The 111,446-nt window shown below is 38.8% G+C and overlaps 8 protein-coding genes across 11 annotated transcripts; 5 read left to right on the top strand and 3 right to left on the bottom strand.

The window, feature by feature from the left end:
* Nucleotides 1-1,478: 1,478 nt before the first annotated feature.
* Nucleotides 1,479-13,403, top strand: aldocb (aldolase C, fructose-bisphosphate, b). The gene is made up of 9 exons (XM_059351762.1): nt 1,479-1,576; nt 7,645-7,761; nt 8,599-8,810; nt 9,527-9,581; nt 9,812-9,972; nt 10,907-10,990; nt 11,099-11,273; nt 11,981-12,180; nt 12,286-13,403. The coding sequence occupies exons 2-9, from the start codon at nt 7,650-7,652 to the stop codon at nt 12,376-12,378; spliced, it is 1,092 nt and encodes a 363-aa protein (XP_059207745.1). The 5' UTR covers nt 1,479-1,576; nt 7,645-7,649; the 3' UTR covers nt 12,379-13,403.
* Nucleotides 13,404-17,200: 3,797 nt separating this feature from the next.
* Nucleotides 17,201-26,069, top strand: pigs (phosphatidylinositol glycan anchor biosynthesis, class S). Its single transcript, XM_059350907.1, has 12 exons — nt 17,201-17,400; nt 18,691-18,830; nt 18,937-19,048; nt 19,478-19,567; nt 19,682-19,773; nt 21,052-21,292; nt 22,190-22,332; nt 22,415-22,529; nt 23,610-23,755; nt 24,285-24,385; nt 24,465-24,675; nt 25,517-26,069. The coding sequence occupies exons 1-12, from the start codon at nt 17,382-17,384 to the stop codon at nt 25,793-25,795; spliced, it is 1,689 nt and encodes a 562-aa protein (XP_059206890.1). The 5' UTR covers nt 17,201-17,381; the 3' UTR covers nt 25,796-26,069.
* Nucleotides 26,070-27,355: 1,286 nt separating this feature from the next.
* LOC131986827 (serine/arginine-rich splicing factor 1-like) lies at nt 27,356-33,372 on the top strand. Of its 2 annotated transcripts, XR_009395711.1 has the most exons (5): nt 27,356-27,838; nt 30,154-30,347; nt 30,430-30,602; nt 31,770-32,411; nt 32,766-33,372. XR_009395711.1 is itself a non-coding variant. In XM_059351956.1 (4 exons), exons 1-4 carry the CDS (start codon nt 27,645-27,647, stop codon nt 31,947-31,949), a joined length of 741 nt encoding a protein of 246 aa, XP_059207939.1. In that variant the 5' UTR covers nt 27,356-27,644; the 3' UTR covers nt 31,950-33,372. The 2 variants fall into 2 exon arrangements, 1 of the variants encoding a protein (XP_059207939.1); XM_059351956.1 differs by having other exon boundaries at nt 31,770-33,372.
* Nucleotides 33,373-35,449: 2,077 nt separating this feature from the next.
* dynll2b (dynein, light chain, LC8-type 2b) lies at nt 35,450-37,647 on the top strand. Its single transcript, XM_059352227.1, has 3 exons — nt 35,450-35,607; nt 36,631-36,775; nt 36,853-37,647. Exons 2-3 carry the CDS (start codon nt 36,644-36,646, stop codon nt 36,988-36,990), a joined length of 270 nt encoding a protein of 89 aa, XP_059208210.1. The 5' UTR covers nt 35,450-35,607; nt 36,631-36,643; the 3' UTR covers nt 36,991-37,647.
* Nucleotides 37,648-49,321: 11,674 nt separating this feature from the next.
* Nucleotides 49,322-51,918, top strand: LOC131986234 (uncharacterized). The gene is made up of 4 exons (XM_059351087.1): nt 49,322-50,037; nt 50,853-51,243; nt 51,579-51,826; nt 51,904-51,918. Exons 2-4 carry the CDS (start codon nt 50,853-50,855, stop codon nt 51,916-51,918), a joined length of 654 nt encoding a protein of 217 aa, XP_059207070.1. The 5' UTR covers nt 49,322-50,037.
* Nucleotides 51,919-56,011: 4,093 nt separating this feature from the next.
* On the bottom strand, nt 56,012-60,968 carry zgc:153990 (uncharacterized protein LOC768125 homolog). 2 transcript variants are annotated; one of them, XM_059350895.1, is made up of 5 exons: nt 60,689-60,968; nt 58,325-58,518; nt 57,680-58,099; nt 57,392-57,445; nt 56,012-57,298 (listed from the first exon to the last, which is right to left on the bottom strand). In XM_059350895.1, exons 2-5 carry the CDS (start codon nt 58,449-58,451, stop codon nt 56,856-56,858), a joined length of 1,044 nt encoding a protein of 347 aa, XP_059206878.1. In that variant the 5' UTR covers nt 58,452-58,518; nt 60,689-60,968; the 3' UTR covers nt 56,012-56,855. The 2 variants fall into 2 exon arrangements, with proteins under 2 accessions (XP_059206878.1, XP_059206879.1); XM_059350896.1 differs by having other exon boundaries at nt 57,728-58,099.
* A 1,543-nt stretch (nt 60,969-62,511) lies between these two features.
* Nucleotides 62,512-69,143, bottom strand: capns1a (calpain, small subunit 1 a). The gene is made up of 11 exons (XM_059352151.1): nt 68,930-69,143; nt 67,024-67,079; nt 66,899-66,935; nt 66,716-66,808; nt 66,140-66,197; nt 65,972-66,036; nt 65,220-65,288; nt 64,603-64,681; nt 63,961-64,077; nt 63,784-63,842; nt 62,512-63,656 (listed from the first exon to the last, which is right to left on the bottom strand). The coding sequence occupies exons 2-11, from the start codon at nt 67,068-67,070 to the stop codon at nt 63,630-63,632; spliced, it is 651 nt and encodes a 216-aa protein (XP_059208134.1). The 5' UTR covers nt 67,071-67,079; nt 68,930-69,143; the 3' UTR covers nt 62,512-63,629.
* A 10,273-nt stretch (nt 69,144-79,416) lies between these two features.
* On the bottom strand, nt 79,417-109,488 carry nova1 (NOVA alternative splicing regulator 1). 2 transcript variants are annotated; one of them, XM_059351322.1, is made up of 4 exons: nt 109,299-109,488; nt 101,206-101,349; nt 87,780-87,946; nt 79,417-87,409 (listed from the first exon to the last, which is right to left on the bottom strand). In XM_059351322.1, the coding sequence occupies exons 1-4, from the start codon at nt 109,471-109,473 to the stop codon at nt 86,390-86,392; spliced, it is 1,506 nt and encodes a 501-aa protein (XP_059207305.1). In that variant the 5' UTR covers nt 109,474-109,488; the 3' UTR covers nt 79,417-86,389. The 2 variants fall into 2 exon arrangements, with proteins under 2 accessions (XP_059207305.1, XP_059207306.1); XM_059351323.1 differs by lacking the exon at nt 109,299-109,488 and adding an exon at nt 103,948-104,289.
* Nucleotides 109,489-111,446: the final 1,958 nt, after the last annotated feature.

Genomic DNA, 111,446 nt, shown 5'->3' with positions numbered 1-111,446 from the left:
TTAAAATTATGTTCACCTTGAACAATTTAAACAATAAAATGCTACTTACATGTCATTATAAATAATGTAAGTCTTATGATAGACATTTTGCCTGCCATTTTTAGTATAAAAGTAGGACTAACATTATTGTATTGCTGCTTTTACTAAAAACAATCTTAATATATCTTCACTAACAGTATCTGTATAATCCATAAATCCTAAATCCATAAAAGTTTTATTTCACTAAAGTCATATCTTCTCTTGTTTTCTAGCGAAATGCAGTATAATTTTGTTCTTTTAAATAATTTAGCAATACAATGATGAAAAAAATAATTAGAACAGTGATAAAATTTAAACAGTCATAGGTAAATATATGAAAACAAATTACAGGATAAATATAACTTTTAAAAAATGAAGCAACACGGAACATGTCCAGGGTCAACAAAATTTTTTTTTTTTTTTGTATTTTTCCAATCCCAGGAGTAGTTCAAAATTACGGATAATATTGTCCCAAAAAAAAAACCCTAGTACTTTGCCACAGTTTATGGCAAGGTTATTATAGTAAACGAAAACTAACAAAATAACGAAAAGTAGAATTCAAAAAACATTTTCGTTAACTGAAATAAAAATATATACAAGTGTGTATAAAAAAAGATAACTAACTGAAACTGTATTTTGTGGTTACAAAACTAACTTAAACTAACAAATTATAGTCAAAAAAACTTTTTTCATACATAATCCAGTGTTTCTATTTGAACATTCAGGAACACATGGTAAATATGTTTACTGAGACTGGGATGTCTATACTCGAACCAAAATTCAAAACACCCGGACCTGTAAGAGTTAATAAACTTATTGGGGCTGAGATGGATAAGACAAAGGAAATAAAGGCAAATGTATTATGACCTCGCACCCAACACATAGCCCATTACAAAAAATTTAAAACTAACACTAAAACTAATGAAAACTAAACTAAAAGTTGCTAACTCACTCTAGATACTAACTTAAACTAACTTAATTTGAAAACCAAAATTCACAACGAAATTAAAACTTAAACTAATGAAAAATCCCAAACTATTATAACCATGGTTTATGGCTGGGTATACATTTTCAGAACAGGTGGACAATAGTTTTAGTATGGAATTAAAAAAATGCACAGGTTAAATAACTTTTTGAATATTGTTCAGATGGACAACTTAGTCCCACATGACGGACTAAAAAATTAAGAAAGAATTAAGAATAAAAAAATGTGCAGCAATTTTAATACAGCAAATTGAATGCAAATAATTGGCTAAATAATGTATGGCAGATACTCTTTTTATCATTGCTGACATGTTCCAGATATGTAAATAATTAAATCAAATCAAGTAGAAAACCTTGAAAGGTGCAGAATCATGCTGCAATCTTGCTCTGAGCTAAAATGCTACCCGGCGCATGCGCATCAGCCCTCTCCATCACATGACGCGGTGATGAAGCCCCGCCCCCTCTGGAGGGTTTTGTAAAGGGTCACGTTGCGCTGCAGCAGTGAGACAGGAGACCAGCCGCATCCTCCGACCAGTTACCTGCACTCTCTAAGCCCAGAAACACCCATCAGCAGGTAAGAACCAAACCTGGTTTATCATTTAAAAAGCCCCAAACCAAATCCATGTGTTAGTTACTAAATATAGATTATTTTAATGATGATGGGAAGGCGGATGCTGCTCTACAATTTAAGCCAACTTAATCTTCCTAGCTAGTAGCGGCCGTAAGTAACCGTTTGTCTCCTTCAAAAGAAAGCTGTTAAAGTTTCTCTGCTTGTGGGTTTTTTTTTATTTTATGTAATTTTTGTATTTTAGTTGCGTATTTTAGCTCAACGGCTAAACAGGAAGGGCGAAGAAATGATGACCTTCAAGGATGACAGCGTGTAGAGGACAGCCTGTTGCGCCTTCTATCTGTTGAAACCAACACACACACACTTTTATTTCATGTTTGATTTGAGTAAATGTAGGGTATTAGTCACTTGATGGCGGCTGAGTCAGTAGCTGACAGTGTGTAGCTGTCGCTGCGCACGTAGACCACTGGTGATGTGATGGAGGCGGGGCGGGGTTAGGAAGACTACTAGATGTGTAGCACAGTGTACATCCAGCTTTAATGTCATACTACAATCACATTTCATCCTAAAAGAGTAACACAAGAATATTAACATACACATTTTCATTCAGTTAAACTTCACTCTTTACACAAACGTGAATATGTGCTGTGTTTCTTAGTATTCAGTAATTATAAACTGATTATATTTGGGTTTTGGACTGTTGGCTGCACCAAAAATGCATTTTAAACATGTGGGTTTGAATTTGAGGGACATTTTCCTATATTTTATAGGCCAAACCATCAATAGATTAAACTATGGAAAAATCAATAGAATAATCAATAATAAAGATACCTTGTGGTTAGGGCTGGGCGATATGGACCAAAAAGTCATATCCTGATATATTTAGGCTGAATATCGATATACATCCCGATATTTTTATCACAAAGTAAGAGCAAATGTTCAGTCAAAGTCAAATATGACATGTCACAAGTAGTTTTATTGAAACCGTTTATTTAAGTGAACATAAATACTGTATAACAACAGGAATACCTTTTAAATAAAAATCAAAGCTCCAAGTGCACATTTAATTAAAAAAAAAATCTTAAATAAAAGCTGCAGCTTCCCTGGAGCAAGGATCACAGTGCACAATTTGAACTTTATCGATATATGCGATATGGTCTAATTCCATATCACATTTAAAAATATATCATTATATCTTTTATATTGATATATCGCCCAGCCCTACTTGTGGTCCCTAATAGAAGTAGCCTTTATCTGAGGTCGGATTATCTTCTTTAAAAATGCTCAAGGTTAACTGTCAATAAGACAAAGACTGACATGAATTATTCACATTTGACAGGTGACTTAATCAATTATCATTATAGTGCTCATTAAATTTCATTAATTAATATTCATGTCACTCTATTACTTTACTAACCAAATAATTGTTTCAGCTCTAAAGTATAGAAATAACGTGGAGGTTTATACATAGATTAAAACTATTTTGACAATCAGGATGGATGTAAATCTTATAAGCATGATACTAGAATATAGTGTATATGACATACAACTTACTTGACATTTAAGTTATAGTTTTGCATAATACAGATTCATTGTAACCAAATGTAAATACATTTTTAACCAGAATCACCTGTTCTCCTCCTCTATGTAACTTTAAAGACAGTAGAGATCAGTGTTTCAGAGGAAAATGTCACCTTGTGTAATCTGCACATTTTCCACTGTGTAAATCTTTCTCTGTACTGCAATGAACGCAGTCTTGACATCTGCCTTTGACTCGTGTGTTGAGCTGCATGGGAAACAGTGCTCCCGCTAGCTCTGCTGGATCAAGGCCTGAGGAGAGAAACAGCCCAAACACAGGGACGTGCATCAGTGCCAAGGCCAGCAGCCCACCTGGTAACAAAATGCAGCACAGCACGCAGGCTTTTTACTTTTGACTAGTGCTGGAGCAATTGTCACCTCCTTGAAGCTCATCCGGCTTGCAATGTAGAGAAAAAACCCAGGTGGGTAAACCACAGACAAGGCAACAAGAAATATCATATTTTCTCTTCAAACACCCTGATCCTGTCTTTACTCACATGTTTATCGCATTATATTTGCTATCAAGATCCTTGCCCACAGCGTTATAGCAATATAGTATGCAGCTTCAAATATATTATAGGTAATGCTTGCAGCAATGCATAAAAAGACCTGTTGCAGCATGATTGCTTGCTGTAGATGTAGATTCTGGATTGAGTTTCATATCAACATATTTTTGGTCTCAGACTGCATCTTGGGTTGGTAAGTGAGCCTATGCAGCATCAGTTGTACAGAGAAGGATTGATTGACTGTTGTAGTGTGATCTAATCATCCTGTGTCCTTTCTACGCTGAAGGCTTAAACTGGATGAAAGCGCCATCATTTTTAACTTTAATGCATGACTGTGAGTCTGATCTTCAGTATGATTTATGTTCGCTGCATTTGACTGATTTTAATCAGTAGTATTATTTAACATGCAGTTATAACAGTTTTGAGAGGCAGTGCATGACGCCACAGTAGGGAGTTGGCTGTTGCATCTTGGTGTCGCAGTGCAGAAATGGTGTTGGTCTTGTTGAGGCCTACCACTATGCAACAGGCTGAAATCAAAACTACAGAAGGACAAAATGGAAAGACAACTAAATATCAAGCTGTAAGCTTAATATTTAGCTATTTCTCAGGTCAAACCTGAAGTGCAGTGTAAAAGCTATATTTCTCATATCAAGGAGTGATTTACTTCATCAGAAGGTTCTATGGAGCTGTCTGAAAGATAAACCTTGGCACCAGTGGTAGTGTGTCATAACGGTATCAGAAGGTTGCCATTTCAAATCATGTCAGAGTGACATTTTTGCAGTAATGTGCGTAAAGGAAGATTACTATGCAAGCCAGCGTTTCATGAAAGTGCCCTTGACCAAGACCAAAGATTCATTCCTTTGTCTTAAGAGATTAATAGGATATCAGAAATTCATGTTTAAGGTTTTGAAACTTGTATTGAATATCGCATTTGCATAATACCAGGGTTGGGAAATTAGCAAAAATTTGGCTGGTGGCAGGTGAAGTTGGTTGACTTACCAGGTAAACATGGGGGGCATTAAATAAACAACAACTATTGAATAATTCTATGAAAAAGTCAACTCAACAGTCAGGCGCCCTTCCTAAATATTGTGCATCTTTAGGTCAGAATGCCAGACCTAAAGATGGTGTCTGTTCAGTTTAATAAAATTTGCTTTACTCTTTCTCCCGCTGGCCCAGTTTCTGTTGTAATTCTGCAATTGGCCACTGGGAAAACTGTCTACAACAACGCTCTATGATACATCCATGGGTAAAAGTTTCCTACTGGGTCTCCTCCTGCAATTTCTCTACCAGTCAAAGATCGCAACACAGACATCGTGGCAGGGGGCGGGGCCCAGTTCATTCAAATGAAAGCTGCTCAGTGGTGGAACAACTTAATTTCCCAAATTGTCTAATATAACATAGATTAATTATTGATTTTCAGGATGGTTGAATCAATACACATTTATGACATGTTAAATCAATATTTTTTAATATTTGCTACAGTTAGCATTTCTGCCATTTTGGAACAAAATTACGTTGACCAGCCAGTTTAGCTGCGTGACGTTCTCACTAGGCCTTTCCAAACTGTCACCTTGGAGAAGCTAATTTTGATGAGGGGTAGCTTTATTTTTTAGGTCATACAGGATTTAAAAAGCCTCAATCCATTTTTTCTGGGCTTTTGTGTGGCAGTGAAGCTTCTCTTTTCAGACGACATCAGTCCAGTACAGAATACTTAAATAAACAAATAAATAAATCATTCAAGAAAGCTCACCAGTTTCACTAAAGAAGAAAAAGCCTCACTCTTCACTTGATCATATTATCTGTATGATTCATAACCCAGAATGATGGATTTTCTTATTTTAGTTTGTCACATCTGCAGTGCTATCGCTTGCAGCAGGTGATATTACATAGTATGCAGAACACTCTGGAGATTTCTGTTGTTTCAGTTGATGTTTTAAATAGCTGAAATGTTTTTGTTATAAATAACTGCTAGACATCACATTTTGGTCACTACCGTGTTGTTTGGATATTGATTAAATGGAATCAGAGTAAGTACAGAAACATGCATTGCAGAGATATATTTTTTAGCAGTGCAGGTGTGAAACTGTGTGTTGGCAGCAAACCTGCTCCAGGCAGATCATATATCACAGGCAGGTTACATGACCACAATAGGGCATTGTCCTTCAACTCAAGGTCCTCTTTCTGTGCCTTCAGACGATAAAAAATGTGTGATCAGAAACATTTCAAGGCTTTATTGTGTCACAGTATTGTGCTCCATGTTTCCAATGAAAAGAGGAAGCTTTGGTTTTAAACCCGATTGGTAACTTTCTTTTGTGTTTAACTGAACATTGCATAAGGTGATGATTTCCTGTCGCCTTTCAAATGATTTTGCAATATTTCCTCAGCAGAAACCCAACCACACTGGACCTAAAGTCATTGAAAATGTATTGTTGAAGCACGCAGGTGCTTCACAAAAGATAGCAAGTGTTTGCTGAGCATGATTTGACTAGTGCAGCAGTGGAGCAGGGCTGTGCACACATAAACATACTGAAGTGTCACACATCATGCCTGTGCCCTTGGGTTGGCCTTTATCAAGTGTAAATGTCCACTCTTTTACACTGGAGAGGTCTGAATGCACCTTCCTGGTCAAACTTTTCCCCTCCAGGGCTGTTTTGTCCCCTGCAGGCCTCTTTAATTTCACCTGCATGTAAAATTCAACTGCTGGCAGTGAGCCTCGCTTGACATTTGTGTTATGGTAACTGCACACTGTTTTCACTGGAAAGCCTGTGTGTGCGATCTAGAGGTTGTTATCTCAAAGCTTTAAGCTGAGGATTAACACGAAGGTAATGAGGAATGTCAGCCACTGTCCTGCCACAGAAAACCAGCCTCAGTTGGGAATCCAGTGGGCAGTTTATTTTGGAGCTACGATAAACCCTCCTTGTAGATTTTTTTTAGCATGATGTCGTCGCTGTGCTCTATATTTTAAAATCCTCACAAAGATATTCTCTCTCTCTGGTAATAAAATACATTTAAGTCTTAGGTGTTATTTGTCACAAAAGGAGTAGCTCCCAACCATCAAACAGATTAATTTACAGCTGATCCAATATTGCGGCACATGCTGGAGTACTTGAGAACAAAGCTATAACCAGTGACGTCACTCGGAGGGAGTGGCTTGGCAGTCTGTGCAGTTGACCAGAAAGTCACAGCTTGTTCCCTGGCAGATCCTGCATTAGTGGGAGAGTGATGCATTTCAGGGATGTGCGAAAACGGGAATTTACAAATCCCATGTGTGTTCATCTTGTCCAGTAGCTGATTTTTTTACTCAGAAAACAAAAGCATTTCTCAGTGAGCATTACACAGGGTTCAGGAGATGCAAGTGTTGCTGAGGAGAGAGAAATGAGCCGTGCTGCATTCAGTCCTGCAGCTATAATGAGGACTGGCAGCAGAGTATATAGGAACACTGTTACATAATCGCTCCCTCTCTGTCTTCTGTGCTTCACATGGGGTGGGGAGGGGTTACGTAACTGCTTATTTACGGCAGATTGAAGAAGGGAATAGGGGACAAAATAATCTGGTTTGAAGCATGTACGTGCATGTTAGAACATCGTGACAGCACTGCTGCTGCCATCAGTGTGGCTGGACAACATACTAAAGAGAAAATTATTCCTTTCAGCAAACACAGTAATTTCAACCCCAGATGGCATAAGTAACATTTAACATTTTTTTCTCATGAAGCAGGAAGCACATCTCCTGCTCATAGTCATTGGTTTGATCACATCTCACACATTCTGGGTTCTTGGATTGTCTCACTAGAAGTGCCATCTTGTAGGGGCTTTTGCCATTTTCACCCATCCTCCAGCACTCACTGAGAACAGCTCGGCGCTGCAGCGAGGTAGCCATGTCGTTAGACAATAGAGGGACATAAAAGGGGGGCCAGTGCTGGGCAGTCGTCCAGGTCAGTACACCGTGAAACAATGTGACCTCTTCATGGCTTTTTCTCTCTTTCAGCCACCATGACTCACCAGTATCCCGCACTGACTGCTGAGCAGAAGAAAGAACTGCAGGACATCGCTGAGAGGATAGTAGCTCCAGGAAAAGGCATCCTCGCAGCTGATGAATCCACCGGTATGTGTGTGTGTGTGTGTGTGTGTGTGTGATTTACAACATCATGACAGAATCACAAACATCTTACTTGTGACAAAGGGGGTGGGCGATATGGCCAAAATCTTCCATCATCTCCATTATAACATTTTAATAAAATTTGATAAAAAAAGTGGTTTTGGGTGGGGGTCGGTGGCACAGTCGGTAGCGATGTCGCTTCACAGCTAGAAGGTCCTGGGACGCTGTGGGCGTTGGAGGCGTGTCCCCACCTCCATGTCTCCCGTGGGGCTGGTCGGGGTCGGCAAAAGGGCCTTTCTGTGTGGAGTTCGCATTTTCTCCTCTTGTCCCCCGAAGTTCCCCTCACAGGGACCTCTCACAAAAACATGCAATGATCCTGGTCGCTATACAGACCTCTGGTCGGTCGGGGCCCCTGATGGGTGGGAAAAAGAACCAGTGGGAATAACGTGATCCTCCCACGCACTACGTCCTACCAGGGAAGGGAAATGAAGCAGTCTGCTAACTGCTCATGTCATGGAGGGAGCATGGGTCTAGTTCAGGGCTCTTGAGAGAAGGTTCATGGATCATGCAATAGGCAATTGACAGAGTGAAAAAATAAATGGGTTACAAAAATCGTGGGATAAAACTATATTTTTAAAAAAAAGTTGGTTTTGGATAAACATACTGTACTTCAAATTTGATGACTTTCTCATTTGGAACTTCCATAGGCTACAAACAAAAACATCTACCTCACCTGAAAAAAACAATAGAATAGATGGAAATATTTAGAAATCATCAATACTGTTCATGAAGTCTCTCTTAATTTACGAGTGAATATCTATGTGTGTGTGTTGTTGTCTACAGGCAGCATGGCGAAACGTTTAAACCCCATCGGGGTTGAGAACACAGAGGAGAACAGGCGTCGCTACCGCCAGCTGCTCTTCACAGCCGACCAGCGCATCGACAGCTGTATCGGAGGAGTCATCTTCTTCCATGAAACCCTCTACCAGAACACAGATGATGGCACTAACTTCGCCAAGCTCATCAAAGACCGCGGCATTGTTGTCGGCATCAAGGTACACAATGCTGAATGCTGTAGTCAACAATTTAAACCAATAAACCTCCAGGGTAAACCTCTTTAATGTGAAAATATTAGGTTTCCATTAGGGGTTAAAATAATAATTATTCAATGATTTTTTATTGCTCACACCCTGAGGCCACTTTTGTGTAGATTATTAATGATAATGATGATAAACAGCTTTGTTTTTATCATCTAATGTTTGTTTTATTAAAATGGCTTTAGATTAATCAAATTAATTAACAATTTATCATTCTGTTGTTCATTTTACAACCAATTTACCTCTATGTTTCCATTCACATGCATTTTTATCAGTTATTATTCGTCACTTACACCACTTACACCTCATCTCAGTCTTCTAAAACATAGGAAGGTGAGTCTAGGAAACTGGGCCATATTTGGTGGTTGTCTCTGGATGTCTCCACAACTACAGTGTTGATATTACCCTGCAGCCAAGTATTTCAGTTCAGCAGGCAAAAACACAAGCGTCGTCTGTTTGTTTTCATGCAGAGTGTAGGAACTTTTCTAGTTTCACCAGTCACAGCATGTTTAGACACACACACAGACCCACTCATAACAGCAGATCAGGCTGAGAGGACAAACTGGGTGAAAGGTTGTTTATGACGTACGTTCAGGAAAGTTGATTGTATTTTGAATTGTGCACTTGAGATATCGAATTTAAATTTTAAAAAATCTCTGCGTCCCTCTTTACAGGTGGACAAAGGTGTCGTGCCCCTCGCTGGAACAAATGGAGAGACCACCACTCAGGGTAGGTGGCATCAGAAACGCACATCATCAAAGCTTCTAGGGATGGATACTGTCAGTGTTTTATCAGTACATGTCTGAATGTTTATGCTATGTACACAGGTGTATTGATAAACCCTGGAGCCTGTTTGATAGTGGGTTTCATTATCCAGCCTTGAAACAACATAAACATCACAACAACAAAAAAACTGCTGTGTTTCTGACGGTTGGTTCTTGATGTGTGTTGTAATGTAGGTCTGGATGGGCTGTCTGAGCGCTGTGCACAGTACAAGAAGGACGGCGCAGACTTTGCCAAGTGGCGCTCTGTGCTGAAGATCAGCGAAACCACACCATCTGAGCTGGCTATCTATGAGAATGCCAATGTTCTGGCACGATATGCCAGCATCTGCCAGCAGGTTGGTGTGACATTAATTATTTAGTTCAGTTATTTTCGAACATTATCAGGCATTATAACAAACTGTACTGTATCTGTACGACTTTGAGAGTTTGCCTTAAATTTAGGGCTGGGTGATATGGACCAAAAGACATATCTCCATATATTTAGGCTGTATGTCGATATACAATATATATCCCAATATATACAACCTAAACAAGTTTTATTTTATTTTGCTGTTTTATTTTGTTTTTATTTTTCTTTCTTTTTTTTTGCTATTCATATTTTAGTTCACATCAATATCTGAGTATAGTCTGGACCTGTAAGAACTTTTCATTTTTAATTTAATTTTAGTTTTATTTAATTTGCCATTTCTTAACTCCCACTGTCTTAAATTGAATGATGTGTGATATGTGCCTCTTTTGTGTGTGTGTGTGTGTGTGTGTGTGTGTGTGTGTGTGTGTGTGTATGAGGACTCTATACTGTAAACAAAATCTACCTCTGGGTACAAATAAATACAAAAATACAAATGTTCATTCAAAGTCAAAGCCAAATATGACATGTCACAAGTAGTTTTATTGAAACTGATGATTTGAGTGAACATAAATACTGTATAACAACAGGAGTACCTTTTTTTTTTAATTGAAGCTCCATAAAGTGCACCTTTAATAAAATAAACTATTATTAAAATAGCCTATGAAATAAAATCTATCAATAAAACCAATCATATAAATATATTCATATGAGAAAAGAATAATGAACAGTACATAATAACTACATATGACAAATCCTAGTAAGGGCAGCATTTATATATCAAGAAAGGGGGGAAAAAAGAACTCTATCGATATAGGCGATATGGTCTAATTCCATATCACATTTAAAAATATATCGATATATCTTTTATATCGCTATATCACCCAGCCCTACTTAAACTTATACTTTGTAATGTCTCTTAGAATGGCATCGTTCCTATTGTGGAGCCTGAGATTCTTCCTGACGGAGAGCACGACCTGAAGCGTTGCCAGTACGTCACTGAGAAGGTGAATATCCTGAGGACTAACGTATAACACAAACCACTGAATACACGTTCTATTTCGCTACATTTTACAAAACAACGCTCTCGATGTCTCTCTCTCTGTTGATGCCAGGTCCTAGCTGCAGTGTACAAGGCTCTGTCAGACCACCACGTGTACCTGGAAGGGACCCTGCTGAAACCCAACATGGTCACAGCTGGACACTCCTGCCCCAACAAGTACGCCAGCGAGGAAATCGCAATGGCTACCGTCACTGCCCTGCGCCGCACTGTGCCTCCTGCTGTCACAGGTCAGAGACAGATATAAGATACAAACGTGAATTATGATGGGATCCATATGATATGTCAGTGAAGTGTTTATATTCAATGTCTTATATGAAGTCACATCTATGTATAATTTGGCAGAGGGACAATATTACCTAAATATTACTAATACACTTTCAGCTATAGTACCAATAATGTATTGTATTCAGTTTGAATTCTACCGTATTATATTTTTACAGATCCAACATTTTTTAATAATTTCCAAATTTTTGGTTTATGCTTATTTTAAATTAAACCTAGATTAAAGTCATTTTGATGAAATATCAATATTTTAAGTCTTTGGTCCCTCTCCTGGCAGACTGTTAGTCATAAATGATTCATTAAAAAATGTGTGGATTTTCTTTTCTTCTAAATTTTATATTTAACAATATAAACAGTTCACAGTTTGGGCTGTGATATATGTCGTCATTTTGGCTTTTTTTTTTTTTAAGAAAACATACTTTTCAATCCTGCTGGAAAATTTTGGGGGGTTCAGAGTTAAATACCAGAATTGTATGCTTACTTATAGACAAATTCCCCATTTTTCTTCTTTAACTGACCTGCTGTTGGAATGAATTGATTGGAAGTGTACTGGCTGTATGCTGCCTCTATTTCATGCCATTTTTTTTAAACATTCATAGAGTTTAAAGGCTTAATTGTTTTATAAAATCAAAGTGTTTTCGTGTTTCCTCAGGAGTGACATTCCTGTCAGGTGGCCAGTCTGAAGAGGAGGCCAGCGTGAACCTTAACTCCATCAACACCTGTCCGCTCGCCAAGCCCTGGGCCCTGACTTTCTCCTACGGCCGCGCCCTGCAGGCCTCTGCCCTGAACGCATGGAGAGGAGAGCTGAACAACGAGAAGGCTGCCACTGAGGAGTTCATCAAACGTGCTGAGGTCAGACAGAAACGCAGGACGCATCCTTGTAGAGTGAAATTAAACAACATTTAAACTTCCTTCCTACAACATTGTTTAATTGTTTTTTAACTGTCTCTCCTGCAGGCAAATGGACAGGCTGCGCTTGGCAAGTACGAGTCTTCTGGAAGTGGTGCTTCTGCAGGACAGTCCCTCTATGTGGCTAACCACGCCTACTAAACATCTACTTCATTCAACTGTGGCCTAGTTATAGTCTTATATCTGCTCTGCTATTTCCCCTCACTCCTCCATCTATCACGGGCCTGCGCTGTCTACTGTACTTTAGAGTTGTCTGATTAAAATTATGATTAGGTATATGTATTTAAAACATAATGTGAAACTACCATTCTAAAGTTAACAGGCTTGTTTTTTTCTCTATTTAACCAAACAAATTAAAACTGCTTTGAGACAATTTATCACTGAAGTGGTAATTTATATTACGTCATTTCAGAGGCTCCAAAATTTCAACAGTAAATCAAGATAATCAGTCAGTAAACAATTCATGCCTCTTCTTAAATACTCCTGTCTCCACACCCGGTCCTGTCTCCCTTTCTCCCCCACATGATAAATCTTGAGCCGCTCCCAAGCAGGGAGGTGAGTGTGTTGATGTTTCGCTTCTGTCAAAACGCAGCATTGGCTCATCATTAAAGTGCTATAGCAACATCTCCCCTGACAGTGGGACCAACAGGTGGCAGCATCAGTGCATCCATTAAGGGACAAAAGGACAAGACAGACAGTGTGAAGACGATTCAGATTGAGGTGATATTTGAGCGACTGTCCAAAAGTGCGGAGTGCTTGTTGTAGCTCCAGCAGAGGTCAGTAGACCCTCACCAGGATTCATCCTAACCTTTTCTGTTCACACGCTTCTAATCACCACTAATCAGAGAAACATCTTGTGTGTCTATTCTCAGTATAACATTATCTTTAAATTACATACAGTAATTAATGTATTCAGTTGTGTGAAGGTGTCGATATTATGTGATGCTTGTGTGTGTGTGTCATCCACCCCCCTCCTGATTCCCCCAGCCCGCCCCACGGCAAAAGGAGATGGTTTCTATTGACATAATGTGGACCAATACGTGGGGTTAGCAGCAAGGGGGAAACAGTCACTGCTGTGTTGGATTACTGTGATGTTTGTGATGTTAATATTGTTCTTGAAGCACTTGGTGTGTCAAATAGTGGAGAAAAATAAACATTAAAAACTAGCAGAGATCTCTTTGTGTGATATTATTGTTGCTATATCTATACCAATCCTTTATTTTTGGACACACTCAGCCACAACAGTCAAAAATAGCCTTCCTGTATCCCATTATATAGAACATGTTGTGTTCATCCAGCCATTGTACTTTCTACTTGGTTAAATATAGCCATGGAAGATGTATTTAGATCCTTTACCTAAGTAGAAGTACTAATACCACACTGAAAATATCCCAAGTAGAAGTCCTGCATTCAAAACCTTACTTGAGTAAAATTATTACTATATATATATATATATATATATATGACCAAGGGAAATGATTTCTTTACCCTTTAGAATCAATTTAAATTCACAGATTGTGATCAACTCAGACAATTTCAATTCCTTTTGCAAATTTACATAAAGGATCATAAGTAAAAGTAGTCATTCCTGCAAAAAAAAAGTTCCCTGTCAGTGTTTTACTATAATACATGCTGTTGTTTGGATTGATATTACCACTGCATTACTGTATATGTTACATTTTATTGTTGTAGATATGCGGATATATATACAAGATCATTTTATGTTTGTAGTGTCACTGTCCAATAAGAACCACATATCTCTAAAAAGTCAGCTTTTCATTGGTTCAGAAAAAAGGTTTTTGGCCCTAAAAAGGGGTTTGAAATCATTAAGTTTATGTCGTAGTGGGAGTTTCTTCAGCACATAAAGGAACACTTTAGTCATTCGGCAACAATAACACAGGAGAGCTAAATCTTGCATTGGGCTTAAAGGTTAGATCAGTAAGTCACGGGTACAATCGTAAGATCAGCTTAATTAATTTAGACTGGCAAAGTGAAAAAATAGTGCCTGCTCCTTAATGCCACATGGGGTGCCATTATGCAATGTCCACCACTCCCAATTATTCCAATAAATCTGCTTAGTGTCAAGTGTGGTTGTACATGCTGTGATCAGTGCACAGGAAAATAGCAGCTATCCTCTCCATAAAAACACTCTGGATAAGTCAAAAATGATGCTGTCCTGTTTTATTTACATCAGTAAAATACAGTCATAACAATGAGCTTTAGATTAGGCTGTTTAGATGTTTAGAGTAGTGAGCAGCAGCAATTATTCACCTGTCAGTCCCTTTTATTTTTTATTTATACATACAGAAATGTTCTTGTTGGCCACACAACAATAACAACAGGAGCAACTGTAGACCTACATTCAGATATTACTCTCCTCCTTTTGAGATTTTTGTTGTTGTTGCTTCTCCATATCTGTAAACAAAGTGGGCAAAACAATGAAAACATAAATAAAACATACATATTTAAATACAAATATAGAAAAATAAATAGATAACTCAGTTCGAAGCTACATTAAAAAGTAGCTCTTGAGTTTGATTTTGAAAATATCACATTTAGCTGTTGGGGATTAATATTTCTTCAAAAAACAATAAACACTTCTTTCCTTTTTTGGTCATTTTGTATTTAGCTAAAAGTATTTTACTTTTTTTAGTTTTAAAATGTGATTTTTCTGTCGACCACATGAGGCACACACAATTAAGTTCTGCCCAATTGTGCTATGGCCTGCAAGATCCGAGTGGAAAATTCAAAGTGCAGTAGTAGATCTGAAGCTACTAAATTCGCGTAAGAAGCATAAGAACAGATCAGTGGATTTAGTCAATGAATTCTATTATCATCAAGAACAAAATGACAGTGAATACACACAGATTTTTACAGATGGGTCAAAGGATCCTCAAACAGAAACAACAGGGGCAGCAGTAGTGGTTCCCAGCCTTCAGACAACAATAAGCAAAATAGCCTCAGATTATTTGAGCATGTATGCTGTGGAATTATGTGCACTCCTTTTAGCAGTTGATTGGGTGGAAAACAGTAAAGCAAACAAAATACTCATCTGTAGTGATTCAGTTTCAGCAGCACTGTCATCTGTCAAGACCGGAGCTGCCAAATTACACAAAGATCTACTGTATGAGATCCTATTCATGTTATCTAGATTAACAGAACAAGGGGAAAATATTGTATTTATGTGGGTCCGAGCCCACTCAGGAATCCCAGGAAATGAAAAAGTGGACAAGTTGGCGAAGGAGCCAGCAAAGAGAGAAGATGTAGAAATAAGGGTCAAACTTTAAAAATCAGAGGGAAAAAGCATAATCTGGAGGGAATTGGGGAAAAAATGGCAACAGTACTTGGATGGTGAAACTAAGAAAAGGCACCTGCATAACACTGAGAACTCAACACAGCAAAAACTGGAGTGTTGAATCAACTCCCACAGAGTCAATTTTAACACTTTTTGAGGGTTTATATAGCTCCACACTCTACAGAGTTAAATCAACATTTTCAAAATAGTTAATTATTTAACACTGTGCTAAGAGTTACTTTTTAACTCACTAAACTGGGTTAAATTAACACTACATAGTTTAAAAAATAATAACTAATACGACAATTAAAATGACAGAATAATTAATTCCAAGAAAAATACATTTAAGCATTTATTTTAAGGATTCCCCCATGCAGTCAATTAAATCATAATAAACAAAGGTATAATGTACAAACTTTCATCTGCAGCACCGTATGAGCTTTGAATGCCAAATGGCAACTGAAGTTTGAGCAATTTGTTCAACATTGCTGTGAACAATATTGAGGTGCTTTCTAAAGCCGGCATAAGTTTCAAACTGAAGTCTGCAGTTCAACAAAACAGCTTTAACTTAGGTCCAGGATAATAACTATGTTCACCTCTTAAATGTGAAATCAACTCCTGACTGCTGGGATAAACTTTCTTACACATAAAACATGTTAGCATGTTGATCACAATGCCACTTAAAGACTGCCTTGCCTTTTACTCAGGTTGTGACAAGTACTTCTTGGTTAAGGAGTTTCCACATCCACTCCTGAAACCAGCAGCTACTACGACCACGCCACACAGCAGACAATTAATTGATACACAGGTTCACCCGGCTGAAAACCCAGGGGCCTAACACATGGGTTTACCTGGACTGAAGCCCAGGGGCCTATCAAGCAAGTTAACTCTGTCGAGACGCTTTTTACATCTCTACAGAGTTAATTTGCTTGGGCTTGAATAACTCTGTTAAATAACTCCAACACTGAACACCATTTGAATCAGAATGTGTTAAAATGACACTTTGAGAGTGGAAATCAACTCTGACATGTTTAACCCTGAAATTTCAACACTCCAGTTTTTGCTGTGAATAGGAAGAAAGGCAAACAGAGGAAACATCAGGAAAGAACAAATGACTTTGAGCAGAATGAGAATTGGGCCCAGTAAGCTCAATAGCAGCCTATTCCTTATAGGGAAACATCCAACAGGAAACTGTCAGTGTGGGGAAAAGGAAACAGTAAACCATGTGTTAACTGAATGCAGGAAATATGAAACAGAAAGGAGAATTATGATGACTGAACTCCAGAGGAAATGTCGAATATCAATCGATATCAAAAACATTTTGGAATGTGGAGGAAGGTGATCTTCAGTTTTTTGACAGAGATGGGACTAATCAGTAGACTGTGACCATAGACTGTATAAAATAGAATGTGACTAAAAACAACCATGGGGAAGAAGAAGTAATGACTGTTTAAATCCTGAAGGAGGCAGTAATGCAACACAAGGATAACAACTGCTATAAAACCCCAAAGAAGAAGAAGAAGAAGAAGAAGACCACATGAGGCGCTGTCGCCAACTTCTCCCATTGTGTTTGTGCGTTTAATATTTCACCGGGGCGGGCCGACAGGTACTCTCCCCTCACTGCGTCTCAAACCAACTCACCGCCCCTCCATTTCTCTGTTTCTGAACGAAAAACAGAGAGTTGTTAAATCCGATATTTGTTAATAAAATTGTAGCTATGTATTTAGATGTCGTCTGTCTGTTGTTATAAAGCCCCATGAACCGCCCGTGTGGTGTTTAATGTTGGTCATGTGACGTCTGACTGTGTCGGTTGTGTTAACAAACGCACCCCAGTCAGTTCACTGACAGAATGGCTACCACGGAAGTGGGTGAGTAGTTACCTTCATAACTGAATTATGTTTGAATTATTTCATTCACACTCTAAACCCACATTTGCAGCAATTTTTGGAGGGTATTAAAAACGTACAACGACTGTAGCGACCCGAGAAATACCCTGTTTCTCCATATCAGGACCCTCTGAAGCTAACGGCTAACAGCTAGCAGTAATGCCCTCCCTCAGCGATCACTGTTGTCTTTTATTACATCCTTGTGTCTTTAGTTTTCATTATTGACGCTGTATTTCACTATTAATTACAACATTGGATATCCTAAATTACCGCCCAATGGAGTAAAACGCTTTATTTATCCTTATATTGCTGTATTTGTTATATTGGTGTATTTATCTGAAACACACATATATATATAATGTGTGTTTACATAGTATATATTATGTTATGTATGTATGCACACCCTACAGGCTAAATATATGACACATTGTTATGTTATTATTATTATTACTACTACTTTATTATTATTGTTATATACAAATACTGTTGCTGCCATTACTAATACTATATACTGTGATATACTACTACTATTATTATACATGCCTTATTATTATATTATCAGCTATCTATCCATCTATCTATCTATCTATCTATCTATCTATCTATCTATCTTTTGTTTCTAACCAAACAAGGCTCTAAGATTGTACATCTTTGCAGTTATTTATAACGAGACAGAAATCTCTGTATTTAGTTAAACAAAACAAGGTATTTATTTCATTGATGCAATGAAATATTTCCATAAAACGGTCCTGTTCACTGATTTGTTAAATAGCTCACAGTGGCCCTGACACAGTAGCATCTATGTTCTCATTGGTCCTTTCCTATGTTCCCGAGCTTAATATCTTCTTAATATCACACAGAACAAGACCTTTCAAATGGTTTTATGTTGACATCAGTGTATAATTATGTATCTTAAATGTTGAAATCAACCACCTTCAGTTAATAGCCTATAGATTATTATACTCATTGAAACCTACACCCTCAAATTTGCAGGCAAGACGGTTTTCTTTTTTTCTTTTTTCCATCGTGGTAGCTGATTAGATTTTTACTATGCAAGCTGCATTTGAAGCGTCCATCACATCTATTGGTTTGCAGTTTGAACCGCAAAGAAAGCTCTTACAAATCCCTTGCAATGTTAGTTTATATCAAGAACATAGGACACACAGACCATAGCCCTCCTGACACAACCAGCGACATAGCAAACTCTCTGATAGCTGTTAAATGTCTGTTTGTACTATATACAAGATGTAACCATCTCCGTCTGTCCCTCAGAGCGACGACGTGGCCAGCTGGCTGCTCTGTCCATAGCAGCAGTGGTCATCCTTGTGGGAGTCCCTCTTTGGTGGCGGACAACAGAAACGTACCGGGCATGGTTGCCTGTCAGTCAGATAAATGAGTTGGCTGATCTTCAGGTTAGTTTTTGCTTCTTGCTGCTAATTACATTCATCTTCTTCTTGTGATGCCTTTTGATTTCCATGTTTCATACACGTATACCTGGGTGTCATTTCCTTATTGTAGCTGCAGTTGAGTGCTGATGTGGAAGTTGTGTTTGCACGTGGAACGGTGACCCCAGAACAGCAGAAGAGGGTCCCACTGACACAGACACAGGACGAGGAACACACAGTAGACGGTAATTCAACCTCAGATCTTCAGACACCAATCTACTGACCCCCACCACCAGGACCAAGCACTGCACCGTTGGCGACAGAGCCTTCTCCACTGCTGCCCCAACCCTCTGGACCTCCCTCCCTACTCACATCCACAATTCAGACTCACTCCACACCTTCAAAAATCAACTCAAAACCACCTTTCCAAAATAGCTTCCAAGACCTGAACTCATAATATCTCATCTCTATTTAGTTTTTGTTTTTTTCTGCATTTTGTGTTTGTGTGTGTCTAAATTCTCTGTTATGTTAAGCGACTTTGAGTACCTTTTAAAATCGCTATAAAAATCAAATGTATTATTATTATTATTCATTTTTATTTGTTAATGCTGTCTGTGATCTTATGGTGAAATATAGATTGGGACTGCAAGGTAATATTTGTCTCAATTTTCCAGAGGACACAGCTTTGAGGTACCGGTATGAGACAAAGTACCGCACAGCTACAGTCATGGAGGAGGACGCCCTGAACCAGCCCACTGCTGCAGGTGAGATGTTGTCCAGCTTTCAGCTCTTCTCATGCTTACATTTTGTTATCTCAGCAGACATCTCCAGACCACAGGTTGTAATTTGTCTCTGTCTCTTATGTTCTTCTTTTATAGAGGCAGATTTATCTCTGCACACGCTCAGTGAGAGTCCGTGTGGCTCTTTGGTTGTGTATGTGATCCCAGAGTCATCTTTACTGCTGCCTGAGGTTAAAACACTCAACTTTTTGATTTTCTATTCTCATGTATTTAGTTTAAAGTAGTTTAGAGTATTCTTTGGCTACTACTAGCTGTTTCTTCAGCCCTGTTTTTTTCCCTTAGTTTATCATTAGTAAGTATGTGTTCATACGTTAAAAGTAGGGCTGGTCGATGCAGAGAGCATCAAATATCATAATGATATTGCAAGGTTGACTATTGGTGCTTATACAATGAATTTACACAGTAAGATATTTGCTTAATAATAATCAGTTGTAGATATAGGACTAAGCAACTAACACAACAAGTAAAACAATCTAGTAAGTCCAGAAAAAAAAACCTTTTATTTTATTATTATTATTATTATTATTATTATTATTGATTTATTTTTTCCAGACCTTTATTAACAACGAGACAAATACAGGCATTCAGGATATAAACAAGACATATACATAAAAATGTCAGTTACAGTATCTGTAGAATAAAATATATATATAAAAAATAAAATAATAACATAAAAAGGCACATAGGGTATATAGGGTGCTTACTTTTTACTATTCTGTGTTTTCTGAAAATAAGCTTTTAAAGTGTAGCAGAGTGCGTTCACATTTCCTATTTGACATCAACTAAAGTCTTGATGTTAAATTTCTATTTCTATGGTAATCTATTTCTATTTCTAATTCTATTGTAAAAACACTAAAGTTAGGTAGGGATTTGGAAAACTTCATCTTGTTGATGTGAAACTTACCCATCAGAAATTTTGAGATAATATTTTTAGGTTAAAAAATGATGGGCTGTCCAGTCTTATCGAGTATGAATTTTCCTTATCCCTCCAAAATATACATGACGGTGGGCAAACATACAATAAATGTAAAGTTGTCTCTGGCTCATCTCAACAAAAAGTGCACATTTCGCCTACATCAGCAAACCTGGAAATTAATTTATTACATGGGTAAATATTATGCAAAATTTCAAAATTAAATTCTCTGGTCTTATTTGAGAGACAGAATTGGAAGGGACACAACCTTATGCTCTACGCCAGTTTATTAATTATTATTGTTATTATTATTATTATTATACAATATCCAAAATCTAAGATGACATCATGATATTGATTTAATATTAATATATTGCCCAGCCCTAGTTTAAAGGGTTGATTAAATTCTTTGTTGATGAGTTTAACTACCAACTGGCTCTAAACAGTACCTGCTGAACAGTTTGCAAACACAATTACGAGCCATTAGGATTAATTAAAGCTGATACAGTACTCATCTGTACCTTTATCCCCTCAGGATGTGGACGTGTATATCGGTCAGAGACGGACAGCCTTGTTGCGTATCGGTGCCCAGATGAGAGTGGGAAAGACACTCGAGCAGCTTCTGACTCACCTGGAGCCTCGGATCAAGCAGGTGCTGAAAGTGATGTCGTTCAGCCACACCGACATCACGGCGGCCCTTAGCGACAGAGTGCGCCTCAGCCCTGGCAACAAGGAGAGCATCGCTGACAGTATGAGAGCCTTTAAATCCAGCCCAGGTTGGTTTTTGTTTGAGCACTGCAATAACCCATAAGAACCCAGACCTCTTCATCCATGAAGGAAAACTATGTGGGATATACCACAGAATACATTTATGGTGTTTAAAAAGCAAAACAAAATACTCCCTCTAAATGTCATAGATTTGTGATGTGACATATACATTTCATTGGGCGTTATGGAAAATATGTTTATGATATTTATTATTTTAAAATAATTAAACTAGACACCTTTTCTGCTTACAGAAACACAAATTTGCCTTTTTCTTTGCATCTCCACAACATTTATCAAAATTGTGACAGGATAGGATAGGATTATTATTTTTTTACATTTGGTCAAATGTACTTTAAATTGAACACCAGAGCATATATTCATTTAAAATCAATTACGCAGCAAAAATAATTGAGTGGCCTATTACCATTTTTGTAATTGTGACAAATATGTCACATCAGGTTTTCAATTTTTAGGGTAAAAGCCCGATGTGACGTATACGTCACAGCAATATTTTTGTTACTTGTTTTATATTAATTTGTTCAGGAAATATAGTCAAAACAGGTTAAATGCAATACAGGACATTAACGAATAAGAATTGTTAAATGGGTTTAAACGTAGCCTAGTAACAAAAAATAAGCTTTTTGAAATTAGCTACTTTTTTACATTTCTGTTTCCAGTCACAACCACATTTTGGAGAAGTCACTTCTTGACACAGTGAAACAGTCTTGCTAAGGGACTTAATGAGTTAATGTTAAGCATAAAGCTGTATGTGGGAGATTCTAGAACATTTAAAGTGTTTGTTAAGCGTGTCACCATGGGTTCTTGTGGGATAAAGTAAAATTTCTGCACCAGCCAGTATAAGCATCAACTATTTGAACAACCATGTATTTTTCTCTTCTCTCTAGGTTATGAGATAACATTCAGTCTGTTGAACCCAGACCCAAAGTCTCACCGGCTACACTGGGAAATAGAGGGTGCCGTGCAGACTTACATCCAGCCTTTGCTTACAAAACTGGCCCCTGTGGCCAACTTTAGCATCGATTCTCAGGTACTGTGTGTGCAAGTGTGTGAATATGCACAGTGACAAGATGCTCAGCTGCTGTACGTTCACAAACCTCTTCTCCTTCCAGACCTTACACTACGCCATGCTCGGTGTCAACCCGCGCTTTGACAGCAGCCGCAGTGCCTACACACTAAATTCTGACAGTCTCGCACACGTCATCAACCCTGTGGAGGCCAGACTGGGTAACACAAAACACACACACACCAAGGTTATAATAGTTTTGGGTTTTTCATTATTTTTAATTTTAATTTCGTTGTGAATTTTTGTTTTCAAATTCAGTTAGTTTTAATTAGTATTTAGAGTGAGTTTGCTAGTTTTAGTTTACTTTTTAGTTTTTGAAAATGCTTATTTGTAGTATAGTATTAGTTTTATTGTTAGTTTGAGTTTTTTTGTAATGGGCTATGTGTTGGGTGCGTGATTCAAAGAGGTCATAATACATTTTGCCTTTATTTCCTTTGCTTTATCCATCTTAGCCCCTATAAGTTCATTAACTCTTACAGTTCCAGGTGTTTTGAATTTTGGTTGGAGTGTAAACATCCCAGTCTCAGTAAACATATTTACCATGTTCACTAACCAGCAGATATTTGGTCGGAGCTAAATAAATACATTTCATATCAACCAAAAAGGATTATGTAGTGTTTAACCTACATGTATTCTGCTGCCGCTGCTGGATTTTCAGCATTGCCGCAAAAAAATGTGATTTGTAATATCATGTTTGAATTGAAGACTTTCACTTGCACACAGTGAAAGCACAACATCCAAAGTTTACAGTGTCGCACCGGCGACACTTTTACCATAATAACTGAACGGTTTGCGTGGGAAAATTCCAATGTTTTCTGGCAACTGAGAAGTTTCTCTTTACAGCCAATATGGTGTCATTACGGTAATTTCACCCGGAAGCCCACAAAGCAGGAATACACACACTCAGCGGTGGAGAAATAGAAACACTGGATTATTATGTATGAAAAAAGTTAACAAAGACGAAAACAAAGGACATTTTCACTATAATTTTAGTTAGTTTTGTAACCACACAATAGAGTTTCAGTTAGTTATGGTTTTTTTAAAAACTCTATTTTGTATTTTTATTTCAGTTAACGAAAATGTTTTTTCAATTCTAGTTTTCATTATTTTGTTAGTTTATCCGTTAACTATAATAACCTTGACACACACACAATGTTTTCCACGTTTGTTAAAAGAAGAAATGTGGGCTGTTCTGGTCTGTGTTTGTATAACTGCTTTTTTTTTTTGCCTTTGTTTTCAAGGCTCAAATGCTGCATCTTCCAACCCGGTGTTGAATTTTCTTTTGTACGTCCCGGATGCCTACCATTCACCACTCTACATCCATGACCACAAGAAGCGGGAAGTACCTTCTAATGCGTTTCACTCTCCACGCTGGGGTGGAATCATGGTGAGATGATCTAAGGGCAACACTAGGTGATAGTAAGGGTGTTAGAACATATCAAATATACTTCAGTATCAGAATTATGTTCAGTGTTACAGTCTCATGAAGGCTGTATTGATTTTTAATGAATAATTTAGACACAAATATTTGTGGCAGACTGTAGAGTGGCAGGAGGGACTATGATGAATGCACATCCCATTGTTCTGATTGCATATCCTCAGATTGTATATTTTGGTGTGTCCTTTATACTACGACAGTTTTCATAAAATTAGATTTACAACATTGCAATATAAGGCCTTGCTTACAATATCGCAATTTATTACAACATATCGAATCATAATATGTATTTTATTACTATTTTCTTGCCAAAACACAGCCTGTAGTGACAGCAGCTTAAATACTATGAATGTTTATAGCTTCTCATACATGAATATGTTATATATTGATAATAATTTCTTAGGTTTGCAATTATTTTGCCTTTTAATTTCTTGTGTTTTGTACTGATCGACAAAAATTCTTATCTGTGTTTTCATAGGTGTATAATGTGAACGGTTTCTATGGACCGGAGGCTTCGTTCCCTGTTGACATCAACATCAACATGGCTAAAGTCATGGGAGTCTTTCTCGCACAGCTTCGGTAAGTGGACGTCTACAGTACGACAGTGAGTGCTTTTTCTCTAGCCACGAGGTAACGTCCCTGTATCGTGTCCTGTCAGGCTGTTGCTGGGTGTGCAGTCGTCTAGCGCCCCTCCTGGCTTCCTGGTGGCGCCGTGCGGCAGTACAGGAATAGCTGACTGGGAGATGGACCGTCTCATGTGGAGTCGGAGTGTGGAAAATGTTGCAACAGCAACCACCACCATCACCTCACTGGCACAGCTGCTAGACCAGATAGGAAACATTGTTATTAATGACAACATCGCTGAACAGGTAAGAAGCATGCACACCTGCGTTTTATTAGTCGCTTTCTGTGCCATGTCAGGCCCTCTTCTGGGGAATACGATCACTAATATAAAAAAAAATATTATTAGACCACCCTTGTTTTCTCCTTGCTTTCTTGTTCATTTGAATGGCTGGTACAACTAAAGGTACATTTGTTTGGACAAATATAATGATAACAACAAAAATAGCTCATAAGTCTAATTTAAGATCTGATATCTAGACATCTCCATAGTTTTATTGATAATGATTTTGGTTATTTTCAAGAAATTTGTCCAAACAAATGTACCTTTACATTTACATTTAGTCATTTAGCAGACAGTTTTATCCAAAGCGACTTACAGGAAAAAGGGAAACAGTGCTAGTGACGATTCTTTAAGGAGTAGAATTGTCGTGTGGTGCTAGGAGGTATAGTTGTACCAGCCATTAAAATAAACAAGAAATTGAAGAAAGCAACAGTCAAATCATTTTTTCCATGAGTGTGTTTGTCAAGCTTGTTTCTAGACCTCTGAATTGCTCTCCACACCATTTTTAAAAGGGATGGTTCAGATTTTTTTAAGTAAGTTTTTATGAGGTACTTGTCCATAGTTAGTTACAGTAGATAGCAGTCAGCACAGCCCTAGTTTGGAGAAGCAGGTAAGTAACTACACAGAAGTTAAATTAGTTAAAACAAAAACTCTGCTAATGCAAACAGAATGTAAGACTGATTAATTAACAAATGATGGTGCCAAATGTAGTTTTCAGACTCTAAAAAAAGTTGAAATTATACTACTCTCTTTCCTATAATTACATCAGTTGTATCCAATGTGGGATTGTTGTTTGTGTCCCTCAGGTGTCCAGTGCTGTCACTTCACTGCAGCTGGCTGTAGCCGAGTTGGAGGCCGGGAACCTCGGCTTCGCTCTGCAGTACAGTAAAGAGGCCATCTTGGCATCAGAGAGGGCGTTCTTTGACCCTTCACTCCTTCACCTCCTCTACTTTCCTGACGACCAGAAGTTTGCCATCTACATACCTCTCTTCCTGCCAATGTGTGTGCCTATTCTGCTGTCACTGCTTAAAATCGTGTCTGAGGTAAGACAGAGACGCAGAGAGAAGCACGCCAAGAAGGACTGAGAAACAGAAGAAGTGTCAGAGGCCTTGACATTTAGTTACAAAGGATTTGCATGAAGAAGGACTCATTTGCAGCATTGGGGTGTGGAATATACAAAGCATTGTGTATGATTTTTATTGTTTCATGTCATAAATTGTGTTTATTGTAAGATTTTAATGAATGGAGTTCAATGCTCTGGAAACACTGGAAAGCTTGAATAGTTGTAAATGTGTACAAGTTTTATATTTGAATTCCAATTTCTATTCTAAGTTATTAACAAATAAAGACTTCACTTCATGTCTTCGCTTTTTGGTTCGCATGAAAATAAGAATAACCTGATTTTATATAATATTTAAATGAGCTGACAGGCAATTTACCTAAATAAGGTCCAAGTAGAGCATTAAAGGAGTAATTTGACAAAATAATATTAATACAAGTTTCTTTAATACCTGTTTCTTGAGCTGCCAATTGCATATCAGTGTCCTCACACTGTATGGATGGCAGATGTTAGACCTTTAAAGATTAATCATCTTTTTTTATGCTTTTGTGCAGTTACGGTTACCGAATCTGTCTCTCTCCACTCTCCTCTCATACTTTGAGCATAATTAGTTACCCAAATTTTCAAAACATATACAAATGATATCTCCTATTATTGGAGAATCAAATGTGCAATTTTTGTAGTATTGACCAAGCAGCATTTAAAATAAATACAGAAATACATTTAAAAAACAAACATAAGACAAGTGTAAAAGGAATCACACACAAAAATGTAAGAAGAAAAATTATAATATTATTAATAACAAAAAATATTATTGCGGCTTCCAAATATTAGAATGTAATATCATATAGTTATTTGTTTTGCAAACAAATGCAAATTAGATCTGTACTATTCTGCCTTACAAAGTCTAACTGCAGTAACTACGCAAAAGGTAAATTTGAGAAAAAGTGCTTTAAAGGGTTTTTTTTAAACTGGGCAGCCAAATGGGTTATATTTAATTTAATTTAATAAGTGATATAACACTTATTTCTACATGTATTGATGATGTCATTTTAATGCCAAAAACAGGGTGCAGTAACTACAATGTTGTCGTCTTCTTTCAGCTTTTATATTGTTTGTTTTCAGTGAATAAACATTTTAAATTTGATTTTGTTATAAGTGTTTAACAGCTCTATTCAAAGATTTGTGTATTTTAGACATATTATAAATAAATGTTATATTTTAGTCTTAATTTAATTTTATCTCATTTTTTTACTTCATCACTATCTAGATAATAATTTCCCTTTTAAGTAAACTTATAATTTCTATTATTTTTATGTTTAAATTAGTATATACATCCAAAGCAGACTGTGCTAAGTGCAATTACTGTTTGGTTTTGAGTTGGATTTTGTGGTTTTTATATAATTATCTATCTGAAATACATCTAAATTGAAATCTAAAACTTTGTCACAAGATAAAACAGACATCAAGGAGTTATTTTTTAGTTATTACTCAACTTTGACCAAAATTTTAGTTACTGCAGTTAGACTTTGTATTTGTACTATTTTGTGCGCTAGGTGGCGGTATGGGTCTAAAAGTTGGTATCCGCCATAAAACGCAAAGAAGAAGAACACCACCGAAGAAGTTGTTGGTGGAAGGCTTAAGTCGCGCCTCGCAACTTTTAGCTCTCGTTAATTTGATTATTTTAATAATCCACCTTGAAGAATTTCAGCCGTAACGTTAGCTAAACAGTTAAATAGTAACTCGCCAACCGTATTGTATATTCAGTGGGTAACCAACGCGTGATTTTATCGTCTACTCAGCGTAGTAGACCTGTTTAGCCAGCGTGCTAACTTCCCTAGCTAACTGTTATTGTTAGCTAGCTTGGTGCTAACATGTCTGGCGGAGGTTTCGTTCGCGGACCTGCGGGGAGTAACGATTGTCGGATATACGTGGGGAATCTCCCTCCTGATATCCGCTCAAAGGACGTCGAGGACTTGTTCTACAAATACGGAGCCATCCGTGATATCGATCTGAAAAACCGGAGAGGAGGACCGCCGTTCGCCTTCGTGCAGTTCGAGGACCCGAGGTGAGCTTCGGCTTCTTCCGCCATCATTCGGGATTATCCCCCTGTAGCGGGAATACGCTCACATCAAACGTGTTTTAAAATGGTTGTGTTTATTAGGTAAACATGGTAAATAATCACATCTGCATAACGGTTAAGCTTCTGAAACCCATCAGCCGGCGGCATGTATGTTAAAGTATGTTTCTGTTTGTTGGACTCCAAAAAAGACCGTTTATCGTAGAAAGAAACGATGAAACTATCGTTATCGTCGGGGTTTAAACTGTCCCACAGTCCCTGAACAGATCACACTGCCCTACAAAGTCTTAACTGCAGTAACTACATTTTTGGTCAAAATTTAGTTATAACTAAAAATGAACTCCTTGATGTCTGTTTTATATTGTGACAAAGTTTTAGATTTAAATGTAGCTTTGTTTCAATCCTATTTAATCCACTTTATTTATATAGCACAATTTTAGCAAACACAAGGTTTCCAAAGTGCTGCACAATAATAAATAGATAACTCAATACAAAAAGATGTAGAAAACAATAGAACAGTAAAATAAATTAAAAATAGAATAAAATAAATAAAATATAAATGTACTGCCCGCACAAGTAAAATATGGAACTCTATTTATTTCACAGCAATAATGATATAAAAACCACAAAATCCAACTCAGTTATTGCACTTACCGTGGTCTGCTTTGGATGTATATAATAATTTAAATATAAAAATAATATAAAAAGTTTATTTGAAAGTGAGATAAAATTATATTATGACTAAAATATAACATTACTTTATAATAAATTTAAAATACACACATCTTTGAATAAAGTTGTTCAACACTTATACATACATTTATAACAAAATCAAATTGAAAATGTTTATTCACTGAAAACTAAATATAAAAGCTGAAAGAAGACGACAACATTGTTGTTACTGCACCCTGTTTATCATTACTTTCAGAACCTTTAACAGCAAAACCAGAGTGCAGTCACTACATTTTTGGGGTCAAAGGTTAAATATATCATGATTTTTGAGCATAAAAATGTCATCAATACATGCAGAAATAAGTGTCATATTACTTATCTACTAAATCATGTTAAACTTAAACCAGTTTTTCTCATTTTTACCTTTTGCGTAGTTACTGCAGTTAGACTTTGCCGGTCAGTACAGATCATAGGTTACAAACGTTTCTGTTAGAAAAGGTAAAATTGTGATATTTCTTCAAAATAACTTTATTCTGTTATCTCATTTAAAACTTAGCTAAAAAGAAACAGTTGGAAATTACTATTAAAAACGTTAGATTTTGGGAAGCCATGATTGATTTTGCTGGGACAAACGGTCGCATTATTACAAATATTCATTGATAATCTGGCATAACAGCACGCTGTTTACACAGAGCTGAGAGGAGAGGCTTGAAGTAGTGGTTGTAAAAATACAAACAGCTCAATATGTATAGCATGTGGAGACACAGTCCCCTAAAGCAATTGCAGCTTTGGTTTGTTGCTCAACAGATGTTTTCTGTGCCAACCCAGCCAACCAGTTTCCTCTAGAACCCCTAGAGAGTGTTGGCATTTAAAGCTCTGATGATGAACTGCGAAAGGAAACAAAGTTAATTGATCAACCATTGTAGCAGATTTACATAATCTGATTTCAGCTTCTCAAATGTGAACATTTGCTGCTTTTTTGAGGTCTCTGACCTCACAGAAAATAAAATGCATTCAGTGAGGAAAAGCAAGTCACAATCAAATCACAATGCCTTGAGCTCTCAAAAACTCTGAACGACATTCGTCATGTTTATAGAACTGACGTGTGTGTGTGTGTGTGTGTGTGTATATATATATGAGTTAAGTTATGAAAATAATTAATAATATAACATTTCAAGAGATGGATGACTAAAAGTGCTTTCCTCACATGGAGACTATTAAAATGACTAATTAAATACAATTTTCTTAGTTTGACCATGACCCTAAATATAATTGGTCTTTAAAAACAGTCTTGGTGTGGCATTTTTTAAGTGAGTACAATCCTGTTTAAATCAATTCATAATTAAATGGACAAATCGATTGATCTACTATAAACCAGTGGAAAAGGGTTTGCCAAATGTTTCCTGTTTTGCTCTTTTACCACGTTGACTCTTCCCCCATCTACTGTAATGTAGCTCAAAACTTTCCTTGTTAGGGTGTACACAAATTCAACAAAATGGATTTTTCTCCATGATTTCATCAGCGGTATAAACCAGTAGTAGTAAGATAATGTTGTAAACAAACAAATTGGCTTAACTGATCCGTTTTTAGCTGATTGAAGTCTGATGATTGCTTACTGTTGGATTTCACAGGGATTCTGAGGATGCTGTCTACGCACGTGATGGTTATGACTATGATGGCTATCGCCTGCGTGTTGAGTTTCCCAGAAGTGGTCGAGGAGGTGGTGGTGGAGGTGGTGGCGGCGGTGGCGGTGGACCAATGGGATCGCAGAGGGGAAGACATGGCCCCCCCTCCCGACGCTCAGAGTACAGGGTTCTTGTGTCAGGTGGGTGATGTGTTCCTCCCTCTACATGTTGTAGTTATCACTTTGATGAATGTATAATTCTTACACCTCCTTCTTCTGTCAGGTCTCCCTTCCAGTGGAAGCTGGCAGGACCTGAAGGATCACATGCGAGAGGCAGGTGATGTATGTTATGCTGATGTGTACCATGATGGCACTGGGGTAGTGGAGTTTGTACGCAAAGAAGACATGAGCTACGCTGTCCGTCATTTGGATAACACCAAGTTTCGCTCTCATGAGGTACGTAAAGGGTTACAGCCTCAGGCTAACTTAGTAAGGAGTGGCTGTAAGACTACACTTTGGAATTGAAATGTTCTCAAATGAAGAAAGCAGGAGTGAAGGTGAAAAGAACCGGACAGTAAGTAAGTAAAGGCCAATGTTAAGTTTGAATGGTTATATAATGTTGCTTTGCATCATGATTCTGAGTGAGTGATGATGACAGTGATGGCAGCATGTTACAAATAAGCTTCAATGGTCCAATTAGATTTTACTGTGGGTGTAACATTGAGCAAGGAGATATGAGCGTCTGCATCAGAGTCAAAGTAGCAAATTTTTCAATGAATTCAAAATATCAGCTATCAGAAAAAGAACAAAGTTAGCCGGGCTGTCGTTAACAAGGGCAGTCAAAAACGCATGGTATTACCAGGCAGGTTATTATAGATAGTGAAAACAAACAAATTAACAAAAACTAGAATTGAACTTTAAAAAAAGAAAGAAAAAAAAAGATAATTAACTGAAACTTTATTGTGTGGTTACAAAACCTAAATTATAGTGAAAATGACAAAGGAAATAAAGGCAACATTTATTGTGACTTTTCTGAATCTGGCACCCAACAAATACCTCATTACAAAAAAACTAAAACTTAAACACTTAAACTAAACTAAACATTTTCCAAAAAATAATTAAACTAAACAAACTCACTCTAAAAACAAATAGACTGCATTTGAAAACAAAAAATGACAACAAAACTAAAAATTCAGAACTATTATAACCCCGATTACCAGGCAGCTAAAGACCAGCAAATCTTTCTTGTCTTAGTCGTGATAGGAGGAGGAAACATCAAAGAGACAGATATGCTGTTGCCACAGCTTGAGAAATTTGGTTTCCGTTTAGTTGAGTTTCTCTCCACATGATGTGTTGCTGTGGCACTTTCAAATGCTCCCTTTGACACGTCACGCAGGCACAGTAAGAAAAAAGCTGCAGAATTGATTTTGCTCTGGTTCAGCTGATTAAATGATCGACCATAGTCAGTTCTTGCTTTTCCCTCTAAACTCCACAGCAAATGTAGTCCAATTCCAATCTGAGTCATGAAGCTAAGATATGATCCTCAAAACATTTATTGTATATTAACAAGTTTGTCTCTGTGTGTGTGTGTGTGTGTGTGTGTGTGTGTGCGTGTGTGTTTAGGGAGAGACGGCCTACATTCATGTGAAGGTGGATGGTCCTCGCAGCCCCAGCTATGGCCGCTCTCGTTCTCGCTCCCGCAGCCGTAGTCGCAGCCGTAGCCGCAGCCGAAGCAAGAGCGGATCACGTCGCAGCAGAGGGTCTCCACGTTACTCTCCTCGCCGTTCCCGCTCCCGCACCTAGATCCACCCCACCTATAGAAATGGTGTGCGTCTTGAGCTGGAGAGAAACCTTTACATCACACAACAAATCCCGTATACTCACCACGGATCATCTCATGTTTCCTGTTTACACTGTCTTCTTGTGTGTTCCCTATACCCCCACTTTCTCTTACAGTTCAAATTTTTTTTTTTTTTTTAGTTATCAGTTTTCTACCCTGACCTGTTTCCCTCATTGTTCTTCCTTTTCATCAATAGTTTCCTGCTAACCATCTCTCCCCGCTCTCTTTACTTCTCTTCTACTTGTCTTTGTACGCTTTGTTTTGTTTCGTTTGGAAATATTTTTACTTCTTTTAAGCATTTACTACTGTCCTTTGACCCTCTTGTGTGTCTCTCTGTAGAGTTCAGAGGAACAGGATAGGATGGGAACAGAGGAAACAGTTCAAAATAAGATAAACAGGAGGAGGAGTCAAATATGGCACCAATGGTATGATGGCTGTGCCTTGTCAAAAGTGAAATCTGCATTATAAGGCTGTCCAGTTTTTTTGTTTTAGAAACTTGATAATAGAGTGCTGTTGAATGTTTTCAGTTGTTACAAGTTCTGTCTACCACTTTGTATTTGGAGACCCAAAGCTTGTTTTTTTCCTCTTTTTTTTTGCTATTGCTTGTCTTTTACTCTCCAAAGTAAATATTAGTTTTGTGGGACTGATTATATAGAGGGTGTGCGATGTTTTTCTGAAAGTAAACTCCCTGGTAGATGCATTCATTGATATGTTTTTTCAGTTTTTCTGAAGGTGTGATTCTAACTTGCCTCCTTCTCTCTGGTTCTGCTGGTATTAAGGTTTGGCCTGGGCTCATTGTCCCCCCATTCCGGAGCCGGATCAGGATTCAGGATCAGATCAGGATTAGGATTAGGCTTCAGGATGGAAACATGGATCAGGAGCATGGGAGCATTTTACCAGGAGAGGATCCTGACCCCCGGCCCTGTCCAAATAACCCCATCAAACCAGAAATAGTGAAATTTTCAAACTAAATTGGCCTTCATATTATCCAAAGTATTTTTTTCTTTTCATTTTGTGTGGGACCTCAGAGAGACCTTTACTGGTGGCGCAGAGATGAGCCTTTACCTTTTTTCAGATTTTTGTTTTTTCAAAATTATTTAAAAAAAAAAGAAGAGCAGAGCTCAGCTCAAAACCAGGAGGAGGGCTGGGAGGTGCAGGATGGATCCACACGCTTAAGGAGAGTGGTAAATAGTGGGCACCCGTTAACAGCGGAGGAGGGAGGGAGTAGGGAGGACTGGGACGCGACAAGGGAATGTGACCTTAATGTGGTTTGTATCTTTTTCTTAGGTCAGTCTTTTGCTGCAGAAGATGATTTCTGATTTTCTTAAGTATACTCTCCAGTATCCCAAAGCTTTATTCTCTTTTAATAAAACTTTCAATAACATACTTTTAAGTTTTTGTGTTTTTCTTTCCCAGTATGTCTACTACTGCAGAAGGTTAGCAACAGAAATGCATGTACACGTCAGCAACACATGCAGTTTTGTGATTTGCACGGCTGGTATGTTACCACACCAGTTCCTGGAGGATTTGATTCCTGATAATGATTTTAGTGTGCTGTTTTTGTTCAACCTTTCTACCAGGACAAGGTAAAGTAACTGAGTAGGTGCCCTTTAATCTATTGTGAAATGTAATCATTAAAGTACAAGTGCCTCTAAATTGTACTGAATAAGTTAGCAGAAGTTCTTTGTTGCTTTCCACCAATTCGCGTTAATTTTAAAATTTACTTTGCACAGATTTTTTTCTTGAACTGTGGAAGTGCAGTGTGATTAAAAAAAGATCATACAGGTCATGACATAACATTCCTAATGACATTTCTCCAAGTTATTTGTTTCCAAACTTAAATATAATGAATTGTTATCAAAGTTTCTTATTATGCAAAAGCCAATTATGAAATTATTTTGAGAAAGTTTCTTTTAATTTAAAGGTACATTTTTTTTTCTTTCACTGGCAGAAATTGGTTTCCATAGAGTTAAATTGGACTGAAAGGAAACAAGGGAATTTGAATTACATTTTTTTCCTCCCCCTCTTATGTTCATCTTCTGCTGCAGAATATGAATTTTGATTTTGCTTGAGTATAATCTCCATTATCTTGGAGTATGTGTTCGCTCTAACTGTAATTATAATTACACTTTTCATTGAGTATCTGTTCTGTTGCAGAAGATTGTCCATCTAAAATATTTCAGTGAGATGAAGGAAAACAAAATGACAGAATTGTTTTCCTTTTTTCTTTTATGGCAGTTCTTCAGAGGTGTTCAGATTCATATACAGTATGGCAGCTTCCATTACATCATCATACTGCATTTAAGAAAGAAATTGGACATTTAAGATTGGATGCCTCTAAAATTCAGAAAATATTGTTTGGGACTGCTGTAAAGTGTAAAATTTTATCCATTGCTTATTTTTTAGGGTTAGATTAAATATATCTTTTGGGAATTGGCTACTCATTTGGGGAAAACAACCCTTTTGTACTCCTAAAAAAAAAAAGTATAACACCCATGCTCCTCGGGTCAAAAAGGACCCCATGATATGAGACTGGTTTTAGGACATGTAGAAAATAATGACTTTTTTTCACCTTTTAAGGCAACTTATCACCAACACATTGATATATAATTTTCCTATTTTTTCATTATTATTGGTCGGTTTTAGACCTTTAGTGCCTTACAGGGTCAAAAAAAAGTTAGTAGTATTTTTTTTCTATATGTCCTAAAACCAGTCTAATGTCACAGCGTCCTTTTTGACCACAGGTGTGATTCTATATATATATATATATATATATATATATATATATATATATATATATATATATATATATATATCCAAAAATTGAACAATGCTTTCAAAACATAAGTTTCACTAAAAGTTGACATAACCTACTCTACATTCCCATCAAGAAATTATTATTTCACTATAATTATTGAAAAAAAATCAGGTTTTATTATTATTTTTTCCTCTTGAAATGAGGTCTAATTTTGTATATATCAATGTGTTGGTCATGAGTTACCTTAAAAGGTGAAAAAAAAGTTAAGTTTTTTCTACATGTCCTAAAACCATTCTGATGTCATGGGGTCCTTTTTGACCCCTGAGGAGTACAGGTGCTATAAAAACATATGCTGAGAATTTCAAGCGATTCTATGAAAGTTAACCTTTATTAATCATATGTTGAAAATGGTTTGGGGTCAAAAAGGACCCCAAGAGTACAGGAGGGTTAAATATTAAATGTAATAATAATACACGAGAGGCACAATCTGGCAACTGGCACGGCAAGGGATCAATACTCTGAATAATAAACATTGAGCTCGTGCATCTTAATCAGTTTCAAACTCTCCACATTATGCAGATCAATACGATCGATCAGCCTGATCACCTGGATCAATTACTTCCTCTGAGGGGAGGAGGGGAGTTGGAAACAATGCATTCTGGGTGGAAATAAGATGCAGGCACTGTCCGCAAGTGAAAAACGCCGTCACCCGGGTGAGGCTTCGCTCCAGCCAATCAGAGAGCAGCTGTGCTGTAGAGGGTGGGGCAAGGACGCACGCTTTCTTTCCATAAATGAACGAAGAACCGTGAAGCTGCCCGCAACAACGTACAACTGTAAATAATTTAACTTCGCAGGGAGAGACGGTAAGAGTGACCAGTGGTTTGTAAGGGTGTTTATCGTTATGTGCTTACTGCTGATAGAACCTGTGCCTGTCAGCAGGTGAGAGGGAAGGCTCAGGCTCTGCTACTGGCATGCTAATCTAACCGAGCCTTTCTTGTAATTGTCCGTAGAGAGAAGCTGCATGAATGCCCCTGCCACTTTCTTTGAATTGTTACCTGCAACTCGGACTACTTTAAGTATAGGAGTAATCTGCGTCTGAATGTGCAGAGTTAGTTGGGTCTTGCTTAAAAAGCAGCAGTAAATATAAGTTCTAATGCTGCAAAGTCCAGGCGCAGACATGCATGTCATGTCCGCAACCTTATTTTATAGTTTACTGTGAAACTTCAAGCCAAATTACTGACTTGTATCTAAATAGCTGCAGTAAATATGATTCAGAAAACCTCTGACCAAGCGTTTATTTCCCAAATTATCAAGATTTTTTGGTAATCCTTCCTCATGAGGGCTCCTGTCAAGTAAATTGGAATGGGTAGTTGCCTATCTCTATTGTCAATAGCCTAGAGCTGCAACAATTATTCGATTAATCGATTAAATAAATCGTCAGCTATTTTGATAATCGAAAAATTGGTTTGAGCAGTTTTTTTTAAAGACAATAGGTCCAAATTCTCTGATTTCAGCTTCATCAATGTGAATATTTCTGGTTTCTTTGTTACTTTATGACAATAAACTGAATATCTCTTTGGTTTGTGGACAAAACAAGAGATTTGAGGACGTCATCTTGTGATCTGGGAAACACTGATATTCTTCAACATTTTATCGACCAATCGATTAATAATTTAAACAATCGACAGATTAATCAATAATGACAATAATCGTTAGTTTCAGCCCTGAAATTATCAATTTAATAAGTAAATGACTAGATTAATAACTGCAACAATAGGGTTTTCCATGAGCTTTGCTGTCATGAAAATGCACAAACAATGCTCACTGTAACTAGTAAAAACTATGTGAAAAATGTGTCTCTAATTATTACTTTTTCTACATTGCAGTCAAGAAGCCAAAATGTCTGACAAGAAGGCAGTGATCAAGAATGCAGACATGTCTGATGAGATGCAGCAGGATGCTGTGGACTGTGCCATGCAGGCTATGGAAAAGTACAACATTGAGAAGGATATTGCTGCCTATGTCAAAAAGGTACATTGGATCAAATTAATAGTAAGTTTATTGATTTATTCTTCTCTGTGAGATGCTAATTGTTGTTTCATCTGCAGGAGTTTGACAAGAAGTACAACCCCACATGGCATTGCATTGTCGGGAGGAACTTTGGCAGCTACGTGACGCACGAGACGAAGCACTTCATCTACTTCTACCTGGGTCAAGTGGCCATTCTACTTTTCAAATCAGGCTGAAATCCAAACATGCCCCCTGAAAACTACTTTTAATTCAGCCCTTAATACTTCTGTGCCACGCTGTACATTTGCTACCACCTTTCTGCAGACATGCCTACCTCCTGGTTTTCCTGCTTGCTTCAGTTTGTTATGGTTTGCCACCTTCAACACAACCATCAGTGGATGGCGCTTTAGTCATGCCTGGACTGGCGATGTCCTGTACAAAAATGCCAATTTAGAAACCGCTCTCCATTCCAGTACTTGGTCAGCATTCTCACATCTGACAGACTCACCATAAGTTCCCATATATTATTTTTGCTGTGCGTTGATGCACGGACCTTGTACATTGTTTCATATGAGTATGTTGTAAAATAACTTATTTTTCATGGAATTAAACGAGCAACAGAGTTTTTGTTGAAATGCCTTTAATTTTCAGTGTCGACTGAGATTGAATATTATTTCCAAGACTGTTGCTTTCAGTTAAATAAAAAGATTTACATGCCAAGAGATTTAAAGTTTTGTACATGCTTAAACATTCCTGTTTCCACTTCAGCTGTGAATCTTGACGACGTTAGTGCTGTTTATCTCTGGAATGTAATTTAGTGAGCAGTTTGTTATTGTGATATTTTCAACATGTTGTGCACAAAACAAGTTTGACCAGTAAATTGGTTTAAAGTGTGTGTGCCTTGAATTTGCTTCACTTGCATGTACTTTGATGAAATGTCTTGATCTTATCACAATATTGTGACCCCATGATGCACCCTTTTGTTCTTTAAGGCCAAAAACGAGTAGAATTTTCCTCAAAATTGGTACATGCAGTTCTTACTACTTTCCTGAATGAATATGCACAGGACATATTTCTCTATCAGAAAAAGCAGATGTGGGTATTTTAAAAGATCCCTCCGTCTCTGCTTGTATCTACACAATAGAATTAAACACAATAAGTAGTTCTTAAAATTGATGCATGAGGGAAAGCTGTCTGGGAACATCCAGCAGATGGAGTCATAACTATAATTTCAAAAAGACTTCATAGCATACTCCATTAAATTTTAAAGGGAGTATTGTATTTTTTTCTCCTGTGTTTACCTGACCTCCACAGTTGGAAATTGTCTCTGGTAAGAAGTTAAATCCGAAAACGGATGTTATAGGTTAAACATCCTAACTGCAAACAAAGGAATCAGAATTTACTTCACTTTGATGAGCTGCATGAATGAAACGATAATTATGTATTTCAAGTATCCAACATGTACCAATTCCACAGAATTCTAGTAGCATTTTAACATTCCTATCCCTATGTGCATTTATTCAGTGATTTAATATTGCATGCATATGTAAAATGGGTAGTTGTGAAAGTTATTAAATCTATTCCTACATGACCTAAATCTCCATACCTTCGTTGAATTGTTGAATCATCGAATTTTCTTGTAATTGTTTATATATATATATATATATATATATAAAAAGCCTGGATGATCTATTTTTTCTATTTAAGCTGTTTTTCTAAAAGTGTCCTGAGAGCCTGGGCCGGGGTGGCCGCGTGTAACAGGGCGCAGGCCGCCTGAGGCTGTTGTGGCAATGTCCCCTGAAAAGCCTGGAGCCATTATATTATTTTTAATGTGTGTGTGTGTGTGTATATATATATATATATATATATATATATATATATATATATATATCATTACGATTACATGGAATTTCTGGAGGTTTCTCCGTTTTTCATAAAGGTGATGTTCCTGACCGATACTGTAGGGGGCAGTAATGCAACTTAAATTTGGATGCCAAGTTTGAAACGATGAGCGAGATTACCGAGGAAAGGAAAGTGCTTCCACCTTCAAAAATATGGCGGCTCATACATCCATGGCACCGGCCGTTATGAGTCGTAGTGATGCCCCTGTGTTCCCTCCGTTCACTCCGCTTGGCACGAGCAGTTGGCGGCTCGGCTCGCCGTCGGACTTCGGGAAGCAGTTTTCACGCTGCGCCGTGAAGCTCCGAGCCCTAAAACAAAACCCCAACATCAATATCCGACCGCAGGTAACCCATTTCAGCTTTGGTCCTGTAGTGACACAGCTAAACAGAAACTCCAAACACCAAACTGAATGTAGCTGAAGCTTGCACTTCATCCCATCCACTGTGGCCCCTGTGGCTACACACCTACTCCCCGCAGCAGGGCCGGTTCTAGCCCATTGGCTGCCCTAGGCGTTATTGAGATTTTGCCCCCCCCCCCCTTCATATTCATTCTGATATAGGTACACTATGTTATATGTATTATGCTGTACACTAATATTTGATACATGAACTACAAGCAAGGTAATGGTCTCAGAACATTTTTATTTTTAGAAACTTTGGAACTAATGTCTGAGATGAAAATACATACCTCTATACTGTGCTTTATTCTCCTCCTCCTCTTTTCTTCGTTTTCGCCCCTGTGCACCAGACAGTTTGGTCCTTTTCATTTTGCTAGTTGACCTTCTACGACCGTTAGCGTGATCTAGTTCTAGTGTTTTGTGACTTGCAACTGCATCGTCATGACGAGTGACGACACCCACGCACGTATCATATTTTATATAATATAATATTACATTTTCATTCGAAATATGTGTTGGGGCATGTTCATTTAATTCAATGAGGGTTTTATTGCCCATGCTTTTTAAAAAATGTTTTGTTAATCAATGTTGTTAAAACAAAGATGTGTGCTTAAGGGCACCACAAGGGGGCGCCCCCTGCCAATTTGGCGCCCTAGGCAGCCGCCTTGGTGGCCTGTAGGAATAACCGGCCCTGCCCCGCAGGCTGAAGCAGAGGGCAAGGTCTCTGCAGTTACAGACAGTGGTATACTCTTCTAGTGGGTTATAAGTGATGATGAGATATTATTGTGTCTATACATTTTTATAGGGAAATCCTGCATCTGTACCTTTAACTTATGCGTGCTAAAAGGTTTACATGTTTATAAAAGTGGATGGAAATTATTAATTTTTTAGTCATAATGCTGTGTGAATCCATTAAATCCACTGCACTGTTTTTCTCTTTCAGGCTTAACCACGGTCGTGTGCATCGGGCAGCTCTGCACTCTCTCCTCTCTATGGTGAAAGGTGTAGAGAAGAGGACTCTGTACAGGTACTGGTGTAACCGGTGGAGGCTACTCTGCGTTGTGTAAATTGACGCTCAGACCAGATTTCCTGTTGGAGGCGATCTCCGTTTATTCTGACAGCCTGACAGATACAATAAACAAAACAATCCCCAGTCAGTTCTGTCCTCAACTTCAGCTCCTCTCCCATTAATAGTGACAAAAGGGCAAAATCTCAAATGAACAAAACATACCTGACAAATACAATAAACAAAACAATCGTCAGTCAGTTCTGCCCTCAACGTCAACTCCTACGCAAACGTACAAAGGTGTATTATAGAACATTTAAACATAACGGTCAATTTAAGATTAACGGACATACACAGGAAAAAAATGCAGCTTACCTCTCCCATTAATAGTGACAAAAGGGGAGAGGTACGTGCGAGGACCCAATATATATACAGTAGACGGACACACAAAAATGACGTGGATTACAGGAGCTTAATGAAAACACAAGCAAAAGCAGACTAAAGAGACTAACATGTCAGGTAAGAACTATATATACAGATTTTGGGAAATTATAATACAAGAAATCAAAACTAAATATTAACTATCCTATTTGCAATATTTCTGTACAATTAGCCATGTTACACTGGTCCTCTTTCATCCCTGACTCTCCTACAGGAGGGCCACCACCTCTCACTCCCCTCACAATTATCCTGAAAGAGGCTTCTGTCGCTTGTCTTTCCCTGCAGGTGTGTGCATCTGCACTTCAGGTGCTGTCGGCCATGCTGGATGGCCCCCGTCAGTTCCTGGCTGTGGCTGAAGATACAGCGTCTCCTCGTACATCTTGCACTCCATTCGCAGGTAACCCATTCCAGCTTTGGTCCTGTAGTGACACAGCTTAACTTGTGACACTAAGAAACTCAAAACACCAAACTAATGAAAGCTAATGAAGCCATGTAGTGTGATCGAATTAAAGTCAGGTTCAACCGCAGTATTACCGTTACACCCTAGCAACACCTAGAAGTCACTTGACGCCCTAGCAACAACCTAGAAGTCACCTAACGCCCTAGCAACATCCTAGAAGTCACTTAACGCCCTAGCAACAACCTAGATGTCACTTAACGCCCTAGCAACAACCTAGAAGTCACCTCACGCCCTAGAAACAACCTAGAAGTCAACTAGCAACAACCTAGAAGTCACCTAACGCCCTAGCAACATCCTAGAAGTCACTTAACGCCCTAGCAACAACCTAGATGTCACTTAACGCCCTAGCAACAACCTAGAAGTCACCTCACGCCCTAGAAACAACCTAGAAGTCAACTAGCAACAACCTAGAAGTCACCTAAAGCCCTAGCAACAACCTAGAAGCCACCTCACGTCCCAGAAACAACCCAGAAGTCATCTAGCAACAACCTAGAAGTCACCTAATGCCCTAGCAACAACTTAGAAGTCACCTAACACCCTAGCAACAACCTAGAAGTCACCTAACGCCCTAGCAACATCCTAGAAGTCACTTAACGCCCTAGCAATAACCTAGAAGTCACCTAAAGCCCTAGCAACAACCTAGAAGTCACCTAACGCCCTAGCAACAACCTAGAAGTCACCTAATGCCCTAGCAACAACCTAGAAGTCACCTAACGCCCTAGCAACAACCTAGAAGTCACCTAACGCCCTAGCAACAACCAAGAAGTCACCTAACGCCCTAGCAACAACCAAGAAGTCACCTAACGCCCTAGCAACAACCAAGAAGTCACCTAACGCCCTAGCAACAACCTAGAAGTCAGCTAGTGCCCTAGCAACAACCTAGAAGCCAGCTAACGCCCTAGCAACAACCTAGAAGTCACCTAACACCCTAGCAACAACCTAGAAGTCAGCTAGCGCCCTAGCAACAACCTAGAAGTCACCTAACGCCCTAGCAACAACGGAGAACATCATAGCCACCTCTTTAGCACTCCTTAAGAGTCATTCAGTCCTAGCAGCTATATGACACCTCATTCTTCTTGGCTTCCTGCTGTACGGCAGTCTGCTCAGCATGCTCAGATGGAACTACTTGAAGATTGTCTACTTGTCCTAGGTCCACTGATGGTGCCAGCAATTTCCTCAGGATCTGTGTATTGTAGATTGTGATGGTCCGCTGACACTCGAAGCTCCGACATGTGCAGTAGCTCATGAAGCAAACGTACCGAAGCACTGTACCGAGGCGTGGTTGGTCACATGACTTGTGACGTTTCACAAACTTGGGTGACGTTCGAAGCAGCTGAGTGCTTCGAACGTCATCAATTGATGACCTGATTGGTTCGGTTTGTCATGTGAATCACTTGGCGGGATCGAGAGTGCTCTGGGATAGGAGATCCTTATTAAGTGTCGTTCATTTGAATATTTTTTTTCGGAGAGTAGGTTGGTTTTGTGTTATTGTTGCCGTTTGTTGCTTTGAAAGTTAGTTGTTACCAGATTGCATATTTTGATAGATAAGATAGATTAGATAGATCGATAAGATAGATGGAACCATCCAGGAAAAGATCCCGTGCATGGGATGCTTTCCAATTGTTGCCGGACAATAAGGTAATTACAAGTGTTACTTTTATTTCACCTGTATTTACACTTAAACTCCTTAAGGTAAGACCTCAAGTAAAATGATATTGCTATAGAAACATAATTACACAATTGTTGTCCTTGTTGTGCATGCCTGTTGTACCCAATGCCCAATTTCACTGGAACGGAAAATTACATGAATGTATTCAAATTATGACTGACTTTGCTAATTGATTGTTTCACAGGTCCAGTGTATGTTGTGTGATGCGAGGCTGTCATACAGCAACAACACCTCATCCATGCTGAGGCATTTAAGGGCCAAGCATGAAGGAGAGATGGAACCGGCCCCAGAGGACAGGCAGCAGCCAGCTATTGCCATTAACCCAGGTAGGCCTATACATGACAGTTACAAAGGATTACTTGTGCCTTTCAGTTTGGTTTATATTGCCCTGTGATACGTTTCAGTAACACTTAATATTTTTTATGTAACCTGCCTTGTATTGTATACATTATCTTTTTCAGGCAATAGAAAGCGAAAACTTGATGATGCTGTGGTGAACTTCATCATCAAGGATTTCTCAGCCGTTCTCTGTTGTGGAGGATGCTGGTTTTAAAAAGCTTGTGGCAAAGCTGGACCCCTCATACACTTTGCCAACAAGGAAGGCTCTTAAAAACATGGTGTTGGCAAAATATGAGGAGGAAAAGGAGCAGGCCAAAGCTGAGGTCCAGGGTGTTGAGACTGTGAGCTTCACCTCAGATTTGTGGACCTCCATTAACATGGACACATATCTGGCTGTAAATCTGCCACTTCATAAACAGCAATGACCAGTTGTCCACTCTTCTTCTGGGGGCCAAGCCTTTTCCTAGGACCCACACAGCAGCCCACATTGCAGCTGAAATCACATCAATGATAGCAGAGTGGGGCCTAGTGAACAGAGAAAGATGCATTGTGACCGACTCAGCAATATACACTGGAAAGAACTCCAGACCTGCTCACATACTGGGCAAACCACAACGTTTATCCCAATCTTTATCAGGTTGCTAAACATTTCTCATGCACCCCAGTCCCAAGGAAATTGTATCAAATATAAGAAACCGCTTGAATCCCAAAACTTTGGAAAAAATTCATAACAAGTTACACAAGCACACCCACTGCCCTGTTTTTCAAGCACAATCACTTTACCCACCCACTCATGAACCTCTTTACCAATGAACCCCAAAAGATTCTTTGCCAAAATCCATAATATAATCTGTATTTGCACCAGCCCCATGTGAAAATTACATAACACAAAAGTGAAGAGTATATAGGGTTACAGACATGTCAAATAAGAAACATTGTCTTCAATAGTTATTGTCTTTATTATTACTAGTAATATTATTGTTGTATCCACTCGAAACATAGTCATCTAGTGTAGTTGAAAACAAATCTATGAACTGACCAATGACACGTCTCGATTGCACTTCATTTTATTGACCACTAGAAGTCCTACTCGAGCACTGCGTGTCGTTGAAGCCTGAACCATGTTTTGTATAAAGCGTTGAAAGCTTGAACAGATCCTCGATCAGCCATCACTAACTGTAGATTGTACCAGTTTGGAGGATTTTTCAAGTGTGTGCTTGGCCACTTTTGCTGTCTGCACATGTTACTACTTGTCCTGTTGTCAGCTTAAGTCCTTAAGTAGTGTTTGTGATGTATTAGATTGTCCATGATTACCATCTCCAGGGTGTGTTGATCTGTTAGGGGGCTTATTGTTAGCCTCAGCCTCTTCCTCACTGTCGTTTTCGGTGTTATTGTTATTTTCCTTGGGTCCAGTTTCTGTTATTGTGGCATTTTCAGCTCCCATCAACTGATTGTCCCTTTCTCTCAAAATGGCTTATGAGCCATCAACCTTTCGAAGTCTGGATTGATGTACACCAGCGGTTCCCAAACTTTTTTAGGATCAGAGGCACAAAAAACAAATCAGGGAAAATGTTATAATATTTTGAGCCGCGTTGAACAAAAATTGCAGCAAGTTTAAATGAGCGTGGAACTGACACAGCCCCATCATCATAACACAGGTTGGAAAAATGGAAGAACTTATAACTTCTTCTACGCTTCATCTTAAGATGAAGTGCATTTTGAATAGCATGCATTTATTAATTAATATTACAGTTTTTGATTTTACATTTTACAAAGGAAATGTTTATTTACACTTCTTTATTGTGTGGGGAAAAAATTTAATTGTGTAATTATCAGACCGCTATTACATTTTTCATCTCGCGCACCCCCTAGCAGCTAGCCTGGGTATACCCAGACTGCCTTGCGCGCTCGAATTTAATTTCGAACTGCGGCGGGGTCTGGAAACTAGGAAGCATTCTTAGCCCTGTTTTAGGGATCCAATCACAGAGCGTGGAGGGACGGCAAGACGATGACGCGTACTACTCGGCACTTGGAAGCTTGTAGTTTTCCGGATCCAACATGGCTGCTGCAGACGCGAAACTCTCTTTAGCTGTAGATGGTGTTTTAAATAGTTTAGAGCGAAAGTCGAAAGGCGAAAGGTCTCTCGGCGGCTCCACTGAGATCACCTGCGTTATGGTAGCGGGGCTATTAGCGTCGCTAGCGGCTATTAGCGCCGCTAGCGGCTAAAAGCCCCTCTACCGCGGACAGCGGAGCTGGCGAGAGGCCCGCAGCAGCTTGTTTATTGCCCATAAAATCAGTGGATGTGTGTGGCTGAATGACATGAGGGGGAATAAAGCGTGAAAATAAATAATCTTGCAGAAAGAGAGAACTGGAGGAGCAAAGCAGCAAACAACACTCTCTCACAGACACACACACAACAAACATCCATTTCTGTTGCTCTACTACGTCATCTAGTATAACTGATCTGATTGGCTAAGAGCTACCTACAGACGCTTTTGATAGACATTCTAAGCATCCAATAAACGGCTCTGGAGGATCGTAAACCACACCTCCTCTACGGAGAAATCCATTGCTCTTTGCCAGACTAGACCTCATTTGAGAATAGTCTGGTGTTAGCCAGGCTACCTAGCAGCAGCTTAAATGACAGAATATGTTATGTGTCAGTACCACACATTACAACACGTATGTAGGTATCACGGCTCACTTTCACAGTACAGCAGTACAGCCCTTAAAGTAACACACGTTTATGGTCCGCGGTTATAAAAAAAAGCTGCATCTTCTGTGGCTTTATGTTGTAAAATCTCTACTGGGTGAAAGTCTGCCGTTTGTTTGAACCTTCCTCCAACCAAAGGCGGAAATCCGCCTTTTTAAATCTGGTTTGCCATCAATCATTACTACATCAGCAAGACGGCGGTGGGTGCATTGCAGCGGTCGGTGAAACACGTCAATATAGCTTGTTTTTCGCTGCTTGTGCACACGATCCATACGTTTTTGAGAAGAGAACAGGCTGGAGTTAGACATCTTAATGAAAATGGTGCATTTTGTAATTCTTAACCGATTAAAAACAATGTTCATACTTTGTCTAGATTATAGTTCAATGTTACACCTATTAATCATATTCATAACAGGTGTTTACATTTGAAAATATACGTATGAACTAGTTATTACACTGTGAGAAAGAGAACTCTTTGCTAGAAAACCGAAGCAGACCACTGATACAGACAACATCTGATCAAACATTGTTACAAAATGCAGCCAACAAGGGACCCCAGAGGAAACAGAGCCTTTAGACAGCAGTTCAACCGTCCGGCTCCAAACCCGAACATGACGGAGCTGTATGCACTTCGCCAAGAAGTTCAGCATCTGAAGAACCTTCTGGGTAGAGATAGTGCTGGCTATTTCCATGAAAGGAACAGGTCAGCTCAAATCAGCCAAGAGTTAGACGCGATGAAGCAAGAGCTTGCTCGTCAGAAAACCCTGAAGGAAATGTACATCAACAGGGGGAAAGAGACCAAGAAAGACCTTGAAAGGCTCAAGAAATAAGTTGATCCAGCAACTCTGAGCACTGCAAGGATTGCCACACAGGTGAGGGAGACCTTCAGATAGAAGAAGAAGAAGGAGCTTCACAAGAATTACGAGGAGCTGAGAGTCGCACATATTATCTTGCAGGAAAAGTTCACCACTGAACTCCAGGTGGAGAAGGACAAGAACAGGGTTCTCCAAGAAGAACTGGAGAAGGCCAAAGAGTCACACCACGAGCTCAGCCTGAAGTATGAAGTTGATGTGGTCGCAGTCAAACAGCAGGCGACCTTCCTTCAGCATGAGCTCCATCATCAAATCCAGGTTAACGCAGAGAGGGCGTCAGCGGACCAGACTCTGATCCAGAACCTGAAGGCAGAGCAGGACAAGGTCCGTGCAAAGATGCAGGAGGACTTCAGGACTCACAATTAAAGATCAAAGCCTATTACAGAAGGAGGTGGACAAGCTGGCAACTCAGCTCAGTGTTCAGTTGGCTCTCAACTTTGAGCTCTCCACCGAGCTCAAAGCTGAAAGAACTGCCTGTCACACACTGAGAGACAGCGAGTGACACACAGCTGTTGTTTGTTTTATTTTTACTTTTTATTTTTTCTTCTTCTTTGCTGGGATGGTTAGATTGTATGAATGATAGATTGATTGTAATTCAATGATTGTAAATACTGCTTTCTTTTATTATTAGTTTTTCTTTTCTTTTAAAATGAATGATAGAATTATAATAATTTATTGTAAATATTGCTTTCCTTACTGTTATCTTTTTTTTTCTGACACTTGCTTTGGCAATATGTACAGTGTTACGTCATGCCAACAAAGCCAACTGAATTGAATTGAATTGATTTGAAAGAGCCGACGAAGCCAACAGAGCTGAAGGAACTGTCGACGCTCCTCCCCTGAGAAAAAGGCCCAGGACTGAAGATTCACCTGAGGACAAGCAGGATGACGAGCCGTGCCAGCAGGAGGCGTCCCTTCCCAGTCCACCTGTCCTGAAAAGAGCCAGCCGTGAGGAGACAAGACAAGTGGAGAAGGAACAGGGAAAAGGCGTTGGCCATCCAACGTTTCAGAACATGTTTATTTCATTTGTAGCTGGAGAATAGAATAGAATAGCCTTTATTGTCATTGAATATAATAGAACGAAATTAGAGTGCCACTCCTATTTGTGCATAAAACAATTAAGAACAACGTCGGAGATATGAATGAGGACACTCTTTCTACACAGTCCCCGTTGATGTAGAGTGGGGCTGGGTCTGCCCTTCTCCTGAAGTCCAGAATTATTTCTTTTGTTTTTGTGGTGTTGAGAGTGAGGTTGTGTGCTGCAGACCAAGCTGTGAGTACTTCGTCTCTGTAGGCCAACTCATCCTCACCAGAGATGAGTCAGACCGCGGTGGTGTCGTCAGCAAACTTGAGAAGTTGACTTTGGATAAACATTATTGCTGCTGTGGCCTCCATAATGTCCGGTGAGACATGAGCAGTGGTGGAAAAAAATACCAGTATATCAGTATGCAGAATGGACCCACTCAGACTGTTTTTTATATATTGTCAAGTCAACTTTATTAGCAGTGCTGCCATATGTACCGTAAAATTGCTTTTCTCTCTTATGTATATATATAATGTTATCAATTAAACCCTAAGCTGCATATTTTTGGAGTGTGGGAGGAAACCGGAAGACCCGGAGAGAACCCACGCTGACACAGTTAGAACATGCACACAGAAGACCCGCAGGCTGGAGTCGAACCAGCAACCCTCATGCTGTGAGGCAAGAGCGCTTACCACTTCACGGTGTAACCCTGCATGCACAATATGTTCCTGCAAAATGTCCAGAAAAACAATTTTTTTGCAGTAAGACTCTTAATTTTATTAAAAGTAAAAAATATTAACAAATATAATGTTGTGTGTCAAGCAATAAAATGTACATACTCCTATTTTAACCACTATTACAAAAAAGTTGGGATGCTGTCTAAAATGTTGATAAAAATAATTTGATAATTTTCTAATAGTTTTGTAAAACTGTACAAAGGCATTATTTTAAACTATCAAACTGTTATTTTCGTAAATGCACATTCTGAATTTGGTTAATTCTGTTTTTACTCACATTCAACAAAGCATCCAAACTGTTAAATTGTCTCTTTACACCACAGAATTCACAATAATCACATTTTTAAAAAACATTTCCAGAATGTGCTTTACAATAGTGATGTATCAATGAAGCCTCATGAACCATTTGCTTTATTTTCTGAGTGTTTTTTTATGTGCTGGTCTGATGTAAATCTTCAGACTTGTGGGGAAACCGGAGCATACCAGCAAAAACCCAAAAAGCAATGAATGCTCTTCTGCTAATATTTATATAGTGGTGTTGTTGTAGGTGTTGTTGGTGTTTTCTTAATGTGTTAGTCTGCTGTTAATCTTCAGACTTGTGGTCAACTTCTTGGAAAAGTGCATGCAGCTCCATCATGTTGGCTTATGGAGCCTGACGGTTGAACTGCTGTCTGAAGGGGTTGTGAGTCTGGGAAATGTCAGAGAGCTGGTGGTCTATACATAGACCAGATGATGTCATCATCAAGTATTGCTTTGATGTTCTATTATGCTTTGATCTTAGACCTTGACCGTGAAGAGCGCAAATCAAGCTTTGTGGGCGTTCCCCCAGTCGCCATCTTGGCAAGGCTGACTCCGCCCAACGCCCTGGATTGGCTAAGAGCTGGAGTGGAGGCGGGCTCATGCGCTGAAACCTATACAAGCAAGCTGGCTTCTCAGTGACACATACTGATTTTTTTTTTACATTAAATAGTCTAGAATGGAGGTGGTGCATTTAAGAGCAGAGCACATTTTATTATTTTTATTTTTATTTTCTCCATATGTGCCAATTGTATATGCTACGCTGAAGCTACATAACGGCATACCCTTGCCGCCTTCTTAACCAAGGTAAGTTAAAACCAAAACTATACAACGAAACTTCAAATAATAATGAACTGTCATTTAGACTGATGTTATATTACTCTATATATGCTCCAATGATTTTTTTAAATTTTAATTACATTATTTAATTGCAGTCTGTTAAACTCGGTTAAACTACATATTGTCGGCGATTGCAGCAATTTTGCCGCGAAACAGCATAATGTTATTTATTGCCCTTTATTACCAACATTTTGAAGCAAATCAACCTGAATTTATATTTTAAGATAACTTTGCTTCTGATTCGTTTATTTGGATGTCACTTCGATTAATTTATAGGTTAACGTAAGTAAGCTAGCTGAGTTACATGTGACGTTACTGGTATCCACAAAGTTCTTGCCATACATGCTGTATTAATGATGGCTTGCATAATGTTAGTCATAATTATTATCGCCGGGATTTATTGGTGTTTTTCAGTTCAGATGTACCAGTGTACCGCAACTGACAGCACTGTGTGTGATTATTGTCATAATGACTGTGGAGAAAGAAAGGTACTACTGTGTTTCTTACAACATGCATATTTCTTTCAGTAAATCAGTAATGGCAGCGAGTGAGACCTCTACCAAAGCTGCTCCACTCCGGATAAACCGTAAGTACCAGTTCTGGCTAATTAAGTCTTGACAGTTGATATTACATTGCCTGTTAACTTACTTTCAGGTAGAGAGTTAATATGAGAAACATGGTCAGTTTATTCAAACTATTATGCGTTTTTATAAATTAAACCACACTAACAGTATTTTAAGATTACCTCTACTTTGAAAACATAAAATATTGGTTATATAATAGCTACATTTATAACAGCAATACTACAATAATGTATAGAAAATATATATTGATTAAAATCTATAGGCCTACAGTATATGATTAAAATACATATTGTAATATATTACCAGTGGTGGAAAAAACATCCTGCATTTAAAACTTACTGAAAAGTACAAATGTATCGAAATATATAATATAATATATATATAATATACATAATTTAAAGTATCAGTAGTAAAAGTTAAATGCAGAACTTTTAGTTGGTGTGAGTATTTCACAGTGGGGTAGTTGTGCATTTACTACTGTATTTCAATATCTATGCATGCTGTGGGGAATTACTAAGAAATGCATACTTACAACGTGGCTGTCTTTCTATTATACAAGTTATAACTGTTGACTTATGTAACTCTCTGTCTATTACACAAGTTATAACTATTGACTTATGTAACTCTCTGTCTATTACACAAGTTATAACAGTTGACTTATAACGTCACTATCTATTACACGTTATGAATGTTGATTATAGATGTGAAAAGTGCATTTTTTTAGTGGAGACATGAGCATTTTGAGTGGAAATGTAGAATTTTAAAGAGGCAGTTTTAAGTTGCAAATCACTGATTTTATTTATTTATTTCGTTTAAGATGACCAAAACAAAGTTTGAAGGAGAATGTCCCCTGTGCAACCGGATGCTGAAAGGTGTGGCCAAGCACCTTAAGCTTAGGCAAAGGGTCAATAACCCTGAAGAGAGGACCCTGCCCCCTTCGCGGCCGAAGCACTACTATCATCGGCTAGAGAGGCACTTGGCCGGGCACAGGGAGCTCACAGCTGCAAGCCTCCAGAGCGGAGGGACAGGAAAAAGGTGGAAGTGCTCTGCGGTCCTCTCTTTCCTCGAGCCCTTCGTCACCCCGAGGGAGACAAGTGGCAACATGGTGCGGGGGGACGAGGATGAGGATGAGGGAGCAGCAGTTGAGGGAGCCGCAGGTGAGGACCAGGCGTCAGGAGCAGCAGCAGCAGCAGGGAGTGACATGAGAGGTTGGTTTTCAGTGAAGACATACACAGCAAGGGAAACATGTGGGAAATATTGTCCTATGGATGAACCCTTGTTTCATCCATTTCATCCTGGTTGATGACAGAATGAAATGGAGGGAATTATTTGGCGCTAAATAGTCTCTTGGGCGAAAATTCGCGAGTTATTTACTCGCGCGAGTAAATTAACGCGACGCGAAAATTCGCTACGCGTCCGGTTTGAACACAACGTGAGGAAGAGGCTGCAGGAGCTGGAGAGGGAGGTCGAGGAGCTCCGGGCCTCCAATGCAGCCCTGCCACAATGCAAGCTCCACTGTCCTCGGCTGGAGAGACACCTTAAGGTCATAAGGAGCTCACAGCAGCACGCCTCAAGAGAGTGGTGAGGACAGCCAAGAGGCGTGCTGCTCTGGAGTGGCTGAGGGACCTGAGAGCCAGCACCCCCAACCCCCCAATGGTGTCCCTCTTGGACGTGGAGCAGGAGGAGAGAGGGGAGGATGATCTTGTCTCCCAGCTTGCTGCCTGCAGGAGGAGGGTGCAGGAGCTGGAGAAGGAGAACCAGGAGCTCCATGCCTCCAATGCCGCCCTCCGTGTAAGTGAATTTCAAATACACAGAAAGTCGTTCCTTCCAACTGCAATAAGACTTTATAACTCATCTACCTCTGTCAGAGCCACTATAACTGAAGTACACTAAATCTACTGTCACCTTTTGCACTGTGCACCTGTACAACACTCCACTTTAATACTGGAACATATACTTCACATCATATGTGGTATGAGTATTAATCATATTGATATGACAATATTGATTGATCATCTGAGGTCTGCCCAAACGGTCAGCTCCTTTAAATCAGGACTGAAAACACTATTGTTTACTGAAGTGTACTCTTAACTTTAACACTTATCTGCTCTACTCTACTGCCCTTGCTTTTTAACTACACAATGTTTGACTTGTGCTTTTTATTATTTTATCTCTTTTTTTATCCTGCTGTATCTTATTTTATCCTATTTATATTTGTATTTCTATTTCCCTGTTTTAATTGACTGTTTTTACTGTTTTCAATCGTGTCTTGCTGTTTTTAATGTGTATGTAAAGCACTTTGAATTACCTTGTATTGAATTGTGCTATACAAATAAACTTGCCTTGATATTATATATCATATTTATTCAATATTCTTGTCCTTTTGCACATTTCTTATTCTTATTCTTATACTCTGTGACAATAGTGCAATAGTGCAATAGTGCAATCATGTGTGTATGAGATGAGATGGGGAGTATCAGTGTGGCAGTAGAGTGGGAGTGGAGTTTAATAATGTCACAGCTCTATGGTAGAAACTGTTTTGCAGTCTTGTAGGGCAGGCAGTGTCCTGTATCGTCTTCCTGACGGCAGGAGGGTGAAGAGGCAGTGTCCAGGGTTTGTGCTGTCTCTGAGGATGCCCTTGACCCTCCGAGTACAGCGGGTCAGGTAGATGTCCTCCAGTCTGGGGAGCTGGGTGCCGGTGATCCTCTCAGCAGTCTTAATGATGCGCTGGAGAGCTTTCCTGTTGTCTGTGATGCAGCCAGAGTACCATGCAGTTATGCAGTATGTGAGAACCGACTCGATGGCTGACCTGTAGAAGCTCACCAGCAGCTTTTGTGGGAGACGTGCGCTCTTCAAGCACCTCAGGAAGTGAAGCCTTTGAAGTCCTTTCTTGGCCGTCGCGGTGGTGTTGACGGTCCAAGTCAGGTCATGGCTGATGTTGACCGTCAACACCACCGCGATGGCCAACTCTCTGCCCAACAAGATGAACTGGAGATACTGGTGAAAACTCAGAATGTATACCGTGAGTGTAGTCTCTTGTGTTTTACTGAAACATGGTTGAATCAAAACATCTCAGACTCCAACGTGGATCTACCTGGCTTCACTCTCATAAGATCAGACAGAGATGCTAAAGCTAGTGGCAAGAAGAAAGGTGGGGGCTTGGTTTATTTGTGAACCACAGATGGTGCAGTCCTGCACATGTTACTGTCAAGCATACCTGTTCTTGTTCTTACAGGTGTCTCCAAGGAAAAGTGCAGGGGAGAGCAGCCTGAAAATTGCCGCCCGCCGGATCAGGAAGAGGGTCCTGAGCCCGGTTATTCACTTAACCACTTATTATTATGTATTTTTTATATTTTTAATTTATTTTCTATTTTATATAGTCTTGTAAGTAGTTTTGTTTTGAATTTGTGAAAAAAAAAAAATTAAAAAAAAGATTGAACACCTTTACGCTTGACATACCAAAAAAATTAACCTCCACATGGGTACTGTCTTGACGTGGTGTGGAGGCTTACTGCCTGTAGTTATGATTCTCAAAGTGGTCACTGCACAGACGAGAAGCCTTGTTCGGAGTCCAGTTCTGTCTTCTAATGTTGCGCATCCACTGGTCCAGCCTCTCTGGATCACCCAGAGAAAAACTTCATTCAGAAAAATAGATTCAATTGATATATGTGTAAGATTACCTTCTTCAGACTTTGTTTTTTTTTAACATACAGTCTAATCTTGTGTAGTGACAGGCATATTTCCTACACTTATTTATTTATTTTTTCATGGGACACTCAATTAAATTTATTTTGCGCCAAATTCACTTATGTTACAAATATTTGGAATGATTTCGACAATAATGGAAAGAAAAAAATAACTTAATGTACAAATTGAATTTCACACGAGCCACACATTATGACAGAAATTAAAAAAAACAATGTGTTAACTGTGTTGAGGTTTTTTTTCAATCTTACCTTACAGATTCTATGTCCACATGCGTGGATGAGCGTGTGAGCTAAAGGTGAGATTTAACAGGAAGCCCATGACCAGGCCAAACAATAGAGCTAGACAAGACAATTAGCAGACTTGCTTTTGTACGTAAAGACTACCCAACTAATACCCTACTTTTTTGTATTTAATATCTTTATAGTTTTATCATTTGCGTCAGATGATCCTAAGAAGCGCCACTGACTGTCTTTCCCATTTTAGATAGTTGGCCCGTTTTCTGTTTAGATCTGTCTGCCCAAGCCATGATCTGATATTAATCTCTCGGCACAAGTTCAAGCTTGATAAATGTGACTCATGCAACTTGTGGTCTTATAAACACTTAACATGTCTTTCCTGGTTGAACTGGTTCACATGAAAACTGAGAGGATTCAAATTTAAAGTGACAAGACAAAATCATTTTGAATACATAAAATATTCAACATATTAAACGTATCTTGGTTGTTGAGAACTTTGGATTTGACTTCAGCTCCCCATCAGTACAGACTGTGCAGCAGAGCCCCCTACTGCAATTTCTGTGAACCTGCAACACTGACTGGATATTTTGTCTGTAAGGCCATATCCCCAATCTCATTCCTAAACTGAAGGTCTGGAGGTCTTTTCTACCTGTGGCAAATCAATCCCCCCCTTTCTGCATGGCAAAAAGCTGATATATCAGACTGACTAATATTAACATCAGGTGCAACACCACGGACTATATTATGTTCATCACCATGTGTAAATATATCTATTTATTATATGCCATGTCATCTGCACTCTACCCACTTTACTCCTCGGACATTTTGTTATTTATTATATATTTTTGTATTGTGATACTTGGAGCATTCTGGAACAAGGATTCCCTTCGAGATTAAAAAAGTTCTATTTTGTCTTATCTTAAGATGTAAATCTTTAAAAATGGATTACAAATACATATGGTCACTTAAGCAGGAGGAAACTACATTTCTTAAGAACTATTTTCAGCAGTGAATACGTTTCGTAGTCTTGAATTACTGCAGTTCACTGTGGCCGAACCTGGTGGGGTGGGATGTCAGTTCTACAAATGTACACAATTATACAGAATTATACAATGTCATTTAGCAGACGTTCTTATCAAAAGCGACCTACATTTGAAAGTTAATACAGCAGAAGCAAAATGAAGTCAAGAAACAACACAAGAGTAAGTGCAATAGGTTAAGTTGGAGTCCATTAGGACATAAGTGGTCTGTGTGAACAGTTTGTTTTATTTAATTTATTTATCGCTCTCATCTGTATGCAGTCATGGAAAAAAATATTAGACCACCCTTGTTCTCTCTAGTTTCTTGTTCATTTTGGTGCCCGGTACAACTAAAGGAACATTTGTTTGGACAAATGTAATGGTGACAACAAAAATAGCTCATAAGAAGTTAATTTAAGAGCTGATATCTAGACATTTTCCATGTTTTTCTTGATAACGATTTTGGTTATTACCAAGAAAACCACGGAAAATGTCTAGATATCGGCGCTTAAATTAACTTCTTATGAGCTATTTTTGTTATCATTACATTTGTCCAAACAAATGTACCTTTAGTTGTACCAGGCATTAAAATTAACAATAAACTGAAGAAAACAATGGTCTAATATTTTTTTCCCATGACTGTATGTCAAGCCTAAAGTTGTTCAATAAAGAACTGGGTCTTTAGTCTCTTCTCAAAGATTGATAGGGACTCAGCAGATCGTATGGAGTTTGAAAGTTTGTTCAACCACCAGTGCAATTCAAACTAAACAGCAGCATGGCTCACAGACATGTTCTTTGTAGTATTTTGGACAATAATGGAGCACAGAGGAATAAAATGTATAAGGATTTGGATACACAGATAATACTTTGGTTCAATCCATAGTTGCTTTGTTTTGGTCTCCTGGTGGGATTTGTTGAGAAAACATACTGAATATCTTACCCTTGTTTTCTCCAGATTTTTTTAACCATTACTGCTGTTTCACAGTTCTTGACAGTCTGTTGGATCATCTGACTATGAAGCAATTCATACAAGATGATTCAAAATGTATCATCTTTAGCTAACTCAGATCAACAATACATCAAGCCAGAGGCTACAAGCCAATAAAGCAACAGGAAATCTTATCACCTGATTTCTGAATGTCCAATAGAGCACTTGAACAATGACTTCTCTTCCTTTTAAATACATGTGTTTATTCATATTTAAAAGAAATTATTGAAACTTTCATATTCAAGTGTTGATGTTTGTATTATGTAAAAAAAAACAACTAAATCAGACAATCACAACTTATTCAGTTACAGGTATTTTCAAAAATATCTAACACACCTTGTTTAGCTTTCAGACATACAGACCATATAATGGTCAGGTGCGGAAATCCACTCACCATTACAGTACACGTGATAATCTCCAGACACTGATGCAACTACAACTTATACAAGGACACACAAATGGATTTGACTGACTTTTAAAAAGCATAGACTTATTCTTTGCATGTCAACATGAACAGAATGTAAAGGCTTTAAATGTGAAGTATGCTTAATAAAAATGCTTTACAATATAAGTGGTAGGAGTCTCACTTTCAGTAGCAAAAAAAGAAAAGAAAAAAAACTCTCCACGTGTTCTTTCTTGTTGGTTATTTTCTCAATCCTTTCTCATGTAACCCCAAAGACAGCAACTCCATCGATACAATGTTTTTATGTATACGGTTTTAAAATAGAGCAACAAAAAATCTGTTGAGTACTATCAAAAAATTACAGTAACCAGCAGTGGAGTCCAAAGGAACTGAAAAAGTTCCGGCACCTGAAGGCCATGTATGTAGTCAGTGATACAACTTAAGATCCCTGTGTGACACTTTGTTGCTATAATGCTGGCCGTCCATTCAGTTTGTCATGCATAAGCGCAATGGCTCCGCCTGTGAAGTCTCTGAGAACCTGCACCGTCTCCCTCTGGAGCTGCAGCGACTCGCGAACAAACTCCTGCTGAGTCTCTGCCAGCTGCTGTACCGACTCAGACAGAAGCTCCAGGGAGCGCGAAACAGTTTCCAGCAGGATGTTGGTGGCGTGTTGTTCTTGAAGGCTCAGTGATGCATTTTGTAGCATGCTTTCTCTTGTGTTCTGCGAGGGCTGACCCGGCGTTGGAAGGGTGGCTGTTGACGGCCCGGTGGACGGCTGAGGTTGTCCTTGTTTCTGGATGCCGTTGTTTCCTTGGTGATCTTCTGCCGGTTTTGGAAGCGGAGCGGGAGCAGGAGGAATCATGTCATCCCTTTGGTCGTCATCTGAGTCTCCGAATGCAGCTTCAGCATCTTCAGTCAAAGAAAAAGGCTCGTCAGTATTTTCTAAAGACTACAACATATTGCTAAATTCTTCCAATTAGTACCTTAATCCTGACAACTCACCGTCTGTTCCAGGTACTTCATACTGCACATCAAAGGCAGGTTGTGAAGAGTCCTCTGTAAAATTCAAAGCATTTATATAAAACATTTTGAATGCATTTCTTCCCAAGAACCTATTCAATAAACTATTGAACTGAGCAGTTCATTTAAAACTAAAAAAAGGTGACCCATACGCCATACATATGAGGAGGGTGACATGGATTGTTCAAAATGTGTGTCATGTAGACAAATAAACTTCACAGTAATGAGTGATAGTAAATACAGACAAAATGTTGTTTTTTGGGCACTCACTCATGGAGTAGGATGTTGGAGGGGGCATAGATGTCAAGTCCAACGCACCATTAGGAGAACTCTGCATTCCAATCATATCCTCCTCTTCCATTTCTTCTTCCTCCTCTGGAACATCATCGTCATCCCCCAGTGGGCCAAAGTCACCTGTTGACTGGTCTTCATCGTCCATCTCCAGAATCTGGAGAACTATTTTCTCAGTCTGGTTAAGGTCTCGGGAGAGACGAGAGTTAAGGCCCCTGTTGGGCACTGTCCCTGACCGCATGGCAGCCACTTTCCGCTTGGTGTCACACTTTAGATCCGACCATTTCTTGATGACCTCGATGACCTCGCGTTGGCACTCCCCGATGTCATTGACACGTGCTGTAATCTCTGCCCATGTGCGTTTCTTCACATCTGTTGGCACCCCACGATTGAATTTGCCTTTGGGGGAAAAAACAAAATGATCTCAAGCAACTGCCTGAAAATCTAATCATGTCAGCGATCAGTCGACATTTTATAATTCAAAGATAAACTGTAATGTCTAGTGTCCCCTTGTATGCCCAAACCACAATATCTTTGTGTTTTTGATTAACTAGCTATTGTGCAATCATTTCCTTTCTGGGTCAATTTCATTCTGAATGGGGATAAGCACTTAAAAACACGCACCCACAACAACCATACGATGCTTCCTCACTTCATCCAAGAGTATGTGGACTTCACTGAAAGAGAAACGAGCTTTTCTTTTCTTGAAACGAGTCACACTGTCTTGGTTGTAGTATACTGGTGAAGACATCCTCCTCACACGGTGTCAATGGGAATCCAGCGGCTTTGTAGTCTCTGCTGTGCTTCCACTTTTCCAGCTGTCAATGAATGGGAGTAGTGTTAACAACAAAGTTAAGAGAGCACGGGAGGGTGATTCTCATGAACATGGTACAGCTCATAGCAAAAATCCAAGAGCATTCAATACATATTTTCTTTGACCCGTTATTACATATACAATCTAAAGTCAGTGTTTAATAAGAATTAACAATCTATTTTTAAAAATTTAAGGTATTTTCTGACATTATTAGAGACACTGTGAACAAAATTCATTACCGTAACACATTTTTTAAATAATAAAAAAAACAACAAAAGTTTTTCTTTTTTTTCCTTTTTTCTTTGGCAAGCACTTAAATATGTTCAAGGGTAGCTGGTATCACCAAAATGTATTTTATTTAAATATACACATATTTTAATTCCAACAATTCTACCATTACCGTGATATCTAACCATTTTTTCTCATCAATTTTCATTCAGATTTGGTCTCTATACATTGTTAAAAAACATTATATTTGATTATATTCTGTTAAATTATACATTTTTAAACAAATGTATATTTATTTTTTTTCAAGTTTAAGTGTGGGGAAACCATGACATTTTTTATCTGGACACATTACGGTAATGAATTTGTGAATCAAAACAATGAATTGTGCCTCATTATGGCTATATTGTTCATTCATATAAAAGTGAAATATATTTAGTTTAATAAAGTATGTCCTTATAATCTTCACCGACATAGCTTAGACTGGCTTCATGAGAATCATCCGGGAGTGTTAATGATAAAACTACTCATGTGTCACTATGTTATGGTTCATAGACTCTGCTTTGCCATAAATATTTGAGACTGAGACTTAAGGAATTTGAATTGACTTAATGAAAGACACTGTAACGTGAAGTAGCACTGATAAAGTTACAATCATTCAGGCTCAACAGCTGTGCAATGACCGTGTATACTGACTTACAAAGTCTAACTGTAGTAACTATGCAAAAGGTAAAACTGAGAAAAACTGCTTTGAAGTTTTTTAATGTGTTTTAACTGGCCAGTGAAATGGGTTATCGGTAGATAAGTGATATGACACTTATTTCTACATGTATTGATGATGTAATATTTATGCTAAAAAATCATGATGATTTATTTGACCTTTGACCCCAAAAACGTAGTTACTGCATTGCTGTAAAAGGTTCAAATAGTAATGCTAAAACAGAGTGCAGTAACTACAATGTTTTTGTCTTCTTTCAGCTTTTATATTTTGTTTTCAGTGAATAAACATTTTCAAATTGATTTTGTTATAAGTGTATTTAAATGTTCAACAACTCCATTCAAAGATTTGTGTATTTCAGACTTAATATTGTAAAGAAATGTTATATTTTAGTCGTAATATCATGTTATCTCACTTTTTTACTTAATCACTATCTAGATAATAATTTCCCTTTCAAATAAACTTATAATTTATATTATTTTTATGTTTAAATTAGTATATATATCCAAAGCAGACTGTGGTAAGTGCAATTACTGCTTGGTTTTGAGTTGGATTTTGTGGTTTTTGTATCATTATTTCTCTGAAATAAAGCAAAATTGCAATCTTAAACTTTGTCACAAGATAAAACAGACATAAAGGAGTTCATATTTATTTATTCATTTAGTTATAACTCAATTTTGATCTAAAATGTAGTTACTTCAGTTAGGCTTTGTAGGGCTCGGTAGTTCGTCAATTATCATAGCAAAATAGAAAATGAATGAATATTATAAACATTTTAACTGTAACGTGGTTGCATGTGTAGGTCTAGCTGTTCTCATGTCGTTAAGCAGTGAATCGGAGCAGCTTTATCGTGATGATAACAATATTAGCCGTGAAACAGTGAATGGACAATGGACGGTGGTTCACACACGAGTCAGTCTGGTTAGCTAGCTAGCTCTGTGTAGAGTCCGCTCCTAGTTACACTCAATTATACCTCGATACCTACACTGCCCTGATTATTTTTAACGCATAATAGCTATCTAATGTCTCTCATGTGGTGCAGCACGCTCTTAGTTTACTATCTTTCGTCTAATGTTACACAACAACAGAACACACTAATGCTAGGTTAGCTCTATTTGCAGCCAACGCTACGTTAGAGTCAGAAACGGCTAATGAAACAATTGGTAAACGTAACCTCAATTCACGAGGAATACATTAATTGTAAACATATTTAATTAGATGGTGAACATACCCCCAAGTCAAAGAAGTTGAGATTTAGTCCAGAAACGTAAGGATAAACTTCCTTAGCGACAAGGTAGCTATTGTCAAGCTAGCTAGTATGAAGCTAACGCTACTAAAAGATGTCCGGTTAGTCAGCAGTCAGCTAGCTAACTAAAGCAAGAATTAATGACCAATATAATGACATTGGTGTGGCAATAGTATGGAGCCTTTGATTGTACCTTTCACATGTAACTTATAACAATAATCACGATTATTCTGGTGGTTTCACTAATGAAGTATCATCGTTTTACTTCTTATATTCTTTTCCCGTGAGAACGTGCTTTTATTTTGAAGGAGCACGCCTGTTTTGTGGTAAAGAGTGCTTACTTGACATCTCATAACAAGGAGTAATCATTTTTATACAGTCTATGGGGGTAATGCAGTGTAGCTCAGGAAATAGGCTCGCTCAGCCAAATTTGTTATAGGTAGGTAAGTGATATGACACTTATGACCTATATGTATTGATGATGTAATTTTTATCCTCAAAAATCATGACAAATATTTGACCTTTGACCCCAAAAATGTAGTTACTGCACTCTGGTTTTGCTGTAAAAGGTTCTAATAGTAGTGGAAAAAACAGAGTGCACTAACTACAATGTTGTTGTTTTCTTTCAGCTTTTATATTTAGTTTCAGTTAATAAATATTTTCAAATTGATGTTGTTAGTGTGTTTAACAGCTCTATTAAAAGATTTGTGTATTTAAGACTTACTATAAAGATATGTTATATTTTAGTCTTGATATAATTTTATCTCACTTTTTTACTTAATCACTATCTAGATAATAATTTCCCTTTCAAATAAACTTATAATTTCTATTATTTTTCAGTTTAAATTAGTATATATATCCAAAGCAAAGCAATTACTGCTTGGTTTTGAGTTGGATTTTGTGGTTTTTATATCATTATTTCTCTGAAATAAAGCAAAATTTCAATCTAAATCTTTGTCACAAGATAAAACAGACATCAAGGCGTTCAGTTTTTGTTATAACTCAATTATGACCAAAAATGTAGTTACTGCAGTTAGGCTTTGTAGGTCAGTATAGGCCAGCATAGCTAGATAAACAGTTAACACTTTTAAACACCACTGCCAGGGGTCCATTTAATAACAATTTCTTGGTTCTAACTCCCTTTTGGGCAAAAATGTATTGGCTGTGTCTTATTTTAAATTGGAAAATAGTCACTGTAAAGTTGAATGGTCCAGAAAAAGATCCCAGTTCAGCCTAAATAAGATTCCATTAGTCACAGACCAATGACTAAAAGTAGCCCACAACTGTTAGTAATGCAGCAAGAGACTGACACATTGAACATACCCTTTTTTTATTTCAAATATGGCACTGGTATTTATTTTACCAAGCATTTTCAGTAACAGTTTAATGACTGTGGCTAGAACTACATGGTTAAAAACACAAAATAATGGCATCTTTAATCCTGGCTGCATGCATTAGTGGTATAAACATTGTTGTACATTATCATTTAACACACTGTGTTGGCAATATCTGGTGCAGGCATTTTGAATAAGTACACAGTTGAAAGTAAACAGACTAATAAGCTGAAACAAAGAGTGCTGTGGCCAAGTTTCATTACCAGCATTGAATATTAAATGGAAAAATATTAGCCTGCCAAAATATAACATTGTCTCTTTTGATGTTAATGTAACTATTCGGAGAAAGCACTGGGATTCCTATACATATACAGTAAAAGTGCAACTCTGATGTAAAAATAATGGGATATACACATGATTAAACTATGATCTGCTCCTAATTGTCTGCAGTACAAGTGTACCATAATTCACAGATCTTTTCTTGAAGCATTGCTCACATTGCTGTTTTTTTTTTCAAGCAAGAATCCCCTGTCAGTTGGCCTTGGGGTTGTTTTTACAAGGATAATGAGTAGGACTGTGGAATAACAAGTCTAACAAAGCCGTCTAGTTTTTATCCACCTGGAAGCCTCTGCAATTACTTGGTCCACCCATTCTTGTTTACCTATTTAATACAAGTTGGACTTGGGACTGCATAGGGTGTACACACTGACTAAAAACTATTTCCCCAACACTACCATTAGTGTTGCTGTACCAACTGGAGTGTGAGAATTTACAAGGTCACTGAAGTCCATGTATAAATGAATGCTAAAAGGTGTAACAAAGATAACAGCAGAGAGATGGAAATAGTAAGCAGCCTGTACAAACCCAGATAGTTCTGACAAGGATATAATGGGGCAATATAAGTGGAAACAACTAAGTGGATGGCCATTTCAACCAAAAAACATCAGCCAAGCTACCCCTGTTAGCCCCTATTTAATGTGTGCCTTTTGGAAGACTTTTTTCACAATGTTGAGTGAAGCTGGCTTTCCTGATTTTGCCAGCAGGTGTCAGAAAGTGTTAAGTCTTTATTTTTGCCCAACATCAGCATTTTAGTTTTAGTTAAAACAGCCTGGGAGCAAAACTAAAATTGGCTTATCTCCACAGATCCTTGTAACATACAATCTTTGGGAGACTGGCCTCAACTACATGTTAAAAGGTGATTTTCACATTAGGTTTTTCACAAATTTCAGTGTCATACATCTTGATGTTGGCCTACCTCATCTCGGGCATGAGGAAGATTTAAAGCAAAAGCAAAACAAGTGGACATCAATTGAACATACTATCATCTTAGGCACCTAATTTAATGATTTGATCCTTAGCGATGGGTACCTTTGTGAATGCAGGTTTGTGCTTTTTTGCGTTGCAAATACAGCATCTATTCTGTCTTGGAAGTGTAAGAGAAACAGTGAACAATCCAACAGCACTTGCATAGCATTAACATTCAAAAGAAACCTGCACACACCAGGGATTAGCTGAATAACAGAAAGTTGTAGGGATGCTTGAGAAAATGAAAAAAAGTGGTTCCATGTAAGCAGGAGTGACATCGTCTGGACTCAAGAGTACATGGTCAACTGAAGCCACTGAAAAGACACAAGAGCAGAGAGGATACAGATGACATCAGCATTGAATGTTTACTATGAAATGCTTTTAAGAGTCTGAATCCAGTCAAACACCAATGATATTTAAAATAACTAAAGATCATCTTACCTCCTGAACGTTGACTTTGATAGTCCCATTGTTGTCCTTATCCAGGGTTTTGAAGGCACCTGAATCAGGAGAGAGATTAAGCAAACAACACCTTCAGTTCATGAGTCAATCATTCTTATCACGCAGATTAAGCTGCTAATTAAACCTATTTATTTAAGGACTGGTTTTAAAACTTACGGCACATGGCATCCAGCCTCACAAGGCAGCCAATGTAGTTGTCAAAATCCATGTTCCCACTCTCATCGCTGTATCTGCGAATGAGCATTTGGAACAGCTGGTCATTGAGAGGGAAGCCTGAGGAAGAGATGAACAGAAACAGAAGAAACCACTGTGGATTAGCATTGAACTGCATTTACACAAAGGGTACATGGACATGGGCTTTACACAAATATATACACAAAGAACTGGTATGATATTCAAATCATTAACCCTTTACACAGCAGCTCAAAGAGGAGGCTGTCTATAGAGCTCAGAAACATTTGACTTGTATCTGACTGGCTGACCTGATAATAAAAGTATACCAGCAGAAGCTAAGCCAAACTTAACCTCTGAAATTCCACATTTGATGGAATATTAATAATTGTTTGTTTGTTGTTGTTGTTTGCATCTCGAAATCCAAAAATGTCTATGTTTAAAACATGCATAGCCACATGACTGTTAACAGATAATCAAACTCCCTTTTATAAGTTCTTAATGTATCAATGACAATTGCTTTACCCGTGACTCTTAATAATGATATGAATTAAGTTTTGTTTGATGTGCATCTTTTCAGCAGCTGTTCAAACATTTAAACAATAGGGGGGATTAAATAAAACTCACCAGCCGCTCTGAAAGCATTCGGCAACTCATCTGCACCGATGACACCGGAGCCATCCGTGTCATGGCTCTTGTACACTCCCTAAAAAGCAACAATAAAAAGTATTTAAAACATGTATGTCCAGTTTCCTCGATAACTGACTCTCTAACAACCTACATAGCTGTCAACATGGGTGTGAATTCCTGTAAAGAATTATTTAAAAAATTGATTACAATTGTAATTTCTTTTTTTTAAAATCATATTTGTTTTACAATTAAAGTAATAAAGGTTTAATAAGTGTTAGTCATAATAAATGTTCTTCTTGTACTGATAAGCTTAATTCAACAAGCACTGAATGCATGTGTCAACTCGCTGACAAAGTAGGTTGTTAATGAGATTCATCTGGCACATAAAATGTGCCCTTCACTAGTATGTACAGTAGATAAATGGCACACTATACTACACTATATATTTCTAAATCAGAGTCGTAACTTCAACAGCTGATACTGTATATAATTTGCACTACTGTATATAATTTAAGATAGCTTCTTCTATGTTCACAGTTATTGGCCATGGTAAAGTAACTGTGGATCTCAGTAACCAATATGTAGGACAGATGAAATGGACCTGCTGTACTTGCCTGCCATTTTTTTATATTGTTCCAGAGGTATTTGAATTCATGAAAGCCAAGTTTTCCAGTGCTGTCACTCTGAAGTAATATTAAGGACAACAGAAAGACAACTTTCTTCTATGGCTCCAGCCCAGGCAAACAGTGGCATGCTGTATTTGCTCAAGGTGTCTTTTTATGTGACTTCCTCATTCATGTAGTAAAGAATTCACAGTAGGAAAGGAATGTCAACTTTTTGTCTGCCTTGTTCACGACATTTCAGTAGAGGTTTAGACTACACATGACACGGATCACACAACTCACATTTGGCTACCTTCACACTTCTAGTTTCTAGTTAAATATGCAAGTAATAATGGTTATTATATTCCCCAGCTTACATTACAGAGCTTTTATGACAGTTTACCTAAGTGCTGTGATCATGACCCCTTATTTTAGAAAACCATATCTGCTCAGTGCTTAACCCTCACATTTTTTAAAGTCCTTATGCCTCACCATCCAATGGTGGACAACAAAAGGAGTGCTGGCTCTGCAAAATTGAGAAAAACTCTTTGCATGACAAAATTGTGGCAGAAATAGGCCACAATGTTTCAATGCACCAGTATGTCCACAGCTTTAATGAGCTGTGGGTGTGGTGGAATCTATTGAGCTAACATGTCCCTTTTTGTCATCAACTGTTGGTGGGTCTATTCTGTGTATTTTTACAGTGCTAACACAGTCACCTGGATTACACAACACATAAAGCCCACTAATGACACAAAGGATACATCCATGACTGCCACCATGCTCCGACAAGACTCAATGCTGAAACCATCTGTCTTCAGGTCTCCATCTGAAATATGTCAAATTATGTTACCATGTTGAATAGCTTTTTTAAAGATGCATTAAAATGTGTAAACATTGTGAAGGACTTAATCACAACAAACGTGTCTTACGCTTTCCGATGATTCTGTTTAGGATGTTCATCAACTCACATGGGCTCACCTCCATGTCCTATATGACAAATATTTAATGGTGTGAACATCACAAAGAAACCAGTACAGACTAGGGTTGTCACGATACTAAAATGTTCAACTCGATACCGATACTCAGGAAAATATTCGATACTCGATACCATTTTCGATACCACAAGGATAAAAACAAAGACCCCAAAATTTAACAGAAATATTTTTATTAACAAGAAAAATGCAACATGTTAAAATGAACAGAACCACAGGTTAAATATTTATAATAAAAAACAGTCGTGCAAAAAGAAACTGCAACTATGATAACAAGCTTCAGATACTCGATACTTTTGAAAATTAGTATTGTATCCGGATACAACGTTTTGGTATCGATACTTTTTTGAGTAGCGATACTTTTGACAACCCAAGTACCGGTACAGACACCCAACTGCGTAACAGAATCCACATAGTTATACAATCTTCAGACTTGTTATTGTATTACTGAAATTCAATAAACTGGTTACTGCAGAAAAACAGAAATTCAGAGAAAAGTACAGGTAGACTCACCTCTCCAGCGAGTTGCTGGAAGACTCTGCGGAACTGTCTCTCCTCATCACTCTCATGCTGCTCTGCATATACAGCTGGCCTGCGTGGTGGAGGCTGTGGGACAGAGTCACAGCAAACATTTAGAGTTAGCAGAACAATGATGGTCAGTCAGAGCTGATAATGTAATGACTGTCAGTCACTTACAGGTTCAGCAGGCACAAACTGGGATGGGTCGATGTCGCTGCAAAGACAGGAACAAAAGTCCAGTTAGAAATTAAGTGACAAATCACCTTTGGCTTGAACAGGTCAGGTTTTGTGGAGATTCTCACCCGACAGCACTGATGATGCCGCCGATAACTTGTTTGGCAAACCACATCTTCTTTTACTGTGAATGCAAGATGCAACATGAAATAGGCAACATACTTCAACATTAAACCACGACAGTTCAGATCCTTGAAAACCCTCCTTGACTGACAACTTCAGCACCATGGATCATGGTTTTAAGCATCTATACCATAAGTATAATAAATTAATCAGAACTAATGGCAGAAGTGATCACCCACAGAGTAATGCTAACTGGGTGGTTCTCATGAAGCCAGTCTAAGCTATGTCTGTGAAGATTATGAGGACAAACTTTATTAAACTAAATATATTTCACTTTTATATGAATTAACAATATATCCATAATGAGGCACAATTCATTGTTTTGTGCTAAAAAAATATTTTCTATATTTTTAAACATATTTTTGATTCACAAATTCATTACTGTAATGCGTCCAGATAAAAATGTCATGGTTTCCCCATACTTATATACAATAAATATTTAATAAACTTTATAAAAATAAATAAACATTTGTTTAAAAATGTTTACTTTAACATAATATAATGAAACATAATGGTTTTTAACAATGTATAAAGAACAAAATCTGAATGAAAATTGATGAGAAAAAATGGTTCGATGTTACGGTAATGATAGAATTGTTTGCATTAAAATATGTGTATATTTTAATAAAATACATATTGGTGATACCCGCTACCCTTGAGCACATTTAAGTGCTTGCCAAAGAAAAAAAAGAAAAAAAAACTTTTGTAGTTTTTTAATTTTAAAAATTGTTACGGTAATGAATGTTGCTCGCAGGGTCTCTAAAAATGTCAGAAAATACCTTAACATTTTTCAAATAGATTTTAAATTCATATTAAACAGTGACTTAAGATTGTATATTTTATAAAGGGTCAAAGAAAATGTGTATTTAATGCTCTTGGATTTTTGCTATGATCAGGTACCATGTTCATGAGAATCACTCAACTACACATAAATTACAGTGCTGCTGACTGTTTTAATTATCTGGTGCTGTGCAGAAGTCTAGATCTCAGAAAATCCAAGTAAATTTAATGGCTAGACAACATATTGTACTGGAACTATTATTATTAATTAATACTGCTTAGTGTATGCAATCTGCTTTAAGGCTTTCATTAGTTATTAAGAATCAGAAAGAAGGGGTGCATGGTATAACAACACCCATAACTTACAGTGACAATACATTGTGAATGTATGTTTTTTAACAGCAGCACAGGTTAAGCTGGTTATCCACAAAGCATGAAGGCGTGTCCTGTTTTCTCTTCGATCTTACAGACTAATTAATGGCACACCCTCTACCCTCTTACAATCTTTTCCTGTTATGGAAAAAATAATGCCTATGCCCCACCCAGCTTAGGAAAAAATATCTGGCATTGAAAGGTTATCTTGGTGCATGATACGTGTATAATGGCATATTTTAACTTTAATAAGCCCAGTAGTAAATAAGTACGGTTTAAATGTGCCACAGTGCTAAAACAAAGTAACATCAAGTCAACGACTCGATCTAACCGCAAAGAAAATAAAGCTAATGTTACAGTTTATTATAATGACGCTCCAAATGTGGCATTATGTGAAGTTTGTTTATGTTACTGACGCAAACAAGTACAGCTGGTGTATGTCATGACCACGTTGCTTAAACAGTGCAATATCTTTAACTTAACTAAATGGATTTGAGCTAGAAGTATAGCCTGCTAAGATGCTAGCGCTAGCTGAGCTAGGCGCTAGCTAAGCTAACATGAAGCTAACCTCACTGGGAGGTCTGCTATCTGTCACATGAAGCAACACTTCATCGCCGTCATTAACAACTGCGTAGCACGACTTTGGATTAAAAAAGCAAGCGATAGTTTGGTCATGTAAAACTCGACGTCTGTCCTTACCTTCAGGTAGCAGCGCCCTGTTAGTCGGTGAGGAAACAGTGAGTTGGTGAGTTGTTGTAAACTCAGTTGGAGAGAGTCAGCAACACGCCCAGCTGACGAGCTGCAGAGGGACTGACAGCTTGTGTTTCCGCCTTGGCTTCAGGTTTCAGGACAGAAAAGGACTGATTCCATACGTTGCGCAGGGTGATAGCGGTAAACCGTGGACGTATGCGTTAAACGCATTGTGTTATTGTTGATCATATAGACATCTGTTATGGTTATTTATCATTCAGTGTCATCAAATTCATTTTGACATGCTGTGTGCCAAAAGTATCTCCGGGATCTGCGACTGACTTCGTAATAGCTGTATCATCTTTGTGCCATTTCCTTATTTTAATTTATGTAGTGTGTGACAAATATATAATAATACCTTTATTTATATAGCACCTTTAAAAACAGCGTTCACAAAGTGCTTTGACAGAACAAGCATGGATAAAACTCCTGCAAGAATAAGAAACCAACAATGAAGAAATACAAAAAAATAAAGGATATATATATATATATATATATATATATATATATATATATATATATATATATATATATATACAAACACACACGCGCACACACACACACACACACACACACATACATACATACATATATATGCGTCTAATATTTTTTTCAATGACAATGCATTTTTGACACACAGTTGAAGCCTATTCTAAGATTTGCTGTTACCTCTATCTAAATAGTCTTCCAGTGAAAATGAGTTAAGTTTTTTTATCCTCTACCCTGATGATACAGTTCCAAAAAATGTGTAAAGTTTTAAAATATTTGAAATTGAACTTAACTAAGTTTGAACGTAAATGACATTATATGTATAGAACATACAGACGTTGCAGTATCTTATGTTGTAGGCCTACCTCACCGTGCCTCCACTGGGTTTATAATAAGATTATAATATGACATAAAAACATGTTTTTTAATGATAAGATCTGATTTGTATTGTCAGTCTCTACTACAGTTTTTAACAGATAGTAAGCCCTCTGATCCAGAGGGTCAGTAATTCTCTCACTCTGCTATCCTTTACTTAATGCTACAATAGCAAAATGAAAGTAATCTTCATTTAGCTGGAACTCCCTATGGAGCCCCCATGGAGCTCCTTCATGGTCCCTGCATCCTAGTTTAAGAACAATTGCATTATAGTGACAGCTTCGGCCCACTGGAGCTTCAGCAGAATGTTTTTTTTCCTGCCATATAGCTACTTTCCCTGCCATACACCCTCCGGTTTTACTTTGCTATATCTATAAATGAAAGATTTCTTTGGAGAAAAATATTTTATGGCAGTTAAACAATTTCATAGCAGAACTGGAGCGCTGTTAAAAAAAACCTAACAATCCCTCAGAAGATTTGCCAATGGACTTGGGGCATGTTTAATACTGATAGCACACCACATTGCATAATTAAACACAGCTTAATGAGAACGGAGAGAAAATTATGTTTTCATTTATTTTGACAAAATCCTATTCTCTGATAATTGAATCATATAAGCAATGATTACCCCATACTTGTAATGGATTGTGCCAAATGGATTGAGCCAAACCGCCAGGGGAACTCATATGAAGGAAAACTGCTTATATATTTCTGCAGATGGAGAGCCTAATGTATTCACAGATGCAGCTGTTAAATGTTACATATTCATCCATTCGTGTGACGCCTACCAGGGGCCTTGGAGTTTCAGGTAGGGGTGTAAATCACACACACACACACACACACACACACACACACACATTAAAATACAAACTGCCCTTATGTTGTTCACTGTAGAGTCGGTTTCTCAAAATAAAGATGTTTCTTAAAGGTTATGATATGTATAAATGTGAACAATGTGCATCAGGGATACTAGATTGTTGATCACTGAATACTTACTGTATATCAATCCAGGTCTATGGATCATGACCCCCTGCTGACTACAAATCACAATGTCTCTGGTTTGAGTCAAACTGGGGACCTTTGTTGTACACAATTTTCCCCATGTCTCTGTCCCATTGTCTCTCTATTGTCCACCATAGACTGTTTGAATATAATGGACGTAGACGTCACCCATTGGTTTGTGGATGCTTTTTAAGCCTTGAGTTCAGCCTTTTGGTGTTACATCATCAAATCATGCTAGTGCTAGCTTGGTTAGCAACGAACAATAATTATTCAGCTACAGACTCCTTAAGCTGTGGACACACTACATAACTGGGAATCGTGGGTAAAATCTGGGAAAAAAAATCGTGTACTATGTCCTCAGCTTTACTTTGCTGAAGTGCAGTTCTGTGGAGATTCAAACCTGTGTCTGCCGCGACATGGACTTTAGTGGTATGTGCTTTACTAATGAAGTTTTAAGACGAACACATTGTGCACTGTGGTAGCAACTTGTATATCCTAAGGAAGCCTTGTCCTGAAGTACACCCTGCTTTATCATCTATTTTACTCTAAATGGGACAATCATTTTACAGAATGACCATCATGTTGTATTGAAGAAGACAAAAAAATAGTGATTGAGACCATAAACTAATTGTGAAAATGTTTACTAAGGTTATAAATCAAGGGAGAAGTATGGTCATTTACCTAATGACTTGCGTACAGACTTCTTTTTTGCAAACAGTGATGTCGCCCCCCTGTGGCTATTAGAAATAATGCTGTCCTATACTCATTGCTAAACGCAATAAAAATGCCCCTCAGAAATGCAAAAAGAAACCAAAAAAACTACAGTTAATACATTATCCTGAGTTTCACTTTGAATCTTCAAAGGATGAGATATCAGTAAGAAACGGCTTTACTGGACACATAACTGAAATTCCTGGCAAACCGAAATGCAAATAGAGGAATATGAATAATTTGAATATTGGCACAAAGATCACATGTGGGTTTTTTCATCTGCTTTTTCCTTCACAGGCTCAGCCACAGAACAGCACCCCCCTCAGGTTTAATTGGCTCAACATGGGATTGAAAACGGATCACAAGAGCCGAAGGAAAGAAAGTGTTTGTTCACGAGGCTGCCTGCAAAGTGGCCACTTGCTGGTCTTTGGACATGCAGATTTTAATATGACAAAATTGCCTCTGTGTGTGTGTGTGTGTGTGTGTGTGTGTGTGTGTGTGTGTGTGAGGGCTGAATAAAACCAGCAGGTGGAGTCAGAGAGCATTTGACAGAGCTGAGTTGTAGCCAACACTACTGTATATTCTGCATGCAGTATGCAAAAATAGGTACACGTAATTTAAATAAATGCAGATTTGTCAACAATTAGCTCAGTGTAGTCATGGCTGATGTCACTGTTTTCCTTTGCTGATGCAAACCATTCTGCCTGCACTCCTGCATTTTAGTCAGGCCTGTAAATCTTTCTGTCCAACATTATAATTTTAAAAAATCACATGTTTTTCTGATGGATTACATTTTCTTTGCACAAATCAGTTCATAGGTATTTTGGCTTATAACCTTTAGAATTATCTGAACATAATACTAACATTGCTAAAAGAAAGCATTCACCCCTGTCTGTTTTCACTGATTTTCCATTAAATCATGACAAAAATTCCCCCCAAAAAGTGAATATATCCAGTGTTCTGAGTCACTGACACTTTGACAATTGAGTTTTATGATTCTTGACTTCAACACAGTGTCTGAGTTCGCCTCAGTGCTGCTCTGTTTTTATCAGAGATACATCTCCTCTTAATCCCTCATGGCCAGCACTATCATGGTTGCCTTGACAGTGCAGACACTTCCCCTGTTCTCTCCTTAACTGATAAGTCTCCGTACTACTGTCCTCCACTCTTACCAAACACAGAAATAGAATTCATATATACAACCGAGCATGTCCATGAATAACATATCAAATACTATCCTCCTGAACCTGTAAGCATTTCTCAGCACAATTACAGTTTTATGAGTAGTTATAATTACGATTCAGTTTTTCTCTCTGACCTCAACAAATTTTCCTCAAATTGAATGTTGTTCACCTGCTGACATATAATCCGCCAAACTATAAGCTTGATTTTCACAAATGCTGTTCACTGCTGTGTTTCACTACATCTTGAGTGTAACCTGATATTTAAGATGTGATAATACATGATGTGCAGTGCAGAAACAGTGATATCTGTCCTTCAGATCCCACTCCAGCTAAAATTACTCCATCCATGAAATAGAGGTATCCATGGTTACATCAGGAGCCATGTTAAAGGGTGCCTCAGTGTATCTCTATTCTCTAGCAGTCCCCACCTTTTTCCTCATTCATCATTTGAAAGAAATCACTGTGCCACCTCAAGGTTTCCGACAGCTACGATTTGGTTTTGTAAATGAGATTTGCAGTGAATAATTTCAATAACATTGATGAAGATAGACTGGCTATTAAATATCTCTGAATTATGAATGCAAACCATATTACATCTGCAGTTACCTGCTTGACTTTGAGGGAGTGAAATGCAGGGCTTATGTAGTTCGGTGCTACAGAGTCTGCAGGTTGAAATATTGTATAGGAGCATCCCCAGTACGACATATTTGCAGTCTTCAGAACAACTTGTTACCTTGACAACGCAATTTTATCATTCAAGCCCATTGCTACCCTCTCTCACAGCAGGAATCAAATGTGCCTTAAATGTATACTGCTGCAGGGTTTTACACCTCAATTCAAGGTAGAAATGAGACATCGGATGGGTTGAAATGTGCAGAAATTTTTGAATTATGATTTCTCTCCCTTGCTGCACAAAGGACAATGTTCTATGATTTTCTTGCCTTTACACTGTTAGGGAGGTGCTTTTGATCTAAAGTGCTTAATAAAAAAGCAGAGTGGACAGTAGGATTAATGTTGATACTGGACTTTTAAATATACATTTAAAAATAAGACAATTAAGGCTGAAATGCATTTTTTATATAGACACACAAAACTACATACCAGCTATTTTAGGCATTCCGAATATTCCTGTAACAGCACAGCATTAGGAGGGATGAACTAGGGGATTAGAGAGAGAAGTTCATAAATTAAAATTGGCAACATGTAATTCCCAAAATACCAGTGACCTCAGGGTGGTTACTATTTCCAATGACTTACTCATGCAGTTATATGCCTAATTGTCAGGCCATATTTGCAAGTTAGTTAGTCATTCTGATAATTGTTATGCAAGCTACATGCAAGCTTTGCACGTTGCAAGTCCATCTGCTGTTGTGTCTCCTTCATTGAATTCCACAAGCCTCTGGAAAGGAATTCAATAATTTTCCAAAAGGTATCTAAAGAAATTAGCACAAAACCTTTATCTCTGAGTTCTGGGAACGTAGTGTAGTTACAGAAAAGTGAGGAAACACTGTCATATCTTCTGGCTCGGGTCAGGTCCAGCCTCTGTCTTCCTTCACACTGCAACACTGCCAGGAATAACATTGTGGCTGGGAAATACTAAATCCCTTGATCTCTTTTTCTTGGTCTAAAAGGTCAAATTTAAACATATAAATCTTAAACACATTAAGGATATATCTTTAAATGGCCCCTCTTTAGGCAGGCCCACCAAAAAGAATTATGGACAGGGGTGTAACATTTTCCAAACTGGGCCCCTCATCCACCCACTCCAGCATCACAGGCCTTTACACTGGCACCCAAAGTAAATCTGTACCCGTTGTGCATGAACTGCATGCACTAAAAGAGTGTGCTCATTGATTGTTAGTAATTTTGATGAAACGGTCAATTGAACATTTTGTAACTAATGAATGTGAGTGTTGCCAGTTGCCGACACTCAGGCTGTGATTGACGGCTCCCGAGCCAGTGTGTCGGATTTTGCCTCCCAGACGAATAATGTTTGGCGACCATAGTTTTCTCCAATTAACATGACCACCGGTGTTTAACAAGTGACTGTGTTAATTTATTGCTATCTTTTGGGAAGCGAGTACTTATTGTATAGCGGCTGAGTATTTTGGCTCCGCCCGCTAGTTAGTTCCCCTCGGCCTCTGTTTCCATACAGGTACTTTTGTAGCGGCTAACCAACGGAGTTCCAATGTGACAACAAGCAGTGGTCTTTAGCGATTATTCAGGCCCCTCTAGTGACTCTTTCAAAAAAGCGACTAGCAACAAATCTAGCGACTTTTTCTGGTGTTATTGGAGACTCGTTCCTACTCTTCTTAATGAGCAGCAGGCGATGTCCCAAAGCACTTACAAGCAGCCCAGTCCTCCCCCAGCAGTCTCTCTCAGCAGCAGTCAGAGCAGGAGATGTTAACCCCTCAGCGTCCAGTTTGCACCAGTCTGCAAATTAATCACGCATGCGCAAAACCGTCATCTCAACCGTATCCAATCAGCGTTGTCTAGTCAGTAGCGGCTCAGAAATAGCAGGTACGCTAACCGGTGAAGTTGGGCTGATCCTCTCTCCCAAGCCACACCCATATCGGCTCACTAGACGTAAAAGTACCTAATGGAAATGCGGCTATGTACAGCACTGTCCCTTGTCCTTTGTTTGGTGGATTTTCCATCTAAATGTTAACACACACAAAAAAAAAACTCTAAAAAGATGAAATTCTGTATCTGGCCTCATCTCACCCGCCACCAATGCCTGCTTTAGGTTGAATGGTGAAAAAGTAGAGGAAGTCCACTGGGGAGGTTTGCAGTGTTAACACTGGAGAAATTCAGCCATTGACTCTAGTGCAGTTACCATATTTTAGCTTGTTTGTTAGCTTGTAGCTGGCAGTGGCTGACAAAGTTGTGTGCTACATGTTACAGTGTTTTTCACTCCCTATACTGACAAGTCTGCTCTGTGCTGAGGTTTATACGTTTCTTTTATGGCTTTTGCTTGCAAGTAGTGACGTAGCTAATCTAGTTTGATCAGTGTATGTCTGAATCTCAGATTTTAGGGAAGAGCACAAACCCCTTCAATAGAGGAACGACAAACTTTTCAGAGATACGAGTCAGTATAGTCAAGGTCTGACATAAATTATCAACTGATAATAGGGCATTTATAATAATATGTATTAATCCGATAATGAAAATATAGCTTTTAAATGATCCCTTCTTTTTACATCTTTTTATTGAAATAAAGAATTCAAAAGCATTCAAAATAAAAAAAAAACAGCTTTACATTGTTTCTGGTTTATATTTAAAGCCTCCTGATCCCAGACTTACAGAAAAACAAAAATCTGTATAAGACAGAAAAGAAAAAGGATCAGTTTTTTAATTTACGTGTCAGCCTTAACATATGTTATTATCAAAATTATGATTTTGGTGGAGATAAACTTGTAAACCTGTCTGTCAGAATAAGTTATGAAGGGTTGTTGAAAATAATTTGTCGCTAGTCAGTAGTATTGACACGTACGTTCTGTCATCAGTCTGATTTGACAAATTGTGTCAGTAAGTATTTCATTAAAAATTTTCTGAGAAATGCCCTATAAAAGACAAAGTATGTTTTTGAAGTTTTTTCTATATAATTTACTAGAAAAAAAAGTATGAAGAGATTCAATAATGGAATGTGCAGTGAATCTTATGTCGATAAAACAACACACATTTCCAGGAGAAATACTATCGACATGAACTCAGTATAACTATGTTTGTGTGTGTGTGTGTGTGTGTGTGTGTGTGTGTGTGTGCGCGCGTGCGTGCGTGTGTGTGTGATGTCACCTTCCTCGCTTGTGTCGCTGAGCTCAGAAGATTAGAGATGTATTTGCTGGATAATGAACAAGGTCAAACAGTGTAGGAGGAATGGCTGTGTGCTGGAGGGCTCATGGACGTCATTACATAAATGTCATGGCTGTCTGACATGTTGTACAACTTTCTATTGTAACCACTAACTTGATATAGAGTTAGCATTAAGTGATATAACTATATGTGATATATATAGGATTTAGTGAGTGCTTTTCATTGGATGGTGCACCAATAATCACCTGGTTTAAGTCATATTCCAACTAATGTGACAGCATCACATCATTTCAATAACCTATTAAATTATAAAGCTTGGATACGTTCACAAAAACCTTGTTTTTAGTGTTAAAAAGCATGTTGGTATGCTGGTATGCTGACACACACTAAAGTAAGCATCACTGTCTCCTTAGACATTGTACATTCTTGTACATTAAAAGTTACATTTCAAGGGGAACATGTTTTTTCCTGGATTAGGTCTGTTTTTGACGTATCACATTTCTAACATTTCTAATCAAAGTCCGTGTAGTGAGGATGTCGAGGTGGCCAGATAGGTCAAACAAACGTGGGGGCGTTCACCCATGAGACTCCTGTGAAATCAAAAGTAATCGTTGACTTATTTTAACCAGGTGGCAACCTCCAGGTCTGAGCATTGTGGCAAACCAGGAAGTGCCTTAAGCTGCATTTTTACCGAAAATTGCAGCTGGGGGCGCTGATGGCGACTGCTGAAGCATTTGGGTCCATTCATTTCAATGCAAAATGAGAAACCTTTTCACTTGATTTATTACCAAGAATTTTTTTTACACTATGGTCTCAATTGTTAATAAAAATAAATCTTCTTCAAGACAATTTGATGTTAATAGTTCTAATAATGGCCCCATTTAGAAGAAAATAGAAGATAAAGAATTGAAAATCTTATTCTAGGTTTATTTTAGGTTTGTATATCAGTCTGGTGGCAGGTGGCACCGTTTAGGGTAGCCTCGGCCACCAGTATGAATGTGTGTGTGAACAGGTGAATGAGCACAGTCTGTAGTGTAAAGCGCTTTGGATAAAAACGCTATATAAGAGCAGTTTACCATTTTACCATTAGTGTTTCCTTTGTATAAAAATCCAAACATTCACATTTTGGTTGTATGTTTTAGCATCGAAATGCTTCTTTTCCAAGCCCAAGAAAAAAATTCCCTTGTGACCTGACGTAGGTGATCCTTATCCTCAGCCAGTGTGTATTACCTACAGTGGTTGGTATGTTCCTTGTTGGGAGAAGCTGAGTAGCAAGCTGTGGACGGCACGTGAGCTCAGATCCATGATCAAAAGTCACTCAATACCATAAGCAAACTAACAGATCGAGGCACCAGTGGACCAACAGCTCTTGTGTTCTGCAAGGTAAAATTATTGCTTTTTTCAAAAGAGTCGGGTGGCTTTGAAGAGAGCTATATGTAATGCTGTGGACGTTGGTCATGGCAAAATAATGTTTTAACCGCTTACAAAACCATCAGTTTAAGCTATGTTAAGAATATTTTCAACCCTTATGTTGCCATCAGACAACCCTTTATGACAGGGAGCTGAACCTGTTACCTGTGAAGGGAAATGGGAAAATATGGAAATAAATATAGAAATACTGTTTATGTGATTTATTACTGTTCTGAATTTGATTTTCTACTGCTCAGTTTATAATGTGTCTTACAGCTCATATACAGAATATACAACTCAGGGGACTTTGATAATTATTGTTTCCTATAGCAGGCATTTAATATTACCAATTTTATATGTGCTGTGTGTTTTAAAACATCACTTTATTCTTTATATTTATTATTGTTTTATTATATTTATTTAGCAAAAAAAATTACAAGATTAAAGTCGTGAATATTTGATTAAATATGAGAATAAAATCGAAAATATTTAATTAATAATGAGAACAAAGTTGAAAATATTTAATTAATTACAAGAATAAAGTTTTAAAATGATTTAATACATTAAGAGAATAAAGCCATAAATATTTAATTAATTATGAGAATAAAGTCTAAAATATTTTATTGATTACAAGAATAAAGTCTAAAATATTTAATTAATTACAAAATAAAGTTGAAAATATTTAATTAATAATGAGAATAAAGTTGAAAATATTTTATTAATTATGAGGATAAAGTCGAAAATATTTAATTAATTATGACAATAAAGTCGAGAATATTTAATTAAATATGAGAATAAAGTCGAAAATATTTAATTAATAACAAGAATAAAGTCGAAAATATTGAATTAATTAATAACAATAATAAAGTTGAAAATATTTAATAAATTAGACGAGAGTTGTTAAAATAAAACAGCTGACCAATTATTTATCGTAATTTATTAAATATTTTTTACTTCATTCTCATAAATAATTAAATATTTTCAACTTTATTCTCATTAATAATTAAATATCTACGACTTTAATCTCGTAATTAATTTTTTTTTTACAAATTAACAAATATTTTTGTTTAAAAAATAATAATTCTTGTCATTTTTACTCATGGGTGGTTGATCAAAAAATTTTGATTTATGAGCACATTTAGAGCAGAATTCTACCATTACAACATTTTATGTGTTCAGAACAACATAATGAAGTACTAAATGTAGTGTCTATTATCAAACAGCCTACCTAACTGTCAAATAAATTCATGAAACTTATGCTGCCTTTCAAGAGTTTCTCAGCATAATCTGATTCCTGGTTATATGAGCCGATTGTGTCCATGTAAACAGCCCTCGTACACAAATCGATCTATTCATAGAACGTGTTGGTTCAATTACATAAACACTCGACCTTTCATTCAAGCGACACGGCGTAGAGGGCCAAGGTGGAGAATAAAAGGAACAGAAGACAAGTGATGTTAAAATGAACATTTATAATGACTCTTTGTTGCCGTCGCAAAAATAATCTTTAAAAAACAATTCAATTATTAACACTGAAATGCTGACTTCACTGGTAGTCCACGAGTCATAAAACACAACTCACTGAATTTCTTTTACAAACACAGTACTACAGTTACATTAAATAGTCATTACCGTTAAATCTATTAATGAATAATGTTCAAATAAACTAATAATAAAAACAATGACACTTTAAAATCCTCTCATTTCCTCACCATAGTAGCTGTTGTCTTTTTTTTTTTTTTTTTACCAACAGTGTATCATTTAGAAAATATACTGCTTCTGAGATGTTTCTCTGACAAAAGCAGAAAACAGACTGGCAGCATAACAATAATGGTACATGAGCTCAAACGTCGTACAATTAGGGTGATGTTTTTCAAGGGGAGTGGAAATGGGACGTAACCATTCCAGTGATCTAACATTTAGTTATGCAGGCTGGCAGCCTTTTGGCTCAGTATGGAATTATTTGGCACTCTTGCTGACAAATATTTGCCATAAAAAGCTTTCACACTTTTTCTAAAATGGCACAAGAAGACATTTTTTTCCTCCCATTTCTGAATATATTCAGAGGACTTTATCATTTTTAAAAGACGTATAAATGCTGTCCTAGAAAGCCCTTTAGGTAGTTAACACTGTGGACTTTCACAGATTCTCCTCCACACAAATGAACGACAGAACCATTGTCATTAATAGCAAAGAGAAATGTATACCCAATCAACAAAACATCACTTTTCTTAGGTTGGAATATTTGATCTTATGCTGTCAGTCCATTTTTTTCTGATGGAAAGAACAGAGGTCAAACTAATTAAAAACCCGGAAAGAAAAATTTACAATGACTTGTGAAAATGGTTGCAAGGTACCGGCATGCTTTCTTCAGTTTACACTTAAGCAAGCGTTTAACCCTGCAGAATTGTCCAGATAACCAGAAAAACAAAGAAAAGAACAGTCTCGCAGAGTTTGACAGTAAAATATCCAACACATACATGAGTTCTTGGGGGATGGAGAAGGTCAACTAAGTTCATGGGAGGTTCAGAGGGTCAAAGACAAAAATGGCCTCATGTCAGGTTGGCAAAGAATCCTGTATTTTCTCAGACGAAAAGGGCTCAGAAATACTTTAATCCGTTTAAAGGGCGGACACAGTAGCAGGTGCTCAGTGTAATGAAACACAAATCATCGTGATGCGGTGTAGGCTGAGAGAGTGACACTCAGGGAGAAGAGGTTTTAAGAGAGGAGCAAGCAGCCTTAGCCAGTGTGTAGCGTTTTAAAACCAGTCCTAGCCTCCTTGTGAAAGGGCTCCGTGGGGGCGGATGGACGTCCGGGACACATTTGGAGTGAAAATAAAAACAAACATAAGAAATTTTTGGAATGATACTGCAATTCGTTTGGCATTTAGATGTGAAGCAGTAAATGCAACGACACAAAATAATGAGAGAAAATATCATTCTAAGCCCTCACCACTCAAAGTCTGATAGGTTTCCTCTGTGGTTTTTATCATGTTGAGGTGGCAGAGGCTATCTTCGTGTTGCTGGTGCCGATTATGTCTCTCAGATCCGACCGTTCTGATATCAGCCAGACTTTGAGCTCGCATCACTCAGTACCTTCAGTCCATTGTTTCAATCATCCAATTATCTGGAGAAATGATGTGTAATTTGTAATTATTTAAAGAAAAAGAGGATGCAAAAAAGGACAACAGATCCCTCCTGGTTTCACATGTTCGTTAAAAACAAAGCACTCAGTGATTGACACAAACCTCTGCTGAAGGGAATGTGAAGGAAACAGGTGCTACTTTTCTATTTTGTCTGAGACTCCAGCCCTTTCCATCATTCATGAGACCCAACATGATCAGGGAATAAATAAATAATAATAAAAAAAAAACATCAGAGCAAAGAATGGCAAAAAAATCAAATACTGTTGAAAGCCAACATGGTTTGCTTCATTTCACACCCAATATGACCCACTGATCAGTAAAGTGCATTTATGCAACACCAAACAAACAAGATAATGTTGACAGCGAATCGGAAGTTGTGTTAAAACATATCTGGTTCATGACTATGGCCGTGTGAGGCCTACCTGACTATATCTGAAATCTGTTATTGACATAGATATTAACTCTACATGTATTGACATTCCTGCCCTGAATTTACATTAAAGACTGATAACATTCGACAGAAGAAAAAAAAAAGAGTAAATGGGTACATTCATAGATTAGATCTGGGCTTTCAAGCTGTGACATTAAAAAAAAATCTAAGAAACATTATGGGACAGGTTCTATGAGGTTCAACCTGTTTGTAAAAAAATGCATGCCTGATATCCTAAAAAAGCAAAACACAAGGAGCCAATGCACTGAATAACATTTTCACGTTTGCTTGTTTCACATTTTTAATACTCCTCACTGTTCCTAAAAATCAAAATATCTTCTCTGATGATGTGACTGATGAGAATTTGATCTGAGATGTGTGTGTCTGTGTTTTTGTGTGTGTGTTTGTGTGTGTGTGTGTCTTTTTTTTCGGGCCAACATGACAATAATGAGCTCCCTCCCAACTCACAACATAAAAAAACAACTCTTTTTTTTTTTTTTAACATGAGGCGAGTAAACTTAAGTGCTTTACATTTGACTGCATGCAGCGTTATGTCTTTGAATGTTGCGAGAGACACCTCGCAAAATTTTTGTAATTTTTTTTCCTCCATAATTTACTTTGATACCATGCAATAGAAGACGTGCAAAAAGATAACACCTAACTCCACAAACACATTTTTGATTGTTAATGGTATGTTATGAATGCTTATAACATGTTATGCTTAGTCCATGCTGGCCTATAGAGACATTTGTGAGACAGCAGTACTTAAGCCACAGGTCAAACAAACACACAAGGGATGCATGGAGTGTAAAACAACATGGATCCATAAAAATCACAATCTTTAACTCTTACTCTATGTACCTATGGGAAAAAACAATGCACAAAAAGTTCTTTGTCCTTTGTTTTCTTAAGTAATGTATTTGATTATCTTTTCTTAACTTAAAAGACAGTGTTTGATTGGCACTTGATCAGCACTTCTAAACAGGTTATTGATATCTAACATTTGATCGCACATCTACAATTTCAGAAGCTGCGGAGGTCTAGTTTGGCACAGGTTGTACTATGGAGTCTATTATTACTTTTACTATCTTACCAATACTGTATAGTATTCTATACACCTCGTTTTATGCTCCAGCCTTGAAGAGCATGTTTCTAATCAACAGACCAGACATCTTTTCAACTAAAATATTTTGTATAGTTTACTTATCAAATAGCAGCATTTTCATAACTTACAAAAAGTACATGTAAACCTATTCATTCAAAATCTTAGTAATTTCAAAGGTTCATACAACAGACATAAAACACAAAACAGGACAACATGCTACTATATTGCTTCCAATATTCTTTACATTTTCTTACTGTCAAACTAAATCATCAATGACAGAAATATGGACACCACCGGTTGATGATGAGTCATCATAATGCACAAACAAATTGCGAAGCTAATCTTAATCAGGCTTAGTTGGCACTCTCATCATCCACACAAATATAACATAGTTCACATTGTATCGACAACGCTGGACTGCATTTGGACTACAAACTAGAATAGCTACAATAAAGTACATATAGATCATATGACATGACATATTGTATTCCACAGAAATGAATTCTAGTCATTTTCAGATAAGAGGATATGCATAAAGGATGTCATTGTTTCGGCTTGAGGTCACAAACACGTTCCCACCTTACTCTCATAATCTTATGCATTCTGTCCTTACTACGCTTTGTTTAGAGGCTGAAGCTCGAGCTCAGTTTGTTCAGCCGACGTATGAATATCTATTCAACCAAGATTTGCCTTCTTTTGGAAGAAAAAACAACACTTTCTCTTCCCTTAAAAGGCCGTGATCTAATCTTTCCTAAATCCTACTTGTTCTTCTTATAGAGGGAATTTGATACTTTGAGCTAACGTTGCTGGTTGGTCTTGTGGGTGTCACAGTTTTGGAGGCAGGTGTTTTCTGTGCATTTTTAGCCTTGTGAACTCTACTCGGCCTGGGAAAATATTTTCATACCCTTATGACCTATAGTGCATAACTCCCACCAGCAGCACACCCAACACACCACCCATGAGAAGACAAGACAGGAGGAAGGAGAAAGAGGGGGAGAGCACAGTGTAGGGAGAAGCACAGACAGGGAATCAGGACACAGGAGGGGTCTCAGAACGGTGAGAAACAGCAACATGCAGGGGAATAAAATGTCGAGAGAAAGAGGAAAGTTAATGAGGGGCAGAGAGAAAAAAGTATTTGGCACAATGTAATGATCAGAGAGCTTCGAAGGAGAGCTCTCTGCAGTCAAGCAGTCCAGTTGCATTGATAAAACATCCCCTTGTTTTGTGCTTGTATCTTAATATATGCTAAAATCTTGGGCAGTAAAAGGTTATTTTATGCTATGATTTCATTTGTGGCCAGATTATAGTTATGGATGACTGTGGAGCCTTCGGGACACGTAGTGAAAGGAGAGATTTCAGTTAGGAAGAAAGGCTCACTGTTGCAATGTTCAGACACAAAAAGAGTTGTGTGGCAATTTTACTCTCAAACGTGAATTATGAAAAAAAATGAAAAAGGCTATTCGTTAAATTTCCCACAAAAAAACGGGAGTGGTTTCAGATTATCTAGGACACTACTCAGCACCAACCCTCACAGCCACAGTGTATTCAGGAAGCTGATCATAGAGCTTGGGTTGATGGGGGACAATTGAAAGATGTCTTTAAAGTGGGGGCGATATGTGGACGAAATAGGACTGGAGAATACAGTGCAGGAAAGTGTGGTGGGAATAATTTGTGGTTTTCGCTGATCAGTCCGCTAATTTAAGTGCAGTGCATTGGTACTGGTAAACAGAAACATCACAAGACGCTGGAGTATAAATGCTCTTGTGGATATATCCCTTCTGTCAGTATTGGTATAGGTCTGTGACATAGATGTGCACATTGAAATATACTCACATCCCAGCAGGGACACACATGCTTTACATTGTGTTCTTAATGTCTCACAGTGCAGTCTTCAGAGACCCAGTGTACTCAGGATGAACACCATGGATAGCAGCACAGAAGGAAGCTAAGGTAATCTTCGAGTGCTTGGAAATGCTCTAGACAATTAGCCTCCCTGCATTAGACAAACAATTGCCCATAAAAGACAACGATGCCAAAACATTTCATGATGTTTTATTACGTGCTCCACCCGCAGTTAGTGAGCGTTAACGTGTTTTGGGAACGATAACAGGCTGCCTCGATGAACTGAAGTTTTTTTTTTTTTTGTCTTGATGCAAATTGGGAAGGATGGCTCACAGAAAAAGTAAGTCCAAACCTTTGTTTCAAGTTCTGCTTCCCAGTCATTGGTGTGTGTCTCTTGACTATTTGGTACCCTTAATGTAAAGGCAATAGTTTCTTTGTTCACAGATATTGGTTCATACAGCTTTTCTTATCAAAATGCTTTTGTAGTGCTTTGTTCCCTTTGCAGACTGAACTGGTTAGACACTGCTTTAAGGTAGTCTGAGCTTTCAGTGGATTCTTGGGAGTTACAAATGTGTGACTAAGGCAAATATAGCAAGGTAGAATCTAGAGAATGGCCAATTTTCTTTAGAAAAATAAAGACCTGCATTGGGAGTGAGGATGGACTTGAAATATTAAGACTGGATTGCTTTCCATCATGAAAGGCTGAAATCAATCCTTTTTCATTAGGTGAGAGGCTGGGTCAGATTCAATGGGCTACTAATGACTGGTCGACACATGAGCTTTTTTTTTTTTTTTGCTATTTTTTTTTTTAAATCAAGACAGTAGTCGCCAGAGAGATTCTGATTTCATGGTAAAGGAGATATAAACCTAGTCCTATAGCACCAAGAAAGGGTTAAACAACATATTTCTGTGTGTTTGTAGCTGTGACTGAATATGCAAATATGTTTCAGTGTTTGTGGGAGCATTATCCATGTGTGTTTCATGTAAAATATATTCATACATTCCTGTGTGTCTCCTCTATCCTCTCACATTGATTATTTAACCCCTGAACTATACTTGCAGACAGCAACAGTGAAGTTCAGACTGGGTTTGAGCTATACATTTCTTTCACTGCAACACAATATTTGATCCCTGTAAATAAAAAATAGCAATAGGCTAATATTGTTTTTACATTCAGATCAACCTGCATTCACAGGTTTAAATAATCTATTTGTGTTTGAATGAGACCATGTCAATAAATAAAGGATGAAAATATAAAATACCCAAATTTAGAAACTTCAATTATGATATGAGCCAGAATTCAACATATGTCAACATAGATATGATTTCTTTAAAGAAATTATACTCAGATTGCTTCCCCATAGACTGAGATGACCTCAGGTGCTTGTCATAAAACCTCTCCCCTGTTAACAACGCCTTTCTGCATTGTATACAAAGAGCAAAGGTTTGTAAAACAGCTCTATCAGCTGGCTGGAACTTCTTCATCTGACACGCTCAGCTCACCGGGAGCTGAGGTTTGCAACTGAAATTAAAACCGACAAAAACCCAAACAAAAAAAAGAAGGAAAACAGCTATGAGGTTTTGGAGGAGGGTGAAACCCTGTGGCCTCACCCTTGAATCTGCAGCTTGGCAGTGGACCAGTTCAGCTTACTCTGATCACCATCGTCAAAAGGACTCGACACAAACTTTTAAAAAACATCAGGACGTCAGTCCTAAAAACACATTCACATATCACACACACTTATCTTGGTTGTCTCCCCCACCTCCTCCTTTGTGATTCTTTCATTTGATACTGAAATATTGAACAGATATTTGGACGTTTCTTTTTTCTATTCATCGTGACCCTCTCAATTCCCTTCTATCTCTGTCTTCATCCTTTCCTTCTTTCCTCTTCTTTTTCCTTTTAGCCCACCTTTTGTGGGTTGGTAGCGCGCACGCCCTGCTCGTAAGTGATCCGCTGGCTGATCAGATACTGCGCTGCTTGCGTAGCGGCTGGCGACCCTGTTATGGTAACTTTACGGTTCCGAGTACCAGGAATGAACTCTCCCTTTTTGGAGATCTGGATGCGGGCTCCTGTTAGCTCCTGGTACTCTACCAGCGTTTTCCCTCCTTTCCCCAAAATGGCACCAACCAGATTCTCGGGCACAGCAATCTCAACCACGTCCTTGGCCCCATCCGCCAGCTTCTCTGTTGCCAATAGGGAGGAGGCCATCAGTGGGGATGAAGCATTTAGGTAACCATTGGAAGCCCCTGTAGCAGCTGCTAGAGAACCCAGGGAGAAGCCCCCGAGGCCTGCAGCAGGGTGGCCAGCACTGCCGGAGGCATCGCTAGCGTAGGAGGCCAGTAGGTTAGCCGCAGCAGCAGCAGCCGGGTTAGCACTAGCCGCCACTGCAGCAAGGACCCCAGAAGCAGCTGCAGGGTTGAGGCCCAGACCTAGGGTGTTAGTGTTGTAGCCGTAGCTGGCCAATGTGTTGAGGGCTGAGGTGATGGCCAGCAGATCATTACCAGAGAAGCTGGACATGGTGGCAGGGAAGGCCCCCATTCCCGTCAAGCCGGCCTGGCCCAGGAGACTGGAGGCAGTGGCAGCTGCTGCGGCTGCATTGGGCAGCACCTCGGCCGTGTTAGCGTAGGGGGAGCCGGTGGGGTTGGAGTTGGCCACCGGACCCGAGACGTTGGAGTAGCTGATGTTGAGGCAGCTGCTGCTCTGAGGGTCCTCCTGGATCTTCTGCACTATGATCTCCACAGCCTTGCGGTTCTGTTCGGGCTCCCCACTGATGGTTACCACCCGCTCCTGCAGGTTGATGCCCTCTGGCTTCTGGGAGAGCTGCACCCAAGCCCCTGACTGCTCCATCACGGCTTTCACTGTGGCTCCACCCTTGCCAATGATCAGCCCAGCTGTGCTGTTGGGCACGATCAGTTTGGCCTGTAGAGGAAATAGAAAGATTGAGGTAGCAAAAGAAGGTAACAAGGGAAAGATGGAACAGCATAAACGGTTGACAGAAAGAGGGATGTCTCTCACTGAGTCAGAGTACTATACCAGCCCCCGCTTTACTCAGCGATTTGTTAATCCCAGGGGTTTAGGCTGCAGCTGCCACACGGCTCTGTCTTGCTATGAAAGACTGTAGGTAAAAATAACCACATACTCTCACATTTTCCTGACCCCACCAGACTGTGGGTCATGGCCCAGAGAACGAGTAAGGCTGGCGACTAATAGACAAGTTGTCCTGAAAGTGAACTGTTCCCACATAGCGACCACACATCCTCACCACCTTATTGACCCAACAGTATCTCACCTGTTTGACGCGGTCGGGGTTGACGGTGGTCTGTGGCTGCAGTATGCTGACTGGTTCGGGTTTCTGGGCGCTCTGGGGCATCTCGCGGACTTTCTCTGCAATGAAGTTGTGGACGCCATTGAGGGCTTCGACTGTACCCTGTATCAGACAGACACGTTCTGTTGTTCCTGTGATGAGAAAGAGGACAAACACAAGTAATCGGTTACTGTAATGGGCTCTGAGTGGGTACTTGGCGAGCAGGTTTGAGGGAATTGTTTGGGGGTTGGACTGAAATCTACATTTATATTAAGATGTCTTGGCAATGAAAAATGTTCCTTGACATTTCACAAAGAGACCCAATTACTAAGCTATTCCTCGCTTTCTCCATTTACACAATCAACAGAGAAACAGCTGAAAGAAAGAACTGCGCTTGGTTAGCGAGCCACAGGGGGGAGAAGGATTCCTCTTCAATGATGTAACTCTTTCAGGGCTGTAATACTGAGCCGTCCTTGCCTTGCAGCTCTAATAGACTTAACACACGCTTGTTCCTCCTCTAGGCTTCTTTCTACACCCACATTGACGACCCAACCGGCATTCCGTTGCCATGGTAAAGGGGCCAAGCCGTGGAAACAGGTGATGCAACAGCGAATCCTTTATACTTGCTCGCACGATTTTTAAAACACTCTCCCTTTTGTACCAACCTTCCTGCCCTGCTCTCTTTAACATTTAAATATTCTTTGAAGTAAAGTTTGTTAAAGTGAAATGTCTCCTGATTTCCTTAGATGCCTTAACAGATGACATAACTGTGAATAAGGCAGATATTTCAGTGAGAGGAAAGTGACACATTCCCTCCCCCCCATTAATTGAGTAAAATGTGTAAATGGGAAGAGCAGCTGATGAGGTGATCCTGTGTCCACTTCATGGTTGGGATTTCCATTTTTAATCCAATTGAATTTCAAATTAAAAAGATTGGCTGACAGACTGATTTGCATCTGTCCTTCTAGCCATTTATCAGAATTCAGGAAATGCTAAAATGAATGCAGGGAAATTAGTCAAATTGCCACCTGATTGGCTTCATGCCAAAGACAGTTGGTCAGTTGTAGCACACCATAGACAGCAGCAGGAGTGAATGGAGAAAAACACAGAAACCTGACCTGCAGTGGACCTTATTGCTATAGAGTCATGGAAAAAATTATTAGACCACCCTTGTTTTCTTCAATTTGTTGTTCATAATACAACTGAAAGTACATGTGTTTGGACAAATATAACAATAAAAAAATAGCTCTATATCTAGCCATTTTTTCTTGATTATTACCAAAATCATTACCAAGAAAACCATGGAAAACGTCTAGATATTAGCTCTTAAACTCTTGTGAGCTATATTTGTTGTGATCATTATATCTGTCCAAACAATTGGACCTTAAGTTGTACCAGGCATTGTACAAGAAATGAAGAAAAAGGGTGGTCTAATAATTTTTTCCATGATTGTAGTTAGTTCTCCACAATAGATATCAAATGCAACATAATGTATGAGGAACATTCAAATCAACCTGTTAAAGATACAGGTCCTGCCCATTTTACCTTATTTTTACTGAAAGTCACTAAAATAAACCAAAATACAAATCTGCAAAAAGACAAACAAGCAGTTAAAAATATAAATGAAACCTCTGAGAGCCTGGGACAGAAGCACAGTTGGCGCTGCTCGGTGTATCTGTGCTGCACCTGCCTGTCATTCTTGAAGTGGCAAAGCGACAAGCTGAAGCCTGCGAGTGCAGACACTTGACCTGTTGTAAATTTTTCATGTCAGCACATGCATTCATCAAACAATATTACTGAAATGTCCAAAATCAGGGATCAGGTCTTTGAAAATTAAACAGATATGTGTGTTATTTCCCATTGATTCTGTGAATGTGGTTTTGCTGGAGGAAATGGTAAAATATATATTATTTCTCATGTATACAGGTGTATCTCAATACATTAGAATATGATGGAAAAGTCCATTTCCAGTAGTTCAAGTCAAACAGCCCCAACAAAGTATTGAGTCATATAGATGGACATACTTTTCAGAGGCCAACATTTACATATTAAACATACTTTTTAAAATTGGTCTTTTGTAATATTGTGATTTTTTTGAGACACTGAATTTTAGGTGTTCATTAAATGTAAGCCATAATCATTATAATTAGAAGAAATTAAATAAATGAAGACATGAAGTGTTTCATTCTGTGTGTAATGGATCTATATAATGTGTTATTTCCACTTCTTGAATTGAATTACTGACATAAATAAACTATGATATTCAAATTTATTGAGATGCAGCTATAAAAAGCTCTTGTACATGGAGTCAGGATACAAATAACAGGCGCAAAATATAAACTAAAAGGGTACTCAGAGAGCACAGACCCAGGTCGCTGTGGTAAGGAATCAGCCTTAGACTGACTGTAAGTGATCCACCAGCTAGCCACCGGGATACCCACTAAACATTTTCATAATGAGTTTATGGTCCAAATCACTAGTTTCGTTCATCAACCTTAACCGTTTACCCGCAATCAGGTCACAGGGGCTAGAGCCGATCCCAGCTGACATTGGGTGAGAGGCGGGGTTCACCTCCAGACTATCACAGGGCTGACACATAGAGACAGACAACCACGCTCTCATTCATTCCTACGGGCAATTTAGAGTCACCAATTAAACCTAAGTGCATGTTTTTAGACTGTGGGAGGAAGCCGGAGAACCCGGAGAGAACCCATGCTGACACGGGGAGAACATGCAATGTCTCCTTTATCACAGCATGATGTTCATTTTGTAAATTATAGTTTAATTAAGAATAAAATACATACATGGAAAAAATTATTAGACCACCTTTGTTTTTCTCCTTAATGCCTGGTACAACTAAAGGTACATTTGTTTGGACAAATATACTAACAACAAAAATAGCTCATTAGAGTTTAATTTAAGAGCTGATATCTAGTTAGTTTCCATGGTTTACTTGATAATGATTTTGGTTATTATCAATAAAACCATGGAAAATGGCTCTTAAATTAAACTCTTATCAGCTCTTTTTTGTTGTTATCATTATATTTGCCCAAACAAATGTACCTTTAGTTTTACCAGGCATGAATATGAACAAGAAATTGAAGAAAACAAGGGTGGCCTAATGATTTTTTATTACACCACCCTTGTATATGATAAAGCAGGGCATACTTTAGTGCAGAGCTACACAGTTGCCCTATCTCACAGTGTTACGATTCAGATCTGCTCCAAAAAAAAACTTTTCCCCCCAGTTTCAGAATAAACCAGGCTAGTAGTTTTTACATAATCCTGCTGATTAGACAGATCAACAGATCAACTGCACAGTAAACATGACCTCCTTGGTTGAGATAAATATAATAAAGAGATTGGGGACTTGCAGACAGTGATTTCTCCTTAGTCTGACTGACTAGAAAGGTCACTAGAAAGACGTGCTGCTTCCAGGTCAGTTTATCCTCAGACACACACAGAGACAGAGACTGCAGCCTTTTTCTCAGTTGAGACACCATAAAGGACATAAAACGATCTGAATGTTACATTTTTATTCTTAATACTTTCCACTTTGTAAATTGCTTGCATCAGCTTTTGTCTTCTGTGTCTCCTTGAGGCTGACAAATTTCATAATAAAAGCTTCTGAGTTGCAGTAAGAGTTGGCTCGTCCTCTTGTTGGCAGGAGGGGAGAGAAATGTGTCAGTGCCCCAGAGAGCACACGTCTCAGCCTTCAGCTTTCCCCAAGAGACCAATGACTCTATCTTGATCCTGAAGTAAGAAACTTTCAATACTCCTGGCTTGTTGCTTGAGCTTTCTCTGTGGTAGGAACCTGCCTCTGCCTTGTCCAAATCCTTTTGTCTGATTTATTCAAACTGTTAGCATTCCACACATAAAGTATCACCCGTAATTACTGTCATCACATCAGCAGATTTTTAAAGTAATTATTCACACTACAAATTGAGCTGGAATGTTTTTGCTGGAAATCCCAGTGCTGAATATATTCATCGTGTTGCCATATGGCTTGCTTTTTCTAAAATGTAAACACAGGCTTTTAATGTGAGGATATTTTGCAGCTATTACTATTTATATCAGTCTTCTGGACAACTTGACATGACAAGACACCCTGACCAGAAGTTCACAACAATCCCTGCTGCTGTCTTTGAATAAAGAAAGTAAACGCTCTGTGCTTATTAGACTGGCATTTAGAACAAAGAAACAAGCCATTAAGTGAACGGACTGTCATGCACCTGCTACTATTACACTGTGAGACAGTCATGGAATGCTTTTTTCTATTAAACTGTTACTAGTGAGAAACAGGATACTGTGGGACATATTAGAATAATAAATTGTTTCATTGAGGACTGCAGTAACCGCAGTAGGATCTGATGTCTGTGTCGCATTAAAATACAACAGGGATTTCACTGTTGGAAGGCATACTGACAAAAAGTGCAGTCTTCCAGGGTAGGACCTAAAGTAGGCTTGGCTCCAAGACTGCAAATTATTTGAGGTTACATATAATCTTTGGTCAAACACTGTCATTTGAGGGGTGAGGCTGCCAATATCTTAAATTATTGCCATTATACCTCAACAAATCATCATGAAAATATAAAATCCAACTACAGACTACCCTGCAAAGGGATTGTAGCCCCGTATAATGTAATAATTTCCTGATAATGTAATTATAATATTATAATAAAATATCCTGACTGATATTTGGTTATTATATCACTTTCAATGTCAAATTGACATCTTACTCTGTGTCAAGTGACATAGTGGTCAGCTGACATACTATCATACTTATAGTATATTATGAGATTTACAGGTGCATCTCAATAAATTAGAATATCATAGAAACATTTATTTATGTCAGTAATGAAATTCAAAAAGTGGAAATAATACATTATATAGATCCATTACACACAGAATGAAACATTTCATGTCTTAATTTATTTAATCTCTTCTAATTATAATGATTATGGCTTACATTTAATGAAGACCTAAAATTCAGTGTCTCAAAAAATGTGGAATATTACAAAAGACCAATTTTAAAAAGTATGTTTAATATGTAAATGTTGGCCTCTGAACAGTATGTCATCTATATGACTCAATACTTGGTTGGGGCTGTTTGAGTTGAACTACTGGAAATGGACTTTTCTATCATGTTCTAATGTATTGAGATGCATCTGTACTTGTATAAATAAAGATTAAATAAAAATGTCAGCATCAAAATGACAAAACCTGACGACAACTGAAATGCTTATTTTTCAAACTCCTTTTTGGGGTTTACACAGGGTTTTTGAAGTTGTCTGTTGTTTGTAAGATTAAAGATTTAAATCCTGTTTTATTGACGTGACATCATTTCTGCAGCGCTATGTGCTGGTAATGTCAGTAACATGTTTATATCAGAGTTTCCATTATACAGTCACTAGTTTCGTTATAAAATGATGATTTTTATATATTAATTATTTTATTACATTATTGGTGAAGTTATTACATTATTGGGTTTATTACATTTTCGATCGAGTTAAGTGCACTTTTTTTTTTTGATTTTCAGGCGATATTACATTATTGCGTTATTATATTATCAGGAAATTATTATAGGGTGCTACAGGGATCACAACGCCAAATCAGGCCAGGAATGTAAAGTGGGGCCTTTCCTACTTCATACCCACCTACTTCTGGTGCCCTAGCTCGGACCACACCAATCCTCCAATTCGGTCTTCAGTTTGATGCCAACTACACACTTGTAAAGATTTACGACTGCATCTTGCACGGTTGTGACACTACAGTCTGTCCACAGACAGATAGACAGACATGTAAGCACCTGGTACAGTCCTCAAAACCACTTCTGCATTGGTTGCCCATACAGTAGGTGTCTCCATGACAACACACTCAAGGTAACAATACTTTGACGTGGCAGGTAACAACAAAATAGTCCACTGCTTACTTCTCTCCCAGTCTGTCTAAGCCTTCCAGCTAAATCTTTAAAACAGGTCGCAAAAATACAGTTTCATTTCCTAAATTAGCCAGGCACTGTAGGTTTTAGAAAAGATGAATCAAACAGGAGACAATTTGCATTTGTTGGGGACTTTTTTCCCGCGGTGAATTAATACATATTTGGTGATTTATGAGTATCTGGGGCAGCAGGTTGGTGTATGCGGGTAAACTACAGTGTGTGTCTGTGTGTGTTCATGGTAATGAAGGAACATGTTACACAGAGTGTCAGTGTTACTCATTGGAGTGTTCTTACTAGTTTTGTACAACAAAGGAGCTTCATGGCAGAGAGGAATAAGGTATATCTGGCTCTGATACATACACGATATTTGTTAGGAGATACATTCATAATGTATTTGGGTTTTTGGAGATTTTTTGACATAGGAAAAATAAAATGTCACCAGTCTTCTCCTTTAACACATATTCAACCACTAAAACTATAAGAATGCATCAGAAATGCATATCAGACATACAAATCAAATGGTAAAGATGCTTGAGAGTTGCAGACACAACTAACTGTACTGGAAAACAGCTGCACTTGACACTGTGAACCAATTTCATGTGAAGGCATCTTGCTGTGCGGTGGATGAGACTGTGCAATCATTTCAAGTACAAGTTCAGCCCCATTCTAACTAACAAATGACAACATTTGAAGACTTAAGATTGCTAGATCTTTGATTGTACTCTTTGTCGGATGCCATGTACTGTAATCATACAATATAAAAGCAGGAGCTACACAAAGCTAGTCAAATGAAAATAAATTGTGGAGGAAGGTGTGAATGCTCCAGGGACAATTTGTGAAAAAAACAAAACAGAAATGAAACCATTGAAAAAACAGTGAACTTCTCAAATGTGACATTGACTGCAGTGTTCTGAAGTCATGTTTATTGTTGCAAAGTGGTCTACATCTTGTATAATTTTCCAGTAGCAAAAACAGATTATTCTAAAATAGTGCACAAGATCAGTGATAGCATATACTTGGCATTATGGAATTTCAACACAGCCTGCAGTAATAAAAAGCAAGTCATGTATTATGTTTGGTTGCAAACACAAAGAATGCTTTAACTAACTTTACAGTGTACTGCTAGTATTACTCAATACTTGACTGACACTGGCAAAAGAAGCTCACAAAGAAAATGTCTGGCAAGGGCAAGAAAGAGAAGCAGATAATTGTTATTTTCTACCTATTGACTCCTCATAACTGCCTCTGTCCCACATGTTGTTTTTAAATCACGATGTTTGCAAATGGCTAGTAATTAAATTGTGAGGGCTATAATTTCAAGACTTATGGTTGCTCTAAGTGGCTAGCAAAGCTATCACTGACATCCTTATTTAAATAAGGAATTTCTTCCTGCTAGCCAGTCACCATTAGCAGATATGCTAGCCACTAGTTTTGGGAAGATGTTCTTGATTTAAAGGGGTATTTTGGCTATTTGGTATTGCACATCCATGCAAGAGAAACAAAGAAGAACGCTAAGAGGCTGAGATATCCTCACTCACTAAATATAGGATCAAGCAGAGGCAGTTCATAAAGTAGGCAACACACTTACAAGTCATTTTCTGTATCTGTGTCACATGGGTTTCGCCACTGCCTCGCCCCTTTAGGAGACTTGCAACAAATACTGACTGTATGAACCTGAGATTATGATTGATTCTTTTGCCCCATATGCATCAAAGTAAATATTCTACCCATTTTTCACAAGCTACATATCCTCTGAACGGGAGTGTGTCTATGTTCCCCTCTTTGTACGAGACTGGGGAACATAGGACCCTTTTTCCCGCTTTTCCCAAAAAGGGTCCTATGTTCCCCAGTCTGTTACTTTTTCCACAATTACTACCAAATTCCATGGCAAACAGGCCTAACCCGAACCCTAACCCTGCTGTGCAAATTTAGTTTTGGGCTGCTTGAGCTAAGGTGGGCCATGTGACGGTAGGCCTGCTGGCCATGCTGAGAGTCTACCGTAAAGATTTCAGAAAAAGGGTCCTATGTTCCCCGGTATGTATTCCTACAGGGGAACATAGGACCCTTTTTGGGAAAAACGGGGAACATAGGACCCAGGGAACATAGGGATGACCGCCTCTGAACATACTGACACTGAAATGTTTTTTTTTTTTTCAGTCAGACCTGCCTGCTGCAGCACTCTTGCAAGATCTGGCAACATCATCTGGCCATATGATTAAATCACTTTATTCCCATTCAAATAAGAAGAGTGCTAAACCAGAGGTAGCCAGCTCGACCTGCAGTAGTCTCTAGTGTACTTTCTGTAAGGACCATATAGATGTGGAAGAGACATAGAAGACCCCCACCTCACCTACAGGAGCACTAGTCCTTGGAATAAACTGACCTACAATTGGTGGAGTGCCCTTTTAATTGATTGACCTTTGCCAATTACAAAAAGAAAAGCTTGAAGCAGCTGTTTGGTGGGTGTGTGTATATTGACACATTTGATATTGTGCTGGCGGACTGGGCAAACAGAGAGGCTTGCTCTCCAATACAACATTAGTACCGAAAAACAATACTTCACTACAGGCACAGACATGAATCTGGAGAAAGAAAAAGGCCATTCCATTAGATTAAAATCCCTGCTCAAGATGTCATCACAGTAATACTGTCCTGAGTACAGAAAATGCTGTGTATGTAGATACAGTTGAGAAACAACAAATTGTGCTTTTGTTGTAGTTTCTTTGTCTGCTACTTTTTGAAGGAAACCCCTCACCTTGCACTCTGTGGAATAGTGGTGTTTTCCAGTATGAAGTCACATATTGTAATTGGTATTTTAATGATCACATAATGGAAAACAAACACCCAGTGTTTCTATGACATCACAACAGCCTCATCTGTTCGTGCTGTACAAAGTAACATAATACATGTACTTGGCCAGAGGCCAGCTGCACCAAGCAAAGGGTTTGAAGTTTTGTTTCTAAGTTTATGTTGAAATCGTGAACTCCCACGGCTCTCTCTGCAGCTGCTTAAATATGCGGATGTGTGTAAGTAGGTGTGAGGAGGTGTGTGTGTGTGTGTGTGTGTGTGCTGAATGCACTGTACGAGTGGGTGTTTGCACGGCGTGCTGCATTTATGGGGGCTCGAGTAAACCAGCCATGCAACGGTTCAGATGGGTTCGAACCAAATAATACAAACAAAAAGAGTCATAGCCCATGTGTTTGGAGGCAAGCGTGCAAACAGAATTTTAAGAGAAGTATGATGTCATCTTATCTGGCCTGAACTCTCCCAACTACCAGGAACAAAATCTGCGAGAAACAGTGAGCGGGGAGGAGGAAAGAGGAAACTTGGCGTGTGTTGGAGCAGCTCGACTACAGCTGGGAGTGGGGTCATGTCCACAGAGAGACATTGAAACAGGCTATTTCTGGGCCTGCCCCCCTGTCCCCTCGCTCACATACAATCATGCATCATCCACACCCTTCACTATCTCCGCACATCCATCTCAGTCCGCCACAGCAGGGCCCAGTCGTACAGTTTCCCATCAAGACCATCGAATCCATGGTCTCATGTCTTACACTGACGGATGGGAGACGTGAGGTGGGTGGGAGTTTCAGACTGAGCCATCACAGAAAGGATTGCAGAAGAAAATGGCTGAATCGGTTGTTGTCCCTTGATTTCTCTAGTGTGTGATTGTGCTGTAGTTGGAGTGTGCTCAGGCTGCTGCAGGATGAGGGCGTGAACTGTGTGTAATAGCATTAGCATGCTATATTAGCCTAAGCCCAAAAATTGCAGCTGTTCCAACAATAAAGGATGGTAAAACAGATGTTTGACATGCCAAATTGCTTGCCTCTAAAATTCAGGACAGGATGTTGTGTTAATGTCTACATTTCGCTGGTACAAACTTCACCAAGTTGCCATACTTATTACAGCTAGAGTTGTTTTAAAGCCTCTACTGACTTCTCAGAAAGTGGCACTCTCAGCTATTGTGCAGTGTACAGTAGCAGTCGTTTCATTTTACTTGTGTGGGCCAGAACAACCACCCAATCAAATCCTTGCCAGCACCCTCTCCCTGAACTCCTCTTCTCACTCATCACGATAATGAGTAGGGGGATGGGCAGAGCAGGTGGTGGCCTATGAACACATCCACAATCCAAAGAGAGAAATAAGGATACATATCACTCCTTTCATTTGTTCTCGTGCCAATGAAGAAGCCATATTTCATTCCCTCAAACATATTTGGCCTCGTATGTGGAGAATTTCGAGCCATGCCCTCTGAACACGCATCCTTTCATCATGGCTGAACAGAACATGCTGGAAGAAAAAGTACAGGAAAATATTTTCCGGACATCCTTCTTTCCCTCTCCCCCAGTGCTCGGTGACTCTTAGCTATAACTCTGTCGGGCCAATATATCACATGTAACTCCCAACAGAACAGGTCCAATTCAAACCAGGCTGTGCATTTTTTTTCCTGTAGGTCGTGTAATATGTTTTGCTCTAAATAATCTAAGGGCTCAACTGAAACTGCAGCGGCCACAGGATGGATTCAATAATGAAGGTAGCCATTATGAAGGAAAATGGAGTTCTGGGGGAAAATATTTCTCTGCTTTTTTATAGTGGTAGCTGCTTTACCCCTTAGCGTCCTTAGCGTGACGACATTAGGACTCAACTTCGCTCAGCTGTAAACCTACAGTAAAGATACTGGTTCAAATGAGACTAGAAGACCTACGGAATCTATTGTTTCCATCAGGAAGAGGGATATATATATATAAAACACTCCAAGGAAAAAGAAGAAAAACTGACACGGCCATTTTCAAAAAGGTCCCTTGACCTCTGACTAGTGTTGTAGTACTCAAATCAACTGCATTTTTACTCAGTCTTGTCTCAGTCTCAGACAAAGTCCGAGAGTCAAGACCACAACTGTGCATTTTGGGATTTATTTGTCAATATCGTTTCTGTGATTTTGCATGAATTGTATTGCTTCGAGTACCACCAATGACATGAATCATATATCATTTGAAATTGTTTTCACCATTAACGGCTGTCACCCCTCCCGTCTCCTTTCACACGCCCCCCTTAAAAGTGCATGTGAGTGACAGGAGAAGAGGCCGTGAGAAGATGTCAGCCAACTTGTCTGTAATAAAATGTGGTAACCTGAACCACAAAGATTTTTTCTAAACAACTACAAAAAAAAGAAACAGCGCAACAACTAAATTCTGCAAAGCAGCGCTAACGGAGACGACTGGGAGTGGTCTTGGTCTTGTCTTGGTCTCGACCCCTCAAAGTCTTGGTCTTTTTTTGGTCTCGATACACTGTGGTCTTGGTTTTGACTTGGTCTCGGTTAAGGTGGTCTTGACTACAATACTGCCTCTGACCTCAACATATCAGAATGAAAATGGTTTCCACAGTTACCCACGAGAGTCCCCTTTAAAGACATGCCCACTTTATGCTGATAAAATGACGTTTTTCTTATGCAGTACAAATATGTTTTATTGTATTTGAATATTGCTGCATACTGGGGTCCCTAAACAGTCTGTGTATTGTATAAATGGAGTATTACTGAGCTAAGCTAAGACTATTGTGGATTCAGTGAACACATTCGGCATTCACATGTGATTATGTTAGTCCTCATAGTAGCAATTTATTGAAGTGAGAGCATTTGTTTTAAACTTGACCTCACTGTATAAAATGACCTGTTGTGACCTCTAAGATAATCACAGCCTCATGAAACTTTACGACCACAAACTAGAGACCTAGAGCCTTCAGAGGATGGATGCTTCATATTGATTATAAGGGTGTTTTTCTGTGTAACATGGGAATGGCCTTCATATACTCCCATCGTAAACCCTTATACACTAGTGATTTTAATTAATAAGTGAATTGATTAATTAGCTACATTTTTATTACAGCATTATGAATAGAATAACTTGACACACAGTGCTGAGCTTGGAGTAACGCGGAGATGAGCTGCATCTCAAATTAATTTTCAGGTTCCCAGCTTTCAGATGATGTACAACACTTCTATGTTGACCTGCTACCTCCCCCTGAACATCCCCCACCCCTACCTCTCTTAAAAAGGTGCATAATGTTAAAGGGTTAAGTAAAGAGAGCTGACTCTGAACACTGTAATTCAAAGTATTTCTCACATGCAAATCTTGTGCCACTCATATTCCATAGGTCATGTCCACTGCTACCTATTTCCTATCTAAAGAGGTAATTATGAGTTCTAAATATGGATACAGTAAAAAGTATACTACTACACAGGGATTATTTGCTTGCATCAGTTATCACAGAAAACATCTGGACCTAATAAGCAGCGAGACGCTCAGCACCTGTTATTTTTCAGCAGGTTGAAATCTCCTCTGAGGCATGAAGGACAAACACCCAGACTCCTCTACAACTCAGGCGTTTGTGTTTGGAGGATGAGATGGTTCAGTTTTGACCTCCATATGATAGGGGTCACTGACTGCATGAGCATCCTTCTCCTGTTGCCATTTTTGAGACTCTAGCACAGCAATTAATGCTTTCGATGTTTGCCGTGTCCTCTGCGTCACAGAATTTGAGCTCATTTTGAAGGGGGAATAAAATGGCAGCCCCACGCAATTTTCCCAGAAACATGAGTGAATGCTGCAACATGATACAGTGAATACTGCAAAAACCAGTGTTATCTCATGATATGATGTCCTATGAAAACTTTTGCAATGCGATTTGTATGATACCCTACGAAATGACTGCAGCACACTATTGACTCGATGACTGCTTTTGTAGACTACGTCACACTCGCTGTTTTAAACATCACAATTTCTGTTTTAAACACATTGTTAATGCACTAAAACAGAAATCACTTCCTTAGGGTTAGGCACCAAGACCCCTATCAGGTGCTGAGGGAAAAACACTACTTCTGGACATAACATCCAATAATGGAAAATGAACACGAGTCTCCTGGTTGAAAAACCATCTAACCCTCCCCCAGCTGACAGGTATCGGCCACATGGCTTTTAACCTTATCTAACTTTGTCACTGTACACAATTTTATGGGACACCTTACTTATAGATTCCAGTGCATTACTTCCCAGAGGGAAATCCTACAAACCGTTCATGAAAACTGCCTAAAAAACAAACAAACCCTCCAATGAAGGGTGGAATCTGCTAGTCAAGCAACTTAATTAAAAACTAAAATTGCCTTCAAACTTAAATGCTGCGTCTGACAGCTGTAACAGCTACATGCATGTTTAGTCCCTCAAGGACATAAGGATAATCAAGTTCAAAGTGTTTACGATTGGTTTGTGATTAAAATGGATCGCGATTACTCATGGGAGGCCAAATGAAGAGGACATATCAAATGCTCTCTTGCACCAAAAGCATCACTCCTTCAGCTGGGTAATGAGTCAGACTACTCCTCTCATAAGATGCATATATATATATATATATATATGTATATATAAAAAAAGCTCTTATGCTCATCGATTTTAATTACATAGCGTTCTTTCTTACCTGGGTAGAAGTCTTTGGATTTGGACAGCTTAATGGTGGCACCCGTCTCTTTCTGCAGTTGTACGATGGTCTGGCCGCCCTTGCCAATTATAGAGCCGGCTGCATAGCTGGGGATCAGCACCTTCAGGAAGTACTCACCCTCCTCTGGGGGAGAGACACACAAAGTGGGAAAGGGTCACATCTCGTAGGGTAGCTCTGCTCATCATCACATACACCATACTGGTGCCCAACCCCCCCAATACCCTGAACAAGCAAAAAATCACCATGGGGATCCATACTAGCTGTGACATATATGGGAAAAGGCAATAATATAGGCTTGTGTCTGTATTCCTCTGGTGAAGGGAAGGTATAAGGAAGAAGATTTTGAGGTCTTTGCAGCTTTCAGAGCATTCACATTTTACCAGAGACTGTGACATGCTCTGTCCTGTCCCAGATTTCTTGTGGAGTAAATGATGACCTCCTTTCCAGTTTGCAGAGGTCTAATTTTAACTGTTTTCAAGGAGTTTTAGAAAAACCTCTGACTAAATACAAAGCCAGGTCCAGTGTCATTCGCCTTATCATTCTTCACACAGACAAATAAAAGGAACGTAGAATTAACAGTCCAAATAGACTGCAAAAAGTAGCCTGTATATCGTGAGGAAGAGATACACAGAGGACTAAACGCAAACATGAAGTCATTATCCATGCAGTGGATGCCAATACAGAGTGATCCTTCGTAATTAGCAGACGTGAGAAGAACATATGGGAACCAATCCCACAGATTTGTTCGGAGGGTACACTGCCAAGATGGTCTAAATCTCCTCCATTTTGGAAGGGGCTTCTGTGGCTTACAGTGGCTTGTAGCAGTCAGTGATTGACAGCACGTCAGTTTGGAGAATTTGCAGTCAAACATATTTCTCCCTTTCAGTTTGGAAAGTTCCTTTTTCCCTACGATGCTAATTAAGAATTAATCAGCACCAAAGTGGGCAAAGTGTCTGTCCAAGAAAACCCTTTCACATTGAGTGCGCTAATCTAGTAAAAAGCAATCAACCAGATATTGAGCTTGGACCCGAGTATAATTAAAGAACCTGCCAACAATACATCAGAAATATTATATTTATAGGAGGTGCAGCGGCTGTGGTTCCCCCAATGAATTCCAATTATTATATCGATGACATCATGGGAAACACTTGGTACAGGTGCGTTCTTGTACAAATAATCTCCCCTGCATGCTGATTTCGATGCAATGACGTCATGTTCGAGCCTTTTTCAGCTGCCTCAAGGGTGACGTCACTGGAGCGGGCAGAGATGTGAAAAGGCACTGTCCATGTTTATAGGACGAGATGTCTAATCCAGGTGTGGAATGATGGAGATTTTTGATATCGCAGCTACCAAAAGCAACACGATCTGTCTCCATGTCGCTGCGTTCTATGTCTTGTGAAGGGTATCGGATGTGGGGGATTGACCGGCATGGGAAGGGGAGATGGATGGATGGAGGTGGACCGCCCTGCACTGAGACCAACCTGTTGCCTCAGTAATGTACTCATTAGATTCAGATGTGAATGAACATGGCACTGTGACATTAAGGAATTTCACAGCCCACAAGAAGCTCTTCTTAATGCATTAATATGCCCCTCATGTTCCATTCAGACACAGGCTTGTTTTCGTGCACATTACCCATAATCAATGGCTCTGGCAAATATGCAGACTATGACATGAGAGTTAATGGGATTTCACTTTTCATTTAGATTAATTAGCCATAGTTGTGGAGACAATTCCAAATCCCAGAACATATGAAGCATTTACCTGTAGCACATTTATATCGCCATCGAAAAGCTAGTTTATATGTCAGGTGCTGGTCAATATGTCATCCTAAAAGAATAAATGGCATATAAACCTATACATATACTTAACATAACCAGTTATATTAATCTCTGGCTGTTGTCTGATTTTTTATATTTCATGCTATATTGCAGTCAGCTCCCTGCTTTTCTCACCACGAATAACAATAAAATGACCTTGGTGGAAAAATAAAGATCATGGATGTCTGACACGGTCGGCGTAAAGCTTCTGAGCTTTCACTCCTACCACAAGATTTCTGATAGCGTAGCCACACAAAGCATTTAATTTGAATGACGCTGATTGCAGAATCCAAACATCCAAAGACCTGTTGTTGACAGACAAGCCAAAACCCACTGCGTAACTTTCTACTCATCTTTAACCAGGGTGAACCCAGCAGGGGAGGAAGCTACTAAGATTCCCTCCATCGCCCTCACAGCCACGTTTGCTGTCATTAGTCAATAATTAATTCTGTCCTAGTGTCTGAGATCACAGTAACAGGTTTTAATGGCGTCATGTGGTAGAGTAAACATGGCAATCTGTTGCTGCAATCCGCCAGGGAACGGGAGCAGTGGGGCACATTGGGAAGCTGAGCCAGTGGGGTGTTAGTTCAAACCCCTGCCTCCAATACTGGAAGGATGGCTTGGAGGAGAGACACGGACACTGAGCCAAATGTGTTTAGTTAAGTCACTCAAGGGGGGTGGGTCAGGAGGAAATGCCTTGTGACCGTCCTCCCTCCTTCTCACTACCCCTCCAAGTACCCATTCTGCATTTCAATGGACTAACCTGCTGCTGACAGGCAGCAAGGACGATGGAACAAAAATGAGCAATAATGGACAAATGAGCCTTAGGTGTGTGAAATTGCACGTAGTCTAGCACGATGGATAAATTCAACAAGTCAGACAAAAAGAGTTTGAGGCTTACCCATTCTGAGATCTGCTGCTTCTCAAGTCCTCTGTCAGATCGCCATCAATGCCGGGGCACAATCTCTAAAGGGGATCTGAACATTAGCCTAGGCATAGGTGCAATGGTAGTGTTGAGGAATGCGGCCAGTCGACTTTTTCACCGAGGTCTAATTCATCAGTGGGTGCAGAAAAAGAGATTTCACCGCAGCATCCGAGCCATGCCTGCAGCTGGCCAGAGCCTCAATTGTCTGAGAAAATGCTAATGCAGGCTCTCAGTGTTTTCAGTGAAAGACGGCACGCATTGTTCAAGCCTGCATCGGTTTGAAGGGGGGGGGTCTTCCCTGCCGCATCACCCTTTTCACTGCTCTCATCCATATTCATCGAGTGGCCTGTCCGTCTGCAGCAGCACGCAGGACTGACACCTCGCTCGGCCAATGGGTAGCCTCCTCCCTCCAGCACGTCATGTCCCCACCCCCCGATGCCGGTCCCAAAAAATTGAATTTTCTCCTCTACTCCGCCTCTTTTGACGCAGCACTATAAAGTATGGCAGTCCATTCACTCACTTTTTTTAGTGGAAAGTGACAAAGGTGAAGTGGCTATGGGAGCGGGCTTCAGCGGTGAATGGAGAAGCATGTAGAGTGACCTTCAATAGTGGCTGAAGAGGTGTACGGATAACATAAGCAGATGATGAAGGAGGTGGAGGAGGAGTGATCTGAGACAGCGTGCCTTACGCCACCCACCCTTCTTTCCTCCTTTCCCCCACCCCCAATCCCTTAGACGGCCATGTTTGAGAGGGCGGAGGGGCTCATCAACCATTGCAAATGGCAGTGCCGCAGAATGGTGGAGGGGGGTGATGAAGCCAATCACTACGCCTATAAATCTTACGCCGAGAGGTATCTTAAGTGACCGAATGTGTGTAAAAACTGCAACGTGCATGTGTGGCAGTGTCTGTGTGTGGACACGGGGGGGTCCAGCTTCATTTAATACTGCTTTCCAGGGAATCTGAAAAAAGGGGACTCCTTTTTTTCCCCCTGGCTGCTGATTAGTCTCATCCACAAATCAAACTCTAACACCGTGGCCCGTTTGGTTTTTTGGAGCGAATGGCTTCCAGAAAATTCTACCAGTCTCATTCAGTGAGAGATGCACTAGTATATAGACACAGCCTCCCTGTAGACTCCACTCCCTCTCACCGTCTATCTATCTCTCCTTTTCTCTCCGCTTTGCTCTGTCTTCATTTCTATCACTCTCTCTCATTCTCTCTTTCACTGCCACCTGGCAAATTCACAGTCCGCTCACGTCACATCGCTCTGCAAGGGCACCTGTGTCCTTCCCACCAAAAATATAAAAAAATACAGCTCACATTCCTGTGCCAACCTTTCCATTAGTAACATTACGAGATCATACCTAATCCCTCAGCCACACAACCTTTTGGAAGGCACATGCTTGCCAGCAACATGGGCTCAGAGTATGGGTAATTAGGGAGCAAAATGAATGAAAGATGTTCATTCTGAGGAGAGAAGGGCAATGCTGATAAAAGAGGAGTAATTTCCCTCATTCAGTGTCCACAGCTCTTAATGCACAACGAGGGGCTCAGCTTTGAAAGAGCACAGGCTTTCTTCTCTTTGTTGGAACTGCCAGTCATGTTAATGATCAGTTCGGTAGGAATAACGTGATCAATATCAGTCGTAGTGGAGGGGTTGGTGATTACAGGGACGGCTGAGGATTATCAGGCTGTCTACCACTATTGCCAGACAGTAGCATGTAATGCATGTAGATCATATGAAATGGGAGGTGATGCTAAACAACACGACATAAAGCACAGGGTGACGAGATAATTATGATTTGTGTAGGAGTCAACGTGTGTTTCATATACAGAGAGCTTCAGTGCCGGTGGTCTAAATGAGCTTCAGATATTATCAGAATGACCGGAAGATTGGCTGCTATTTCACCTCTAAATCTAATTTTGGTGAGCTACTGCATATGCTAACACCTCAGAGACAATGCTACGCTCCCTTGTACCATATAAATGTCATTTAAAATAAAATGCCTTATAAATAAATAATATGATTTAAATTTATAGTGATTTTGGAGAGCATTAAAGGGCCTGTAGGCTGTGAGGTGGGTGAATACTGTCGACTGTTCAGGTTCAACGACAGTAAATCACTACAGTAAATTTCACATGTGGGAAATATTAGGTTTAGTAAATGTTCAAACCAGTAGCTCTTAAATCACTTTAGTCCCACTTACCATGTTTCCAAAGTCAGTGAGTGATCATCAAATAACTCCATATTGCCCAAAATAATCACGATTATGATTTTTTGTAAATATTACTATTACTGCACTGAGCTTTAATGGAAAAGTAAGGCACCTGATTTTCATTAGAAATTAGGAAGAAGTTAAAAATCACGACCAACTGCCAGTTATTCTTGTATACAGTCATGGAAAAAATGATCAGACCACCCTTGTTTTCTTCAATTTCTTGTTCATTTTAATGCCTGGTACAACTAAAGGTACATTTGGACAAATATAATGATAACAACAAAAATAGCTTAGAGATTAATTTAAGAGCTGATATCTAGACATTTAACATGGTTTTATTGATAATAACTAAAATCATCATCAAGAAAACCATGGAACACCAGAAACAATAAATTGAAGAAAATGATGGTCTAATAATATTTTCCATGATGTTTAGTTCACACTGTTCCTGAATCATTATAGATTGTTCACCACAGGTTGTTATGGTGACAAGAACTACATTTTTACCACTAACAGCATATGTCTACCTTTATTCTGATACACACAAAAAAAATCAGAGCAGTTCGACATTAATGCTACCAAACAGAATCTCCTCATCAGTTATTTCACACGGACAACATCTTGTAAGAAGCCATATGGAGCACCTTTGCCTCTGAGAAAACAAGGCTTCAGAGAGTGACCATCGTTAATTGTGCAGCACCAGATTCTCGAGGTATAGCGAGACTGTGAGAGAACATGGAGTCAGGCTGGTAAAATGGTGTATAGAACTGACAGCAGTAGAAGTCAAAGCTTTCTGTGCAAAGTATGTATTTTTTACTATTTATTAAGAGTTGTTCTCGAAGCAATTTCACACCATGTCACCTGCATATTGGCCTCCTCGAAGTGGGAACGCCATGTGACTTCTGTGTGTTACAGTGGCTTTTAGGGTGCTAATGGAGGACATATGGGGGCTGAATCTGCTCTAAAACACTGTCTGGTGGCACCATGGTCCTTGTGCTGAAATTACATTTCTGAGGTGCAGAGAGGTGCAGTAAGGACACTCTCATGCTGTTAGAAATAGCATACAATGCTGCTATCTTCGAATGGTGGCGTGTCTGACACACAAAGACAGACAAAAGCAAATTTCAGTAACATATGGCGGAGAGACTGCCTGTTCTCCACGGACGTCTAATTAACATTAAGTTCTTGAATAAGTGGTCCCTACGAGCTGCAGACCAGAGCAATCACAAGCTGGAATAAGATGTACTACATGTACAGTAGCTGGCATGCCGAATCAGCCGTCATCCCCACTACTGCACTCCGACATCTTACTGATCACTAATAAAGCAAGTGTGCACACACACACACACACACACAAAGCTCCTTGTTGATGCTTTATTGGCCGCCACTGTTTCTCCTCCAGAATAAGAACTCAGGATCAATTAGCTAAAATGGCGCTGCAGTGTTTCTGTAGTCTTTTCCTCCACCGTGCAGCTCTCACTGTCCTCACTACTCCCTGATTTTCTCTGATGTGCTTGTTACATTTCGAGTCTGTTATTATCTGTCAAATTAAATGTGTGAATCCTAAAAAAAAAAGGTCCCAGTGTGTCACCATCTACACAACCTCTTACATTCCAAATTGCAATTTTAAGATGCAGGTCGACAAGTCTAAAAGCGGGTATGGCAAACAACAAGAGAGGCTAACAAAAATACCACAGATGCTGAGATTTGGCTTACCCCACAACCTAAAAATAACTTGACTTTGATGGGAATCTAGACTGCAAGTTGTAATAAGTGTACCCTACTATATATACTGGCTTGTATGGTTTTCACTGCTTAGTGCACCTCAACATTTAGACTTAAAAGCATACACTTAACTCCTAACAGTGTTAATTTGACGGCCCATAATTTCAGATGTCGCATACCACTCACACTTCATCTACAAAGTCCATCACACATCTCAAGTTAACACAAGAGCTCTGTTATTTTCTGTTCATATCTTGGCAACCAACACAGAACTGCCCAGGATGACAGAGCTGTTCCCTTTAATGTTAAACACCAAGTGTCCACCTTGTGTTCAGGGCATATTTAGACACTATGAAGCTAAATGATACTGTTTCAGTGGGAGATTTGATGTTTGACTGTTCTACTGATTCATGTCAGCACTACAATAATATTTATGGTTGTCAACCAGACTGGCAGACAATACGGTCTATTCTTAATCAGCCAAGGCTGTTGTTTGCAGGCTTTACCACTGCACAAAGTACAATATTATAAATGTGTCATACTTCAAGTCGCTCTTTAAAATCGTACTGGGTTCTGGCATTAGGAATGTACAATAGCACAATAAGGGTTGCTGGATATCATAGCTGCCCTTCATAAACCTAAAGACTAAAATTATTTAACCTCAGCTGCCAACCCTCCACTTCAAAACCCCACTGTCTTTTTGTTGTTTTTGCTTGATTGTTCATTCTATTTATCTATATACTTTCTATGTATTATACCTGGAAAGTCTGCACACTGCAATGACATTCCTGACATATGTTCTAGCTCTTTCTACTCCTCATATCTGTCAACAAAGGCCTCCTCACATAGCTCAGAGGAAAAAATGCAGATTTCTCTTTGGCTTCTGCACAAGGAAGCAGTAGGGAATCCCTGTCTTAGACTACAGCCACAACAACACATTAACCACTGGTGAACAGAGGGTTATTGTGATGTTAAACACTTCACACACAAATCATCACTTCTCCACTGTATGAAAGGCGGCTTCATAGCATGGCTCCAGATGTGGAGCAGAGAGGTGACTGGGTTCAGAATTCAAGCTGACCCGAGGAGGCCACTCACTCACTGGCTGCCCTCCCTGCTGGGATATGCAGTGTATGAAGTAACAGCCATAAACACAGCCAATGCCTCAAAGTGCCAACTGCACAGGTGCTACATGTTAGAGCCTGACATGCAGCCTAGATCTTCCTCCATGCTGCATGTAGTTTCTTTGCATGCAGTGGTGGGAGATATTGACGGCTGTTATACTTCCACCAGAGCAAGCAAAGGAGCTTCTGCAACAACAGATTTCACACTTCATGTGGAGGAGACACGGTGGATGAGCTGGTGCTTGTTGTGTGTCTGTCTTACCTCCAGTGTTGGTGCGCTTGGTACAGCCGGCCTCCTCCGCCGGAGTTTCCAGCGGTCGTTTGCGGGAGTCCGGGTTATCAGCCTCCATATGGGTCTGCTGCAGGCTGTGGAGGTTAGGATTTGAGTATATCCCGTTATGGTCCACGGCTGCTCCGCCACCACCAGCCATCATCATCTTTTCCCCCCGGAGCTGTAGATAAATTTGCGCTATTCCCCCTTCACACACACGGCGCCCTCACCACCACATAGCCCGACAACGCGCACCGCGATATGAACGACAAGTTTTGGGGGGCTCGAAACGGTCTCAAATGGATCAAAATGTCAGACAAGACCGGGATCTCCTCTTCCCGCCGCTCTGCTGCTCGTCCGGCGCTCTCTCACAGAGCTAAATATAAAAATCCCAATGAGTGAAATGCGCTCATTTAACGCGCTCACCGTCGCTCCAACAGCATGGTCCTTATTGTTGACGCGCAAAACAACCCCGCACCTTAAAATAAAAGCTGCACAACAGTGTGTGAGAGCCGATCAGCCATTAAAACAAGTGCAACAGCTTGGCAGAAGCAAGGTGCTGAAACATAGCTTTCTCAAGTCATTTTCGCGTCATGTTTCTCTGTGAAGTCCTCAGTGTGATTAAGTGCAGCTGTTGTTATTGTTGCCTTTGTAGTACAAGAGGGGAGAAATAGAGTTTGAGAGCTCCACAGAGGACTACAGTGCCACTGACCGGCCGAAAGACGAGGCCAATAAAGCAAAGATCCTCCTCGTCAAGCAGCTGAAGCCTTTTCCACTCGACACAAATATTTCAATTGGTTTTTGTAGTTTTCCTGAATGTTTCTGATGTTGCTTTTATAGTTTTCTTCCTTTTTTTTGAACCTCAAAATAGAACACCTCAGGTAAAATGAGAACAGCAGTGGGACCTTTATGATTATGTAATACCACTTCATCATCTGCTGATTAATCAATTTAATTCCATCTTCTTGATAAAGAGACGAAATTAGAGCCTGATCGATATATCGGACAGCCGAATATATGTTCGATATTGGCCTAAATGCGCCGATATTAAAACTTTATTTATTGACAACCAGAGTTTGGGAGTAACAAAATACAAGTACCTGGATTAGGTAGGCCTATTTAAAATAGAAAATATAAAGTTACAGCATTCTATTAAATTGGTGTCTTTATAAACACTGTTGTTTTTACGGTAAAAAAAAAACGGCAGCTGTGGTTGCCAGAACTTTACCGTAAAACACACGGTAGAACTTTTTTTAAAATATTACATTAAAAAGATATTGGCACTGTTGATTTCACGTTTAAGATGACCATTTAGGCCTGTTCCATTTTTTTACCGTATAAATACAAAGTTTTTCCATCAAAATAAACTCTGCTATATAATTGACCAGAAAATACTTTTATAAATGCCACATAAATTAAAGATTTTACCATTAAATATTACAGTATATTTTTGTTAGAGATATGGTGTTTAGTACATTTAACAGTGAGAAAAAGTATTTTTTACAAAAAATAAATGCAAAAATTACAGTGATGCTTGTATATATTTTACAGTATATTTTTGTTACACACACAGTGCCAGTGTATTTTACAGTGGAGTAATGGTTTGGGGTTTTTTAAAATGTAAAAAAAATACAGTTTGGGCTTATATATACATTTACAGTGTTTCATTGTTACTGAAACTGAATTAACCCATTTATCATCTTACGGCCTTTTTACTGTCATGGTGTAGCAGTTTTTCACCATAAAATCTACAGACATTTTTTACAGTGAATAGCTACTTTCTTTACAAATAGATTACTTGGATTGATTACTTTATTATCCCAAGGAGGTTTTTGTTTGGTCCAAGAAGGAACCCATTTTGGAGTGCAGGGCAGATATACAAATTATTTTTTTTTAGCTTTTATTAACATTACAAGATAGGGCATGGCCTTTGTGGAAGTCTGCACTTTATAGAGCCCTTCCAGTTCGTTTGCTCTTAAATTCATAAGAAAAGCATGTCCTATAAACACTTTTTTAAAATGGCCAAACAGTTAGTGCACCTGTCATGCAACATTTGGCAGAGGTGACTCACAGCCATGAAATGCAAATATAATGTCAAAACAAATGAGATTGGCAAGTTTTTAAAGAATTCCAAAAGTA

This window comes from Centropristis striata, chromosome 15 (assembly GCF_030273125.1).
Source record: "Centropristis striata isolate RG_2023a ecotype Rhode Island chromosome 15, C.striata_1.0, whole genome shotgun sequence".
In the NCBI taxonomy this organism is placed as follows: domain Eukaryota; kingdom Metazoa; phylum Chordata; class Actinopteri; order Perciformes; family Serranidae; genus Centropristis; species Centropristis striata.
Note: the sequence above shows the minus strand (reverse complement) of the source record. Positions and strands in the feature narration are given on the sequence as shown.

Bases quoted from the DNA above. Each gene is read 5' to 3' on its own strand.
- aldocb (XM_059351762.1), top strand. From the start codon at position 7,650: ATGACTCACCAGTATCCCGCACTGACTGCTGAGCAGAAGAAAGAACTG. The intron at 7,762-8,598 runs GTATGTGTGTGT...TGTTGTCTACAG, and splicing joins CGCAGCTGATGAATCCACCG to GCAGCATGGCGAAACGTTTA. The intron at 12,181-12,285 runs GTCAGACAGAAA...TCTCTCCTGCAG, and splicing joins AGTTCATCAAACGTGCTGAG to GCAAATGGACAGGCTGCGCT.
- pigs (XM_059350907.1), top strand. The intron at 19,774-21,051 runs GTTAAAACACTC...TTATCCCCTCAG, and splicing joins CATCTTTACTGCTGCCTGAG to GATGTGGACGTGTATATCGG. The intron at 21,293-22,189 runs GTTGGTTTTTGT...TCTTCTCTCTAG, and splicing joins AGCCTTTAAATCCAGCCCAG to GTTATGAGATAACATTCAGT.
- LOC131986827 (XM_059351956.1), top strand. From the start codon at position 27,645: ATGTCTGGCGGAGGTTTCGTTCGCGGACCTGCGGGGAGTAACGATTGT. The intron at 27,839-30,153 runs GTGAGCTTCGGC...TGGATTTCACAG, and splicing joins GTGCAGTTCGAGGACCCGAG to GGATTCTGAGGATGCTGTCT. The intron at 30,603-31,769 runs GTACGTAAAGGG...GTGTGTGTTTAG, and splicing joins CCAAGTTTCGCTCTCATGAG to GGAGAGACGGCCTACATTCA.
- dynll2b (XM_059352227.1), top strand. From the start codon at position 36,644: ATGTCTGACAAGAAGGCAGTGATCAAGAATGCAGACATGTCTGATGAG. The intron at 36,776-36,852 runs GTACATTGGATC...TTTCATCTGCAG, and splicing joins TTGCTGCCTATGTCAAAAAG to GAGTTTGACAAGAAGTACAA.
- LOC131986234 (XM_059351087.1), top strand. From the start codon at position 50,853: ATGACCAAAACAAAGTTTGAAGGAGAATGTCCCCTGTGCAACCGGATG. The intron at 51,244-51,578 runs GTTGGTTTTCAG...AGACACCTTAAG, and splicing joins AGCAGGGAGTGACATGAGAG to GTCATAAGGAGCTCACAGCA.
- zgc:153990 (XM_059350895.1), bottom strand. From the start codon at position 58,451: ATGTCTTCACCAGTATACTACAACCAAGACAGTGTGACTCGTTTCAAG. The intron at 58,100-58,324 runs GTGCGTGTTTTT...TTTCCCCCAAAG, and splicing joins GCATCGTATGGTTGTTGTGG to GCAAATTCAATCGTGGGGTG. The intron at 57,299-57,391 runs GTGAGTTGTCAG...CTTTGACTGAAG, and splicing joins TGAAGTACCTGGAACAGACG to ATGCTGAAGCTGCATTCGGA.
- capns1a (XM_059352151.1), bottom strand. From the start codon at position 67,070: ATGTGGTTTGCCAAACAAGTTATCGGCGGCATCATCAGTGCTGTCGG. The intron at 66,037-66,139 runs GTAAGACACGTT...GACATATTTCAG, and splicing joins AAACAGAATCATCGGAAAGC to ATGGAGACCTGAAGACAGAT. The intron at 64,682-65,219 runs GCAAGTACAGCA...GTTGCTTTTTAG, and splicing joins ACAATATAAAAAAATGGCAG to GGAGTGTACAAGAGCCATGA.
- nova1 (XM_059351322.1), bottom strand. From the start codon at position 109,473: ATGATGATGGCTGGTGGTGGCGGAGCAGCCGTGGACCATAACGGGATA. The intron at 101,350-109,298 runs GTAAGACAGACA...TCTCTCCCCCAG, and splicing joins CAAGCGCACCAACACTGGAG to AGGAGGGTGAGTACTTCCTG. The intron at 87,410-87,779 runs GTGAGATACTGT...TTTCCTCTACAG, and splicing joins ACCCCGACCGCGTCAAACAG to GCCAAACTGATCGTGCCCAA.